This window comes from Cheilinus undulatus, linkage group 19 (genome assembly GCF_018320785.1).
Source record: "Cheilinus undulatus linkage group 19, ASM1832078v1, whole genome shotgun sequence".
In the NCBI taxonomy this organism is placed as follows: domain Eukaryota; kingdom Metazoa; phylum Chordata; class Actinopteri; order Labriformes; family Labridae; genus Cheilinus; species Cheilinus undulatus.
Window position 1 is genome coordinate 38,488,757 of NC_054883.1, and position 136,142 is coordinate 38,624,898.

The 136,142-nt window shown below is 38.7% G+C and overlaps 2 protein-coding genes across 3 annotated transcripts; both read right to left on the bottom strand.

Annotated features, from left to right (window-relative positions):
* Window positions 1–38,117: 38,117 nt before the first annotated feature.
* Window positions 38,118–74,642, bottom strand: adgrg2a (adhesion G protein-coupled receptor G2a). Its single transcript, XM_041814742.1, has 36 exons — window positions 74,606–74,642; window positions 70,491–70,816; window positions 69,027–69,285; window positions 65,962–66,045; window positions 64,678–64,725; window positions 64,523–64,596; window positions 63,204–63,272; window positions 63,056–63,093; window positions 62,840–62,979; window positions 61,173–61,284; window positions 61,030–61,088; window positions 59,460–59,527; window positions 59,333–59,376; window positions 57,914–57,947; window positions 57,789–57,823; window positions 57,518–57,645; window positions 57,306–57,423; window positions 55,876–56,357; window positions 53,635–54,180; window positions 52,407–52,575; window positions 50,991–51,689; window positions 50,537–50,547; window positions 49,734–49,831; window positions 49,314–49,450; window positions 47,603–47,771; window positions 47,064–47,219; window positions 44,684–44,806; window positions 44,498–44,537; window positions 44,310–44,413; window positions 44,095–44,219; window positions 43,736–44,004; window positions 43,525–43,624; window positions 40,846–41,132; window positions 40,654–40,755; window positions 38,314–38,433; window positions 38,118–38,224 (listed from the first exon to the last, which is right to left on the bottom strand). Exons 1-36 carry the CDS (start codon window positions 74,640–74,642, stop codon window positions 38,118–38,120), a joined length of 5,517 nt encoding a protein of 1,838 aa, XP_041670676.1.
* A 14,308-nt stretch (window positions 74,643–88,950) lies between these two features.
* ptchd1 (patched domain containing 1) lies at window positions 88,951–120,430 on the bottom strand. Of its 2 annotated transcripts, none has more exons than XM_041813823.1 (5): window positions 120,099–120,430; window positions 114,953–115,533; window positions 107,102–107,816; window positions 94,307–95,031; window positions 88,951–90,559 (listed from the first exon to the last, which is right to left on the bottom strand). In XM_041813823.1, the coding sequence occupies exons 2-5, from the start codon at window positions 115,364–115,366 to the stop codon at window positions 89,459–89,461; spliced, it is 2,955 nt and encodes a 984-aa protein (XP_041669757.1). In that variant the 5' UTR covers window positions 115,367–115,533; window positions 120,099–120,430; the 3' UTR covers window positions 88,951–89,458. The 2 variants fall into 2 exon arrangements, with proteins under 2 accessions (XP_041669757.1, XP_041669755.1); XM_041813821.1 differs by having other exon boundaries at window positions 114,953–115,536.
* Window positions 120,431–136,142: the final 15,712 nt, after the last annotated feature.

The following is a 136,142-nucleotide window of genomic DNA, read 5'->3' on the forward strand; positions in this document are numbered from 1 at the left end:
GTCAGTCACATCTATTTTATGTTTCCCTCAAATATAAACACATTCTTCATATTCACAACTGTATTTATTAAAGTTTCTCGTCAAAAACTAAATTTTCCCATTTTTAGTTGGCATTTGAACACATAACATATAGACTACAGTTGTCTAATTTACTGAGGTTCCCTGAATGCATCATATTTTCCTCTTCAGCTCCTAAAGTTTGCTAATTAACTTCAATTCTGCTGATTCCACCGCAGATTTCTACACTGGATTAATATTGTTAACAAACAGGACTGTCTCAAAGTTTTGGAGCATTTATCAGCATTTATCTGAGCAGCTGAAGAAGAAAACTGTCCTGAAGCAGCTGAAGTGAGGGATACCTTACTCCCAGCACTGGAGGATACCGTATGATAGCATGCGACTCACAGGCAGCGTCTTTTTCCTCAAGCTGACAGTTTAAGGTACATTCTTGTTCGATGTGATGCATGACACTTCTAGTTTATGTTCCCCTTGAAAGAACTGATGTATGTGTTTACAGCAGTCTTATCTTAAAATGATGTTATATCACAGAGCCTGTGAGACTCGGTAGCAGTATCGATAAGCTAAAATTTTGACTTCAGGTATTTCAAAAACACAGAACCAGGTCCTTATGGACCCGGGTTTTGATCCCCATCCCTAACATTGACATGACTTAACCCAGTAACTATTTACCTTTACATTGGCTTACAACCCTGAGTGGTTGTCCCGCAGGTGCTGAAGTGTTGCCTGATTTCACTGCAACTTTTTTGTGGCATGTCTTACATTTAGGCTTGCCATCTTACACAGTGAGACACTGGTCATTTTTTTGTATCCAGAAAAATCCCACACGGCTGACTTCAACCGTTTATTTGGAGGGAACAGCTCCTCCTCTTCCATGCTGTGGTTTGTTTGGGACTGTGACACGCCTCCGCCTGCAACTGCATGAAGCAACAGGAGGGGGTGACACACGGATGTTGTGTAACTTTGTTTTTGTTCCGGCCGAGTTGCGCTGACGTACCAATATGGCTCCCGGCATAATCTTTTCTGTAAATTGACGGTATTTAGGAAACGTTACGATTAACTAATCGTAAAGTTTAATACCACAATTTATTATGAAAACGGGCAATCATGCCATCTCTAGTGTAAACACATTTAAATAACCTAGTTTGAAAAGTCTTTTTATCATTTAAAAGTGTGATTTTTAAAGATAAAACTCCCACACGTGCTTAATTTCTATTCATAAATTAAACTTTTGCTTGGAAGATTAAACACTACATCTTTAAGTTAATATCTGACGTTATCTAAGTCATACATTTGTGCATGGTATTTTATTATAGCAAAGTGTTAAACTGATTAAAATACTGTAAAGTAGCACTAAATTATATTATTGTGTCATTTTTAAACTGGCATATTTGAGTGCTGATGAACCAGACATCAGCATCCTTTTTATTCTGATAAATACAGAGGACATTTCTTTATGTTGTCCTCTCATTCCCCAATAGTAGAAGGTAGAACAATGATCAACATTACCTTGTTTTCTCCTGTTCTCCTGTTTAAATTTATCAAATTATGCAAAAAAAAAAAAAGGTTTTTAAACAATGATGCCATATATTTAGGGAAAAGCCATCCAAACCTACCCAGCCCGATGTGAAAGGCTAACTGCTACGTCTTGTCTGCTGTTAGTGACATTGCTTTAGTCTTATATTTTTAACTGCTGTAGAAAAAGCTGATCTGGGTCTATAGCCTACCCTTTAGGGACTTTGTTGCAGCAGGGATGGTATAAAATCTCATTGCAGTGACCTTACTGTACAATCGAGCACTGACCATTAAAGCTACATCAACCCTCTGAGGACAGAGTTATAGATTTCAGGAAGAACCTCTCCCCTGAAGGACTCCACTAAAAATGGACTAAAAGTCGACTTTTTTTTTTTTTTATCGAGATGCCATGATTTCCAGCACACACACTCCAGGATATATTGTTCAAACTAACACATTTATAAGACAGGGATATGACCATGCTGCATGTGGAGATCAGAAAACAGATGATAAAATATGTATGGTTGGGCCTTTGGTCTGAGACCTATGGAAAAAGCATGAATAATGGATGCACTCAAGCTCCTATGGATTTATCTGTTTGTCGGCTTTCTCCCTGAATTTGATATTATTGATACAAGATCAAACCCGTTCTCACAGCCCCCTCCAGTGTGAATTCTTGCCCTTCAAAGCTCAGGTTTCTCCAGGTTGGACCACTGTAACATGCTGTAAAAGCTATTAAAAGTTATTAAAGCCAGGTTAATTGGTGGATAGTTATAAAAGTTATTTAGTTCCCTGCTGCTTTAATATGAAACTGAACCGCTATGGCCTCTTGTCTTCATGCACAGCTGGAGGAAAATGGGTGTTAATGGCTGACTGCAGCCACGTTAGTTGCCATCAATCATCCTACTATTTGGTCTGACAGCATTTTCCACCATGTTAGATTAGAACCCATTTTTATTTTCATTTGCATACTATTATCAAGTAGCAAATTGGAGAGGTTAAACTGTCAGTCAAAGAGATACAGTATGTCAAAGAACCAGGAGGCTGAAATGGTCATTTTAGTTGGTGAAGCTTTAGGAGGAATTACACATTTCTTTATTTATGAGCTTCATACTTTGGCTTCTTTCTCTCTCCTGTGTTGGATGATGCTGGTGGCGAGCCGTCTCAGGAAATCTTGTTGACAGTCATTGGATTTCAGGCTTGCTGAGTCGACAAAACGGGCCAAGTGAAGTGTGATAGAGGGGTTGAGGGGAGAACATGAATCAAGAAGTGTATGTCTGCACCACGACTGTATAAAGGATTGAGTGCTCTTGTCAAAGCAGAATGCAGCCTTCTCTCCAGTGAGGTTCAACAAAGCAGACAATCTGATTTTTAATTCTTTTGGCAAAATCTTAACAGTTTTTCTTCCTGGTTTTACCCTGAATCTTTCCAACCAGCCTCCAAGTAGTGTTTCTACAAGAAATTTGTGAGATGATGCAGGAACACTGCAGGAAACATTCAGGGAAAATTCACTATGAGTGAGTGGGCGAGAATGCTCAGGTTTGAGTCTGATAAACAGCACGATAAGGCCTTTTTTATAACGTGCATTAGTGACACATTTTAGACATTCAGATACTGAGTGGCTGCACTTCCATTCATCCACACTATGGATCAGGAGTGTCAAACTCAAGGCCTGGGGGCCGAATCCGGCCTGTGGTACAGTTACACCTGGCCCGGCAGGTCATATCATATTCTTATTATAACTGGCCCTAAAATATGAAGTCTGCTGATTTCATCCAGTATGAAAAATTTAGACTTAATCTCGATGACATCAAATATCCTTAGGTCATAAAAATGTGAAAAAAAAAAAAAAGTACAAATATTTAGACAAAAAAATGTGGGAAAAGAAATTAATTTGTGTTTTCATTTCATATTTTCAATTTTGCATTGTACAATTATGACTTCAATTGATTATTTGGGCTTTTATTTCATATTTTGACCATTTTCAATGTGTTATTTGCACTTTTTGTCTCATATTTTGACATTTTCAATATATTATTATGACTCTAAATCTCATATTTTGACCTTTTCAATTTTTTATTTGACTTTTTATCTAATATTTTGACCTTGTCAATTTATTATTTCAACCATTATCTCATATTTTGACATTTTAGGTGCACCATTTTAACTGTCTGTGACTTTCATTTTTATATTTTTGCCTTTTAAAAGCATTATTTTAACAATTAAATTTTAAACAATTTGGAACTAATAAGTTAGACTTTTTATTTCAGATTTTATGCCTTGTAACTTATCATTTCGACTTTTTTAAATCTCAAAATCAATTTAATCCTCCGTGCTAATTTTTTCCCCCCTGAATTTATTAACTGGCTAAAATGAGGTTGACAGTTTGGTTGAATGTGGAGGTAACGTGGGAAACTCAAAATGTACTGCTTTACAAGAACACGTAGACAAGGACAAACTATGTGAGGGGAAGGAAGAGTGTAAGACTGTAGGCTGTGGTGAGCAGGTGGTGCTTGAGACGTTTTTTGAAAATGTCCAGAGATGGAGCGTTTTTGGTATCCTTACCTTAACCCTTAACCTGACCCTAAAAAACAGAAGTTTAATCCAATTTTAATTTGAATTGCAGCCAGACTTTCTTGAAGGTTTTGGTGACATTAAACCTTCCAACAAACTTTGAAACTTTCATACTGATGAGACAAACTTGAAGGTTATGTCAATATTTGCACTTTACTCTTGAAAAAGAATCTTTTTAATAATCACATCTTATTTATCTGCCAGGTACAGTTCCAACATGGCATCACATGAAAAGCATTACTCACTCTGAACCACCAGTCCTCAGAGAACTGATGTGAATAGCAATAGACATCTGAGAAGAGGGCTTTCTGGTGGGAGAAATCGACCTTCTTTGCTGCAGAGCTGGAAGGTGGGTTATCTTCTCGTGTCTGCACTTTGAATAATGCACTTTGGCCTGTTTTTATGATTATTCTTTTCATGCCAGAAGGTGTCTTTTCTGGCACTTTGTCTATGTGTGTTATAGTTTCTCTATATAAATGTGAAAATGGACTAAATAAAAAGAATTAGAAGGAAGTTGAGGCACTTCATTCTTTCATTTTGCCTGGCTCGTCATAAAAAGGCTGTCGAAGGGAAATCTGCAGCAAAATAGCAGCTTGTGATAGGGACATCAGAGGTTGGCAAACATGGTACTATATGTTGGCAGTGAGCTTTGAGGAAAGCATTACTATCATCTGAATTTCAGATTCTGCAAATACAAGCATTGTATTCCCTCTGTTCTATTTTTACAGGACGCAGTTTTCCTGAATTCACACAGACACATCTGGCGTTTGAAGCAGATCTATGCTTTCATCTTTAGCACACCTCGTTCACTCCGGTCCTCTGGCCTTCACCTGCAGCCTCTCCGAGGGACGGATGATACTGTAGAGGAAGCTTTCATTACCTCCAGATGATCTTCAACAGATGTTATACAAGGTAGTGTACATACAGGGTGCAATGTTCAAAAAACACTGTCCTTCCTGGGCCAATAAACAGCTTGTGAATAAAATTGGAGAGGCATGTATGGAGAGAATGATTAAATTTGATGGAGAAAAACCTGGAAGGATATTAAATTATGTCCACAGAATATCTGCAAACATAAAAAGAGTCATTTCACAGAGTGGTAAAAAAAAAAAAAAATCCCGTAGAGCCCAGAGATAAAAGCTGGACAATAGATGAGAAAAGTAAGCGCATGGCTGTGAATATGAAATAAAATCTCTTGGAAATTAGACACCAAAACCTGATTAGAGGTGGAATTATTGCATTGTTGTGGAGCTGCATTCACATAATAATCTCTTTGTCTTTCACCAATGCTGCCTCAGCTTTAAGATCTGCACCTTATTAGGTCTCCAAGTACGCAAATATCTCCTCAAGTCTGCTTTATATGAAACATATTGCTTTATTCAGAGGGAGGAAGCTGTTTACTAAGCAATTTGTGTGTAAGGAAAAGCACCCGGAATCATCCGTCAAGAGCGAGAATCAGTAAATTTCCTCGACTCAAAGATGCTTCCTCTTCAAATTGCAGGTCAAGTGCTCCTCCAGGAGCTGAATCCATTAATAGTAATGTATTATACAAGAAGCACTCAAAAAACACAGCAGGTTTAGGAAAGTCTTGATATCTAACCTCCAGGACATATTGGATGAAAGTGGAAACATTTAATAATTTGTCTGTGCATGCAGAAATGGAATGATAGCCAATGGCAAGGTCTATAGGATTAGTATATAGGCTTCATTAAACTGTAATTAACCTAAAATGTGCCTGTGGAGATACTCAAGTCAACATGATGGCTGCAAAGATTTGCCCTTCATTTAAACTTTAATGGTGATTTTTCATATTCAAAAAGTTTGGTGTTTTAAGGTGGGTTTTTATTCCTTAAGGGAGGCATGTAAATAAGATTAACTGGCAATTTTTCTATCAGAAAAATATCCCCAAGGTTTCCGCTTACACTGGGGATGAGGAAAATAAAAAACGTCACTACACACTCCCAGAAGTGCATTAGTAGTTTTATGGTAGCAGCCACAGGAGGGTTTTAAATCACCAGAGGGAACACAAAAACACTCTAAGTAAAATACTTCCCTTTCACTGTAACATGCACACGCAGAAATGTATCATCTGCAGAAAAAATTCGATATATCAGGGCGGAACAACTTAGTGGAATTGGTCTGACAAAAGCCATTGCCGTCAGTGGGAGTTACTGTTTGTATGTAGTGCTGCAGGTATGGAATGTTTTTTCCCCTGAGTCATGAGCTGATGGAGGTCAACATGTTTGAGGTTATTGATCGGAAGGCAGAAGGACTTTTTCATTTCCATGAAAGTGACTCTATTTGTGAACAAATACAAATTCTTAGTCTTTGAAATAATATTAATATTGCATGATATGATGTAATGTGCTACATTTCCATTCAGTGCAATGTGATATACAACTGTACAGTACATACTATATGATACAGTATGATACAGTATGATACTACATGATAAGGTCTGGCACCATTAGATAAGATACAATACATATGATACAGTATGATACAATACAATACAATGCCAGATTATGCCAAATGGTATAATAAGGTATGATACTGATATGATTTGATTTGATATATGATATGGCAGGATAGGACACAACAGTACGATACTATACGATGCGACAGAACACGATATGATTTGATGCCATATGATACGATACGATGTTATGCAATGCAATGCAATGCAATAAGATACAGTGTGATGCGATACGATAAGATACTGAGATGCGAGGCAATACGATATGATATACTCCTATGCTATGCTATACGATGCGATATGATACAATACAATGTGATACAATACGATAAAATATGATGCGATGCAATATGATATGATGCAAAGCAATGCAATGCTATATGAAATGATACAACACAATATGATGCAATACAATACAATACGATGTGATAGGACAGGATATGACACAAAATATAATACATGCAACATGGTACAGTATGATATGGTTTGATATGATACAATACAATACAATAGCTACAATACAGTAGAAATAAACTGCGCCCTTGGAGTAAACTGAGTTAAGAGCAATGGTGGTTATATACTCACTAAACCAGTATTACTCAACCCTGCTCAACCAAAGAGCCAAATGGTTGAAAAACACCTTGAAAGAGCCACAATCTAAGTAGTGAAAAGTGGCAAATAAAAGTAAGAGGGAAAATGATGGCAATAGAAATAAAATACATAAAAATAAAGATTGACAATTAAAGCTATAGCTGCACGACATTGTAGCTTCTGAGGTAAAAATTTCCCTTTTTCAAGGTTTTTGGTTGAAAAATATTTCAAATGAAGACATAGAAGAGCCACAAATCATCACAAAAGAGCCACATGCTGAGTATCACTGCACTAAACGCTGTTGTGCCCACATAGTACTGCATAAGCTCTTTGCACAGTGAAAATATACCAGTGCAAATATGTAAAAATGTACCACTGCAAACCTTAAAGCACCCTGGTTTTCTGGCTGTCTGTCTTTTAATTCCAAGAGTTGTATAGCCCCTCTGAGTTGTTACCCACGCTGATTAAATCAGCAGGTGGTTATGTAAAGGCTTCCGTATCTTTGTTTCTTTGTTTGTATGTGTACAAGGTAACTCGAGAACGGAAAGTCGGATCTTCACCAAACTTTCAGGGAATATTGGGATAGTGACAGGGAAGAATCGATTCGATTTTGGTGATGATCTGCACACCTGTTCTGTTTTTCTCGCACTTCAAATTTTGAACACCATAGTAATCAATAGGAGTGTGAGTTCCTAGGTGGCGCTGCTTAGACATGGGTCTGCCGCCTCAGACGGCCATTCTAAACAACGCTTAAAACAAAATGCTCAAAACAAATACACAATGTTCCAAATTATTATGCAAATTATATATTTCTCTGATTTGCCTAATAGTCAATGCAGATGACAGTCAGCATAATTTTCAATTCATCAACCGCCAGAGCAGAATTCAGATTTTATCAAACAAACCTCCCAATGTTAATTTTTTCTTTAAAAAGAAAACAAAAACAAAAAAAAAACTCAAACTGTACTGCTCCAAATTATTATGCACAACAGAGTTTTAAAACATTTTGTCAGTTGTAAAGAACTGAAAATGGTCATTTGTTGAATTTGCAGCATTAGGAGGTCATATTTACAAAAATCAATAGATATTTCAATCAAAAACATCTTAACAGGCCAAGTTCCATGTTAACATCACCTTCACAATTCTTGCATCCATTGAACTTGTGAGTTTTTGGAGAGTTTCTGCTTGAATTTCTTTGCAGGATGTCAGAATATCCTCCCAGAGCTGCTGTTTTGATGTGAACTGCCTTCCACCCTCATAGATCTTTAGCTTGAGGATGCTCCAAAGGTTCTCAGTAGGGTTGAGGTCAGGGGAGGATGGGGGCCACACCATGAGTTTCTCTCCTTTTATGCCCATAGCAGCCAATGACACAGAGGGATTCTTTGCAGCATGAGATGGAGCATTGTCATGCATGAAGATCATTTTGCTGCAGAAGGCGCGGTTCTTCTTTTTGTACCATGGAAGAAAGTGGTCAGCCAGAAACTCTATATACTTTGCCGAGGTCATTTTCACACCTTCAGGGACCCTAAGGGGCCTACCAGCTCTCTCCCCATGATTCCAGCCCAAAACATGACTCCGCCCCCTCCTTGCTGACGTCGCAGCCTTGATGGGACATGCTGGCCATCCACCAACCATCCACTACTCCTCCAGCTGGACCATCTGGGGTTGCACGGCACTCATCAGTCAACAAGACTGTTGGAAAATGAGTCTTGATGTATTTCTGGGCCCACTGCAACCGTTTCTGCTTGTGAGCATTGGTTAGGGGTGGCTGAATAGTAGGTTTATGCACGACCACAAGCCTCTGGAGGATCCTAAGCCTTGAGGTTCGTGGGATTCTTGTCTGCACAAACCCGTCTGTGCTCAGAACAAACTGATGGAGCACTTACTCAATAGATGAGTAAGTGTTGGGTAAAATGGCACAATGGAATGGACAGAATAAGAACATTTCCATCCTCCCAATGCCTTCCACTGATGTTGATGTATGTATTTTGACTGTTGTTTAAAAATACTAAACTCTGTCAACAATCATCAGACTTGTAACTTTCCCAGTTTGTTTCCGTTGTTTAGATAAAATGGTCCCTATATGACTACACTCTCCAGTGAGAGGACACCTTTGTTATTGGATTCAGAGGACAAAGTCACCCTTTGAACACTTTTGAATATTTCAAATAGCACTGATCAGATTAAGGAAGAGAGCCAATCTCGGTCATATAGATCTTGGGTTGTAACCTCACACCAAATCAAAGTAACATGAGACGGTCTTTGAACCTCACAAAGAGCCATCCGGTTGACCTTGGTATCATATCTGAAACATCCTATTGTTATTGAACATGCTGCAGAGATAGCACAGACAACAACTGTTTGTAGTCCAATCAATGGCAGGCCTTTACTGCTTTCTCCTTTGCCAAAGGGCGTGATGTTTCGTAAGAGCACATTAAAAAGGCAGAGCAGACAGCAACGTTGGGCAATTCTCTAAAGGGATTTGAGGCTACAAATAAAGAAGATATGTGATGTGTTAAGAGGAGAAAGAGAAGGTGAATGTGTACTTTGCAGAGCTGGAAACCAAACTGTAACTAGTTTTGATGGAGGGATCTAACTTATGGGCCTCGCTGATGAAAGATTTCCTGCAGGATGAGACTGTTTGTGCAGGCAAACAGGATGATGTAAATCACATACAAAACTTGCACTTGCCTCTCAGCTTCAATGGAGCTTCACAAAGCCAAACAAAAAGAGTTGGTGCAGAAATCCCAAGCATACTGTACATTTGTAACTAGTCTCAGCAGGTCTGTAAAGCTTTAGAATCCTGCACATGTGGTATGAGCATATTCAACATTAGGAGCTTTAATGCCCAACCAAAACAAACAAGAAAACAAGGATTACATGGTTTCTACGGATTTTTTGGTCTTTATTCACTATTATATGTGTGTGTTGAAAATGCTATGAGGTCTGGTTAAACCCACTGGGCCCTAGGCACCCAGTATGTGGGGAGCTGGATCAGGCAGGGAAAGTGTGCCAGGTGCCAGTAGAAGCGCAGCTGCCACTTGCGTATTCAGCAGATTTTCTTGGCACACTTTTGGCCCCTTAGTACCAATTGTTTGAATGCCACAGCTGACCTGAGTGTTGTTGCTGACCATGTCCATCCCTTTAACCCCACAGTGTACCATCTTCTGTTGGCTACTTCCAGCAAGATAATGCACCATGTCACAAACTCAAATCATCTCAAACTGTTTTCTTGAACATGACAATGGGTTCACCATACTCCAATGGCCTCTAGTCACCAGATCTCTATCCAATAGAGCAGTGGTTCTCAACCTTTTCAGCGCGTGACCCCAAAAATAAAGGTGCCACAAACCGGGGAACCCCACTTTACCTGAGGATGGGTGAACACAGCCATGCACATTCAAGAATAGTCATGTGTAGACAAGGCCACCCATACGGGGGGATCAAGGGGGGCCCAGCCAGACTGGAAGACCAAGGAGGACAGCAAAATCATGGTTCATTGTAAGGTTAAGCTCACTTTTATCAAAAAAAAAAAAAAAAAATCTTTTTTTTATACATTTATGTAGTAAAAGCCTTCTTAAAAAGTAAATCCCTGTTTGTTAATTAAAATGGGTTGAAAATGCTTTAAAATAGGCTGATAATGGCAAAAAAAAACACTGTAGAAAAGGTAGTGGAATTGAATTTTAAAAGTAGCAGAAATGGGTTAGAAGTGGCAAAAAATAAGCAAAAAAAGGCAACAATGGGTTTGAGTGGCAAAAATGGCATAGATAGTGGTAAAACTGGATTAAAAAGTGGTGTAAATGGCTTGAAATAGGCAAAAATGGGTGGGAAAATTTGGTGGAATGGGATGAAAAAATTGATATAACCAGGCAAAAATGGGTTAACTGAGACAGAAAAACAGGCAGAAATTGGCAGAAATGGGTTAAACTAGCAAAAATGAGCATATCAAATAGTGAAATGTGGTTGAAATGAGCAAAAAGGTGTAAAATAAAGTGGTTAATAGAAGCAATAATGGGTCAACAGAGGCAACGTTAGATGTGAAGTGGCAAGAATTGGTTTAGAAGTGGCATAAACAGGCAGAAAAAAGGTGGTGGGGCAGTTTTAAAATAGACAAAAATTAGTTTTAAGTGGCAAAAATAGTGGGGGAAAAGTTTTTAAAGAGGGGGTATTCTACTTTTCCAATTTTTAAAACATAAATATAAAGTCACAATGTTGGGAGTCCATACTCCACGTATGCAAATTTTCAAACCGCAAGATGAACATATGTGGCAGTAATCTTGGAATTAGGGTTAGGGTAGACTGTAAACTGATGAAAACGGTTGTTGGGAATCTCTCTGAGATCTTCCCGAGATGAGATTTCGATAGAGCGAACTGATGAGGTTATCTCCTGACCTGTTCATCTGTGCTGCCGGCAAAGCGGAACAGACCGCCCCCACAAAGCCTTTAAGCCATTTAGCCATTTAGTAACACAGTAATTAAACACTTACCAAACAGATACGTCCTTCTCTATCCTTCGCTGCTGCTGGTTTTCATCCCCCTCTCTCTCCAAATTATCAGGATCAGGCTCCGGGTCTAACACGTACGACTTATATCAAAATCCGCCATATTTTACTCAGTCGGACCGGTTCATTCAAAGTTTACAAGTAGCCACAAACATAGCCACATTGGAGGGGGCGGGCACAAAACATTGAGTTCTGCCGCCGGCCAGCCCTCTGGAAAATCGGCCAATCGGAGGAAAGCAGGTCCGTGGAGGGGGGGTGTTAAAGAGACAGCCACGAAAACGAAGCATTTCAGACAGACGTTAAAATAAGGGATTTTCAGGATGCCAGTGTGAGAAACATGAGGAGTTTTTTGAGCTGTAAACCATGTGAAGCTACTACGTGGGTATCAGATAGATGGTGTAAAGCCTTGAAAAAAAACATAATACCCCCTCTTTAAAGTGGGTTAAAATTTGGCAAAATGGTGTAGAGTGGCAACAGTGTCATTTGAAAAATATACTTAGTATTGTTTAGGGCATCTGGAGACCCCCTCTGTGGCTCGCAACCCCCTGCAATAGATCACGTTTGTGATGTGGTGGAACGGGAGATTTGCATCATGGATGTGCAGCCGATAAATTTTCAGAAATTTTGTAACGCTGTCACCAAAACCTGTGAGGTATGTTACCAACACCTTGTTGAAACTGTGCTACAAAGAATTAAGGCAGTTCTGAGGGCAAAAGGGGGTCCAACCTGGTACTAACGAGGTGTACCTAATAAAGTGGTCAGTGAGTGTATATGAGTTTAGTTCTATCTGCATTAAGAACAGCTGACAGAACTGATCTTGTGCTAAGTCAAATGCATGCTGAAGATTTGTAGCCTGTGCAGGCAAAGGTGCACAGCAGTAAATAACAACATCTGCATAAAAATGAAGACGAACAATGTGGAATATTTTGTCCGTAAGTGTGTTTGTAACACAAGCAGTCCCTTCTGAGTAGCAATTCCCCTCCTAAACTGTGTCAGAAGCTTGATGTGCTATGTTTGGATTAGTGAAGATAGGATGTGCTCACTGAATTTGTTTCATATGTCGTTTAACTGACACAGGTGTACGTCGGAGAGAGCTTCACTGGTTTTCATAGGACTAACATTAAAAGCAACTTTCTGATGGGATGCTGATGTCTGCTCAGCATCACTAATACAGACTTTTTTTTTATTCCACTAATCATTTCCAGCCTCCACTTTCCTTCATTGCCCGTCTTTTATTCAGCAGATGCCAAACTTTAATATAAATAGTTGCTGTTTTGCATTTAAGGGCCTACTCTACGACCTATAATGAGATGCTAATGAACCCTATGACAGCAAATCAACAAATCCGATGTGCCATAATCAACTAGTGATGAGATAATTACTTGCTCTTAATGAACTGCTCCTCGTACTAATTTACTGTCCTGGGAAAACCATCACAGACTGGAGTGTCTCTGCAGAGCTCTATCTACAGTAAATCAGATCTGGACTGATATATTTCATGCCGTGGAGCTGTTGAGCCCCTTATCACTGCAGCACAAGTGTCCCTATCTCACCATCTACAGCATTTCTGAGCCAGGGAAATTAAATCTGAAGTGGTTACATAACAAACATGACATACTTGGACTAAAGGCTTTAGAGAACTAAAGGAAGGTCCAGCTCTGAACTCTTCAATCTGCTGACCTTGGTTTTCTTAGCTGAAAAACAAACGGACTTTAATGGAAAGTCTCAGTGCAGTAATACTCCACTGTCGACTCTCACTTACTATTCTCTTCCAAGCCTTGGCCAGAAAAAGATATTTCCACTCCCAGCACAGACGGAAAGTCCAAGTCTGAGATTTAATGAGCCCCCTGAAGGTTTTAAGTCTGAGGCCTGAGGGGCCAGCTCTACCTCAGGAGCACTATACCCTTATGGTTGAAGCACAAAGGGCACACGCTGTATCTACAGCGAGGTGTTACAGAAGACTGAACAATCCTGAGTAACATTAAACCAGGAAAGAGCAGAAAAGGAGCAAAGGTTTTCAAAAAGTGAACACAATTTAAAACTTACTTGTATGGTTGGGGATTTGGAGGAAGACTTAGTTTATTTTTTGCCCAAAAATAGATGGCAAGTTCAGTATTAGTCTCCATGGTCTATTGAATATAGCTCATCCAATAAAATCACTAATGTTTCATCAATCCATTCCAATCCAAAATAACCCATTTAAGCATTTTCTTAAATGACTCCTCACTGGACCAGGACGTCACAGTTTTCATCATACGGTACCTCTCAGGGTGATCACCTGGTTCATAGGGAAAGATCATGGTGTCTGATATCTACTAAATGACTGATTCACTCAAAGACGGTTACATTTAACTATTGTCTCTTGGACTAAAGGCTTTTGATAGCATATCTCTTTTCATGCTCAGTCAAAATCTTGTGAAACCGTCCCACAGGGGGGCAAGACTAGCTCTGTACTGCTGGTCACACCTGAGAGGTTGACAGTCTGCTAGCTCTGGGTTTTAATCAGTTTCATTTTTCTAAATGAAAGACAGTTGTTGTTTAGCTGGATGCTTTAATCAACAAAGAGAAAAGCTTGAGTTGAACTTCTGTCCAATGAGAGGCCCTCAACAGTTATCCCATTATTACGTTAGCTAACATCCGCTAGAAAATGTTAGCATACCTGGCCTAAAAGCTGGAAATACATACATCTGTTACTACTTTTGTTGTAAGACAGTAAGGAAGGAAGGTAGGATGGAAGGAAGGCAGGAAGGACAAGGGTAGGACAAAATGAAAGAGGGAACAAAAGAAGAAAGGAAGGAGGGAGGGAAGGAAGGCATGCAGAAAGGAAGGAAGGGAGGGGAAACGGTAGGAAGAAAAGAAAGAGGGCAGGAAAGAAGAAAAGAAAGGCAGAAAGGAGGGGAGGAAAAGAAGAAAGAAAGGAGGAAAGGAAGGAAAGTAGACAGGAAGGAAAAAGGTTGGAAGGAAGAAAGAGGGCAGAAGGCAGGAAGAAGAAAGAAAAGCAGGAAGGAGGGAAGGAAAAAAGAAAGGAAGGAAAGAATGCAAGAAGGAAGGAAGGTAGGAACAGGGGGAGGAAGGAAGGCAGGCTGAAAGGAACTCAAGAAGGAAATGAAAGAGAGGACAGGAAGGAAGAAAAGGAAGGCAGGAAGAAGGAAAGAATGAAGGAACAAATTGATGGAGGGAAGGAAGACAGGAAGGAAGGTAGGAAGGAACCAAGGAGCACTCAAAGTAAAAAAGAAAAAAAAACGAATGAAAGCTGGAAGTAAGAAAGGAAGGACTGAGGCAGGAAAGAGGGCACGACGAAAGGAAGAAAGGATGCAAGTGGAAGGTAAGAAAGACAGGAAGGAAGGATGGAAGCAAGCGACGCAGCATCACATGCTGCATACCAAACATGAATCCACTATGAGCACAGCACTTGGCGACATTTGACAAGTTAGCAGATGGAAGGAAAAACGTCCTTTTAACAAATAGATTAATAGCTGCGGTGCTAATAATTATGGTAACAGCACGGCTGTAATATCATGAAAAACAACCTCATAAACTGAATTTTAACATTAGCTTGTAATGAAAGCAGCTGAAGTTCTAATACTGCCTCATAGTGATAACTAATTCCCACATCAAAGTCATTCACTACTGTCTGCTTTTAAAATTAAAGGTACACCTAAGTGTCGTCTGTGTAGAACATTTAGTACAGACAGCTGTTTGTCTCCAGTGTGACTGTGCTTATCTGCTTGGATGGTGACACTGAGAGGTTTTCTAAAGGCACATCACTGACAAAACGTTCATGAACCGCTCCAGGGCACGAAATACTGTGACTGATGCTGCTTGTGCCACAAGATAAAAGCTTTGGTTGTGCTTTTGCAGATTTTTTTCATGTGTTTATATATGTCATCTCAACCATCTAGGGATGAAAATTAGCATAGATGACTAAATCTGGCACATTTACATTAAGAATCCAAGTTCTTATGCTAATGTGCTGTGTTGCCTCATAAATAATCATAAGTAGAGCCTAAAGTGATGACTTACAATGTAGAATATGAAATAAAATACATGGCGTAACTTTACTCATTGAAGAGCTGGCTAATATTATGATAATGATACATTAAACTTTCCCACTGCCAGGTTAGAATTTTAGAGGCAACACTTGGCTGAAATTTTATCCCTTTTCTCCAACCATCCATTCATCCATCTGTCCATCTGTCTGTCCATCCTTCTGTCCATCCATCCATCCATTCATTAATTCGTCCATCTGTCCATTCATCCATCCATTCATTTGTCCATCTGTCCATTCATCCATCAGGTTTAATCGGTTTTTCAGAAGTAAAATGTAATGATTGTTGTATGACTGAGTGTAAAAATGCAGTGCAGTGCTAAACAGCATCTGTTAAACCCAGACTCACTCATTGCTCAACAGCCCAGAGTCAGCGTGCTTTACATGCTCAGGATTGGACTTGGTGATGTGAGGCTTGCATGAATCAATTTCAGAAGCTCATCCCGCTCAGTTTTTGTGTTAACATTACTGCCAGTGGAAATTCAGAATGCGCCTTAGCAGTCATTTACCCCGCTCTGTGATTTTTTTTGCTTTGTGGCTGAGTTGCTGTTGTTCCTAAACGCTTCCACTTTCTAATGATATCACTCACAGTTGACTGTGTAAGATCCAGCAGGGATGACTTCACATCCATCACAGCATCACGCTTGAAGTCACAGAGCTTTTCAGAACGACCCATTTAGTATCACAAATGTTTGCAAACAGAGACAGCATGGCTAGGTGCTTGATTTTATACACCTGTGACAACAGGTCTGATTAAAACACCTGATTTCTATATGAACAGGTGTGGCCACACACTTTTGTCCATATCATGAATCTGACTATATTTATAAACATTTTGCTAAGTTGCATTCTGAGGCTAATGCCTGGAATAAAATTAAAGTATTTGCATCAGGTGCATCCATTTTTGAAGGTTCTGCCTAGCCCAAACACCATGTATGGGGCGTTGCCCACATAAGCCGTGTTTCCATCAGGGGGTCTGGTTTGATTCAGTACGGTTTGGTATGGTTTGGTACGCTAAACCCCCAAATAGTCTGCATTTCCACAGACACCCGTGCCCTCACTTGGTGGGCGGACTGTAAATACATGCATGTGACGTCACAGTCAGCGTGAGTCTGCTGGGCCAGCCACAGAGTTACAGAAAAGATGAGTGACAGAAATCAGTAGGGAATAAGCATTAAACAGCATTTTTTCACGTAGAAAGTACTTAAAAAAAAAACAAACAAACAAAACAACTACATATTAGTTATGTTAACCCCTGTCGTGCGGATCCTCAGCTGATGGAATCCGTGTACAGAGACGGTTTGAGTCGTAACTGTATGTTAATATGTGAATATATTTAGTCTAAAACAGTTTATACGACAAAATATGAAAGTTTAGAGCCGTACCACATTAAAAATAAAGTTACGTTCAGCTGGTGTTAAACTCAAACTAGATTAAGTCAGAAAACCTGGATGCGCTGATCTCGTTTCTCGTTTTACGAGCACGTTCAACAACCACAGATCGATGTTCACAAGTTACCTAAAGTAAGAAGGAGATTAATAACTAGTTGCAGTAAGAGAATTGACTGATCTAAGGCTTCGCATCACAAAACTTCGTTTAGTTTCACATCCATCACAGATAGACCAGGCTGATGTGAGCCTTCAAGGCTTGATTTGTGTTCTTATAATCTGGACCAGATAAACATCAGGAAACTTGATTTGCGGCCAGATACCAATATCCACAGACTAGGAAACAGTTTGGATGTCTGTTGAGTCCAAATATCCCCCATTAATGCAGACATTAGTCCGTTTCTTTCCCATTTTCACCGCTACTCACAGAGCAGACTTCTGTGTTTTGCAGCCTGAAGCCGAGCAGCTGTGTCAAGCGCTGACGTGATGTCAGTGCAACCTCCTATTATTGTGTGTGTAGCTCCACCTTTTTGGGACAGATGGGTAAGATTGGTATCCCTACGGAAGGTTGCCGAAAAGTGGGATGGTCCGGTTTTTGGGACCGTTTCCAACTTTTGCTCTATGGAAATGCAAAAAAGTGCGTGCCATTCTGCATCGAACTGAGCCGGACTGCTTGGTGGAAACGACCTAATAGATGTCAAACATAGTCAATGCCATGTGTATGTAAAACAGTCTGTCTGGTTATTTGAAGCAAGAGTGTCAGAATTTTATCAGTTCAGTTTGGTTCATCGATTGTTTAAGTTTTGCATGTATTTATCCAGCTTTTTATTCACCATCTACTGAACATTTAGTATGCAAACAGCCCTTTCACTTTATATGTAGCAAGCTTTTATAGATATCATCATGTATTCTTACTCAGTTTGCTTTTCTTTCACTTGCTCATGCCAGTATTGCATTTATTTGTGTTGCATTAGCTCTGCTGGAGGTGAGGAAGTGGATAATATACCTCCTATTGACACTTGCTGACTCTACTTAATTAGAATCTTAATACCTCCATGAAGACATGACTCCTCATTATATTTGGCAGCCAGTGTGGATGATTGTACAGCATAAATCAATGTGACTATGTGTGACTTTTTTTATTGTCGCAGCGCTCACGGCTGTCAGCAGCAAAATGGCATAAGAGGATGTGTGGAGAGAATGAAACGCTTGCGTCATCTGAGAAAGGGGTTTTGTCTCTTTCTTTATGCAGTCTTCTTTTGAACACAGTCAGGATATGGATCTTTAAAATCTCTGCAACTCAAATCTGTTGGAATATTTTCGTGTCTCTATAGGAAATAAATTCAGTTTAGGAGAAAGTAGGCACTTTTTGTCAGAGAGAGCCAAGCTTTCAGGAGATTCATGAGACAATTTAAATGAAAACTTCCACATTTTCTCCCCTTCTCTTCTGCCTGTCAGTCGTTTTTCTCTCCGCTGCTAACTGACATGGCAGGCATGTCAAATTGATGCGCTATTTTTATCCAAAAAGCAAGGAAGGAAGGAGGCAGAGTCCGTTTATAAAAGCCTCGCCTGAAGGTAAGGCTTTCAAGGGACAGATAATGCAACTTTCTTAAAAGGAGACATTTAAGCAGCTTTTTATTCATTTCTTTATCCCAGCTTTGTTGTGTCGGAGTTGAACTTGAACCCAAGGTTGGCTGAGAAGTCAACGCTGAGCAGCAGAGCTGCTGCCTGCAGTTCTTTATTACAAAGTCAATATAGGAGGTGTTCCAGGATGCTGCTCCATCCATGTGTATGCTTTCAAACCTTTTATATTGATTTTCTCTTTATAAAATATGCCCTTCTTTGAGGACACATAAAGTCTCCAATTTAGCAGCAAATGTTTCATGATGTGCTTTCAGTCTGTTTCATGATGGCCCAAGTGACTTTAAATATCCTGTTGTGTTATTGAAAATTAGCTTTACCCTTTCCTAGATTTGCTACTGGTGGAAACTTTAGCTCTTTATTGAAGTTTGGAGTTGCACCGAGGCTTCTGCTCATGTACTAAACATTTTTCTGAAACACTGTTACTCACATTGCACAATTTCTGCGGTAAAATTGCCAACAATCTTAAGTTGTCTCTTTCAACTTTAGCTGTCCAAAGAGAGGGTATTCAGTGTCCAAAGGCGTGGGTCAAATATTCATGAGCCTTCAGAGCAGGGCTGAGATGTCAGGCCAATGACAGGAGGATCTCTTTCATCTAAGAGGGAGTGTAGAATAATTCTGGAGAAAGGACCGTTGACAGATTCACCATCACACCCATGAATAATTTCAGAAGCAGTCAGAGGAGGCATTCAGAGCTTTTATTCTGGACAAATAAAGCCCCATAATTAAAATACTCATTTATAAGCAAAGATTGCAAATAAAATGGTAAGCAATAGGCTATTTAATTCTATGCTTAGATCAGGGGTGTCAAACTCAAGGCCCAGGGACCAAATCCGGCCCCCAAGATCATATGATATTTCTGTTACAACTGGCCCATCAGTCTGATGTCTGCAGATTTCCTCAAGTGTAAAAATGTGAACGTATCCTTGATGATTTAAGATATCCTTGTGAAGTCATAAAATATGAAAAAGTAAGGAGTAAAAATATTTAGATAAGAAGTCATATGTGTGAAGTCAGTGTGGGAAAACAAATTGATTTGTGTTTTATGTCCATATTTTCAATTTTGCATCTCACAATAAGGACTCAAAATTGGGATCTTGACTTTTTATTTTGTACTTTGAGCATTTCAAATCACATGCAATAAGTTCTACATTCTTTAAATACTATGCCTCATCATTTAAGTCAAGTTATGACCACAGTGGTATCATACCATTTAACTGGACGACCGTCCTTGTCCCAGTATAAAAGCGTTACAGTGTGATTCTCACTGTAGCATTCTCCATGTTCTTACCTGAGCATGCTCAGAATGTCTAGGCCAGATTGGGTCAGATTGAGGTGTAGACCAGCAGGAATAAGGGCCTGTGCCCACAGCTGGTGTGTTTTGCACTGGCATCTTCCATAACCTCAGTTTCAGCATGTATTTCATCAGCATTTATTGTTGGAAGGTTACAAATGAAGAATTCCTCTTCCCTCAGTGGTACCTATAACATCATTTTTAAAAGTTCTGTGCACTTAATGTGCTCCTTTATTCAAAGGAATAACATTTTACTTAATTTTATTCCAGGACATTATCTTATTTAGTATCTTGGTGTGAAATAAACCTGTGATTTCAGTCTGACGGGTTTAATCGAAAATACTGTAGAGAAAGCATTTTTGATGGCCTGGTTTATTAGGACAATCTTGTTGGTCATTCTTTTACAAACACTGAGGCTTTATAACAACTATTTCTCTTACCTGAGGCAGCTTTGAATGTCAAATCAACATTTATTTAGGCCCAAATCAATATTACAATAACTATTCTGAGAATCTGAGAAAAGTAAGCCCTACCCCGGATTTCAATTGATCTAATTTAACCAATTCCCTCCAGCTCCTCTGCCAAATAACTTAACTTTGCCTCAGTGGTACCCCGCTGGTTCTGTTTACCGAGGAGCGTTCACAGTGGAGCGCTCTGCAAACACATCCCCACTGTGTTAAAGACTCACACATCATTGGACGCTCCCGTCCCGCTGATCCCTAAGTCTGATCAATGCACAAACATCAGAATGCATTTACATTTACCATTGATGTTGTCTTAAAATGTGCATTTCAAATGTCTCTATCAGGCTGCCAACAGTTCATGGCACATCCCGCCTCAGGAAGGCTGACAGCCAGCATTGAAGAGGCTGTAATTATCCTCAGCTTGTCAGAAACCAGACACTTTTTAGATACATGTATTTAAAGAAAACTGTTTTGACTTTTCCTGAATGTTAAAGTCAGCTATTGATTTAGCCTAATTTGAAAGTATACTTCCTACAGACAGTTTAGTGAAATATAAAATGAGGGATGCACCAATACCCCTGTTTTTCAGCTGGAGTACAGCTAGAATTTCCTACATTTACTGTTGGTGCTCACAGTACCACCTGCAAATATGGATACTTAATTATAATACTATAACAGCTCCTAAAATAGTTTTTACAGTTTGTCTAGTTTTCCTCACCAGTCCTCTTGACAGTTTAGCGGTGCAGGGTTTGCAGTGTGGATTACTTTTGTCATTCCCTTGCAAAGCTAATAGACTGGCCAGATCCACTTCTGTTATCAGGCGGCAGAGCTTCAATCAGAAACATTTTTTCTTGGTCAGAGAATGACGGGGAGAGAACAGGTGGTATCTACAGGCATGGTTTGAGAGTTAAGCGTGGATTAAAGTGGAGCAAAGAACGGCACTGAAGTATTTTATAGAGGTAAAAATGTTTTTGTTCATCTTCTGACCAACATTGGTGAGAGTCTGATTTACCAACTGGCCATCAGTCAACATCCAGACCTCTCAAGAGAGCCAGACAGGCAGGACCAAGAACTGAAAGACTCTGACTTTCATCCCCGTTCTCAGATACTGGTAACACCACACTTTCTTGCTCAGCGAACCCCTTGCCTGATGCTTGGGTCCTGTTTTACTCAGCCTCACAGTCAGCGGATCGATGGATTACGCTGCCAAGATACAGTAGGTGAACTGCTCTCCACGCTCTTACCATTCACACACATATTTGAGGGCTCCATCCAAGGCATCCCAAAATCCCTGGATCTTTCTTATGGCCCAGGAGATGTGCCTTCCCACTTAACACGTAAAAAGCGCCCATGAGGACATCTACAGCCCCCACAAGCGCCGTCAGCAAAGTCCAGATCAGTCATCTGCTGTGACAGGTTAAATATGGCTTTAACATTTTCCCCTCTATTTTGGCTGAAAGATGTAAGCAGCTAACAGAAAAGAGCTCAAAAGAGATGGTTTGTCACACAGGCAGGTTTGACACTTGGCTTGCACGCCAAAATGAAAATCAAGCTGTGACACAGGTGTTACGTGACCATCACGCACCCTGACTGAAATACCCGTTCAAAAATTATGCTAATCTAGAATAAAACAATCATGGGAGATAATGATTTTTACCAAATACTTTTAAGAGTTGTTTGTGTAAGGATTCTGTAGGTATGAGAATGGTAGTGCACATTTAAATGCATAACAGATTCAAGGATACATCTTAGCATTTTTTTCCTTCATCAGTTTAGCTAAAACAATTATTGCAATGCAATCTGTCTCCTGCATATTGCTTAATGATAACTCAATCATAATATTAGTTAGCAGCATGAACTGCCGGTTGTATGTTAATGGGGAAATCAGCCCTGACAGGATGTACAACATACGCAAAAATGTCATCATGTGTGGAAGATCCATCTGTTCTTAAAGAGAGCTCTTTGATTTAACAGATGTTGTTTTAATTATTTCAGGATTTTTTGCTTCATTGAGGCCCTTTCTAAGCAAACAACAGATTATCCTTTAAAAATGACAGTTAAAGATGCAGTTTTAAGATCTCTGCCAATATCTAATATTGCTGTGTTTGCAGAACTGTGAATGCAGAGACAGGGCTGCAAAGATCTCAAGATGCTGCCTTCAAACTCAGCTCATTAAAATCAGTTTCATACCCTATATGTCATGCCAGAGCCTCCCTCTGAGACATGCACTCGTTTTAAGATCATTCTTTACGTTTCCTGCTGAGTGTTTGATTTTAATGTCACCCTCATGAGTGATATCTTCTAACAAGGAGAGAGTGCCAATCCAGCAGGCGTCCCACTCTTACTATAAGGACTGATTCCGATGTTGGCTCAGGTAACTGGAAGATTTACAGTCACACCTATAGAAGAAAGCATATTTTGATGTTTTACCCTCTAACTGCACACGAGGAGCTTCCAAGTGTTTGATAAAATTTTCAACAGCTTGTCTTAGGGCAGCAGGAGCTCTGGATCGCTTTTATCAGCTGGTATGAAAGCAGAAAAAACATGTTTATTTACAACCTGAAGTACACGAGAGGAGCTGGTAAAACAGTGTGAGCATGCTCCTCTGCTCTCCTGCTGAGGCTTTTATACTGAACTTTCAAACCTTTATACTTCAAAGCATTATAGTAGCAGTTTGTTGTAGCTGCAGAGTTTTATTACTAAGTTTACACTCTGAAGTAGCAGCACCATGATGATGTTTCCCTATCATCATGCTGATGTATGTATGTATCTGTAAGGGCCCAGTATCGACAATTTATAATCTAAATCCAATTACACAGGTATCCTTTTAACCTAAAGCTAATCCATTTGATGTGTTTGAAGCTCTTGTAAATAAATACACTATATTGCCAAAAGTATTGGCTCATCTGCCTTGACTCACATATGAACTTAAGTGACATCCCATTCTTAATCCATAGGGTTTAATATGACGTCGGTCCACCCTTTACAGCTAGAACAGCTTCAACTCTTCTGGGAAGGCTTTCCACAAGGTTTAGGAGTGTGTTTATGGGAATTGTTGACCATTCTTCCAGAAGCACATTAGTGAGGTCACACACTGATGTTGGATGAGAAGGCCTGGCTCTCAGCCTCCGCTCTAATTCATCCCAAAGGTGTTCTATCTGGTTGAGGTCAGGACTCTGTGCAGGCCAGTCAAGTTCATCCACTCCAACCTCTCTCATCCATGTCTTTATGGACCTTGCTTTGTGCACTGGTGCACAGTCATGTTGGAACAGGAAGGGGCCATCCCCAAACCGTTCCCACAAAGTTGGGAGCATGGAATTGTTCAGAATCTCTTGGTATGCTGAAGCATTCAGAGTTCCTTTCACTGGAACTAAGGGGCCAAGCCCAGCTCCTGAGAAACAAGCCCACACCATAATCCCCCCTCCACCAAACTTTACACTTGGCACAATGCAGTCAGACAAGTACCGTTCTCCTGGCAACAGCCAAACCCAGACTGGTCCATCAGATTGCCAGATGGAGAAGCGTGATTGGTCATTGTAGAGCCGTGGTTTTCAAACTTTTTTTTGCCCAAGGCACACCTAAGGTTAAGTCAAAATCTCAAGGCACACCATATTCATATCAATACAAAATAGACTTTTAAATAATATAACAGTCAAGGTCGCCCATAAGGGGGGATAAAGAGATGGGTTTCTGGGGCCCAGACAACTGAGGGTAGCAAAAGTGGGCAAAAGGTGCCTGAAAGGTGGCAAAAATTAGTTAAAGTGATGATAAACATGGCAAAATTGGGTAGGAAGTGGCAAGTCAAAGTCAAAAATGGTTAACAACTGGCATAAGGGGCCAAAGAATTGGTAAATAGTGGCAAAACATGTTGAAAGTGTCAAAAAGGTGGCGAAAATGGGTTACAAGTGGCCAAAAGGGTTAAATGTTGTAAAAAGGTGGTTAAAATAGTTTAAAAGTGATTAAAAAATGGGCAAAATTAGTCAAAAAAGTGGCCCAACAAAGACAAAGTGAGTGAAAATTAGCAAGAAGGTGGCAAAAATGGGTTGAAAGTGTCAAAAAGCTGACAAAATAGGTTACAAGTGGCAGAAAAGTGGCAAAAAAGGGTTGAAGTTGCTAAAACATGGTAAAATTTTGGCAAAAAAAAATGTCAAAATGATAGCAAAAGTAGGCGAAAACCATCAACAAAGTAGCAAAAATGGGTTAAATGTGGCAAAAAGTTCCAAAAAAGTTGCAAAAAATGGGTCAAAAGTATTTTTAAAAAGTTGCAAAATTGCAAAAAAGCTGCAAAAATGGCTGAAATGAACACAATTTCTGCCAAAATGGATAGAAAAATTGGTTAACTTGGTTAAAAGTAGCATGAATAATGATAATTTCAACACCAATTTCAACTTAATAATAGCTTGCCAAATGAGCTAACTGTTAGCCAGGATGCTAGCACCAATGCTACTGATCCAACACACATACTCATCAATAAATCACAACTGGGGAGGGTTCATTCTTCTGGGGTTTTTCAGGGGTCCAGCCAGATTCCCAAGGCTTGTCTCAAGGCACTAGTGTGACTTGCCACACCATTTGAGAACCACTGCTCTAGAGAACGTGTCTCCACTGCTCTAGAGTCCAGTGGCGGCGTGCTTTACACCACTACATCCGATGCATTGCACTTTCTGATGTATGGCTTGGATGCAGCTGCTCAGCCATGGAAACCCATTCCATGAAGCTCTCTACCACTGTTCTTGAGCTAATCTGAAGGCCACATGAAGTTTGGAGGTCTGTAGCCATTGAAAGTTGGTGACCTCTGCACACTGTGTGCCTCAGCATCCACTGACCCCGCTCTGTCATTTTACTTGGCCCACCACTTGGTGGCTGAGTTACTGTTGTACCCATTCGCTTCCACTTTGTTATAATACCACTGACAGTTGACTGTGGAATATTTAGGAGCAAGGAAACCTCATGACTGGTCTCGTTGCACAGGTGGCATCCTATCACAGAACCAAGAAGAATTCACTGAGCTCCTGAGAGCGAGCCATTCTTTCACAAATGTTTGTAGAAACAGTCTGCATGCCTAGGTGCTTGATTTTATACACCTGTGGACATGGAAGTGATTGGAACACCTGATGTCAATTATTTGGATGGGTGAGTGAATACTTTTGGCAATATAGTGTATTTAACATTGGTATAAATGAAGAAGGCCTGAAGGACAAAAGCTCATGGGCCTGGTGTTAATTTCCCTCTTTGCTGAACACTAACAATGCTACTGATTCAGTGACCCCCTTCAATCAAGTCCTGATGGAGGGATTTGCCTCATTGATCTGGCGGCTCTCAGAGGACACTTTTATTTCTGCCGATGTGAGGACAGGGAACGTTATTAGACGTTCTGTTTGGTTTCAGATACAAACAGAGGATTTTATGCAGACTAGACTGGAGTTTACAGCTTTCATAAAGGCCCATTTCAATAAAAACAGCTCAGATAAAACGAGGCCTGATTACAATATCAGTGTGTACTTCAAGCTTTATCAAGGCAGGGGAGGAACACAGAGCTCTGGCGTTGAGCGCTCTGACAAATTTAGAAAATTGATATCAAATGAAAAATATTTATGGAGACACACAAACAGAAGTTAAAGCTGCTCCACCTGAGCTCGTACTGTGTTTTACTGCCCTCCATTGTCTCACAAGTTTATACAGACTGTAAAACAGACACAATCCTTTACTGCACCTCCTCCATATATATGATAATAAGCTACATCCTTGGAAAATACACCATAAAATATCTCTTCACTGGAGGACTTTATCAGCCTCACAAAAACTGTCTCCTAACGATGAGTCCGCCTTGTTACCAAATAAAATGTATAATAACTTATTTGTGTCTCCCTTCTCTCAGTATACTGTATATATAAAACCCTCTACAAGGCACCATGTTTGATAGCAGCTAATGTTGCTTAAACAACAATTCTATTTAAAGTCCAGAATTACTGCAGAATTCTTAAACAAATTAGTCCCATAGTTTTCTTCTTTAGGAAAACAGAAACCAGAAGGTAATTTAAATCTTGTTTTAGTGAGTAATGATGTAGCAGCCTATTTTTAAAAGGTCTTTCACACCAGTAGATCTCAACTGGTAAAGTCTGAGGAACCACCACCACCTCTGTGACGTCATTATCAAGCCCTCAGACATGCTGTAGATGTCCGAAGGGCCCAAGAACCCTCAGTGGTCTCCAGTTGGGCTACCAGTGGTCAGAAGGCCCAGACAAAAGAGACACCGTCGAGCTTGACCTTGGCTGCTGACTGACTCTGGATGCACCTCCTCCAGCCCTGGGTTGTGGCATGTTGGGCCCCGTGATGAATCCTTGGCGCCCTTTACGCATTAACCCATAGGGGCCCACCATAACACAGGTGTCACAGGACCTTTAAATGTTAATTCATGAATTCTCTGAGTGAAACACACTGAATATTCTGATGTGGTCGTGTGACTGGCCCTCTGGATTAGACAGACAGACAGACAGATAAATAGATAGAGTGCTTAACAAATTTGTCAGACCACCTGTCATAATTGTTGAAATGTTGTAATTGAAAATATGAAATGAAAACACACATGAATTTGTTCTCCCACATTTCTTTTGATCTAGTTATTTTTACTCTTTATGTTTTCACATTTTTGAGGCTATTTGATATCATTAAGGTTACATTTACATTTTTATACCGCAGGAAATCTGCAGACCTCATATTTTAGGGCCAGTTATAATAAGACTATGATATGATCTTGCGGGCCAGATTTAACTGTGCCACGGGCCGGATTTGGCCCCCGGGCTTTGAGTTTGACACGCCTGAACTAGCATCTTACTTCTGTAAAAGCAGACATGCTGTGGTATTATTTAGAAATAAAGTGACGTAAACCCCCATAACAGTGTTTAAAGTCAGCTGTGATGCAGACTGAGATGTTATTTCAGTTGAGGGCTGCAGGCTGGAGTATCTATAGAGTTTTAATGGAATAGATTATAAACAGAAGTGATGGCACACACAGTTAGCCGTTTGTCTAACCCACAGTGACGTAATTTTAGTTAACAACATGCAAGAATGTCTGTACTTACCATTCGTGGGTTTGCTTTGGGGTGTTTACCTTAAAGGCTCTCACATGAACAGCTGTTGTCGACCAGGCTGTGATTCGAAGCGTGGTGAGGAGTGAACGCTGAGACCAGCTGGGAAATGAGAGTGAAGAAGCCAGAGCTCAACAACAAACAGCTGCCGAGGTGCCGATGATCAATACGCTCCAACTGTAACTACAAACAGGGCATCTGTGCTCTTAAACTTTGAAACTACACGAAAAACATCAGGGGGAAATCAGAGACCCTTCAGGCTTGTATGGGCTTTTGTTCAAACAAAATGAAAGACTGCAGGCGTGACTTGCATACAAATGCCGTCTAGGTGTTAAGCTGCAGAAATAACCCCGGGGGAGAGGCAGACCTTTCCTCTGACCTGGATTAAATATTGATGGCTGCGATAAAAGAAGATAGGGCACAAATGTCAGTGTCACAGCACACTGAGGATGGAGGTCAATCCTTTGTAAATGAACTTTAGGGTGGCGGGGATGCGTTTGGGTATGTTTTCCCAGGCTCGGAGATGAGTGGTAAAACATCCATTTAGAAATGAAATGTTAATCGATTTTGATGCAACACCTCCATCACTGTGTGGGCTGCACACCCACAGCTGCACTAAAAGTTAACCTTCAAATTTAATTAAAACTTCACTAGAGAAAAAATAGCCTCTCCTCTTGACTGATGTGTGATTAGTTAGCAAAAATTTGCAAGTAAATTAGTCAAATGCAGCAGACGGCTGCATTTATTCAGCGCCCTTGCAGGATGTCACAAGGAGTGACCCTTACCTTACACGTCCTTTATTGACTAACATTGAAAGAGACTAGAAAAGTTCTATTTGTAGTTTAAGAAAAAGAGAAGTAGACTTTCAGATTCAGCTTGGATGACATCCATTATTAAAATAGAGATGAAAAATATTAACTTTATACAACACCAGGATCTAACTTATATTGACCTTTTTCAGCCACATAACTACCATGAAGTCCCTCACTACATTAGAGGTACTGGTGACGTTTATTGGCCTCTCTGCATTTTAGTCTACATCAGGGGTCATCAAGTACATCTGCACAAGGGCCAGATTTATTCTCAACAGAGACTCTGGGGGCCCGACTTTCAAATAAACAAAAATTAAATTGGCCTAAATATTTTGGTCCGATTGAAATATGACTGTAGTAGTATTTGGATTGTCTTCCAGAATACAGGACATTTTTAGTTCTTACCAGTGATATCTATGCCTGTTATCTGTAATGGCCAGGGAGACAGGCCTGACAACAGAACTGGGGTGATGGGGTGGCACCGGTTATGGCGACAGACAGCAGCAGTGTGTGTGACCAGCAGAGTGTGAGTGAGCTTTTTTAGTGTTTTTAGCCCTGATTCATGGAAGTTTTCTGTGTCTTTGAATGTTTCCTATGTGTATGAACTTCTAACACAATTTTGGCAGATTTTAACCCCTTTTGAAACCACTTTTCTTGCATGTTTTATCCCCTTTGTGCCACTCTTATCCATTTTGCCACTTTTTAGCCCCTTTTTATTAAGTTTTATAAACAATTATTGCAACTTTAAAATCATTTATGCCACTTTAAACCAATTTTTGATACTTTTTGCATGTTTAACCCAATTTCACCATTCTTTATCCCATTTAAAACACTTTACCTGCATGTTATAACCCATCGGTGCCATTTTTGCCACTTTTCTTCTATTTTTGCCACTTTTAACTCCTTTTCATGACTTTTTTTGGTACTGTTTTCTTTCATTTGTAACCACTTTTTGATATATTTTCCCCTTCTTTTCCTCTTTTACTGATTTTTGCCACGTTAACCTCTTTTTACCACCTTTTCTGCCAATTTTTTGCCCCTTTGTGCCAACCCGCAACCCATTTTGCCATTTATCACCCATTTCTGCTACTCTCTAACCCCCTGTGAAGCCATGATGTTGTGATGGATGTGGTATGTGGTTCAGCATACTTTTCAGCATTGATAGTTCCTTTCCAGATGTGTAAGCTGCCCACACCATAGGCACTAGAGCAGGGGTGTCAAATTCAAGGCCCGGGGGCCAAATCTGGCCCTTGGAACAGTTAAATCCGGCCCGCAAGATGATCTCATATTTTTGTCATTACTGGACCATCAGTATGAGGTCTGCAGATTTCCTCAAGTATAAAAATGTGAACTTTCGACATTTTATTTCATACTTTGAGCAATTCAACTCATAATTTTGATTTGTCAGTAAGTCATGTTTTGACCTTTTTAACTACTTATTTTGTATTTCATCTCATATTTTCAACTCCTTATTTTGACTTCATAATCAGAAGGTTTTTTTTTTTCATATTCTATTACTTGTGAAATGGGGATGACAGTTTATGGTTAAAAAGGTGACCCTGTTAGGCCCTCAGGTCAGACCTGAATCCAGAATCCGTCCCCTGCTGTGACTGAGTTTGACACCCCTGCACTAGTGCAACCCCATACCATCAGAGATGCAGACTTTTCAGCTGTGCACTGATATCAAGCTGGATGGTCCCTCTACTCGTCCACAGAACAGTTTTCCATTTTACCTCGGTTTATTTTGAATGAGGTTTATCTCAGAAAATATGGCAGCGTTTCTGGTTCTTTTTCACATATGGCTTCTTCTTTGCATGATCCAGCTTTAACTTGCATTTGTAGATGGCACAGCCAACGATTTCTAGAAGTGTTCCTGAGCCCATGCAGTGATTTACAGAATAATGCCTGTATTTAATGTAGTGTCCAATGAGGGCCTCAAAATCATGAGCGTCTAACATTAACCTTTGGCCTTTTCCCTTTTGTACCGACATTTCTCCATACTTTTTTAATCTTTAATGTTATAATGTACTGTAGATGGGTTAAGTTTTGTTTGTTTGTTTCTTCAAAATTGTTCCCCAGTTTTTAGACACACTTTTTTGCAGATTGGTGAACCTCTGCCCATCTTTACTTCTGAGAGTCCCTAAAGTGTTTCCTTTATTACTGATCTTTTGCCAATGAACCAAACTAGTTGCATAAAGCTCCTCTAGCTGATTCTTCTAGATTTTTGTTGCCCCATCCCTACTTTTTTGTAATCTGCATACTGATGGACCAGTTATAAGAGAAATATCATGATCTTGCGGGCCGGATTTAACTCTTCCACAGGCCAGGTTTGGCCCCTGGGCCTTGAGTTTGACACCCCTGCCTTACGTGAAGAAAATCTAAGAATAAACTGAGGTGATTTAGCCCCTGGCTGAGAGGCTAGCGATGCCTCTTTAACAGCTTTTCTCCATCATATTGTCAGAATCCTGCTTTGAATAGCAGTGACTATTATTTAACCGATAAATCTTTTGTGTTCTAGTTTGGTATTCAGATTGGAATGAGAACTGAACTCAGGACAAGGAAGACTACAGGAGCATGCTCCAGTTTGAGAGGCTGTTTCCAGTGTTGCTTTAAGACTCGACAGACAAAAAGATCGCAGATCATCAGTTGAAAGGGTGGTCTCTCTTCTGTTGCAGGGATATTGCTGTGAAAAATGCTGTTTTACTCTTCATAAAATGATTCACAGGTATCTAACACTGACATTTCTAGCTTTCAAAGCTTTCACTGTTGTAAATATGCAGGAGAAAACAAAGGTTTATTCATTAAGCACTGGCCTCCAGTAAGTAATATGCCTCTTTTTTTCCATTGTAAAACTAACAGAAAAGGTCAGCAGGGAATTAATGATGAACAAATTACCTTTAGGGCTAATTATCTGCTTCTTGTTGTGGCATTTTGCTTTTTACTTTCAGAAAAGGGGAAACAGGCTTGTCAGTTTTTCTAATTAAGAGTCTAATTAAGACAGAGTCATTATCAGCTTTCCTGGCAGGTATGTGTGCACACAGAATAGTTTGTGCAGCCTTACTTTGCTCTCTGCATCAGAATTAGTTTCTTAACTGTGAAACTATAAATAAGGTTGTATTAGGCAGTGGTGCAGTGGTGAGGAGAGCCAAAGATGCCAAACAAGGAGGATAAAAACATAAACCAAACATCACATCAGACCAGTAAGTATCTAGGTGAGGATAAAAACAAAGATGTGACTGACAGAATAACTGAGTTTTCTTCTCTGTATGAGTAAAAGTCACTGTGATGGCATCAACAGAGCTGTGGGCCTACACTGACATCTAGTGGAAGAAATACAAACCTGCAGAATGCTCAGTGTTTGAACAGTTCTCCCAATAGTGAACGGTTATCTCAGTGAAATACAAACTTACATACCTAAGTGGACATGACGTTTGTAATACTTACACTTTTATTTATATTTTTACAGATTAATAGAAATAAAAAAGACCAACACTAAAAGAAGACAACCATGCACAGAGGTAAAATGATTCAATATAACTGACTCAGATTGTCTTAGAGAATTTACAGTTTCAACCTTGAGGGTAAAAATATCCTCAAGTTTGGAGTCAAACAGCTTAAAGCTTGTTATTTCCTAATTCACGGGACTCAAAGATCTAGACAGTAAAATATTAGTCAGGTCCATTTTATAAGTGCTGCTTACATGGCTCTGCTCTTTCACCAGAAAGGAGCCGAGAAATGCTACTTTTATATTTGAATGTCATTTTCTGCTCCAGAATTATTTTATTGTCTTCTTTCCTCTCTTTTTTCTTCTGTGCAAAAAAGGAAGCACATCTCAGAATCTAATCATGGAGAACAAACTCTAACATTGCCCTGGTTTATTCAGTCCACATCACAAAAAAGAAAAAACACTCATTTTACCACAAGGCCAACACTTAAGTGTATGTTTATTGTGATGGGAGCCAAATTAAAATCTAAATTACTATTGCTTTGGATTTTGAAGCTCAACCTTCTCTCCAACGATCTCTTTCTTTTCATTGGATGACCCTCAGACTGCAGTGAGATTGCCTCTGTCAGAACAAGAATACAAACTATTAAAATCAGTTTAAACCTCTGGTGAGGGTTGGGTTAAGGGTTCAGACAACAGTCAGGATACCAGGAGTTTAAAGTAAATAAAAAAAACTCTACCTGTAAGACCTGATTACAAATGTTTGATAAAGCTGATAAAGCAGTCTGTTTACAGGAAAAAAACATTGGTCCTCCATGAAAACACTCTAACACAGCTAACAGAGCTTAGGCTAAAGCCAACGAAGCTACGTTAGCTATAGAAAATATGTAGGTAAAGAAGCTTTGTAGCTAACATAGCTAAATCAAAAGTTAATGAAGCTACACATGTAATTAACACCAAAATGAATGCTATGTCAATGTTTTGTAAAGTTAAAGCAAACGAAGCTACATAAGCTACATAGACAGTGCATCTACATAATGAATGTTATGTCAGTGATATGTAAAGCTGTAGCAAATGAAGCTACATAAGCTACAAATATATCATAGCTACATAATCAATGTAGCAAAAGCAAATTAAGCTATGCTAGCAACCATGGTAACATATCTAAATAGTCAATTAGCAAAAGAAGCTACAGTACCTGTATAGGTATCTACATATCCATAGTAGCTAAAGCAAATGAAACTACCTTAGCTTTGTTGGTGTTGCTCTACATAACCCTTGTGGCTAAATCAAATAGAGCTACATAGGTAATTTATCTAAATAACCATTGTAGCTAAAGCAAATGAAGTCGTGTTGCTACATAGGTACTGATCTACATAACCAATGTAGCTAAAATTAAAGCAATGCAGCCACATAAGCTACATAGGTAACGCATCTACATAACCAATGTAGCTAAAGCAAATGAATATAGTTTAGCTACATGTGTAATGTATCTACATAACTAATGGAGCAATGCAGCCGTGTAAGCTAAATAGGTAATGCATCTGCATAATCAATGTAGCTAAGGCTAAAGCAAATGATGCTTTGTTAGCTACATAAGTCATGTTTCTACATAACCAATGTAGCTAAAGCAAAGATAGCTATGTTAGCTACATAGGTATTACTGTACGTAACCAGTGAAGCTGAAGCAAATAAAGCTAGATTAGCTACACAGGTGATGTATCTACATAACCAGTGTAGTTAAGGCTAAAGCAAATAATGCTTTGTTAGCTACATAAGTCATGTTCCTACATAACCAATGTAGCTAAAGCTAAAGTAAAAGAACCTACAACAGCATAGCTACATTGGCTTTTGTAATGTTAACTACGTAGCAAGCATAGTATGCTCACTTTAGCTAAAGCTTACAAAGCTAAACTTAGCCAATATTAGCAACACTCCTTCTAGGAGGGGTCTAAACATAACCTCATCCTGGCTTAGACATCAGAATTCATGAATGTAGCTGCCAGACTTCGTTGATGAATAAAGTTGAATTAAAAAAAAAAAAACTAAAACATTGTACCAGAAAATTACATCCCTTCTGTTTTGACAGTGGCGGTGTCTCACAGAGGTGGTCTACAAAACGGGTGTCTGATATATGCCGTCTGCATCCAGATCCCTCTCCCCCTCAGGGAGGTTTCCTCCTGTTGCAGATTTTGAACCACTGCTATAGTTTGAAGCCTGTCAGCCCTTAGATGCCCCCTACTGGCCGACTTCCTCTGGACAAGAACAACCTCTGCTTCTGACCTAGTATGAAAAAAGCCCAAAGCTGAAATGAAATAAAGATATTTGACTGACAATGCTGGAAAGTATGATGCTCAGCACAGATAGAGGTGACGCATCATCTTGTCTTGTTTTCCGGCTCTCTTTGACCTCTGGCTTTTTGATGTCCAGGAGTAACATTCAGAATGATTAGACTTTAAAGAAGTTTTCAAATGTTTGCAGCCTTTTTCAGCCTGACCTGACATTGGCTTTAAATGAATCAGCGCTCATCTCTGTAACATCTGCGTCTCCACCATTATTCACACAGCATGCACTCTTTTCCGGTTCACGTCTAAGGTCGCACCGCTCCGCGATTTGAACTCATGTAAAACTTTTAATAGCAAACTGCTGCCAACCGTCTGTGCCGACCTTCACAGGCTGTGATTGAAGCAGCTCTGGGTGGGCGGGGGGACGCTCTGCTGAAGGTTACACAGCGCTGCCGTGTCTGCTGGGAGCATAATTGGTGGTTTTTTTTTTTTTTTCTGTTGAAAAGGTTTGATTAAAGATCTTGAAAATTTCCTGCAGATGTGACACTTTGGGTATAAAAAGAAAAAGGCGAGGTGAACTGGAAATGTGTTAAAGTTTTATTATCTGTCCTCTCATGGCATGCGTGTGTTCCTGAACAGGCACAGCTAGCATTTCTGTCCTTATTAACAAAGTCAAAAGATAAATTATAGCTTCTGATTCTTTTTCATTTTGCAACAGTAGTTCATAACGTTTAAACTTCACAAAAATATATTTGAAGCATAAGAACATTTCAGCTGAGTAAGAGCCTTGAGTCATGTGCTGTAGAAAAACAATTAAATAAATCATGAAATACACCTTTAATACTGTTAAAGATGAGAACATGTGAAACATTGTAATAAAAATAAGGCACTGTAATTTCTGCATGTGCTCATTTTCCTTCATTAGTAAATCTTCACTGAAACTTTAAAAATCCTTCACTTATTTCCATTTTGAAGCCCCTGGGGCAGGGGTGTCAAACTCAGTCACAGCAGGGGCCAGATTCTGGATTCAGGTTTAACCTGAGGGCTGAGGGCCTAACAGGGTCAACATTTAACCATAACGGTCAACCTCATTTTCACCAGTAATAAAGTATGAAAAAAACAGCACTGATGATAAATCATTTGGAAATTCAAAAAAGTAACAATGATGAGTTTAAAGGCTCATATCTGGGATAAAAATTCCAACTTATTAGTTCCAAAGATCAGAACACGATATCAAAAATGGAAAAATAATGTTTTTAAACGGAAAATACATGAGGAGAAAGTTGAAATCACAAGTTTGAAACGTCAAAATATAAGATCAAATTTGAAATCATGAGATTTAGAGTCAAAATATGACTTAAATTTTTAAATTGTGAGTCTGATAGTTCAAAATATGGGATTAAAAAGCCAAAAGTTAGGAGTTGAAATTTCTGCAGATTTCTGCAATTTCAAATCTGCAGACCTCATACTGGTGGGCCAGTTAGAATACAAATATGATATGATCTTGCGGGCCGGATATAGTCATGCCACGGGCCAGATTTGGCCCCCGGACCTTGAGTTTGACACCCATGCCCTAGGGGATGTAAAATCAGAAATTGTGTTAATGGGTCATCACCCAGGGTGGCACCAAAGATCTAAGAGGAGGTTTAGACTCCGCCTGCTCTGAGGATGTCCTGATTATATTTGCTCAAATTAAAAAAACAATGATAACACACTCACTGGACAGCTCATGCAAGAGTTCTCTGGTAATAAAAACGTGTATTTAGGCCCATTAAATTTGGATTATCAATGAAAATAAGTAAAAGTTATGTTGGTTTTGACTGCAATGGCTCCCATTTTCTATGTGAGTCCAGGGGACAAGTGGCTGCAAGCTTACCTTAGAAAAAAGTTTGGGAACCTCTGATATAAAAATAGAAATGTGTTTTTGATATGACGACATATTAGGGCCACTCAAAAATAGTAGTGATAAAAATAATAAATTGTGAGGATCTGTTCATTTTTGAGAAAGCACTCAAAGTTTGTCAGATTGTAAAAGTTGCAAATTTAGAAAAAAAAAAAAAAGATTTTTTTAGTTTAAAATTTTGTAAATTTAAAATCAAAAAGTGACAATTTTTAGTTTAAAAAAAGTCACAAATGTATGAAAAAAATGTTAGAATAAAATATTTATAAGAGAAGAGCTTGACAGTTTTTAGTTTTAAAAAAATTTTTAAAAAAAAACTGAGGAAAAAAATGAATTTTTCAAGTTTTAAAAGCCACCAATGTATAAAAGTTTTTAAATTTTCCTATTTAAAAGTGAAAAAAAAGAGAAAAACTTTACATTTTGAGTCTAAAAATAATTAAATTCATCAGAAAAAATTGTTTTTAGTTAAAAAGCCATAAATAGGGTTCTGCTGAATTACTTATTTCTACATTTAATAATCTTATTTCAAGATATCTTATCATGTCAAATCCTCTTGCAGCATGGACAGATAATTTCACTAGTTTTAAGTACCTTTCTTTTAGATTTGGTGTTTTTATCTAAAATCAAGGCACCCATTTTTTGCAGTGTGCAGATTAAGGGATGATTGTCAAAAAGAGTGATCAAGTACTTCTAATTGAAAAATTAAAAATGAGTTCTACCACCTCATACAAATAAAACAGAGGTGAAACGACTATTAGAAGTCTAAGTTAACACAGCTCATTTTCAACAATGTTTTACTGTTCGTTCTTACCATTAGCATCCAAACTTTGAAGGGAGAGTTTGGTGAATTTGGGCTATTTGGAAAAAACAACAACAACCAGGAGATGATCTGATCAAACCAGTGTTTTGAGTTTTGTATCTCATAAATTAACAACTTAAAATGTTGTAAATTCTGATCTTATAAAAAAAAAAAAAAAAAAAAAACCTTGAAGGTTATAAAATTTAAAAATAAATTTGGTCAAAAACATCTGTTTTTCCTGTAAATTTTACAACCCAATAAACTAAAAATTCTCTCTCATTTTTTTTAATCAGCAGATCCTTACATTTTTTTTTTTTATAGTGAGCCTAATTTGCCATAATAAAAAGAGATTTTTTAAAAAGGCAGCAAAAAGGCCTCTATAACACAGAATAAATTCAATCTGTAATAGGGCTGGAAATTAATCCAAAATTAGATTAAATCGCAATATGGTCTGCTGAAATTTTCAAATTACCAAAGGTGCAATTTTTCTTTGACCTGAAATTTGTGTCAAAATGCCAGTTTTAAACTTTTTTTGCAGCAGAGATGTTATGCATGACATGCAATCATTCAGGTACCATTTTTTTAGAATAGTCCACAAAAAGTCCTACCTTCTTTATTTTTGTACTTTTTTTCTTCTTAAATTTAAGAACAACAAAAACCCTTCAATGCAATAATTCATATCCAATTTGCAATATGAGTCAAAATAATCAGAATTAGACACTTTCAAATAGTTTTTTAGCCCTTGTTTAGGATTTGAAGAAAGTTAAGGAATAATCGCATATCAAATCAGAATTGCAATATTGGGGGAAAAAAATCGCAATTAGATTATTTTCCAAAATCGTTCAGCTCTAATCTGTAATGTGGTCTGACTTCATTAGAGACACAAATAAAGGCTGTCTTTATAATAAATGTATTGAATGATCATTTTAAAAGCTCTGAAACAAGCTAAACAATAAAGAAGAACACTAAGTCACAGCCGCAATAGTGAAATAACGCAAATTTTCAGTCATAAAACACGGCCTCTGAAAACTGCCTAATGTTCTTCACATGTTCTTCCCTCATGAAAAGGCATGTGCTGAGAAAACTTCAGTCTAAAGACTCGTCAGTCTCCTGTCCTTCATCACACCTCGAAATCCTTCATATCTGGCAGAGTTCCTAGGGTCAGGGTTAGGGTTAGGCAGAATCTTCTCTTTGTAGTTTTCCTATTAGCAGCAGATGTGAGCAGCAAAAGGTTACACGCCATCTCAGGCATTGTACTTATTAAAAGTCTGATGTGGTTATAAGTCCTGGTCGGCTCGCAGTGAAAGATTTCTTCTGTGAATCTCATTGAGTACGACGTCACTGTTTGAGCCGTCAGATATCCCGCTGTCTGCAAACACAGAGCCTGTGGCGGGAACGAAAGCAGCAATGATGTTGTCTAATAGAGTATAAAAATGCAGGTCAGATATGGTAGATGTCAGTGTGTGGACTCACCGCTGCTGTTGGTGCTGTCGCTGGTGACCGAGGAGCTTCGTGAGGTGAGCTGAGGAGCCGAGCTGGATGCTGTGGCGAGTGACATGTTCCTCTTGTTAGCAGTCGCTGTCCGACTCCATTCTACAGGAAAGTAGAAGAAATATTTTGGAGAAATGTTTAACTGGCTGGCAGAAGCCAATTTCAAAAAGACATTTTACATTTCCGTATGTTTACATTTATGTTTACGCCAGGGCCGTCACTAGGATTGAAACACGGGGGGCTTAGCCTCAAGGGGTGCAGGTAATGCTTGGCATATAGCACACACCAAATTTTTTTATCCGCACCTTAAAATGCTTGATTAATTAATTTATTATTAGTTGTAGAGCAGTGATACTCAATGTGTGGCTCTTTTGGGATGATTTGTGGCTCTTTTATGTCTTAATTTGGAATATTATTCCACCAGAAAACCTTTAAAAAGGAAACTTTGACCTAAAAAAATATCCACGGCACGTCACACTTATCAGTTTGTCAACCTTTTTTTTTTTCTCTGTGTATTTTAATTGCCCTTACTTGCATTTTTGGCCAATTTTTCCCCTTTTTTGCCACTTTTAATCAACTATTTTAATACTTTTTGCACATTCTTGCTAGTTCTTTTTGCCACTTTTCATCTGTTTTTAACCACTTAAATCTGCTTTTTGCTAATTGCAACCCCCCCCATGCCATAATTTGCCCATTTAATATGCCTTTTTTTGCTGCTCTGTGCTGCTTTTTCCAATTTTTCCCAAATTTTTGCCCATTTAAGGCACTTTCACAATTTATTTTTCTATGTTTTTGCCCCTTTTTGCCCATTTTTGCCACTTTTTTGTCACTTTTTGACCATTTTTGCCACCTTTAACTTAGTTTTATTGCCACTTTAACCCTTTTTTGCCACTTATCACCCCTTGGATTGTGGCTCTTGCAAATTTATTTTTTAACAATTTGGCTTTTTGGTTGAGCAGGGTTGAGAAACACTGTTGCAGAGCATTTATCAGGACCTGTAACCTGGCTCACTCTCGTCCTCAGACGACTGTCCCTTCCTAAACCTTGAGGAGGTCTTCCTTTTATCTAAAATCAGTCTAAGGCCCCATTTACATGACAACGTTTTGCTTTGTTTTCGTTTCTATAAAGTTCCACGTTCAGATGGCAATGTTTTTAAAACAATCTCCATTCACACGAGACTACGGGAAACACCAAAAACAATGTAGTATACATGCCAGGCCAGTAGATGGCGGTGTGATTTTGCAATGTCCAATATCACCTTCGGGCTGCCCTTCGACGGCGTATGGGTTGAATCAGAATCTGGTGCAGGCACGAAATACGTCGCCGCTGATCCAAGTGATGGTGAAGTAAATCCAGACTTTGTTGGAGAAGTACAGTTAAATTCAAAAGAGTGAGGGGCACGAACAGTACACTGGTGTCAGCCATGGATATTTACTGCAGCCGCAGTGCACATGTCCGTTTTCAGAAAGTGCCGGTTTCCATGTTTACACCGAGACGGAGACGGGGGCGTTTCAAAAAACTTCCATTCTGGAGCCCGTTTCCAAAAAGTTCCATTTTCAGGCACCAAAACACCGTTGCCGTGTAAACGGACAGCCAAAACGCTACAAAACTTGTGCGTTTTCACTCGAAAACATTGTCGTGTAAACGGGGCCTGAGTGAGTTTATGAATTGGTATTAAAAGGATAAGGACAAGATGCATGAATGGTCATAGTCAGCATCTTTTTTTACACTTTTTATTAGTGTAAAATTTTTTAAAACTCACTGAAAAACATAAATTGTGACCAATAACATGGATTTATGGGGGGAAAATGAATAAATAAATAATGGAGGCAGGAGGATTTGGCCTGATGGCAGCCATATGGGATTTTAAAAATGACAAATCATGATTGACTATTGCGATTTATTGATAAATCCAAACAGAAAATAAAAACATCTGACAGCCCTAGCATATATTGATATTTTCCTCAGACTTAAGCCCCCTTTTTGTCTAAATTTGCCTGCATTTTGCCAAAGTTAGATGTGAAAACAATCAGCAATAGGCAGTCTGTATTTGCAGTTCATATATAGATTTAAAAATAAATATCTTTGGTTTCTTTAATTGTAAAGCAGAATAAAAATCTCATCAATCTTAGGTGTATTTTGGGTTGCAGTGTGTATTTTTTCTACGTCTAATACTGATGAAAAGCTGATTGCAGGTGAAGATTATTTCAAAGATTAACACTGGATCTAAATGCGTGCTTTATCTTCGTGTTGAGTTTAGACTGAGGCATGACTGGGAGAAGTGAATCTATCAGAGGTAAAAGAACACTTTTAGGTACTCACCTGAGTTTTCAGCCAGTCGTAGTTTCCCACAGCAAAGATACGTTCTCCACTGCTTGCGGACGTTTTCTTTTACAGCACAGTGGAAGACAAAGATAAGGAAACCTACAGAGGACAAATGAAAGGGTTAAATAATGACTTGTATTTGGATAAACCTGAATAATGTACAGCTGGGTATAGTTGCATATGTCTCACCCTGCAGAGAGTTGAAAATAGAGAAAAGGTAAACAAAGGGTAGGTAGAGAGGACCCCAGGCGAACAGGGCGAACCCCCAGGTGAGTCCGAGCAGGACGATGAGGCCGGCGATGCTGCGCAGGTCCGTCATCACGCCTCTATTTGGAGACTGGTTCTGGGGGTTCTGCTTCTTGATCCGGGCCAGCTGGACCATGACCATGATGAAGACGATCAGGCACAGAGTAAAGATGAGGAGGAAGTAAGCCACCACGCCCACGTAGAAGGCGATGTCATTACGGAGCCAGCAGCTACAGAGGGAGACAGAAATGATGAAACAACTTAAACCTTCAACAGTACATAATGTTTAAGATGATCATTTTGGAGAAACTGGGATTTGTGAGTGTCTTGATCTTTTGGTAGGTAAAGATGTTTTCCTTCTAAAGGATAGCATAGTGTTTTGTGTGTGAAACTGGGCTTTGCAGGCCATTTTCTTTAGCATGGCTGAGTGACAGTAAAATTTATTTGGATGTTTAAAGACTTGGTATGCTGTTTCTGTGTGTTTGCAGCAGTACAGAGCTTTTCACAGAGAATTCAATACTCAGGATGATTATCTGGGATTTGAGCGTAGCATCCTAGCTGGTACAACCAGCAGGTCCTTCTTAAAGGAGCAATGCTCACTGAAATCACTGGAGGATATTGCCACTGCTACTGCTTGGTACCCAAACTGAATTATCTTTTTAAATAGTGAACTTATTATGGATAAACATTTCTTCCTTAAAAAAGAAATAACTGACGTATTTATGAATGCAGTGATTGAGAATACAGTGACTGACAGGTGATGTCAAGTGGCATGGCCAGGGTGGGTCAAACCATCCTGCCATGTAGGGAGACTCTGGGTTTTTTAGGATAATAAAATTGAATATCCTACCAAATGTAAAATTCAGTTTATGAACTTAAACTTATATTTTATTGGAACATTTAAAAGTCACCCCTAGGTGTACACATACACCTTGAGAACCACTGCTTTAGATCAGTGGTTCTCAACCTTTTCAGCCCGCAACCCCAAAAATAAAGGTGCCAGAGACCGGGGACCCCCACTGTACCTGAAGGTGGTTGAACATCACGATGCACATTCTAGAATAGTCATGTGCAGACATGGCCGCCCATAAGGGGGGAAAAATGGGAGAGCTTTCTGGAGCACAGCCAAACGTGCTAACAAAATTATGATCAATTGTAAAGTTACTCTGTGGTATCCATATTTTAAATTTAACCTGAATGATAACCACTTTTATCAAAGAAATATCTTTATTCATTTGTGTAGCAAGGAGTTCTCTTAAAAATGCAAATTGCTTTTCTTTAAAACAGAATTAAAATGTGTGAATTATGGGAAAAAGGTGCATAGGTGGTGAAATTGGATTTTAAAAGTAGCAGAAATGGGTTAGATGTGTAAAAAAATTTTAAAGGTCACCAAAAATGGTGAAACTGGGTTAAAGTGGCAAAAACAGGTATATAAAGTGGTAAAATGGGATAAAAAGTCGCTGCAATGGCTTTAAAGTAGCAAAAAAAAATAGGTGTAAATTTGGTGAAATAGGATGAAAAATTGATATAAACCGAGAAAAAAGGGTTAACCCTTTACCTACTGAGTCTAAAAATGGCGATTTGGACATATTTTGTTATCATGGCTGTTAAATAGTCAGGAAATGCCCTAAGTCTGAGGGCTTTGGTCCCTTTTCCCAGGAGTACTTGAACTTGACTTTTCAACATCTGGCTAATGATTATTGCACATTATATGGAAGTGTCAGCAGTTTAAAAGAAGAACAAAACAAAAAACAGATTTTTTTTTCATGGCTTTTATGAGAAGAAATGTTGTTATTGCTCATGAAGTTTTGATTTGACATCTGAAATGTGAACCTATACATGTTTAGAACAATCACTAGTCAGTTTTTGAGTCTAGGACTCTGGGTGTGCAAAACACAGTGCAAAAGATAACTACATACATAAGCAACAATTAGTGCAAATAAAGGTGTAAAAATGCATTCTCAACATTCTCAGTAACATATTGTTATTGCACATGACAGACACGCAAAAATGCCACTATCTAACGCTATTTTTGAAAACAAAACACCACTCTCGCTCGCTCTCCTTTTACTCTCTTCCTTCACTCTCCTTTCTCACTCATCTTCTGCCAAAGCTGCCGTTTTCGCGGTGCTGTTTGACACAGATTCTCAGCACAGATTCTCAACTCTCTGTCAGCGTTGGAATTTTTTAGATTGAGCAAACTTTCGAGGAGTTACAGTGTTGAGAATCTGTGTAGCAGTCTCGTGATACTTCTGGTGTTTTGCTATGAATGCCCACATCATACGGTTGCGAGTACCGTAATGAACCATATATGTGCGCATGCCCACAATTCTCATCTTTCCAACACCTTTGGAGTTTTTCTGATCGGACAAACTTTGACAGAGTTATGGTAATAATACTCCGGACATATAAAACACAGCGCTGGCGCCGGCTCAGTAGGTAAAGGGTTAACTGAGGCAGAAATGGGCTGAAATGGGTGAAACGGGCGCATCAAAAAGTGAAATGTGGTTCAAATGGGTGTCTATGTTCACACATGCAGCTCATTGAGAAAGAGTAAAATTTTCATGATTTTTATGCATATTTAAGAGGGGTTTTTACATGATTTATTTAGGTGTAACTTACAAGTCGTCTGTTGTGCCATCATTGAATCGTCCATATGTAACGAGGCCATAGTTGTCTTTGTCCACTGATATCACAATAATCACCACAATGAGAGGGAGGCCTGCAAAGACCAGACATCGTTTTAGTAGATCCACTTGAACCCAGGCTGAAGAAATTCACTTTATTGTACATTTATAAAGGATTTTAAACGAAAATGCTCAACATGACTCACCCCAGCCCATCAGTGAGAACTTGAGCATGTATCTGCTCAGGTAGGGTGTGAACACCTGGACCACGCTCAGGTACATATGCAGGGCCTCAAGCCCCGCCCAGGTGAATGACGTCAGCAGGAAGTAGTGCAGGAAGAAGGCGGTGCTGATGCACAGGCCGACGGCGGGGTAGAGCGCCAGCCAGCCGTCCAGCAGGAAGACCAGGTTCAGGAAGAGGAGGGACATGCAGAGCTGCACCAGGATCTTGGCGGGAATATCCCTGAGAAGTTTCCTGCAAAGAAAGAGTCAGTTATCATAAAAGTCTGACAAAATCTACAAGACAAATGCTTTGCTTAGGTAGTTTAAGGATGTCGGTTCTTACTCAAATGAAAGATATGTCAATAAGGTGACTGCAAGGAAAATAGCAGAGATCCCACAGCCGATGTAGGTGATGAAAGTGAGAATCTGTGCATGCTGACGGTCAATTAGTCCCTCTCTGGACAAATCCTGGATTGAAGACATAAAGTACTCATTAAAAGAAAGCCCATTTATTTGAAGCTGATGTCAAGATTATTTTGCAAATACACAGATGCAAACCAGTAGAATCGCAAAAGATGTGAGATGGTTGCAGCTGCAGATCGTCTCTTCTGCTGTGGTGTTGACGACGAAGCAACCGTCAGACCTCCAACCTCCTCCTCCATCTAAAATCACAACAAACATATTCTCTAAATGTCTGTTTGAAAATGGGGCTCTTTATAATCTCTTTTTGGCTTTCATGCTCTTACCATATAAAGAATAGTCCCAGTATACACAAGAGGCTGAATGCTCCTCCTGATAACAGGGAAGAAATAAAAAACAATTACTCTGAACATTGTATTTACGTTTATTTAAAGGCAATTAATAAGCACTGCTTTACTTTAAGATACTAGTTCATGGAATATAAAATTATCTTTAAGCTCATGATTACTCACGTTTATGGGGTCAATGTTTCTGATTGTGAACTGGATGTTTTCAGTCAGGTTGCTTATCGAAAGATTGGCTATGCTGGAGCCCAGGACTGGACTGACTATGGTCTGGTTATTTAACGTCGTGTCCTGCAAAAGAAAAAAGGCTAAGTCACTTTGAAAGCACTTTTTTGAGGCAAATACAAGACATTACTACAAGAAGTCCTTAAACCCAGTAAAATCCAATTTGTCTTGACTAGGGCTGGGCAGTTAATCACAAATTAGATTGAATCACAATATGGCCTGCTGCAATTTACAAAATGCAAAAGTTGCGATATTCATTAAACTTGAAATTTGTAAAAATAGCAGTTTAATATATAGATATATATATATTTTGCAGCAGCAGCAGCAGAGATTTTATGCACATAATGCAATAATCTAAGTGTCACTTTTTAAAAAATGGTTTACAAAAATCCTCGTTTTTTGTGTTTTATGTATGTTTTGTTTTAATCAACATGAATGACATAAAAATGATTATCCACTTCAGTAAAACAATTGGTATCAAATTTGCAATATGAGCAAAATTAACTAATTCATTCTGTCTAATACTGATGAAGCTTAGCATTAATTCATACCCCCAGCTGCGGTCAACTTATCAGCTTTACAAACTTTACCTCCCCCACCCCAGCCACCTCCTTTATAGCTTTAAGCTTGTTGCATCCTCATATCTAGATTTATGTTACTATGGATTAATTGCTTCTGAAGTAATTTCATTTTTTTCAATACACATTGTCATTTATCATTGTCAGATCTATTCAGTTGTTTGAGTGCCATAAAAGTTTGGATGGCAGTTAGTTTTCTTCAGCTAAACGCTAACAAAACAGAGGCCCTTGGCTCTTGTGTAAAACCTGTTCTTTGTCATCTCTGTTTCATTTAGCCACTCCTCATCTCTAGGCCAACATGTCAATAATCTGGTCCGTTCCTGCTTTTTCCAACTCAAAAATATCGCTCAACTAAGACACATTGTTTCTACAGCTCAGATGGAGATGGTTATTCACACATTCATTTCCTCCCATTTAGACTACTGTAACTCACTTTTCACCTGTCTCAGTAAAACATCTATATGTCGTCTACAATTAGTTCAAAATGCTGCAGCCAGACTACTTACCAAGTCTTCAAAAAGTATATGTATTCTCTTCACTGGCTTCCCATACATTTCAGAATACATTTTAAGATTCTTATGTTTACTTTTAAAGCCCTGCATGGTCAGGCACCAGCCTACATTTCAGATCTCTTAAAACGCTACAATCCCAGCAGGACTCTTCGGTCCTTCGATCAGGGATCTGCTGGTTGTTCCACACTCAAGACTGAAAACCAAAGGAGACTTGCTTCAACTCTTTGGAACTCTCTTCCATTGGGTTTAAGATCAGTAGACACCGCTGATTCCTTTAAAAAGCAACTTAAGACCTACTTGTTTGGTCTGGCCTTTACTTCATCTGTTTTGTGTACTGTGTATTCTCTTATTGTACCTTTCCATTCATTGCCTGTGTTTCCTTTATCTCTTTGTAAAGCACTTTGTGACCTTGCTGTTCTTGAAAGGTGCTAAATCAATAAATTTATTATTATTATTATTATTATTATTATTATTGTTATTATTATTATGTGTCCAATCATATGGGGGTTTCTAGCCATGCACTCCCTGGAAAGTCAAAGCATGCTGCTTGACTAACCCAGGTAGCATCTTTAGAGCAGAGCCTTTTCTGCTGAGTAAAACTGTTGATCCATTTTGCAATGAATTGGCAAAATGTATGATGAGTGTTCCTGACTGAATGTAGGTTATAAGATAAATTGATTTATTGCTTGAATTTGTTGAAAAATGCATAAATTGAGTAACTTAATAATAATCGCATAATAAATCACAATATTGAGGGAAAAAATCGCAATTAGATTATTTTTGTAAATCGTTCAGCCCCAGCCTTGACAAGTCAACCGTGCAGACTGATAGGCAGCAAGAAGCCAACACTTTGCTGGTATTGTCAAGTGGGAACCCCCCTTCACCGGTCTTTCGTTCAATTTGTCCCAAACCACCTCCAGAGGACTTAACAGTGATCTCCACCATGCCAACATGGCTGCATTCTTTGTCTTACCTACCCTGCATCATGGCCATCACAGCCCAACAGCAATGCCAAACTCAACAGACCCAGGCTTAGCAAGAGGGTGGGAGAAGCAGAGCTAGGATGAGGTACCCTGACCAGGGTTGGCCCTCACCCCTGCCGGTCTAGGCTGATGCTCTACCTCCCCCTTCTACCTAGCCCTGCACGACTCATGATTACAACTATCAACCATTACTCGGCCTCCAGCCAGCATTGTGCCTCCTCCCAATCACCAGAAATACCCATTAAAATACCTGAAACAATGTAGACGTAGTGTAGAAGGTGAACTGGACCCTGCTGGCCTGCTGCTGCTCTTCAGGACTGAGACCTGAGGTCAGAGAAGAGGGCAGGAAAACGGACCCAAGGACTGAATCTGACCTCTTAGAGCGAGATCTGCGGCGAGTACTGAGCTGGAGACACAAAAAAGTTAACAAATGGTTAAACCAAATGCCAGGTACCTCGTTTTTTTCAACCAAGTCTCCTTTCCATTCCAAGGTGTTGCTTTTTTTGACTTCCTAACATTGTATGTACACTTTTGTCAGTGGTTTACCCATGTTGCAGTTCTAAATTAGCCAACTTTATTTACAGCATAAAATTTTGCTGAATAGCTTGTATAGCAGTGTTCACAACTCCCCTCACATCACTTGCTATTCCTGTCAATACCTGCCCTTTTTTACTTCTTTGTTTGTTGTCAAAGCAGTCTGCTCTGTGCACATTTGTGATAGAGTTTGAAAGAGACTGGAATGATTGTCAAAATCATCATAAACACTGGTGCAATTGAAACCCGGCCCACCTGCACATCATTAGTGTTGAAAATGTTCACGGATGTTGCAGGAAAGTTGGTCCCATCAACAGTCGACACAGCCAGAACCAGCAAGTCTGAAGAGAGTACCGCTCCGAGTACCGCTCTGTTACCGCTGACGACCAACTTCTGGCCCAAGTCATCCACCAGCAGACTCAGCCTGTCGGCAGGAAACAAGAAAAAACATTCCAGAACAGTTTAATGTCTGATCAAATGTTTGTCAAAGTAAGCCAGGGGTGTCAAACTCAAGGCCCGGGGGCCAAATCTGGCCCATGGCACAGTTACACCCAGCCCGCAAGGTCATATCATATTTTTATTAAAACTGGCCCTAAAATATGAGGTCTGCAGATTCCCTGCAGTATAAAAATGTAAATGTAACCTTGATGATATCAAATAGCCTTAAGTCATAAAAATGTCAAAAAAATAAAGAGTAAAGGGTGCGCAGATGGTTGAGTGGTTTAAAGCGCGCACCATGTACGTGGGCGGCCTGGGATCGAATCTGGCCTGTGGCCCTTTACCGCATGTCTCTCCCCGCTCTCTTCCCTGTTTCTGAGTCTATCCACGGTCCTCCTCTATCTAATAAAGGCATGAAAAGGCCCAAAAATAAATCTTAAAAAAAAAAATGGTAAAATTGACTAGATCAAAAGAAATGTGGAAAACAAATTCATTTGTGTTTTCATGTCATATTTTCAACATTGCATTGCACAATTATGACTTTAATCTATTATTTGGACTTTTATTACATATTTTGACCATTTTCAATTTATTATTTTCACTTTTTGTCTCATATGTTGACCTTTTCAACTTATAATTTGACTTTATCTTATATTTTGACCATTTTAATTTATGATATTGACTTGATATTGACGTATCTCATAATTTAAACTGTTTATTTATTATTTTCACTTTCTATCTAACATTTTCAGCTTTTCAATTGATTGTTTTGACTTTTTTTATATTTTGAGCTTTTCAATTTATCATTTCAACCTTGATATCATATTTTCACCTTTAAGGTCCACCATTTTCAAATTTAAGCCACATTTTTGCCTTAAAAACAGGATTTTTACTTTCTTTTTTTATGTATTTGCCTATTAAATGCACTATTTTCCCCAATTAAAACCTGAAAACACAAATTATTGCCAGAGAATTCTCATTTTTTGCAACTGAAATGTTTATTTCACTTTATACTGAAATTTAAAAAAAAACAAAAACAGAATTTCCATGAAATTTTACATAAATGTTTTTTGTATCTCATTTGATGCATTTGGTGTTTTTGGTAACTGATAATCCACTTGAGGGCATTTTTATCATTTATCAGATTGTATTCAGAATTGTTTTTAGTATCTAATTGATCCTATTGATAAGATACACGTATCACAAAAGTATGTATCAAATATCAAATATGATATAACAGGCTTTTTAGTGGTTAACATCTAATTTTGTGTTTTTATTTTTTTTGAACAAATAAGTTTGACTTTTTATCTCAGATTTTGAGCCTTAACTCATCATTTTAACTCTTTAAATCTCAAAATCATTTATCATTATTGCTAACTTTTTTCCTCATAATTTATAACTGTTGAAAAATGAGGTTGACAGTTAAATGTGGACCCTGTTAGGCCCTTAGGTCAGACTTTAATTCAGAATCCGGCCCCTTGTGATTGAGTTTGACACCCCTGAAGTAGACAGTCACAGTGAGTTGTACCTGTTGGCAGAGGCAGCGAGAGCCTCTGGGTTTCCTCCCATAATGTTGGAGACAATTTCAATGGCCTTTTGGCCCACTGATTGGGAGACACTGGGACCCTCCAGGAGCCTCTCCAACTGCCCAACAACCTGTTCAACCTGCAACATAATCCATCATTAGATGTACAGTTCAAAATGTGGAAATTCCAATATCTCAATCCCATGACTGATTCACAACTCTTACTGAATCTCATCATCACCTTTCATTCCTAAACCATCCTCCCTTCTTCATTTGCCTTTCTTCTCCCAACCCTTACCAACATGCCTGTATCATTCATACATCCATATTCACCCTCAGTTTATCCATTTTTGATCATGCTGTTGTCCTCCGTTCATGTACAGCAGTATGGCTTGGCCTTAGTTGGTAAATTTAGAAGTTTACCTCTGAGGAGTCAAGTTGAGACGCATTCTGTGTTTGATTCAGCAGTTGCTCTGCCTGCTCCTCCTGGCTTTGGCTGGGGCCCACAGTTGTTGCAGAAGCTTCAGGAATTTGGAAAAGAGCAAAACAACACATCAAGTCATACGAATCAAATCAAGACAGTGGTACTCAAAATGTTGCTCTTAATCCACATGTGGCTCTTTTGGGATGATTTGTGGCTCTTTATCCATCTTTGTCCATGTCTATGTGTTCCTGTAAAGCGTCCTTGGGTTTCTTGAAAGGCACTATATAAATTCAAGATATTATTATTATTTATGTCTAAATTTGAAATATTATTCACCCCAAAAACCATAAAAAAGGGAAACTTTGACTTCAGAAATTATCCATTGCAACTCACATTAATCAGTAACCATTCCACCATTACACAGTTGGCTTTAATAGTCAACCAGTAATGCTTGTCTGTATATTTCCATTGCCCTTATGTAAAACTTGTTCCGCTTTTTTGAATTTTTTGCCACTTGTGATCCATTTTTACTGCTTTAAACCCACTTCGACCACGCATTTTGCCACTTTTTACCAATTTTACAACCTTTTTAAAATTGTTTTTGCCTGTTTTAGTCATTTTTTACTCATTTTTACCACTTTTTTTAATCATTTTTGTCACCTTTATCTCATTTTTGTCACTTCTCATCCATTTTTGCCACTTTATGCCAATTTTGCCCCTTTTCACCAGTTCATTTAAGCTGCGTTTTGCCATCAAATGCTACTTTCCCCCATTTATGCCACATTTTGCCCATTTTTCCCACTTGTTTTGCTGCTTCTTTCCTTTTATAGTCACTTCTCACTCATTTTTGCCACTTTTATGTCTATTTTGCCCTCTTTCAACCATTTTTATCCCCTTTTTGCTGCTTTTTGAACATTTTTGCAACCTTTAACTTACCTTTATTGCCACTTTTACACATTTTTGCCACCTATTACCACTTAGATTGTGGCTCTTGTAAAGGTATTTTTTAACAATTTGGCTCTTTGGACGAGCAGGGTTGAGTAACACTGAATCAAGAGCTCATAAATATGTGAATCAGAGGTACAATATGCAACATTTTAAACATCAATATAGTAAATATCATACAGTCCCCTCCAAAAGTCTTGGAACGGTTGGCCCAATTCCTTTATTTTCACTGTAGACTAAAAACATTTGGTTTGACATCAAAAGATGAATATGAGACAACCAATTAGAATTTGTTGAACTGCCATCTATACACACCTGGTGTTGCTGTTGTGGTGGTGCTGCTGAGGGTAGTGGTCTGTACAGTTGTTGTAGATGAAGTCGTGGTAACCTTTGTTGTAGCGTTGTCAATCTGAGCTACAGGTACACCATCAGTAGTTGTAGTAGCTGTGGTGGTCGTGGTTGAGGTTGTGGATGCCGTGGTTGTTACATTGACTCCTGGTGCGTTAGTTGTTGCACTGATGACAGTGGTTAATCTGCTTGTAGTTGAACTTACGTTGACGCTGATTCCTGTTGTTTCATTCTGATTAATAACAGCACTAACAGTAGTGGTAGCTGCAGTGGAGTTGGTGTCAGCTTCGTCTGTAGCTGTGATGTTGTTAGTCACACTCATTGTGGTGTTATTTCCAGTCTGGTTGTTTAGTGGAGCCACTGATGGCCTTGTGGTGTTGACAACAGGCGTTGTGGTTGTCGTTGCATTATTAAGGGTTGTATTATCTTGTCCTTCAGTAGTAGATGTTGTCATATTTGTATAAGAAGAAGTTGTGTTTTGCTGTATTTCCCCAGTCGTTTCATTGTGAGAGACTGTTTGGTTTTGAAATGCAGTTACATTTTCAGGTGTTGTGTAATTGATGGTGGCTGTAGTAACATTGTTGTCTACAGTGACATTGGGTGAAGCTGTAAAAGTGCTAATTGTGGCGTTAAGTGTTGTAAATGAACCATTTCCAAGATTTCTGGCGCTGTTCTGCGTAGTCATATTGAACACTGTTGTGTTATTTGAGGGTGTTGTGAGATTGTTGGCAGCTGTAGTGGTATTGTAGTCTACAGTGATATTAGGAGTAGTTGTTAATGGGCTTACAGTTGAGTTAAATGTATCTGTTGAACTATTTTGTAGAGTTGTGGTGTTATCCGTTAAGTTGAAGTTGGTTGTGCGATCGCTGACAGCTGCAGTGACACTGTACACTGTTGTTTGATTTGGAGAAGCTTCAGTTGTAGAGACATTGTGAGCCGTTGTAACATTTGGTACAGGTAGGAAGGTTTCAGGTGTAGTTGCGTTGTGCGTTACTGTGGGGGGTGTTGTAAATGGAGTAGCTGTAGTGTTGCTTGGAATAACTGACCCATTGTTAAGGTTCTTATCGTTTCCAACTCCTGTAAAGTTGTTTGCTGCAGTAGAATTATTTAGGACTGTTGTGTGATTGTTGGTGGTAGTACTTACAGTCGTCACTACAGTGTGATTTGGAGAAGCTGTAAATGCACTAGCTGTTGCATTACTTGTAAATGACTCATTGTGTAGGTTCCTGTTGTTGTCTATTATTGTTATGTTGCTCTCTGTTGTGATGTTGTTGGACAATGTTGTATGACTGACAGCAGAAAAAGTGTTATTGTACACAACTGTGGGAGTGGGAGTAGGGTTGGTTGTCAAGTTACTGGTAATAGAACTGTTGTGTAGCACTGTGTTGTTTGCCACAGTCACATTGTGCTCTGTTGTGTTACTGTTTGAGGCTGTTGTGTGATTGTTGGTTTCCTCAGTTACATTATGAGCCATTGTAAGATTTGGAGGAGGTGTAAATGTGCTAAATGTTGTGTTACTCGTAGTGACAGTGCTGTTTTGCAGGTTTTCTGCAGTGGTAACATTGTTGATTGTTGTACCATTTGGTGTTGTTATTGTCTCAGCTGTAGTCGCATTGTAGACGGTTGTATTGTTTGGAGAAGATTTAACTGTGTCAGCTGTAGTTGTGTTGAAGATCATAGTTTGGTTTTGGGAATGTGCTAATGCTTCTGCTGTAGTTACATTGTTGTCAGTTGTAGCCAAAGATGTTATGGGGCTGGCTGTAGTGACATTGTAGACTGTTGTACCATTTGGAAAAGGTATAACTGTCTCAAATGTAGTGGCATTATCAATAGTTGTACCATTTGGAGGAGGTGTAAATGTGTTGGCTGTAGTTACGTTGTAGAATGTTGTATTAATTAAAGAACTTGAAAGAGTTGTGGCTGTAGTTTCATTGTTTATTATGGTACCATTTGGAGAAGCTGTAACTGTTTCCGCTGTAGTTACATTGTTGTCAGTTGTACCAGCTGTGGTTACATAATCAGTTGTTGTACCATTTGGAGAAGGTGTAAATGTGTCAACTGTAGTAATGTTGAAGATTTCTGTAACATTTGGCAAAGATCTAAATGTGCTGGCTGTAGTCACATTACTGATTGTCGTACCAACTGGAGAAGGTGTAACTGTGGCAGCTGTAGTTAGGTTGTGGATTGTTGTATTATCAGAGGAAGGTGTAACTGTTACAGCAGCCGTTATATTGTCGATTGTTGTACTGTTTGGAAAAAGTGTGATTTCTACACCTGTAGTTATGTTGTGGACTGTGGTCACATTGTGGGTTGTTGTGCTATTTGTAGAAGAAAATGTGTTAGCTGTTGTGATGTTGTTGATTGTTGTATGATTAAAGGAAGGTGAAACTGTCTCGACTGTAGTAACATTGTCGGTTGTTAGACCTTTTGGTGAAAGTGTATTTGTGTTGACTGTAGTCATGTTTTCAATTGTAATACCATTCGGAGAAAATGTAGCTGTCTCAACTGTATTTACATTGTTGATGGTTGTACCATTTGAGGAAGGTTTAGATGTGTCTACTGTAGTTATGTTGTTGATTGTTGTGCCATTTGGAGAAGCTGTAACTGTGCCAGCTGTAGTTACGTTGTTGATTGTTGTACCATTCAGAGATGGTGCAACTGTGCTAGCTGTAGTTACGTTGTTGATTGTTGTACCATTCGGAGATGGTGTTACTGTGCTAGCTGTAGTTACATTGTTGATTGTTGTACCATTCGGAGATGGTGTTACTGTGCTGACTGTAGTTACGTTGTTGATGGTTGTACCATTCGGAGATGGTGTTACTGTGCTGACTGTAGTTACATTGTTGATTGTTGTACCACTCTGAGATGGTGTAACTGTGCTGACTGTAGTTACATTGTTGATTGTTGTACCATTCGGAGATGGTGTTACTGTGCTGACTGTAGTTACATTGTTGATTGTTGTACCACTCGGAGATGGTGTTACTGTGCTGACTGTAGTTACGTTGTTGATTGTTGTACCATTCGGAGATGGTGTTACTGTGCTGACTGTAGTTACATTGTTGATTGTTGTACCATTCGGAGATGGTGTTACTGTGCTGACTGTAGTTACGTTGTTGATTGTTGTACCATTCGGAGATGGTGTTACTGTGCTGACTGTAGTTACATTGTTGATTGTTGTACCACTCTGAGATGGTGTAATTGTGCTAGCTGTAGTTACGTTGTTGATCGTTGTACCATTCGGAGATGGTGTTACTGTGCTGACTGTAGTTACATTGTTGATTGTTGTACCACTCTGAGATGGTGTAATTGTGCTAGCTGTAGTTACGTTGTTGATCGTTGTACCATTCGGAGATGGTGTTACTGTGCTGACTGTAGTTACATTGTTGATTGTTGTTCCACTCTGAGATGGTGTTACTGTGCTAGCTGTAATTACGTTGTTGATTGTTGTACCATTCAGAGAAGGTGTAACTGTGCTGACTGTAGTCACGTTGTTGACTGTTGTGACATTTTGAGAAGCTGTAACTGTGTCAGCTGTAGTTTTGTTGTTGACTGTTGTACCATTTAGAGAAGGTGTAACTGTTCTGACTGTAGTAACATTGTTGATTGTTGTACCATTCGGATATGGTGTAACTGTGCTGACTGTAGTTAAAGTGTTGATTGTTGTACCATTCAGAGATGGTGTAACTGTGCTGACTGTAGTTACATTGTTGATTGTTGTACCATTCAGAGATGGTTTAACTGTGGTGAGTGTAGTTATGTTGTTGATTGTTGTACCATTCAGAGATGGTGTAACTGCTCTGATTGTAGTTATGTTGTTGATTGTTGTACCATTTGGAGATGGTGTTACTGAGCTTGCTGTAGTTATGTTGTTGATTGTTGCACCATTAGGAGATGGTGTAACTGTTCTGACTGTAGTTACAGTGTTGACCGTTGCACCATTAGGAGATGGGGTAACTGTGCTGGCTGTAGTTACGTTGTTAATTGTTGTTCCATTAAGAGATGGTGTAACTATGCTGGCTGTAGTTACAGTGTTGACTGTTGTACCATTAGGAGATGGTGTAACTGTGCCAGCTGTAGTTACGTTGTTGATTGTTGTACCATTAGGAGATGGTATAACTGTGCTGACTGTAGTTACGTTGTTGATTGTTGTACCATTCGGAGATGGTGTTACTGTGCTGGCTGTGGTTACGTTGTTGATTGTTGTGCCATTCAGAGAAGGTGTAACTGGGCTGACTGTAGTTACATTGTTGATTGTTGTACCATTCAGAGAAGGTGTAACTGTTGTGACTGTAGTTACGTTGTTTTTTGTTGTACCATTCAGAGAAGGTGTAACTGTGGTGACTGTAGTTACTTTTTCGATTGTTGTATTATTCGGAGATGGTGTAACTGTGCTGACTGTAGTTACAGAGTTGATTGTTGTCCCACTCGTAGGTGTAACTGTCTCTACTGTAGTTACGTTGTTGACAGTTCTCCCAATCGGAGTAAGTGTAAATGTGTTTGCTGTAGTTACATTATATGTTGTTGTGTCATTTGAAAAATTTTTAACAGTTCCTACTACAGTAGTGTTGTGATTTATTGTTCCTCTTGGTGATTGTGTAAATGAGTCACTTGTAGTTGCACTTTGGATTGTTGTATCAATCAGAGAAGGTGTAATTGCACTTGCAGTAGTAAAGTTGTTGAATGTTGTGTCTTTTGGAGACACTGTGAAAGTGTTGGCTGTTGCATTTTTAGGTGAGGATGTAAATGCATTAGGTGTAGTTACATTGTCAACTTCTGTGTGATTGGAAGTTGTCAATGTTTCAGCTGTTGGTTTGCTTGTAGATGCTGTAATTGTGTTTAGCACTGAACCAATAAGAGCAGCTGTAGTGCTTGGTAATGTTGAGTTTTCTGGGGACAGGGTTTTAAAACCTGTTGTAGTGGATGTGTTTTGCAGTTTGGTCATTTCAGTGGTTGTCAGTAATGTGGTGTTAGCAGATGAGGTTGTATTTTGAACTATTTTACTGTCTGAGCCAGCCCAGGTTATACTTTGTGAGCTAGTTTCAAGCGCAGGGGTTGTTGACGTCTGTGTACTGTTAATAGTTGTGAGCGGAGTAGTCATTTCAGACTGACCTGCCACTTGTGACACATTTGTCAATGAAACTACTGTGGTACTTGTAGCAGTTGTCTTAGATTGTCCAGTTGTGTTGGTGACAGATGGGGGTGAGGTTCCAGGAGTGGTAGTGATGGTGTTGTTGGTGGTCGTAGTTGGAGCTGGCGTGCTTTGCTTGGTTGTGGTTGACTCTGGTGTGCAACTGTCTGTCAGAAGAACAGCGAGGGTCTCGTTTTGCTCACTGAAGAACAAGCACAAATATTCTGTTACTTACACTATGTGTACAGTTTTATTTCGTTAAGCCAGAATCTGTCCAAAGCCACTGGTAGAAATATAACTGTATGTTGATTTGTCAAGTTTTGTTTTTTAATCTTAATTTTTATAAGGCTGAGATTATTTTCATCATCTGAAATAAGGCTAACATTATATTGTATCTTTTCTACTTCTGATGTTTCTGCAGGAGTAACTGTTTGATTATTGTGTACTTTTCCTTTCGGGTTACTCATAGTTGATAAATGGAGCGCTATTGTTTTAACCCAAGTGGAGTGATGTAAAACGTTGTAGAGTCTATATTGTCGTATGTGATTACATGGACACTGCTAACTGATACAGTGCTCATCTGTTAGCTTAATGCTAGCGAACTTTGTTAGCTGTAGATTCAGACATTGCATTTTGGCTGTTCGTTTACTTTTCAATGGCATTCTTGATGCTTGGATTCGGAAAGTTTTGGGCACAGGGTGCAAACTTTTATAAACAACATAGTTCTTGTTGTTTTACCTGCCAATTTAAAGTCTTTCTGAAAACTAAGTCCATAGCAATATGCAAGTAAGTTGACTACAACAAAGATGTCAGACGCCTGAGTTCTGTTTGTGCTGCTCACTCCCAGCTGACATTTGCTTGAAATTAACTTACTTAGTTGTTTAGGATTGCTATACAAATGTTTGCAGGTTGGTCATTTTTGTTTATTTACACCTAACAACTCAATAGAAGGAAGTTTGGGGTGCATGCATCTGATTTCTCATTTTAAGTCACACAGCCAACCACTAGCTTTGCAGGTACATAATGGCACTTTTAGTCATTGTTGGCTCCATATAGTAGTTTTTTTATATCCAAAACTGTATAATTATTGGCCTAAATCTCATAAATTTAAGACTTAACTGACGAGGCTCTAATACTCTTGCATCATTACCATTTCAGCAAAGTAGGGTCAGGTTGGCAGAGGTCAGAGGCCTGCAGGTCACTGTCTACCCAGGTCAGGTTGGACATTAAGAGAGTACGGAGAGTCAGACCAGGATCACCACAAACCACTGTAAACACACAGAATCATTAATAATACATCTGCTTAATAAATGTGTGTTTATTGAAGATCTCATAGGAAAGAAAACAAATCTGCAGACGTACTAATGCGTGTCAGTGGCCTCTCGTTTGTAACAATATCCATCCCAGCTATGACATCTTGCACAATGTTACTCAGGAAGCAGCCATCGACTGGTCCAGACATCTCCAGTATCACCATGCAGCTGTACAACCTAAAGACCAGCAGTAGAGAGGTTAAATACTCAAACTTTACACACGTTTAAGACCATGTATTACAATCAATAGCACATTTCTCAAAACTATTCTGGTTTGTTTGGGAAGACTTTAAGTTAAGGTAAAGATGGGTAAGAAAGACCTCTGTTGTGTCCCATGGCATTCCAGATGAGCGCCCTGGATGAAGGGAAAATATAAGCAGGTTTAAATCAAATTGAGCAGATTAATGTGGTTAACTTACAAACTATTATTTAAGATGAGTCTTACCTTGTAGTACTTTTTGATATCCTGACACATTGACCTGAAAAAGAATAATTCATGTGAATAAACCATCACCTCTAAAACTTTCTCATATTGAGCTTAGCTGTTCATTGGCTTTCAGCGCTAATTAACCCTCAGGCATCACTAGGGACATTTTTGTCCATTTGGGCTAATTTGTCCTCTTTCTCTGCTCACCATTTTGGCTGTGTTAGTGCATATGGTCTAATTTTTTTGCAACAAAGTTTCTTTCTGGGCAATTTTTTGAATTCAAATTTCAATTTCTCTAATAGGTCAGGGGAACACTGTGAAACAAATTTACTACCTGTTAAGTCCATTAAGGACAAAAATGTCCACTTCCAAAAAACTGCTATAAAAACTTAACAGATTAATATTTTTTCTGCTTTTTTGCATAAATCTCTTAAACAACTTCAGCTGTGCTCAAAACTACCAAACATTCAATCATTTTGAGGATTTTAACCCTTTAAATGCTAGTTTGATTACTTAAAGTCAATGTTGGTTTTTATGAAAAAAAAGCGAAAACAAATGTGATATCTTCCTTAAAGCAAATGTTGGATGGCTGGGGCATTATTTATAAATCCAGCTTGGACAAGTCAATTATTAGCCAAAATATTGACTTTGATGCATTATTAGTGTTTGTGTAGCATCCGATTTAAAATGTACTACCCTTTTGAGTCATTAAGGACAAAAATGTCCACTTCCAAAAATGGCACTAAAATTAGTATACATACCCATTTTTTTCTTTTTTTTTCAAGTCAAATCTTTTGACCAACTTGGGTTCTAATCAAAGCAATCAACTATTGAAGAATTTTCAGGATTTTAACCCTTTAAATGCCAGTTTGATTACAGGATGGTTATATTTTTTCTAAAAAAACATACAAAATAGTAATTATTTTCCAGATAACTAATGTTGGGGGGGATTAAATCAGTCCTGGGTATGTCAAACATTAGCCAAAATATTGACTTTGATGCATTATTAGTTTTTGTGTAGCATCCAATTTAAAATTTACTTTCCCTTTCGAGTTACTTGTGGACAAAAACATCCCATTGACTCCCATTCAAACCACATTTTTTGATCTTTAAGTAATCAAAATGGCATTTAAAGGGTTAAAATCCTCAAAATAATTGAGTGTTTGGTAGTTCTGAGCACAGCTGAAGTTGTTCAAGAGCTTTATGCAAAAGAAAAAAGCAGAAAAAATATCAATCTGTTAAATTTAATAGCATATTTTGGAAGTGGACATTTTTGTCCTTAATGGACTTAAAGGGTAGTAAATTAAAGTGATGCCTGAGGGTTACTGAATTTCCCTTCGGGGATAATCAAAGTTCTTGTATTGTATTGTAAAACAATCACAAAGACACCTTGTATGACCAATTAAAACTCCATATTCAAATAACATAGAGACTTACCCTGATGTTTGGTTGCATGTGCGGGTGATACTAGGGATTGACAACTGTTGAAAAGATAAGAAAGTTCGTAAAATAATAAAGCATTTATAAAAGGATGTACAATTTTACAATATTTTGCTTTACATACCATGAGTCTTAAAACCTTGATATTAACAACAGAGCTGTTTATATTTATCCTTGTGGCATAAAACTGGCCTGAAAAGAGACAAGAATAGCAAAGGTTTCAGTATGAGACTTAGTTTCATTTATTAATTGTTTGATTGTAGCCAGAGGATAATTTCCATCCATAGTCCCAAGCAGGTTGATGGTATACATACAAAAATGTACATCAAAGCATGTACATAAAGAAAAATGTAAAAATATACATAAAAACAGACAACAAGCACAGACCAAACAACATAAACAGCACATTTACATATAAAGACTTACAGGATATATAACAGTGCAGAAGGTGGCTATATGACTATGCTTAAGACTGACCAGGAATAAAGTGACCATTACAGGCAGATGGTGAAGTGCTTTACTGCTAATGTGCTAAAGTACTGATGTACTGCACAAGGTCATATGTGCTTGTCATTATCTGACATTTGCCCTTAGCATGTTTATTCAAAGTGCTACTATAATTGCACAAAGTCTTTCTGCACATCATTTACATAAAGATGTATATACATGTTATATTGCACAGAGATATCATGAATAAGTGTATCTTTGCATGTTATATTGCACAAGGATATCATGCATAAGTGTATTTTTACATGTTATATTGCACATAAGATGCAAAGACCAAGAGACTTCTGAGACCTCGGTAGAGGGAAATATTTCCTTAATACTCTTCCTTTTTTCTCTATAACGTCTATTTCAGATACTTGACCCACCAAAATATATATACTAGTATAGCTGTATTATCTTCATGGAAAATGAAATACACAGAGGGATTGAGCCAATCAGAAAGGTGTATGCTGAAGTTCAATCTTATTATGCCTATATACTCCTTATCACCATATTTTCAAACATCCCTCTTAACCGTTTGACAGAGGCACATCTTTGCTTTGTATTTGTTTGGCATTTTGAATACCTGTTCCTCTCAGTTCATTCAGACTCATGATTTCAAACAACCTGTGAGAACTCTGTCAACTGTTGCATGGTAAGAAACTTTGTGCTTTGCACAATATTAACACTGTTTTTCAATTCAGTAGTGTTATGAAACGTAGGGGACCGTATGATTATTGATGATGCATTGGTCGGCACATGAAAATTTCAATAATTTAAAATGTTTATCTTAAAAAAAAAATCAACCAAAATAAAATAATCTTACCAAAAATATCTAGCCAGTTAGCTCAGCAGAGCTCTGGCTTTGTTTAATTCATATAATTATTATTTGGTATTATACTCCTCTCTGTACTTCACAAAGGGTCATGCATATTTTATTTTAGGAAGTATATCACTCCCATGTCTGGACTGTGTCAGTTTCATTTGAAGACAAAGTTGGCATGTGTAGCAATGTTTGGATGAAAGAAAGAAAGAAAGTGTGCACACAGGCTGGTTAGTGGTTTTAAGACTGTTTTCTTACCTGTTGTATCACAGAAAGCACTGCAGTCACAAAAGCGAGGAGCTGCACCTAAAGGCAAAAACAAACCTGAACAAAAGCACAGACAACAAGGAATAAAGGACTTTTGAAATCAGTTTTTGTTACTCACTGCGGCAGGAGCCTGCCTTAGACTGTGAAACAGGGTCAGAGTCCGGCTCTATGATGGAACTACAGGGATGAAAACGGATCAGAAACATATTAAGTCTAGATATTTATAGATAAAGATCAGACAGAAATCAAGATTGTTCTCACCATGTTAGTTTGGAGGATTTATCTGCCTGACAGATATCATCCAAGGAAGATGTGGATGTGCACCTCATGAATCCACCACTGGAGGGCAGCACATCCTCACAGAGATCTCGACCTGACATGGACAGAGTCATCATGAGTGAGCTTGGACTACAGGGTTTTTGGCATTTTAATGTTTAAGCGTAGAATCTGTGAAATTAACCGTCTGAGTCCACAGTTATCTCTTATAGTTGGGTTTAGGTGTGGATGTTTATGTTTTATTCTATTTTAACATTTATCTAAGTCTCAAAAATCATTGAGGTGTCCCTCATTTATAATGATGTCAAGATACAAAAAAAACAAACAGTTACACTCTGTAGGGATATAAATCCCTGTAGGGATTGTAAATTGTTCCACTTTTTAGGAGCACAAAAGCTGAATGCAGATTTACCAAATTCAGAGTAAACTGATGGGACAGTCAGTACAGTGAGTGTGCTGATATCCAGGGGTCCAGTTCAGCATAGCTGTTTTGGAGGTTGGTGTACATCCAATCTTGAATTGATACAGAAAAATACAAAGCAGTCTGTTGCACCAGTTGTATGTAAGTTATGGTGTAAAGTCCACACTAAACCCTACACTGAAAGTTGAGTTAAAACTTAGTGTCATTGTTCAGTTGCACCGCAGAAACGTAAGGTTGATCTTGGCTAGTAGAGTTTTACCTCCAAACTAACCAAAATATAGTCGCAGATATGACGTTTTCTCTTACTTTTTTGACGTTTTCTCTTACTCTGTTTTCATCCCAGCGTTTGCTACTGATGCTAACTTATGCTAACTGCCATTAATCCTCAAACAGCATGTGGTGTGGATGAAAAATATATCCAGGCATTTTTGCATAATGAGTATTGAAGCCTGCAGCCTAAACCTAGAGCCAGTATAAAATAACAACACTGACGAGTGGTGAAATCGCTAAAATCAGGAAAAAGGGTGGGAAAAATGGGCAAGAAGTGGCATTTAATTGCAAAAGGCAGGTTTAATGTGTGAGAAGTGGCAAAAAAGGGCAAAAACATATAATAAGCAGGATAAAAGTGTCAAAAAGGGAAGAATAAATATAAATAAAGATTATTATTATTATTATTATAAGAAAAGTGATAAAAAAAAAAAGAAGTGTCAAAAATGAGCTTAAATTGGCAAACACTGGGAGAAAAGTGGCGAAAGAGGGCAGAAAGTGGCAAAAATGGGTGAGAAGTGGCAAAAAAATGAGTTACAGGTGGCAAAAATGGTCAAAAAGTGACAAAAATATGGATTAAAAAAAGAATGAGAAGTGACTAAAATGGGCAAAAATCAGAAAAAAAGGTGGAAGAATGGGCAAAGAGTGACAAAAACATGGATTAAAAAAAGAATGAGAAGTGACTAAAATGGGCAAAAATCAGAAAAAGGTGGGAAAATGGGCAAAAAGTGACAAAAACATGGAGAAAAAATAGTGCTGAGTGACTTAAATGGGCAAAAATGAGAAAAAAAGGTGGAAAAATGGGCAAAAAGTGACAAAAACATGGAGAAAAAAAGAGTGAGAAGTGACTAAAATGGGCAAAAATCAGAAAAAAGGTGGGAAAATGGGCAAAAAGCATGAAAGAGTGAAGAGAATAGGCTATATGTGAAGAGAAATAGGTTGCTAGTGAGTTAAAAATGCTCACCAACTCTCTCCACCTCTCCTGTGATTCTGCCTTGTACTTCCTCGTCTCCAGCTTGCTGCAGTGCAGAGACTCCAGCGAGCTGCAGTTCACACGCTGAGACAGCCTGACTGAGCTGCAACAGCACATAGCACGTCGTATTTCTGGAAATAAAGTCATCACACCACTGTTAGCAAGAGCATCACAGGTACAAGGACAAGTTCGCACAAATGCTGTTACCTGATGTTGCTTTTTGCTTTACAGTTGACCTCTGCTATCTGCAGAGAGAGAGAGAGAGAGAAGTTGCAGTCATCTTCCTGTCTTAAAGGACAGAGACATTTTAGTCTGACAAGTGAAAGAGTGAAGCTTGTTTCTGGGACGGCCTGACCTGAAGCTGTCCGTCATTCTGACAGAAATCTTCTAGACCTGTTACTGGGCAACCAAACGCATTCGACACCTGAAAGACAGAGGCAGACAGATGATGAGACTGTGTGGGAGGTGATGAGAGGAAAGGTCTCTAATTTACCCACAAAAGATGACTGAAGAGGAGTCCTTGATACAATTAAAGCAGCTAAGAAGGGCCGGAATTGAAATATATCAAATACTACTTAACAGATTTAAAACAGAATGGCTTCATATTCTGAAATAAGGCCTTCAAACAGCTTTAATACTGGCAGACAGATGTATACAATATAGGCTGTGCTGTGTGAGAATTAGTACTATCCTAAGTTAACTTCAATAAACAGAATGTGGAACAACAACCTGTTGTGTAAGCAAGTATAACGAATATAAGAGAGTTTAGAGCAGGGGTGTCAAACTCAATCACAGAAGGGGCCAGATTCTGAATTAACAGGGTCCACATTTAACTGTCAACCTCATTTTTCACCAGTAATCAACTATGGGGAAAAAAGTTAGCAATGATGATAAATGATTTTGAGAGTTTAGAAAGTCAAAATGATAAGTTAAGGCTCAAAATCTGAGATAAAAAGTCAAAATTATTTGTTTAAAAGGTCAAATCACAAAATTAGATGTTAAAATAATGCTTTTAATAGGCAAATATATGAATAAAGAAAGTCAAAATCATGTTTTTAAGGCAAAAAAATATGGCTTAAAATTGAAAATGGTGCACCTTAAAGGTCAAAATATGATATCAAGGTTGAAATGAAAAATTGAAAAGGTCAAAATATTAGATAAAAAGTCAAAATAATCAATTAAAAAGCTCAAAATTTAAAATAAAAGTCCAAATAAAAGATTGAAGTCATAATTGTGCAATGTAACACAGAACACAGGGAAGTAAGACAGATGCACTATATGGACAAAAGTATTTGGCCACATGACCAGTGATTTGTCTAATATTTCTTGAATGCTGATTGTTGATATTTTTGCCTTTAATTTTCTCTTACGTCTTTAGTTAATGATTTCTACAAGTCATCAGTAAGAGCTGAACGTGAGAGGGTTAAAGTCAGCGCAGCCACAACCTTAACACCTCATTTGTTGTTATGCAGCATGAATGGTTGGCAGACGAAATCCAAATTCAATTTCAGGTGCATCACATGGTTGGAATGTGCTGTTCTGTCTAACTAATTGCCCGCCTGCAAAACTTGTTTGTGACTAGCTGACATTTAAAGCTATTAAAAGCATGCAAGATGAAAGGCTGGGGACTTAAAAGGTGCATGAGAAACCAAGCAGGGAGACGTTTTCACTCACCAGTTTGTAAATGTCTTGTTCAGTTTTATCTCCCTCTGGGGCTTCCACAGTTATAGACATCCAGTAGTAAGCATCTGCAGGAATAAAGGTGTCGTTTTAGCCTAAAGATATGCAAATGAAGCACTTTTAGAGCACAGAAGATGGAGTTCTCTTACTCTTGTTTGAACACAGTGGGCTGACGTTGCAGTTTACAAACGAGGAGCCTGAAAGGAACAATCAGAAAGCACAGTTTGTACATCTTTGTTCTGACGAACACTAAAAACACTTTAGTTTAGTTTTAGTCCATAAAAAGTCCTCACATTTTGGCCTTTACTTTTAGTCCAAGCATTTATTTTTTTGCCTAATTTGGCACCAAAGCATGGTAGTGTGTTCTCTGCACTCTGCCAAACCCGGGGTCCCTGCTTTCTATAGCTGAGAGGCAAAAATACAGCTGCACTGTTTTTTGACAGATTTATCATGGATAAATATCATGGAAATATCATGGATTTTGAATGTCTGATGAAAACCATATCACATTTCAGTCTAGTTTTAGTCATCTTGACAAAAACTAAACTTAGTTTTAGTCAGTTTTAGTCATCACAGATCTATTTTTGTTCGTCATAGTTTTTGTCATGGAAAAAAGGCTGTCGAACATTTTTAGTCATAGTTTTAGTCGACAAAATTTACACTGAAAGCGATCTCTGATTTCAACAGGACTAACCTGGATAAATAAAGGTTGAATAAATAAATATTATTACATAGTATTACCATCCTTAAATGCACTCCTTGAAAGAAGAACATTCATTTTACAAGCAAACAGACTGCAGGCCAGACATACTCATACAAACATTCTTAACAAACCAGTCCAGTAGATTAAATGAGTTCTCCTAACCACAGTAGAACAAGATTATCTTTATCTACCAAGAATCACTGTCATGCTTGTGACTCTAATTAATTTGCATGACCACATCTGGTGCATTCAAAATGAGCAATACTAATCAGTTTTCGAACTCAATTCATGAAATCATTTCTGCAATTCCAGTTCTCAGAAAAAAAAAACATAGGATTATAATTGAAACAAAGGCTGTGAATTGTTGAAATTCCACCATGCAGCGTTGACTTCATAGTTATTTAATTAGCTGTCAGTAAGTCAGTTTTACCCGCCCTTGTGCCACCGTGCCAGCAGGTAGTCTGGGATTACATAAGAAGTCAGCGTTACAAAACCATGGTACATACTGGTTATAGGGAAGTTTTTAAAGTGCTCAAACAGCAGCAGCAACTAAGTGAGATTTACAAGTATTAAATCTTGTGAAACTAAAAATCTCAGCCAATGTTTTCACTCTGCAGCAGTTTCCTTCCTTTGTGTCTAAACTCTTTCTCTGGCTTATTTTACTGTGAGAACTGCATCAAAACAGAAGAGGTATGCAGCACTGAAGCTTGAAAATGTCACCATCACTCACCTGTGACCACAGACGTCTGGGTACTCGTGTGAGTGAAGGGGGTTGCTATGACTGGACTTGAGGTAGATGTTGTTGAAGGCACTTCTAGGAAAAGAACCAAGGAAGAAGGATGCTCATTTATAATAAGGAAGAAGAGAAGTACTTATAGTTAAGACAGTTCAAATATTCATCTTTGCTTTGAAATCACTGCTTACCTGGTGGAGGTGAGAATAACCGTCCAATTCCGATTGAGGGTGCTGAAACAGTAATATTTTTATTTAACTGGCATTACTTGTAGACAAATCTGTTTTCACTTTGACGGTAAAGAAGTTTTTCAGTAATCTTTTTAGTCAAAAAAGCCAAATTATATTGACCATGACTGATTATTAAATCAATAAAAGGGTTAAACATCCCAGAGATGAATACTTTTTATAGACACTGTATCTTCATTTCTTGGTTTAACTTCTCTGACTAATTTGACCTTCTTCAGAATTAGAGTTTGATGTCAAGAGAGCCTTTAGTAGGACCAGGGTCCAGTAAAATACCGAATAAACAGAAGAACACAAATACACTCAAACAGTTAGACATAGACACATCATGCATGACAGTGTTAGAGTTACATGAATACACACCAGTAGTAATGCTTCTTTTAACACGTGCCTCACGTCTCAACCGTCTGTGGTCTACAAACACATGAAAACATGCAACATTTAACAGCCAACATGCTCTACGGTCATGCACAAATGTTAGAGATGAAGACAACATTTATGCATGCTTGTCAGTGTAAACATCTGCATGCACTATTAGTAAAACTTCTTTTAAAAGTGTCTTAACAGTTAAATGTGTGAGACAACAGGTTGAAGACACATAGAGTAGATAGTAAGCATGCTTGAGGGATTTTAATGCTTGATGTCAAAGTTTCCATAGCATTTCTGTAATGTCCCTCAAGGTTTTCTATCTGGTAACATGCCAATGTTTGTGTTAGATAACTCTCCAAGACAGTCTAATAACCACATGATGTTATTTATGTTTGTGGTTATATTGATTATTTTGAGGTACCTGAGGTTCCCTGCTTACAGCTTTTAGGTCAACCACAACAGTGTTTTTTTTTAGAATACAAAAATATTCCAAATAATATGAGACATTGTGAAAGTTGGGTAGAAAAATAGAATACATTATGGCACAAAGACAACCAACTTAATGCTGTAATTGGTAAACTTTGTTGTTTTTTAAAATGTACACACATTCTGAATTTGAGCCTGAAACAATTCCAAAAAAGTTGAGACAGGGACAAGAAAAGACTGGGAAAGTTGTGGGATGCTTCAAAAACACCTGGAAACACCTGGGGCTTTTCCCATTAAATGGGTTATTTGGTATAAAGGGATTGGGTTTAAATGGAGCACTCCAGGGTGCAGATGGCTTAGTGGGTAAGGTGCACTCCTTGAGTGAATATTTTAAGCCTTTATTTCGTGAAATGTCGATGATTGTTGCTTACAGATAATGAAAACCCAAAATTCAGAGTCTCAGAAAATTAGAATATTGTGGAAAAAGTTCAATATTGGAAAGTCATGGTATCACACCCTAATCAGCTAATGAACTCCAAACACCTGCAAAGGTTTCCTGAGTCTTTAAATGGTCTCTCAGTCTGGGTCAGTAGGCTACACAATCATGGGGAAGACTGCAGACTTGACAGATGTCCAGAAGACAGTCACTGACACCCTCCACAAGGAGGGTCAGCCACAAAAGGTCACTGCTGCAGGACTTGGCACCTGCCCACACTGCCAAAGGTACCAAAAGCTGGTTCAGTGACCATGGTGTTACTGTGCTTGACTGGCCAGCAAACTGGCCTGACCTGAACCCCATAGAGAATCTATGGGGTACTGTCAAGAGGAAGATGAGAGACACCAGACCCAACAATGCAGATGACCTGAAGGCCGCTATCAAAGCAACCTGGGCTTCCATCGCAGCTGAGCAGTGCCACAGGCTGATCGCCTCCATGCCACGCCACACTGATGCAGTAATTCATGCAAAAGGAGACACAACCAAGCAATGAGTGCATAGAAATGAACATACTTTTCAGAAGCCTGACATTTCTGTTTTAAATATCCTATTTTTAATTATCTTATGTAATATTCTAATTTTCTGTGACACTGAATTTTGGGTTTTCATTATCTGTAAGCCATAATCATCAACATTTCAAGAAATAAAGGCTTGAAATATTTCCCTCTGTGTAATGAGTCTATATACTATATGGGTTTCACTTTCTGAAATGAGTGACAAAAAGTATTGAATGTTTTCATGATATTCTAATTTTTTGAGATGTACCTGTATGCCTTAAAAATATACCTTTTAAAGGAGTACTCCTGAGAGGTGAAAGGCATTCCTCTCAGAAGACTTCTTTGGTGTACTGGTTTCAAGACTTGTGCCAAAAAAAAGATCATAAATACTGTACAGATTTTCTAGAAAATCCAAAACTGTTACAACACTTCCCCTGTATACCATATACACTCAAATATGCCACAATACTGAAGATAAGATGGCCTTTGCTCTCAAACATGCACGCTAAAAGACGGAAGCTATGATGGGCTCATGAGTCTGGATCACATAATCCCATTTTAGACAGTGACCCAACTTTTACGAAATTTGGGTTTGTATTAAAGTAGGATGTTAACATTCAATGTTTGAGACTTTAAAGAAAAAATCACCACTGGTCTTTGGAATTGACCTAACTGTCCTGATAAATTCTGTGGAAATGAATAATCCTAAAGGAAACTAGTTAATCTCAGTGGTTAAAGGATGTGAACCATGGTAGCAACAGCCAGCCCCAGGTCTGACTCCCACCCTCAGCCAATTACTGAATGTCATTCCTACTTTCTCACCCTTGTTGTCTCACATACAAGAGAATACTTTGTCTTTTAGCTAGAATCAGTCCTTTACATTCATGAATCATGAATGCAAAGTAAAAAAAAAAAAAAAAAAGTGTTAGGAAGGGGATTCATGCAAAAGATACTAAAGTAGTTAATACACACAAAAATCTTCACAATTACAGAATTGGGAAAAGACAAAGTGATGCTCGTCCGCCTCACCACACAGAAGGTAGGGGTCCTTCTGTCTCGCTTTAAGACTGGAAATGCCCCAGTACCGAGCATTCCAGCCAATCACGGAGCCGTCCTCACAGAAGCCATGGTAACCCACATCGTCCCACATCCTGAACATGTACAGCTCAATAGTTCCAGGTGTCACTCCACGGTGTCGTTTACTGGAACGACAGCCCAGCCGCAGAGAGCTTAAGGAGGGGATGGCTTTAGCGATGACTGTGCTCTCTGCTATTAGTTCTCCATCAACCTGAAACATAGATAAAGCTGATGAGAGCACAAAGTAGTGTTTCTAGTGTAGTGCTGCCTGAGGGCCGAAGATCACAAGCATCAAATATTGACCTTTAGCCTTGTCTGTTGCACTTAAAAGATTTCTCCAGAGACTCTGCCTCGCTAAAACGCTCCTTTTATACCCAGTCATATTACTGACCTTTTGCCAATCAACCTAAATAGTTGCAAAATACTCCCCCAGTTGTTTTGAATTGGTCTGGCTTACTGTTCCAGCTTTTTTGATGCCCTGTTCCAACGTTTTCAGATGTTTTCATGCTGAGTTAAAATTGTGAATAAAAAATGGGTTTATGAGATTTGCAATTCAATTGCATTCTCTTTTATTTACATTTTACACAGTGTCCCAATGTTTTTGGAATTTTTGTTGTATGTAGCTGAAAAGTAACAACCCTTTCCTGAACAGGGAATGTAAAAGAGGCTTTTGGGGTTCTGAATGATCATAAATTAGAGACATGTGTTTGTTGAGAACAACATGGGATCACATAGATAGCATTATCATGAACTTCTCTGTTTCTTTCATGGACAGTCAAGTATCTATTTTAGTATATGGAGCATTGCTGAAGTCATTCGTCTGTTCACCTTAAGCAAACTTGTACCTGTTTTTTTAGCGGTGCATTGTTTAATCTGTCATTCCAAACCTCACCCGTGGTGGCAGATATTTTTGGATGACAAATTCTCTGAGTTGTGTACACATGTCTAGTTTTTGCAAACACTGTGTGTCTTTGTTAGAGTTGACCTCGGGTTTACTCGAGTACTACATTTATCCCTGTACTAAACTAAGGAAGGGAAAAATGATTTACCTGTAAATTTTAATTTCATAATTTCCTTTTTCTGCATTTCAGAGAGAAGTTTATGGTGGATTTAACATCAACAACTGTGGTTAAAAGTTACTGTGCATATCAAAAGTTAAACAATAAACACAATATGCTTTCAAATGAGGCATGGTTACATTTAAAACTAGCATATAACCATTCATGTAAGCAGTACATGGTATCAGTAAATGTTTCTAGTAAATTCATAATTTTGACACATTTTGGTAATGATACATCACCATATTGTCAGAGCAAGTCTTTTACTTTTATATGAGTGTTATGTAATGTGTTATTGAAGCTTTCGCTGCATTAAAGCCTCTTATCCACCTCTAATTCTAGGTATTAGAATGATTACCTCCAGGCTGAAGGAGTTGCGTTGTTCGTCCCTCCTTAAACACACCCTGTGCCAGTTTATTGGAGACAGCCGGTGAGGAAATCTGTGTCGGACCCTTAGCAGCCACCCATAAAGGGCATCATTGTCTCCCTCCAGACCCAGCTCAGGTTTAGGTGCGTGGACCGAGCTGTAGGAGAAAGCCACCCAGGCCCCAGGGACGACCACGCGTATGTCCACGCATACAGTCATTTGAAAGATCTGCGGCATGGTGACCCAGTCCTGCAGGGTCCAGCGGTTCTCGCATCCTGTTAATACTGCTTTGGTGTCTCCCAGGAAATAGCCAAGTGCTGCAATGGAAAATAACAAATGCAAAATAAAAGTTAAGGAGAGCAAAACCTCTCTTTGAGAACTGGCAAAACAATAAAGTTCAAAATCACAGCAAAGACCATAAAGAGCTAAGAGCTTTAATATATTTTCACGGGAATATTTTACAGCAATTTTTTGTGATACATCAGTTACATAAAACTAATAAAAAATGTTTTAAGGAGCATGTTTAGTCAGTGTATTAAGGTTTGGGAGCAAAGCTAACATTTGACCTTAAACCAGGGGTGTCAAACTCAATTACAGCAGGGGCCAGATTCTGGATTCAGGACTAACCTGAGGGCCTAACAGGGTCACCTTTTTAACCAGAAACTGTCAACCTTGTTTCATCAGCCATAAAATATGAAAAAACAAAAACTTAGCACTGATGATTAATGATTTTTACATTTAAAAATTTCAAAAGAAAAGTTTAAAGGCTCACAATCTGAGAAAATTACAAATATTAGTTCAAAAAGGTGAAAACATGAAATTGAAATCGAAAAATAATGTTTTTTAAAGGCAAACATATTAGAAAGAAATCAAAATCATAATTTAAAAGGTCAAATATAAAAAAAAAATTGTAATCATGAAATGAAAAGTCAAAATATGATCCAAAATTTTAAATTGTGAGTCTAAAAGGTCAAACTATGGGATTATGAAGTCAAAGTTTGGAGTTGAAAATATGAGGTAAAATACAAAATAAATGGTTAAAAAGGTCAAAATTACACTTGAAAATTAGAATTATGAAACTAAAAGCTCAAAATATTATATGAGAAGTCAAAATTATGAGCTGAAATGCTCAAAGTAAGAAATTAAAAGTCAAAATCCTAAGTCTGAGTCCTAATTGTGAGATGCTAAATTAAAAATGTGAAATTATAACACAAATTAATTTCTTTTCCCACATTCCTGACTTCATATCCAAATATTTTTACTCCTTACTTTTTCAGATTTTGTGACTTAACAAGGATATCTTAAATCATCAAGGATACATTGCCATTTTTATGATTGAGGAAATCTGCAGACCTCATACTGATGGGCCAGTTATTACAGAAATATGAGATCATCTTGCGGGCTGGATTTAACTGTTCCACGTGCCGGATTTGGCCCCTAGGCCTTGAGTTTGACACCGGTGCCTTAAATGAAGCCACACCAACCGGAGGCTAATAGTCAAACCGACTAATTTAATCACTATCACTGGGGGTAGTAAGTGTTAAGGGTAGAATATGCAGACAGTTGCACTGAAATATCTATATCAATTTAAAAGTTTCACCTCTAAATATTACAGTTTTCAAATCCAGAGAAATCCAAAGGCCTCCATGACACTGAGCTGCTGCTAGAGACCCCATATACCCATATATATATATATATATATATATATATATATAGTATTGCCATGAATATGTTGGATGTTACAGCGCTACATAAGTATGTGTGAACTGCTACTGGAAGCTGCCATTCTGTTGCAGTTTCTCATTTATGCCATTTGCTGACGACTTCTGATGGACCACTGTTATTCTCTGCCATCCAGTCTGCATTCTTTTACCCAAAACTTCCCTTTCATTTGTAATTCCATGCCCGCTACCACTGACCCCTGACCTGTAACTCTGTGGCCCCACTATTGTCATGTTTAGTAAAGAGACAGGGTGCTCAGCTTCTACTACTGCTTACTTCTTGTTTGCATCAAGGAATCCTTACGCTTTTATGCACTAAAAAGTAAACCTCTGTTTTGTTTTTTTCACATACTGAGGGAGGGGAGCTACAAAAAGTAGGATCAAGGGTTAAAACTGCATGCAAATCCAGTGTGCTTTTTGAGTAGCCTGCCACGTGAAGCAAAGTGTCTCTATTCGTCATGTTTTGTTGTTGTTTTGGTTGAATACCTCTTGAATTTCTTTTTATGAACATAAAATTTTAGGCAGTAAACGTTTAAAAATTAGTCAAGAATTTTAAGTGTACAGCTAACTGATGGGTTTCTTTCTTTTTTGATAGCTTTTTGTTAGCCAAGCTGACATTTCAAATAAATACCAGTGATGCTAACTGTCAGAAACCAAAATAAACATCACAACAGCCCTTTAACTTCCTACATGCCTGATTTCTATCAGTGGGCATAAAAGAACAACTTAATGTTGTTTTTGTTCTGTTTTTAGTTCCATGACCTACATTTTCTGACGTATGTTTGCTTCTGTTGGCGTTAGCTACTTACTCAAAGCCTAAAGTTAGCATCACTGTGCTGCTAGCATACCTGAAGCCTTTTGTATTTTCTTTCTGTGTTCATTTCAAATTGAGCCTTTTTCTCAATAAGCTTAACATGCTAGCTTTATCATTAAAGAAAAGTGAGTATGCTTAGTACAGCCTGGTGAAGCTGCTAGCATAAAACTGGACACTTAACCTTTATAAAGCTACTGTTTTGTGGCTGTGTTTGTTATTGGATGAGGTAAACACTTTAAATTAGAAACCTAGAAACTTAAAATTGTGTTAAAAGGACAGAATTTTTAGTTATGTTAAAGATATTTAAAATATCGATATTGGTATCGGCTGAAATGAATCTATAAACACCAGCTTATCGGCAAAAATCCAATACCGTGCATCCCTACTTTTTATTCATAGTCTCCTTTTTAAATTTGCCAACATGACAAAAAGTGCATAAAAACCCAACAACAGAGCCGTTTTTGAGCATAACCTGAGGTAGTAGATTTTTTTTTTCACTTGAATAGAAATAAAATAAACAGAATGAAAAAATAAAATGAAATTCTGTAAATAACAATTTTGGTCACATTTTACCCAGGCACATCTTTGAGTGAATAAAAACTAAATATGCACAGCTGACATGTTTTATACTCGATATCTTAGAGCTACTTCTGTCAGCATCGCTAGCCACGCGTCAAAACAATGCAGTGCATTGTAGGTAGGCTGTTGCTGGGGCACTTGGGGGTTGTTTCTGGGCTGCATGTGGCCCCCGGGCCTCTAATTGAATAGACCTACAATGCAGAGTACCTGCACTAACAGGAAGTGATGACGGTTTAGCTGTCTCTGTTTCCTTCTCCTCCCCTTTAAAATCAGATGCCCAATAGATTTTAAACAATTAAAGTTGAAATATGACGGCTATTTTCACTTAATACTGAAATCATGTAAATTGTATTTCATGTTAACATTATTTACTTTAATGCTAGCAGATGCCAGCATTAGCTAGCGTGCTAGCATGCTAGCAGAACATCATCGTCTATGTCGTCATTATGACGTTCACCAGGGGTGCGAAGTCACCATCATATCACTCTTAATTCTTGGACAGTTTTGAGTGTGCCAGTATGAACTGCATTTAAATATACTCCTCAGATTAAACGCACTATGCACACGCATTTGCTAAAAGAATGTAGTAGTTCGTACAGAAGGTGATTTAGGACATACTTCTAAAACAAATCTACACATAATTTAATCCCTGAGTAAACTTCTTACCTTTATTTTATTTTATCTTATTTTATTTATGAAATGTTGCTTAGTCTACAATGTTTGCAATGTGTTTATTTCATGAATGTAACTGCCAGACTTTGTTTATGAATAAAGCTGAATTCAAAATACACCAAAACTTCTAAAACAAGAAGTTGTACCAGAAACTTATGTACTTCCAGATGTGGCGTCTCACAGTAGTGTTCCTTTAGAAAAGGTGTCTGAGATCTGCAGCCAGACCCCTCACTCAAAGTTTTCTCTTTGCTACAGATTACATCCAGTTTTTAACTCTCTGTGCCTTCTTTTCTTTTCTCTTCACATGTGAACGTAGTTACCTTTGGGTGGGGTGGCTGCCAGCAGCAGAATCAGCATGACTAAAAGAAGAGGTTTCCATCTCCTTCCTCCATCAAAGCAAAGCCCATACATCCTCCTGGAAAGAGAAATTTACAAGAAATGACACATCATCCTCTTCTGAAGGTTTGTTGATTCATTGTTCTGTTTCTGTTAGCTGCTTCGTGGCATTTCCGGCCCAGGATTCAAATTTCCTTTGAACGTTTTTTTTAAGTACAGCAACAACATTTGTTTGTCTGCCAGCGTCCTCTTCATTTATTTCTGCAATCCTTCCCAGCATGCATGTAGTGAAATTTAAGTGTGGATATGTTGGCACAGTATCATTGTTTCAGTCAGGGTATTTTATGAAAGTTCACAGGTAAACTAAGCTCTAACGTTATATCTGAGTCTTTGTCTGTGCTGACAGAGTGCTGCAGGGTGAGGGTGGACACGGCAGATAAGGTTACGCCTCTGTGTTTTCACTCTTTCATAAATAACAGGTTATGGTTGCACAAGTCTTTATGTGTCTAATGATACAAACCGAGTCATGCTTATTAAAACAAGATTACAGTTTAACTCTCTGAAAAGACTTTTAATCATGCAACAAGCAGAACTTTAACTGGCAATTTAATTTTTACTTTTGGCCATGACATTATAAATCAAAATGTCATGTTTACTTGTCGTACTTTCTTTCAAATGTTGCATTCATATTGAGTCTAAAGGTGCTTTTAAACCAAGCAGTCTGGTTCAGTTTGATTTGGCAGAGAACATTTTCATTTGCAATGTCTGCAAATAGTTGGAAAAGGTACCACCCTAACAGACACACATCGTTTAACTTTTTGGCGTCCTTCTGTTGGGGTACAAAGTGTTGCTATTCAACCCTAAAGGGTGGAGCTAGACACACAGCAGTGTGTCAACTGGTCAAAGGAATCGTGCACCAGCAAAGCGAAACACATAATGTGCCATGTTTGAATATCTGATGGATTTCAGGAGAGTAATTCAAGGGCTGTTTTATTTATTCACAAATAATGTCAGGACGTACTGCCCATGCACAACCTAAGAGGTTCAGACTTTTATAGGGATCACTGATGAAGAAGAGGTGCTGATGGGACTAGCAGCGTCATAAGGAGAGGGACCTGGATGCAGCCAAGGACCTCCACTTCATACCGAAAGTTAGAAGAGCGCCACCATATCTCATCTTCTAATACAGGAAGTCACTTGAACTGAACGTCTTCTTTGTTGTTTTCTCCTGTGTCGCTGCCGCATTAATACAGGCAAGTCCGCCACATAAAGAAATACAAGTAGACGAAAAATGTGAGCGTTTTCAGACTAACAAGCGCAGCAGTCACATAACATTGATTTAAATAAATTGATTTATGATTGAAAGTCAAGTATCACTTGACACAGACATAATATGCGACAATGCAGGCCACATAAATTGATGAAGCGGGGCACATAGTGCGCAGAGGTCACCAACTTTCTGCAGAGTCAATCGCTACAGACTTCCAAACTTCATGTGGCCTTCAGATTAGCTCAAGAACAGTGGTAGAGAGCTTCATGGAATGGGTTTCCATGGCCGAGCAGCTGCATCCAAGCCATACACCAGCAAGTGCAATGCAAAGCGTCGGATGCAGTGGTGTAAAGCACACCGCCACTGGACTCCAGAGCAGTGGAGACGCGTTTTCTGGAGTGACCAATCGCGCTTCTCCATCAGGTAATCTGATGGACGAGTCTGGGTTTGGCAGTTGCCAGGAGAACGGTACTTGTCTGACTGCATTGTGCCAAGTTCAAAGTTTGGTGGAGGGGGGATAATGGTGTGGACTTGTTTTTCAGGAGCTGGGCTTGGCCCCTTAGTTCCAGTGAAAGGAACTCTGAATGCTTCAGCATACCAAGAGATTTTGGACAATTCCATGCTCCCAACTTTGTGGGAACAGTTTGGGGATGGCCCCTTCCTGTTCCAACATGACTGTGCACCAGTGCACAAAGCAAGGTCCATAAAGACATGGATGAGAGAGTTTGGTGTGGATGACCTTGACTGGCCTGCCAGAGTCCTGACCTCAACCCAACAGAACACCTTTGAGATGAATTAGAGCAGAAACTGAGAGCCAGGCCTTCTCGTCCAACATCAGTGTGTGACCTCACAAATATGCTCCTGGGAGAATGGTCAAAAATTCCCATAAACACACTCCTAAACCTTGTGGAAAGCCTTCCCAGAAGAGTTGAAGCTGTTCTAGCTGCAAAGGGTGGAACGACGTCATATTAAACCCTATGGATTAAGAATGGGATGTCACTTAAGTTCATATGCAAGTCAAGGCAGGTGAGCCAATTCTTTTGGCATTATAGTGTATGTTTTGATACATTTTCTCAGGAGTATTATTGTGACATGATCTCCAAAGTTAATATATGAAATACTATCTTCTCAATTTGCTCAATATCATTGACAAACCAGAAAAACAACAGGAAAACGGTTCATACTACGGATAGGGACAAAGAACAGGAGGGAAAAGAGCCAGAGTAGACTGAATTCTCTACCAGTGTTTCTTATTCAAGAGAATAATAAAGATAGTTTTATTTATTTATTTATTTACCCTATGGTATTTAATCCACAATGATGACATGGACTTACACCCTCTTGTTCCTTGAGATTTTTGTGTGTAAACACAGTAATTTGTTGCTTATAACGGCCAATTTCAGTGAAGTTAAACAGTTGGTTACTAATTCATTCCTCCATTATCAATTAGTTAGTTGCATATTGGTTCTAAAGGTGACTAACTGTGAATTTCCCGATTACCTAGGTGTTAGATTTTCATCTGTTACCAAGTAACTATGCCAATTTATAGGTAAGTTAACCATCCATCCATTTTCTATGCTGCTTAAGTTAACTAGACACACTATATGGACAAAGCTAGCACCAGCTCACTGATACACTATATGGAAAAAGTATTTGGCCACCTGAAATATGAATGCAGATGTTTCAATCAGACCTGTTGCCATAGGTGTGTAAAATCAAGCACCTAGCCAAGCAATCTCCATTTGCAAACATTTGTGATACAAAATTGGTCATTCTGAAAAGCTCAGTGACTTTAAGCGTGGTGCTGTGATGGATGCCATCTTTGCCGTGAGATGGTTCATGAAATTTCACTTCTAAGTGCTATTATTAGGAAGTGGAAGAGTCTAGGAACAACAGCGACTCAGACACGAAGTTGGATCAACGACTGCTGAGTTGTATAGTGCTTTAAAATCGCCAACACTACTGATTCTATAGCTAAAGAGTTCTGAACTTCCACTGGCATTTATGTGAGCACAAAAACTGTGCAGTGGAAGCTTCATGGAATGAGTTTTTTGGCTGAGCAGCTGCATGTAAGCTTCACATAAAGCATCGGATGGATTGGTATAAAGCACACTGACACTGACTGTGGAGCAGTGGAAACGTGTTCTATGGAGTGACGCATCACGCTTCTCTGGCAGTCAGACGGGTGAGTCTGACTTTGGTGGATGCCAGGAGAATGTTACCTGCCTAACTGCTTTGAGAAAACTGTGAAGTTTGGTGGAGGAGGGATAATGGTATGTGGCAAGGCTATAACTTGACACACCAAATGGATTTGTTTCACACTTCCATCTAGTAAACCTTCCATAGACAACGTTTGGGAAAGGGCCTTTGAAATAAAATTCAGATGGTGATAAGATGAACATTCTGTCTGTCACATCTTTACAGGCCAATCAGATCCAAAAAACATGTGACGTCGTAGCCCCAAACCGAGGTGTGCCGGTACCGACAAACGAACTCCATAGATAGCTGCATAACGTAAACCATGGCGACTGTAGACATGTAAGTACTCAACTTTTGTCGTTTTTGAAAAGAAAACAACTCACTGCTGTTCTTTGTTCTTCTTTTAACAAAGAAATGTCATCAAGTTCTGATAAAACTGGCGCTTTAGCAGCATCCACGCTAATGTCTTCCGCCATAGTTGCACCGGCCTCTTCTCCTTTTGCTGCTTGCTTACGTCACAACTCTGCCATGCCCGAAAGTACTGCCCCTTGATGCTGATTGGTCCTGTCACTTTCTAACCGGGCCCAAACTGTTCAGACAGGAGCTTTGCAGGATGGATTCACTAGTGAGAAAGACGGGTGTATCCATCTGCTTTGCAAGGTTAGCTAGGCCCCGTATCTCCAGTCAAGACTGATCTCAATGCTTCAGCATACCAAGACATTTAGCTATGTTTCCAACTTCGTGGAAACAGCTTGGGAAAGCCCCTTTACTATTCCAACATGACTGTACTCCAGGGAACAAAGTAAGGACTATAAAGACATGGGTGATGAGTTTGGGGAGGATGAACTTGACTGGCCTGCACAGAGTCCTGACCTAAACCTGATAGAACACCTTTGGGATAAGGTGGCATGAAGGTTGTGGGCCAGGCCTTCTGGTCCAACATCAGCACCTAACCCTTATAAACACTCTTCTGAATTAATGGGCACAAATTCCCACAAAACACTCCAAGATTTTGTAGAAAGCCTTCCAAGAAGAGTGGAGGATGTTATAGCTGCAAAAGGGGTGTGAGTGCATGGACCATGTCCGTTCTAATGTAGGTTAATAAGCAGTTAACTAGCAATAAACAGCTTTCCAACCTTCCCTTGGTTAACCAGCAGTTAATAACTGCTATTTACCTTGATTCTAAAACAGGGGTGTCAAACTCAAGGCCCGGGGGCCGAATTCGGCCTGTGGAACAGTTAAATCCGGCCCGCAAGATCACATGATATTTCTGTTATAACTGGCCCATCAGTCTGAGGTCTGCAGATTTCCTCAAGTATAAAAATGTGAACTTATCCTTGATGATTTAAGATATCCTTGTTAAGTCACAAAATCTGAAATGTAAGGAGTAAAAATATTTAGATAAAAAGTCAGGAATGTGGGAAAATAAATCGATTTGTGTTTTACTTTCGTATGTTCAATTTTGCATCTCACAATAAGAACTCAAACTTGGGATTTTGGCATTTTATTTTATACCTTGAGCATTTCAACTCATAATTTTGACCTTTTATGTAATATTTTGAGCTTAAGATTCATAATTTAAAGTTTTAAGTCTTTTTTGGGGACATTTTTAACCAATTATTTTGTATTTTATCTCATATTTTCTACTCCTTACTTTGACTTCATAATCCCATAGTTTGACCATTAGTTTCACAATTTAGAAATCTGAAATAATATTTTGACTTTCAATTTCATGATTACAAATTTTATGTCATATTTTGACCTTTTAAATGCATAATTTTGACTTTCTTTCTAATATATATACCTTTAAAAACATAATTTTTCTATTTCAATTTCATGTTTTGATCTTTTTGAACTAATAAATGTACTTTTCTAAGATTATGAGCCTTTAAACTTATCTTTTTAACCACAAAATCATTTATTATTGATGCAAAGGTTTTTTTTCTTATTTAATTATACAGTTTATGGTTAAAAAGGTGACCCTGTTAGGCCCTCAGGTTAGTCCTGAATCCAGAATCCCTGCTGTGATTGAGTTTGACACCCCTGTTCTAAAGGTACCCAGCAGTTAGTTTGTCATCAGTAACTTTTCCTTTTTTTTGTTGGTTAACTAGATAGTTAAATCCAGTGACAGTGTGTTACTTGTTTGTTGAAGGTAGTTCTGACGATAATAGTGTAGCTTAAAAGCAGGTAGGAATTCCTTCACTCTCTGGTTACCTAGTTAGTCATTTATATTAGTGTACCTTACCCCAGTGTCACCATCTGGTCAATAATGGCTAACTCTTTCTGTACCTGTCTGTGCAGATGTTGCTATTGTATTGTAAAAAGAAACACTGTCAGCGCCTGGAGGCTACACAGAAGCTTTGTGTTGTTGTCATTCCTAACTTCAGGTTCCCACAGACTGAATGTCTATCTCTGAGCTCAAAGCAGCGTCAAAACCCTTCAGGTATTGTTCCTTACTGTCCTTGTCTTCTTTAGTCGGCACAGTGAGTAAAAACCTCTTCATTTGTATCATCTACATCCTCTAGAGAGTTTCAGTAACTTCAGACAGTCTTTTTTTGGATTGCATGGAGTGTTGCAATACCTTACCCGATGCTTCTCAAAAGCACCTGCAGAGTCTGTATGGGCGCTCTCATGTTTGTGAGTCCTAAGGCGGCTGACTCACACAGCGTCCCTCCATCATCCCTGTGTTGTCTTAAATCCTTCAGCCTCGAATCCCAAAGTTGAAAATCCTCTTCTCTGTCCTCAGTCTCTCTCCTTTAGTCCTCCAGAATCCACCTGTGTCTTACACAAGAGCATCGTCTGCTGCGTCAGGTGCCTGAGCGTGCGTCAGTGAGAGTGTGTGAAGGTGTGGACAGGAAATCAGAAATTCTGAAATGTGAGGAGGCAGGAGATCAAATGATGACACACCCCCACTGAGAGAAAGGAGGAGGGAGGAGACGCACGAACAGACATAATAGACAGACTTTGAAAGCATCTATCACTCTATCTATGCCAGGATTCACTTTGACTGATATTTTTAAGTTTAGTCTTTGTCTCACCATAAAACGCTCTTTTGATGAAGTCTCATTTGAGTCATTTCTGGCCTTTATAGTTTCAGTCAACAAAAACTAAATAAAAAACATTTTAGTCCAGTTCTAGTCCATAAATAGTCATTACAGGTTAGACATGTTTTTCTCTTTTCCTGATTCTGCTAAATCATCATTTGTGATTCTACGCGTCCTGCTTACTGCTATAAGGTAGAAATCTAAACTTTATCAGTTTTGTCATTAAAACTATTTTAAGCTAGTCTTAGAGTCATCTGTCTAAAATGCCCAACACAGCCAATCGTCAGCACAGTCACACTTACTGTAGTCACACTAAAGTCAACAAGAGTCAAAATCAACACTGATCAGTCTTCATTCAATTCAGTGAGCTTTATTTTCATGGAAAGCATGTGTTTGCATTTCCAGTGTAGAAATAAATTAAAATTAATAAATTAATAAATAAAAATAAATGCAGGTTACAGTATTACCACTGCTATTTGTATCAAAAATCTAAACTGAAAGTCGAAAATTGAAATCAAAAATTTTCACTTAAATTATTTTCAGATCAGTGGGTAACGTCAGAAAAATATATTTACAAATATCAAGAAAATTCTAAAGCACATAATGTACTTTTTTTCCCCCATTTCTTGTATTTCATAATAATGTATGATTTGTTTAATTAGATTATCAAATCAAAATTTAACAAGATAATAAATAATACAAATAATGGTAGCCCCGGGATTGACTACCCCACCTCTCGCCCAGTGAGAGCTGGGGTAGTCAATAAATCAATAATAATAATAAGTCAATAATAATAAGAATAAAATAATAATAATAAATAAATAAAAATAAATAAATAATAATAAAATAATGATAATAGTAAATAAATAATAATAAAAATAAAATAACAATAATAAATAAATAATAATAATAAAATAATGATAAATATTTATAATAATAATAGTAATATAGAAAATGCTGAAAATAATGATAATGAAATAATCATGCTAAAAATGGAAATTAAATAATAATTTAAAACAGTAAATACAGTTAAAAATATATATATATTTTTACCAGTGCTTTAAATGATTTTTCATTTATTTATTTATTTATTTATTATTTTTACCTATTTATTATTATTCTTTTTTTATTATTATCCTCTGTATGTACATGTGTACGCGTACTTCAATTTAATTCGTATTATAAGAGCCATACAGATTTTCCTGTGTTTAACTTTACAAAAAAAAAATGAAATAGAAAATTTTCACTTACAGTATTTATAGATCAGTAGGTGATTTATTATTTTTTTACAATAAAAATTATAAATGCGCTGAAATGCTGTAGTTAATAATGTAACAGTCTTTATTTTAGACTTTTTATATTTAATTTATATAGTTGATTAATTGGATCAAAATTGAATAATAAAAATTCTTTAATAAATAAATGCATCAAAGAGCGTGGAGCACCCATGTAACGTGTCCTGAGATAACTTTGGTAATGAACTGACTCTATAATGAATGAATGACTGAACAAATAAATAAATACATACTTTTGAAGTATATAGATGATAATGAAATTATTCTATCCATCCATGTCTGTGGTGTTTTTCCTCCTCCTGAATGCTTCAGGGCAGCAGCTGTTCTTACAGGATGCAGCCCCAGACGGTTCCTGGACACAGTATTATCTAGTGTGTGTCTAAGTGTGTGTGTGCATATTTGTGTGTTTGTCCGCACCAAAGTATTCAAGATGCAACAAAGCAGCAAAAAAACAGGTGAAATTGCACGGTAGGCTCAAGTTAGAAATGTTGGATTCAGGCTGACAAACCGGTCAAACATCCTCTCTCTCACTCTCTTTGTCTCTCTCTCTCCCTCCCTCTCACGCACGCACACGAACACAATCCGCACGAGGAACGGCATCTGACGTCAGACGTAAAATGAATCCAAACAAGACAAGTTCAGCCTCAGGGCGACACGGCTTTTCAAATCTCTGAGCGTCTCTGCTCTGTTTGCGTTCATGCTTTTAAGTGTGTGTGTGGGGGGGTAAAGATAATAGAGTCGTTGACATTGGCCACAAGGGGGCAGTGAAGCCTGCTGCAGTTTATTTCCACAGCAGCTCAAGTGTCAGCCTTTGTTAGCTTTTAGTGCCAGAAAACAAAACAGTATCAGATCAGTGGAGCGAGGCGAGACTGCAGCACGTTAGCTGCACTTCTTTGATGACGCAGCACTTTCAGGAGGTTGTTAATTGTTCCTGTCAGTGTGATTGAAGTTGAAGCTTAACTGAGTTCACATAATCCCACTGGCGAGCGTCTCTCTTTTCATCTTTTTCCATCAGACACCCAGAAACAACAAATTACTCAAATTTAATCAAAGCTTGGCAAAATGTTCTCCTTATACTCCAAAGAGGAGATCAGACCATCTGGGATGCTTTTTTTCTGACTTTATTAGAATTTATTTTGATTTCTTATGTGTGCTGTTAAGAAAATATGTAATCTCATCTGTGTCAAGAAGTGGGCGATGAATTAGCAGTCAGACAGATGCGTGCAGAAAGGTCACCTTTTAAGTACATTTAGTTTTAGAGCAGCTCTTAAAATCTTAAGTGAGTGAGATTCAAGCGTCTGCTCTGATGATTTACAGTAGTGCTGTTTCCACATCCAGAACTTTCATAGGGAACCATAAACCTTCTCAGTAAACAAGGGCATTTCTTTTGTAAAACAACTGGGCTGAATTTAAGTAAAGAGCTCCTGCTTTTCAGTCGCACTAGCTCATTTTCAATCAGCTGTTTTTTAATTTAAATACAGTGGGCATCCAGCATCCTTAAACTATTAAAGTTAGCTCTTTGTTGTCTTTACCAGAATTACAAGTAATTAACTATTAACATTTTTATCAGTTCAGGCCTTTAGCCATTTTTACTGTTATGCAGCTGCCTGCCACTAGTAGCCACTGTAGCTCTTCTGACTGCGACTGCCTCTCTTCCACAGTGCTTTTTAATCTGATATACCGTAAAATACCAAATAATAGCCAGGGCTTTTATTTGTTTCAATCACTGAGCAGACCAGGCGTTTATTGGGACCAGGCTATTTGGAACAATGGAGTATTAGGGACATGAAAACAAAAAATAAATAAATAAAAGAATAAGAACTTTTTTTTTTACATTACGAGACTAAAGTTATAATATTACGAGAATAAAGTCGTAATATTATGAGAAAAAAATCGTAATATTTTGAGAATAAAGTTGTAATACTACAAGAAAAAAGTAATAATATTACGAGAACAAAGTCGTAATATTACGATAATAAAGTCATACTATTAAGAAAAAAAAGTCGTAATATTATGAGAATAAAGTCATAATATTACGAGAAAAAAGTTGTTATATTACGAGAAATAGTCATAATATTACAAGAAAAAAGTCGTAATATTATGAGAAAAAAAACGTAATATTTTGAGAAAAAATCGTAATATTTTGAGAATAAAGTTGTAATACTACAAGAAAAAAGTAATAATATTACAAGAATAAAGTCATAATATTACGAGAATAAAGTCATACTATTAGGAGAAAAAAGTCGTAATATTATGAGAATAAAGTCGTAATATTACGAGAAAAAATTTGTTATATTACGAGAAATAGTCATAATATTACAAGAAAAAAGTCGTAATATTATGAGAAAAAAATCGAAATATTTTGAGAATAAAGTCGTAATATTATGAGAAAAAAAAGTCATAATATGAAGAGAAAAAACTCATAATATTACAAGAATAAAGTCGTTATATGACGAGAAAAAAGTCGTACTATAGCGAGAAAAAAGTCGTAATATTACGTTTATAAAGTCGTAATATCAAGAGAAAAAGTTGTAATATCACGAGAATAAATTATTACAAGAAAGACAGTCTGCCGTGGCACCGCAGATCTACGACGGAGTATTGTCCTGATTCTGATAATAATTTGATGCTGGTGTGCCAAAAGATGAAGTATTTCCTTATTTGTGAAACCGATACGAAAGTATAGCTTCAAAAGATACTCCACATTGCTCATTTTAATGGAGGCAGTGCCCCGGCAGACTTTCTTTCTTGTAATATTTTTTTCTCATAATATTACAACTTTTTTCTTGTAATAAACCATGTTGGCATTGTTGCTCTGTTGCAGTGTGAAGTTAGTTTACAGAATGTGTTTGCTTAGATTTAGACTAAAGATATTATTTTCGTTGAATCAGATGGGAAATGAAACACCTAAGAACATCACTATTAAGCCCAATACTCACCAGCACCATCCAACGCGCATCCAAACCATCACCCCCATTATTTTCAAACCCATACTGGTGTTACCTCACGAAAGTCATACCCCAGCCTCAACTCCTCCACCCCAGCTGCCTCCTTTATAGCTTAAAGCTTGTTGCACCCCCATATTCAGATTCATGCTACTGTGTATTGATTGCTTCAGAAATAATTTCATTGTTTTCAATACACATTGTCTTATTTATGAAATTATTTATTGCTTGAATTTGTCGAAAAATACTAAGATTAACCCAAGAATAATCGTATATTAAATCGCAATGTTTGGGGAAAAAAATTGCAATAAGATAATTTTTGCAAATCGTTCATCACTACTGATATTGATGGGCAGCATCTGCCATCATTGTGTGAGTGTGTTGTGAATGGATGTGTAAAAAAGCACATTTTAAAGCCAGGCAACCAGAAAACTCAAGTCCATTAGTCCACAGGTGTATGTGAGGAAAGAATCTGGGACCAAAACATTATCCCAGACTCTGAGAGGGAGTATACTTTCTTTTGACATTTAAATGTATCACTTATTCTGCTTATCCACTGTGGAAAATGTTGAATATCTCATGTCATTAACCCTCTTGATGGCACCTACCCTACGGCCATATTGCCTAATAATTGAGTTTGACCCCTATGAAAAGAGAATATCGTCATCCAAGCGGGCGACCGAGGTTCAAGTCTGGCCAGGGGCTTCCTTTCCTATATGTCTTTCTCCTTTCTTTCCCTGATTTACCGCTGTATCCACTGTCCTGTCAATGAAATAAAGGCATAAAAGCCAAAAAAATTAAATAATAAAATACAGTCCACTCACAGTGGGAGGTACTTCAAGCTCAAAGGTCGAGCATGTGCTCCAAAGAAATCCATTTGGCCGTGCTGGTGGGCGGTGAGGGATCATGTCTTTGTCTTACTGATGGTTGTAGAGCAAGCTCAAAGCCTGAACAATGCTTTCATTCAGGGGTAAGTGTCAGAGAGGAGAACAGATTTACAATAAGAACAACGCCCACACGCCCAGACCTTTAACAGAGAAAGTCCAAGAAGAAAGGAGAAGAAAGGAAACCAGAATTTAAACAAGCATTTACAGCAGAAGGCTTTCATTCAAACCAAATAATAGATTAAAAAAATAACAGCTATTTGGATATTCTTTCCAGACGACAAAATTATCTTCTTATCGGTTGATCTGACGACTTTCTAACATTTATCTCATCCTTAACCAGAGTTAAAATAAGAGTTGAACATTTTGTAAATATAAGTATGCTACGATTATATATTAGCTTTGAGAAGAAAAACCTAAACCTCATAAACCAAGATTTTATTCACAGTAGAACATAAACAATATACCGGATCCTGAAACAGACAGTTCATGAAATATTAGCCCATTTTGAATTTGATGGGAGCATCACACCTCAAAAAAGTAGGGACAGGACCACGATTGCCACTGTGTGGCATCCCCTATCCTTTTCACAACAGTCTGCAAATGTCTGGAAAGTGTGGAGACCAGCTGATAGAGTTTTTGGAAAGCAATGTTGTTCCATTCTTGTCTGATGCAGGATTCAAGCAGCTCATTAATCCTTTATTTTTTAATGTGCCAAATGTTTTCTATTGGTAAAAGGTCTGGACTGTAGGAAAGCCAGTCCTCCCTCTTCTTCTGTGAAGCCATGCTGTTGTGACGGGTGTGGTATGTGGTTTAACATTGTCTTGTTGAAATAGGAGATGTCTGAATGAGAGCATGTGTTGCACTAAAATCTCTATAAAGACCCTGAAAGTGAAATCCAAAGTTTATGTCTTAACACTCTAGATATGTTGGAATATGTTTGCTGTAAACGTGTGAAAACACTGAGATCTACATGTGACTGAATTTTGGATTTAGACTGTTTTACACCTCTTTCCTGGCTGGGTTTAGTGTGGGCGTGGCCACATGACCCCACCCCTCTAATATTACAAAATAAAACCACAGAGCAGTTCATCTCAGTCCAGTCTGTTGTTAGCTGATGTCACTGCCTTTAATGTCTTTATTGCCTTTATAACAGTCAGTAAAATGCTGTTTTTTTTGTTCATTGTGAAGTAAATTTGCCAAATCTATCAGCCTATCAGTGGTCTATGGCTCATTTAAAGCAGCATTACTCAACCCTGCTCAACCAAAGAGCCAAACTGTTAAAAAAAAATGCCTTTGCAAGAGCAACAATGTAAGTGGTGAAATGTGGCAAAAACTGATTAAGGTGGCAATAGAAATAAGTTAAAGGTGGCAAATAATGGTCAAACAGCAGCAAAAAGGGACAAAGTAGACGTTAAATGGCAAAAAGTGGGAGAAAAGTGGAAAAACAGGGAGAAGCATGGCAAAAAAATGCCAAAAACAGCAAAAATATGGCAAAAAAAGGAGTGTAAAAGTGACTTAATTGGGCATAATGTCAGCAAAATGGTCAAAAAGCAGCAAAGAGTGGCAAGAATGGTGAAAACAGGGGCATCTAATGGCAAAAATAGGATAAATGGGAAAAAAAAATTACAAATAGCAAAAAGCAGGATAAAAAAGGCAAAAAAATGGTGGCAAAAATGCTATAGAAGTAGTAAAAATTGGGCAAAAGGTGGCAAAAAATGGCAAAAGTGGGCTTAAAGCAGTAAAAGTGGATTCAAAGTGGCAAAAATTGATTAAGGTGGCAATAGAAATAAGTTAAAGGTGGCAAATAATGGTCAAACAGCAGCAAAAAAGGGGTAAAAAGGGGCAAAGTAGACATAAAATGGCAAAAAGTGGGTGAAAAGTGGAAAAACAGGGAGAAGCGTGGCAAAATGGGTAAGAAGTTACCAAAAAAATGAGTTTTAGGTGGCAAAAAAACTGCCAAAAAACAGCTTAAACATGGCAATAAAGGAGTGTAAAAGTGACTTAAATGGGCATAATGTCAGCAAAATGGTCAAAAAGCAGCAAAGAGTGGCAAGAATGGTGAAAATGCTGAAAACAGCGGCATCTAATGGCAAAGATAGGTTAAATGGGCAAAACAAAAGAAAAAATTACAAATAGCAAAAAGCAGGATAAAAGAGGCAAAAAAACTGATGGCAAAAATGGGATAGAAGTAGTAAAAATTAGGCAAAAGGTGGCAAAAAATGGCAAAAGTGGGCTTAAAGCAGTAAAAGTGGATTCAAAGTGGCAAAAAACAAATTAAAACTGCTCCTGTTCCTGAGCCCGTGTACAGAATCATGCCTGTTTTTAAAGCAGTGCTACCCAAGGGCCAGGAGACCATGGGCATCAAATATTTACCTTCAGTTTTGTCCCTTCACAGATTCTCTGAGTCTTTTGATGATATTCTGTACTGTAGATGATGGGATATTCAGAGTATTTGCAATTTTACATTGAAGAACATTTTTTGGATGAAATGGTAAAATAGCTCTGTATCAACATCTGATATGCTGTTTGTGTTCTATTGTGAATAAAATATGGGTTTGGCAAATCATTGCATTCTGTTTTATTTACATTTTAAACAGCACCCTAACTTTATGGAACTAGGGCTGATGAATGCAACAAAGTAAAAACCAGTACAGAGCACATTTCCTTAATTTGACTTTATTCTCCCAGCATTAAAGTAGAAATACTCGAGTGGTACAGATGATTGCCTCGTGTCATTGCAGCTGTATTTGTGCATCTTGCCATGTTGAACAGAAAGCAGTAGCAAAACGATGTGATCAGATCTAAAGCAAGTATTGTGAAAAATGTGGCACTTTCTGTGTTGTAACATCACATCCAGGCCTGACCTCAGCGGACCCTCAATCTCTGATCGACTGTTTTCTCATTCACATGCCACACAGCACTTACAACAAGCAGGTAACCATGGATACACTGCACTGGAAACCTCATTTTCACTCTCTTTTTCATCAATAGACTCACATCTTTCTGTACTTGTTTGGAAATGTTTCCTCTCGATCATCTACTTCTAATTTTCTATCAGTGAGACTCTCTCTCTTCTTCATTTTTTCACATGGATCAGCATCTTTTCTGCAGCATCATTGTTCTGACTACAATGGGACAACTCCCAGTGGGTGGTCGCCATAAAAACCCAGAAGCCATCTTCCATCATCATCCTGTGCTCACACAGTGGTGATCTGGTCCACTACTCGGGTGCTGTCGTTCATTTCAACACACTCCACTTCCTGTCTCTGCCCCTCCCCCTCCGGCCCATGGCCCCGGCTCTTTGAAGGTGGGAGGAAGGTGAGCAGGGTGGGCAGGAAGGCGAGCGTGTGCAGGGCTGAGCAGCCCGCTGTGAGGGTGAGGCAGCGGAAAAGTGTCAGAGTGAGGTTGGAGCGTACGGAGCCGACAGGCACTAGGGCGGCGCTGTAGCAGATGAGTGTCTGTAAGGAGGGGACTCCGTGTCTTTCTAGCGCCACTCTCACCCAGCGAGTCCGGCTGTCACCCCGACCTGAGGCGAAACCGCAGAGAAGGGGGCCGCTGCAGTCCGCCGAGTGCCCCAACGCTGATATCAGACACAGCACGGACATGCAGTCCAGCTCCACCCCCCACAGAGTCATGAAACCTAAAACTCCAAACTGCACAGAGAGCAGGGTAAGGCCGAGCCACACAGAAACAAGCGGCTCCACGACTGCCAGCGATGACAAACCCAACAGAAAAAGCACCGCCAGCAGTGAGTGTCTGAGAGGGGAGCTGACCGCCGCAGCGTAGCGGTCCAAGTACACAAATGAAGGGTTAAAAATGATGAATCTTACACGGGATGTTAGTGACAGACGTCTCAGCGTGTCCAGCAGCACTGACATCTCCTCTCGCTTGTTCTCCGTCGTCTTCGCAACAAGGAAGATTCTAGACGCGGCCACCTCTGGCTCCTCCCCCTGACCGCGCTCTGCAAAAATAATGTCATCTGCAAAGTGTGCAAACTGTGGCTCACGTAGGAAGGAGTGGCGGAGTGTGCGGGTGAAATTCTCCCGGGGCTGGCTGGTGGATTGGTTGCGGTCTGACAGGTAGTTCAGGTACGCTTCGAGCCAGCTGATTCGCTGGAAGCCTTTGGCGTATTCCAGCAAGTCCCGCTGCACGGAGGAGTTCCAGTAGGGGGCGCTTTCATAGATGTAAAATCCAATGACAGGGGAGTAGGAGCTGAAGTATCGCTGCTGGGCACGGGAGTACAATACTGTTGCTGTATCCATGGCAACCAGGGCACTGGGGTCAGAACCCTGGGTCACCTGCAGACAACAGAAAAGTATCATAGAATGAAGAGTATGGTTATGATTTAATAACATAAAAGATGTTATCAACACCACGAAAAAGTTAAAGAGGTGGGAAGGACATGCTGCAATTTAGTACTGTAGTAAAAAACCAGAACTACTGCCAGGTGGTTATATGCCTCAGAGACCTTGCTGACTATTGATGGTGTTCTGTTGTATGTCTGGTTATGTTTACTTTAGCCTAGGACAATGTTACTCAACCTTTCTCAACCAAAGAGCCCAATTGTTGAAAAATACATTTGCAAGAGCCACAATCTAAGTGGTGAAAAGTGGCAATTAAGATAAGTCAAAGGTGGCAAAAGTGGTCAAAAAGCAGCAAACAGTGGGAGAAAAGTGGTGAAAAGGGCAGAATGTGGCAAAAATGGGTATAAAGTGACCATAAAATAAGTTAAAGGTGGCAAAAACTTGCCAAAAACATGGCAAAAGCTTAAAAAAGGTGGGAAAAACTGGCAAAAATCAGAAAAAAGGTGGGGAAATCGGTAAAAAGTGACAAAAAATAGGCAAACACTGAAGGTAAAGTAGCAAAAATGGGGAGAAAAAGTGGCAAAAAAATTAGTTACAGATGGAAAAATGGTCCAAAGTAGCAAAAATGTGGCAAAAGATGAGTGAAAAGTGACTCAAATGGGCAAAAATCAGAAAAAAGGTTGTAAAATGGGAATTAAGCTGATTTTAACTGCAAAAGGCAGATTAAATGGGTGAGAAGTGGCAAAAATGGGCAAAAACATGTGTTAAAAGTGACAAAAAGAAGTGGAAAAAATGGGGAGAAAAAAGTGGCAAAAAGGGCAGAGATTGGCAAAAATGGGTGAGATGTGGTTAAAAAAATGAGCTACAGGTGGCAAAAATGGGCTAACAGTGGCAAAAAGGTGGGAAAATGGGCAAAAAGCATCAAAGAGTGGCAAAATGGGAAATAGGTGGCATTTAAATGCAATGGGCGAAGAGTGGCAAAAAAGGCAAAAAAGGGGCAAAGAATTGCAAAAGTTCAAAAAGAAGTGGCAAAAACAGGAATAATGTTTCAAATTAAGACACAAAAAAGCCAAAAATCATCACAAAAGAGCCAGGTGTGGCTTCAGAGCCTCACGTTAAGTATCACTGGTCCAGGACTTATGATTGCTAAAATCCTCAAGGATTTTCATTGTCAATTTTAATTCAGGCCTGGTCAGTTGAAGGAGCATATGCTGGTTCAGCACTTCACTTTGTTAACCTTGGTCCTGTTCTGCTCTGGCCTTCTGATGGCCTTCCTCCAGCCCATACCCCATCTGTCCAGGTATCCTCCCAGCTGCCCCTTCTATGATGCATGTGTCTTAACCAGCTCACCGGGTGCTGGGCACCCCGTATGTGGTGAGCCCACCAGTTTCTACATTGAAAATAGATTTACCTAACCTGGCACGTAAGATGGATTTGTTTCACACATCTCATAGACAGCGTTTGGGAAAGGGCAGAGGCTTTGGAAAAAACTCGGAGGGTGATTGGATGAACATTCTGTCTGTCACATCTTTATGGGCCAATCAGAGCAACAAAACATGTGACGTAGCCGAGCTTTGCCCCTTACGAAGGGGTAAACCCCATACAGGACTGCATAGCGTGAACCCTGGCAACTGTAGACATGTCAGTACACGAAATTTTTTATTTTTGAAAAGAAAACAACTCAGTCAGTGTTATTTTTGGCATTTATTTCTAATTGAAGTTTTTAAATGAAATGTATTTTAGTTTTAGTAACATTTTAGTCATTTCTACCCTTTTGAGTTTTAGTCTAGTTTTAGTCCATAAAAGGTCCTCACATTTTAGTCTTTACTTTTAGTCCAAGCATTTATTTTCTTGCCTAAATCTGGTACCAAATCATGGTAGTGTGTTCTCTGCACTCTGCTAAACCTTGGGTCCCTGCTTTCTACAGCTGAGAGGCAGAATAGATATAGATGCATTGCATTTTGACAGATTTACCTACAGTGGAGAAATGTCACAGATTTTGAATGTACGACAAAAACTAAATTACATTTTAGTCTAGTTTTAGTCATCCTGACAAAAACTAAACTTATTTTTAGTCATCACGGATCCATTTTTGGTAGTTTTAGTCTAGTTTTTGTCATAGGAAAAAGGCTGTCGACGAATATTTATAGTCATAGTTTTAGTTGACGAAATTAACACTGGACTCACTGCTGTCTTTTGTTCTTCTTTTAATGAAGAAATGTCATCAAGTTGTGATAAATCTCTTCCGCTATTACTCCACCAGCTTCTTGTTGCTGCCCAAAAGTACTGCCCCTTGTCTCTGATTGGTCCTGTCACTTTCTAACCAGGCCCAAACGGTTCAGACGGGAGCTTTGCAAGATGGATTTTTTCACATTTCACATTTTTTTCTCTGGCATGCAGTGCTTAACAAATTTATTAGACCACCTGTCATATTTTTTGACCATCCAGCATCATGAAGTGCTTTAATGCAGACTCTTTTTTTCAGTAAGCTCTCTCTGTTTTGCCATTTTGAACAGGAATGAGGAATTTCAAACTTAATTCACCTTTTTATACCCAAATTTAAGCCGGCTCACTGGGCTTCTCTGAGAAGTCAGAAATTAATCAAGCATAACATTCAACCACTAAAACAATTTTTCTGTTCAGGAATGCAGGTAAATAACTATAATTTGACACATTAATCAAGAAATAATAATGTGCTTTACTATTTTTTCAGGGTTTTTTTGTAAATCAGTAAATTTGAAAATTCATGAATAACAATAATAATTATATTTTAGCATTAAAAATATCATTTGGGTTAAAGAGCTTCTACATATTGGTGTATTAACCATTGCAGAAACATAAAAAATGATTTTGGTAATTACCAATGCTGTTAATTTAGGGCAGCTGTGTCATAAACCTTACTTTGGGTGGTGGTCTAATTTATTTGTTAAACACTGTACATTCTGACCCATGTTTTGGTCCTGACCCACCAGTTAAGAACCACTGCTATTAACCATTCAGTAAGTGTTTTTTTTTTTGTTTGTTTGTTTTTCATGATTTTAGGTAATATGTGCAGATCTAATTTTGACAGTCTGAGAGAAGACAGAGCCTTAATTCCCCCCTGAGATCTCTGAAGCCCCCCTAGGGGTCCTGGACCCCAGGTTGGGAACCAGTAATTTAGGACAATCCAAAAACTGATTGATTGTGCCAGTACTTTCTCGTATGCATAAAGACCATATAAAGATGCTACAGTATGGTTGTATATGTATGGTTGCAGTGACTTTAAACCTCCAAAGTCCTATCAATTCACCCCAAAGTCCAAGCATGACTTTGAGCCAAATTTTGCAAAAGTTCCATAACGCATTCTTGTGGGCACAAAATTTAAGATTGCAGAGACTTTGACCATGTATGCTGGAAATCTAATGAGTTCATCCTTCTGTCAGAGTAGATATTTGTGCTTAGTATGAACAAAATCCCTAAAAGCATTCTTTCCTTATTGTGTTAACAAGGAATGGTCATGAGCCCAATGGCCTTGACCTTTGGCTGCCTATGACCTTCAAAATCTACTTTCTAAATAGAAAGAAATTAGGCTGTACTCCTTGCATTTTGTTCTTACTAAAAGACTTCTGTATAATGTGTTTCATAAAGGTTTTATTCTAATTTAATTCAATATATTGGGAACCAATGGCCTGGACAAACAAATGGATGCACAGATGGACAACCCCAAAGTCTTAATGCCTCCAGCCCTGGCTTTTGCCTCACCTGTAAGAAGCCCATCAGTCCAAATGAGATGTAGACCAGATACAGAAGAACCACAAAGGGTTTGACATAGGTGTTAGTGATCCAGTCTCCATAGCAACGCCTCACACACCCCAGCAGAAGGTGTGAGTCCTGAGGATGATTGTCTGTGTGAGCAGCTGGAACTGCTTGTGTATGCTGATGTGAGTGGGTGGAGTTCGCCACATGGCCGTGAGCGTGCACGGCGGTGTTGTTCACTGTGTGAGGGTGTGCATGTGGATGTGTATGCGTTATGTTAGGGTTTGGTGTGTTAGCGTGTCCGTGAGCGCCCCCATGTGGCGGGTTTTGGGTGTGAGTCTCTTCCTGGTAACGTGTGTACATCAAACATCTGTACCAGGCCGGTTTAGAGTCCAGGCGATCCGGTTTGGGGACCCTTCGGCAGAAGCAGCCGTGTCTGTAGCCCGTCTCGAGGTACCCGGTGAAGACGAGACAGGAACTGTAGAAGGACAACATGTAAACGTAGCTGATGGTCACGGACAGGGCGGCGGTGCGGCAGAAGAGCCGGACGGCCTCCATGTTAGTGAGCGGTGAGGCGGCGAGGCCGAGGGTCATCAGGTGGAGCATGGTGGAGCCGGAGAAGCGCAGCATGACGTCCTCGAAGACGCTCGCAACACGCTCCTTTACATGCTGGTCCTCACGGGTACGTCTCCATGACGACAGCATCTCAAAAGAGCCAAAGAGTCCATGACCTGATGGGAAAGAGACGGACATTTAAGTTTGATAGTCTTTAACACTAGAACTGCCAGTGGGTCAAATTTACCCAAGGCTATTCCAAGAAGAGTGGAGGCTGTTGGTGAAGTGATCCAGTATGTCTGCTCCCATCTGTGGTGAAGATTTCAGATTTCTTTAGGAATTTTTTTGTGTATTAAATACTGAAAGCTTTTGAATTAGTTACAAATCTAGTTTGTGTGACTTGAATCAACAAGAACATTGTAATGTAGTTTTTTTGGTAAGTTATGTTTGCCATTGTACTCATAGGTGATTGGTGATTGGCTGAAGGAAACCTGATCAGGGAAACCCCAATTGATGCAAACAAAAAAAGTAAAAGAGTGGGACTATGCAGAACAGGCTTGTTCTACAAAGGACACATTCTGAATCTGATTTAAAGATGCTGTTTTAAATGGTTACAGCTAATATTAACCTCCTGATACCTGAGCTTTGGTTTGTACTGCAATTTTCATTTCTCCCACTCATTTAGGATCAGGACCTGATAAGTAAACCTAAGCCCTGTCTTTAAACAGGAAGTAGTTTTGACCAAAATGTGGCGTCTGCATATGGAGACAGCAGGCTTGCAACATTTTATTTCACTTATTTTTTCTCAAAATTTCAAGTGAAATTACACAATAAATTCCAAGGAACCCCCCCCCACACAAAAAAATTATAATATCTAAAACATCTTAACAAAGTCCCTAAAAATTTCAGAAAAATACAGGAAAATGTAGAAGGAAATTCACTACCCAAATTTCCGATTAAATTTCCAAGTACCCCCAAGAAAATTCCTGAAATTTTTAGGAAAATTCCCTAAAACTTAAAACTTCCATTTAAGTTCCATGGAAAAATTCCCAAAAATCTCCGAAACATCTTAACAAGGTCCCTAAAAATTCCATGAAATTTCAGGAAAATTTAGAAGGAAATTCACTACCCAAATTTCCCAAACAAATTTCCTTAACTTTGAAAATTCTAAAATTACCAAAAAAGCAAAACATTTCCAAGTACCCCCAGGAAAATTGCTGAAAATTTTAGGAAAATTCCCTAAAACTTAAAAGCAAATTCCACTAAAGATTTCAAAGCAGAGTCACAGAAATGTATAAATAAATTCCATTTAAGTTCCACGGAAAAATTCCCCAAAATCTCAGAAACATCTTAACAAAGTCCCTAAAAATTTCAGGAAAATTCGGGAAAACTTTTAAGGAAATTAACAACCCACATTTTCATTCTAATTCCCAAAACTTAATTTCCACAAATTCTCCTGAAAGTACCAAAAATTAAAAAATCAAAGCATCCCCCTAGATAATTCCTAAAAAAGGAAAGGAAATTATGTAGAAAGCTCAAGCAAATCATCTCAAAATATCTAATAGCAGAGTTGATTCTAATCTTTAAAGAAAGTCAAAATGTGACCGTGTCCTCATATGTGCATGCAGGGTCTCAGGAGGTTAATGCAGCAGTTCTCCATCTATTACAGGAACAAAAATCTGAGTCCCTGTAGAAAGACAAGCAGAATCATCCCTCAGAATTCATGATGGCATAAAAAGTGATTAATAATGACAGCTTGATTCCTTTGTTAGAATATTTTAACTGCTTTTCACTTAGCTTTGAGTCATTCATTTGGAGGAATCACAACACAGCAAGACAAAGTGTTATAACTCAGTGTGCCTGCGTTCAAACAACCTCTCTGCATGATGTCACACCTCAGTCCTGTTTGAGACATGGCAGATCTAAGACGGCATGGAAATTCAGTTTTCTGGTGACTTCAGCGGTCTGATTACAGTGGTTGGAACACCTCAGCAGCAGTATGGGAGAACATATAGCACATTATATAACCTACAGTGTCCATTACTGATGATTATAAGAAAAAGAGCACGTTCTGATGATGCATGCACAAAAACAAGTTTTAAACGTCACAGACACATTGCACCACTGAGTAGAGGTGACCGCACCATCATGTCTAGTATGTACATTCACATACATGTTATCATATGTGCACCAGATGGTTGTAACTGGTTTCCTCTTCCATGGTTGCCATAGCACCCGTGAGTCACTAGTGGCACAGTAAACCCCACCTCCCTCCTTTCCAGTGACCTCACCATGGCAAAACACTTAACACCTCAGCAGAGGCACAACGTACCGACACTTCAGGCGTGGGTGCAGCCTAGAAAGTCTGTGATTTGTGTGATTGAGATCGAAGGAAGCAGACAGTGAATGACAGGGAAAAAAGGTGTGGAGGTTAATGTTGCAGAGAGAAGAGATGAAGGCTGAGGACAGCACTTACTCAAGGATTTGGGGATTTTAGCAGAGCTTGAGACAGGCTAATGTGTGCACAGAGGAACACATTAAGGCCAGGAGAAAATACCCATTAGAACAGGATGTGTCCTTTGAAAGAACTTGTTCTGTCCTTGTCATGCCATAAAGTGGATTTAAGAGACCAGATACCCTCAATTTTAACTGCTGAGACAGGAGAGGCTGCATGCAGACAATCAGGAGACACTGGTATTACACAATGGTGTTACACTGAAGGACGAAAAATGTGAATTTGGGCACTGGAACTGCTCAATAAGAGGAGCGGTCACCCCTATATACTGATTCTATGGTCCTTGATAGGGCTGAACGATTTGGGAAAATAATCTAATTGCGTTTTTTTTTTTTCCCAATATTGTGATTTGATATGCAATTATTTCTAAAGTTCCTTACTTCATGTATTTTCCAACAAAAATAATCAATAATTCATACTATACTATAGCCAACACGATATTAGATCAAACTAGGGCTGAACAATTTTGAAAAAATATCTAATTGTGATGATTTTGACTTCTTTTGCAAACTGGATGTGAACTGTTGTATCAAAGGGAATGATCATTTTTATATAATTCTAATATTTAACGAGAAAAACATTAAAAATGAAGAAAATATATTTTTTGTACACTATTCTCAAAATATGCCACTTGAATGATTGCATGATATATAATGCATAATGTCTCTGCTGCAAAAAAAAGTTTTAAAACTGGTGTTTTGACACAAACTTCAGGTCAAAGAAATTTTGCACCTTCTGCGATTTGAAAATTGCAGCAGGCCATATAGTGATTTAATCTAATTTGTGATTAATTGCCCCGCCCTAGTCCATGACAGACTAGTTGCAGTTCTACTCCCAATTCTGACACTGTTTGTTGCACGTCATCCCCCACACTTGGCTCACATTCCACGTCTCAGTTCAGCTGTTTTTATGTCCCAAAGAGCCCAAAAATAATCTTTAAAAAAGCTTAAATTCTGCAGAAGTTTCTCAATAATGATCCCAAACCCATTGATTTTAAACTAAAGATGTTGTAAAAAGAGAGAAATAAGAAAATATTACTTAAGAGGAGCTTCATAAGTGGCATCTTAGAATATCAAATACACCCACTGGCTACTTTATTAGGTACACCTTGCTAGTACCAGGTTGGACCCCCTTTTGCCTTCAGAACTGCCTTAATTCTCCATGGCATATAGTTTCAATAAGGAGCTGGAAACATTCCTCATAGATTTTGGTCCATATTGACATGATAGCGTTACTCAGTTGCTGCAGATTTATCGGCTGAACATCCATGATGCAAATCTCCTGATCCACTGGCTCCCATAAGTGTTCTACTGGATTGAGATGTGGGGACAGTGGAGGCCATCGGAGTACTGTGAACTCATTGTCATGTTCAAGAAACCAGTTTGAGATGATTTGAGCTTTATGACATGGTGCATTATCCTGCAAGATGTGTCATAAAGGGTTGGACATGGTTAGCAGCAATACTCAGGTGGGCTTTGGCATTCAAACGATGCTCAGTTGACACTGAGGGGCCCAGAGTGTGCAGAGAAAATCTCCCCCACACCATCACACCAACACAAGCCTGAACCGTTGATACAAGGCATGCTTTCAGGTTGTTTACTCCAAATTCTGACCCTACCATCTGAATGGCTGAAACTGAGACTCATCAGACCAGGCAACATTTTACCAATCTTCTATTGTCCAATTTTGGTGAGCCGATGCGAAACGTAGCCTCAGTTTCCTGTTCTTAGCAGACAGGGGTGGCACCCGTTTTGTTCTTCTGCTGCTGTAGCCCATCTGAGTCATGGTTTAATGTGATGTGCGTTCAGAGATGGTATTCTGAGTTATTTAGTCTGAGTTATTTGAGTTACTGTTGCCTTTCTATCATCTCCAACCAGTCTGCCCATTCTCATCTGACCTCTGACATCAACAAGGCATTTTGGTCCATACAACTGCCAGAATGGAGTTGAAATTACACTCTGACCGTTTAAATCAACTCTGAAATGTTGAACCCAGAAACTCCAGTTTCTGGTGTCTGTCATCCGCCAAATCCATCTTGCAAAACTCCAATCTGAAATGATTGTGTTCTGTCTGTGAACAGATCTGACCAACCAGCATCATTTAAAGAGAACGAGGTAGTAGTTTTAACCAAACTGATAAACAAAGCTATAGGCGGGGTTTAGTTGTACTGTAAGCTGTTACTAATGTCTGTCACCAGTGTAGGGATTAACTTGGATGTAGAATAGCTGCAGTTTTATCATAACTGGACTGCATTTCTTTATTAAAACAAGAGCAAAGAAAGCTTTTCTTGGTGAAAAAAATGTTTTCGCAACCTGCTTCATCACTTTGATTGGCCCATAATGAATCTGACAGAGTGTTGGTCCAGTCACCCTTCAAAAAAGTCAAGCTGTCTCTCTTGTTAATATAAACGTGAGTAACATAAAAACGTTGTACCTCTCATTTAATACGTGCATCATGGAGCAGATTGCCCTAAACCAGTGAAACCCCCTTTGTGCACAGCAGAAAGTTACTGGTCTGGAACAGGCTTCTTTTTCCCACATCAACACTCAGGTTTGTCTTTCCTGCCAGCTTTCCGACCTAATAGGTCCTGTGTGACCACACTTCTGTCTTATTATGAAGAAAAAGATGAAAAATGTCCACACAGAGCCACATTTTTCTCCTCTCTCATGCTCTTTCTCTCTCTAATGTGTAATCACATCCTTCCCTCTCCTCACACTTCCTCCCACCTTTTTTCTGTCTGCCCACTTGATTCTGAGAAATCCTCACTTTCCTTTCCTCTAACTCCAGTTTAACTTTGTTTCCCACAAAGACAATCCTTCTGCAACCCCAGTCTTGGAGTGATATTTCATCTAGCCCCGTTTTAGTATCCATAACCCTGTTTCTTCTACTCTCTCTGCAGTTATTTTAGGACCCACAGCAGCTTTTCCTCCTCCACATTTACAGAGTAATTATGGTATAGAGTGTGCGTGAGCGCTTACTCACAGCACGTCCAATAGCATTTAGCCTGCAAGCACTCCAGAAAAACTGTAAGTACGCCTTCACACATATGGCACTCAGCATGAGTTAACTACTAGTTTGATGAATTCCTGATTGCAGTTTGTTTATCTTTATTTCTCTGTATTTTCTTCTTATTAATGTTGTACAAACAAATCTAAGAAGTGAAATGTTTAACTCCATGTTTTACATGCAAGCTTGCAGATGCAATAATAAAAAAAGTCTCTAGTCTGCTCTAAGGCAGTGTTACTCAACCCTGCTCAACCAAAGAGCCAAGTTGTTAAAAAAAAAAAAAAAACACCTTTGCAAGAGCCACAATCTAAGTAATGAAAATGGGTGAAAGTGGCAATAAAAATATGTTAAAGCTGGCAAAATAGGTGAAAAAGCTGCAAAAAAAAGTGGCCAAAAATGGGTGAACAAGGGTAAAATAGGCAGAAAATGAAAAAAAACTGGGTGAAAAGTGACAAAAACTGTGAAGAAAAAGTGGCAGAAATGGGTGAGATGTGACGATAAATTACTTACAGGTAGCAATAATGGTTAAAAATAATAATAATAATAATAATAATAAAATTTTAAATAGGCTGCAAAAACGTGGCAAAAAAATGATTGAAAAGTGACTAAAATTGGCACAAAGCGGCAAAAAGGTGGCCAAAAATGAGTAAAAAATTACTAAAATTGGAAAAAAGCAGCAATAAGGTGGCCTAAAATGAGTGAAAAAATTACTAAAATGGGCAAAAAGCAGCAAAAAGGTGGCCTAAAATGAGTGAAAAATTACTATAATTGGAAAAAAGCAGCAATAAGGTGGGGGGAAATGAGTGAAAAATTACTGATATGAGCAAAAAGAAGCAAAAAGGTGGCCTAAAATGAGTGAAAAATGACTAAAATTGGAAAAAAGCAGCAATAAGGTGGCCTGAAATGAGTGAAAAATTACTAAAATGGGCAAAAAAGCAGTTAAAAGGTGGCCAAATGAGTGAAAAATTACTAAAATTGGAAAAAAGCAGCAATAAGGTGGCCTGAAATTAGTGAAAAATTACTAAAATTGGAAAAAAGCAGCAATGATGTGGCCTAAAATGAGTGAAAAATTACTAAAATGGGCAAAAAGCAGCAATAAGGTGGCCTAAAATAAGTGAAAAATTACTAAAATGGGCAAAAAGCAGCAAACAGGTGGGGGAAAATGGATAAAGTGACATGTAATGGCAAGAGGCACCTTAAATCGGCAAAGTTACAAATGTCAAAGATTGACAACTAAAGCCTGAGGTTTAAGTGTGGGAAACAAATGCGATGGATATTTCTGAGGTCAAAGGTTTCCTTTGTTATGTTTTTCTGGGGGAATAACATTTCAAATTTAGACATACAAGAGCCACAAATCCTCACAAAAGAGCCACATGTGGCTCTAGAGCCACATGTTGAGTATCACTGCTCTAAGGGCAGGGGTCCTGCTAACCATTTTTGTGTAATTGAAATAAAATCAAGAAACAGAAAATATGATTTTCAAAAAACCATAAATGCACATAAAAATTAAAGGATAAATATTTGCTAAAGTTTACCGCCAATGTCAGGGAAGACTCCATAAGAGATTTATTTCCTTGATAAAGATTTTTATTTCCTCTAATAAACTGAAACTTTCCCACTTTAGATTTGTGACTTTGGTGATGAGAACCATGATGTGAAGTCTTCAGTGTTTCCAAGAATTATGCTTCAGACATAGTTTGGTGAAGTCTGCGCTGTTGGGGCCAAGAATTGATCAGTCTAGGGTGAATACAGTTTATTCACTCCTTATAATTTTTTGTTTTCTTCAATAACTTACATCCAATGAGTCATACTTGGCGGCTGACTCAGTTTTTATTGCCACAGTTAATCCTGGCCTTGTCCTGCCCTCGATAAAAGTTTATCTATTGACTGTAAAACAGTGAGGTAGCCAGACAAAGCTGTAGGGATTGACTTTTTTTGTCTTGGACCTCACAATTTATTTCAGTTTTAAAGAAGTTTCATCAAAGTTTCATCAGATGAGAAGTCCTCTGGACACTACAGCTAATTAAATTAAATATGAGACAAAGCTGCTAGGCTACTGAGTTAGTTAAAAAAAAGTCAAATTCCGTTGTTTCAAACTCAAGAAGTCAAAGACATTGCAAATCATATGATTTAGTAGCCACCCCCATCATTGGAACATCGCAAATTACCATCCAGTCACTGTATTTTGCTCATTTATACTTTAAACCAGGGTTGTCAAACTCAAGGCCTGGGGGCCAAATCTGGCCCACCGTACAGTTATACCCGTTATTATAACTGGCCCTGAAATATGAGGTCTGCAGATTTCCTGCAGTATAAAAATATAAACCTAACCTTTATGATATAAAAAATATCCTAAAGTCATAAAAATGTGAAAAAATAAAGAGTAAAAATAACTAGATCAAAAGAAATGTGGGAAAACAAATTCATTTGTGTTTTCATTTTATACTTTTCAATTTTGCATTGCACAATTATGACTTCAGTCTATCATTTGGACTTTTATTTAATATTTTGACCTTTTCAATTTATGATTTTGACTTTTTGGCTCATATTTTAAACAGTCAATTTGTTATTTTCACTTTTTATCTCACATTTTTACCTTTTCAATTTATTATTTTGACTTTTATTTCATATTTTGACCATTTTCAATTTATTATTTTCACATCTTGTCTCATATTTTGACCTTTTTAACGTATAATTTTGACTTGATCTTATATTTGACCTTTCAATTTATGATTTTGACTTTTTAGCTCATATTTTCAACTGTCAATTTATTATTTTCACTTTATATCTCACATTTTGACCTTTTCAATTGATTATTTTGACTTTTTATCTAATATTTTGACCTTTTTTAATTTCTTTTTTCAACCTTGATATCATATTTTGACCTTTTAGCTGAACCATTTTTAAGCCATATTTTTAACCTACTACTGAAACAGAGGGTTTTAAGATACGCAAAAATCCAATACTGGAGTGTTTTTTTCTGCAACAAACTTCACAGGCATGTTTTGAGGGACCTCAGAGACGATATAAACTTGACTTATATGACCTTTAAAAAAAGGTTTTTTTTTGTTAGTTTGTTTTTCACATATAAAGGAAGCAAAATTAACCTTAATACTGATGAGCTATTTGGTTCAGAATGGTTTAAATCAGTTTGGTTCTTTACAGACATTCCTAAGACAGGATAGAAATCTTTCTGAATAAGACAAGGACCAAAAGCATTTCCCAGATCAAACAAAAAAGAAGAATGAGGAAAAGTTTGATGGGTGCAACCTTAGATTTGTTTATGCCACTGTGTCATGACTTATGCAATCGTCATCCCATCACAAAGTGACAAGTTGGCCGACCAGTCCTTGGCACATCAATGTTCTTTTTCAGTAGACAGGATTAATGTAACACTCACTGCTGCACACAGCTTAAGAAATAAATAAAGCTTAGCTTTAAGTCATGCAGGACAGGTAGTCATTCGCCTAGTCGTGATCAGCTGATGGCCAGCTGATACCAACTACTGTATGCCCTCCCGGCTTCCACAGCCAATCACAGCTCTTACTCTCTGTATTTAAATACGCCATACTTCTCACTAATCCCTGCTTGCATTAATGCTGATGCACCATGCTGCTAGTGCTGCTGGCAAAGCTTCACCTCCTCCACCCCAGCCTCCTCCTTTATAGCATAAAGCTTGTTGCATCCTCAGATTCAGATTCATGCTACAACCGATTAATTGCTTTGGAACTAATTTTATTGCATTTAGTACCCACTGTCATTCGGTCCATCTATATGGGGGTTTCTAGCTATGCACTTCCTGGAAAGTCAAAGCATACTGCTTGTCTAACCCAGGGAGCATCTTTTGAGCAGAGCCTTTATTTCCACTAAGTAAAACTGTTTATCCATTTTGCAATAAATGGTAAAATGTAGGACGAGAGCATCCCTGACTGAAACCAGAAAACAATACGACCAATCACCACTAAGAATGGGTCTAACTGTCAGAAGACTGGTTTCAGTGACGAAACAAGAGACAGAGTTTGGCAGACACTCAAGCCAACAAGCACTTCCTGCAAAACATACCAACCATTTAAAAGTTTTCATTTATACAAACAGCCTAAAGATCACTGTGGATACTCCTGTTCAAACTCCGGATTTTTTAAAACTCTCTTCTAACTTTTGGATTTAGTTGCTACCCTCAGTCTAAAAATGTACTATTTGTTCCATCATCCACCCCCTTAGATAGTCAAGTTCACTCTCCACCACCTGTCAATCATTTTGACGATCTGTCTACTTTGAAATGGCATTCAGCCTGAGGCTGGCATCTGCAACACCCATCCCAGTTTCTGAAACAAGCAGACGGGGAACACAGTCGGGCTGTGATGTAAGAGAAGAGATGATGTTCACCTCTGCTCCCACCTGCACATAGAAGTGCTGCTCTTGTTTTGATTTCTCTTTGTTTTATGGTTGTTTTATGTTTCCAAAGACTTGTCTGCTATTTGACAGCTACAAGTTCCCATAAGGTGTACATTCAATGTGCTAAAATGGAAGGTCTGTTCCAAACACATGGAGAATGAAGAAGCGGATGGAGAGAATGGACATAAAAATATAATCTTATTGAGAATTTCAGAGGATTGAATGCCATGAAATATTCATGGATATTGTACAGACATTCATGGTTTCTGGCTGTAGAATTCTACTGAGATTCATACTTATTCTGTTATTCAAACTGAATATGTTCCACTTTTTACTTCCCAGGAGTGGTAACTGCGCCTCACAGCATTGTGTGCCAGTGCTTGTTCTAACAACTTGCATTTGGTGTCCCAAAATTCCCACAGTGATGGGGTAGTTTCAAACAAATGTAAGAGGAGACATGCAGACTTATAAAAGTAAAACATCAGATCTTAACAGCGTGTAAGTGTCAGATATAGCATCCCATCACACAGCATTGCATGCTCCCTGTCCAAACTGCATCTGTTGAAAATCTCTGCCCTAATCAATCTCCCCTTTGTTAGCTCTAAGACATCCAGCTTTTTTATTTTGAATGCAGACAGACAGAAGTGCAGTGCTTTGTATTGATGGTGGCTGTGAGCTGAATAGTTTTGCCTCCATGTTGACATAAGTTTAAAAAATAATGCACAAATATCCACCTTGTACAACAACCTGTTGACAACAAGCTCTGTTGAGTTAGTTAAGTTAAAGAAAATCTAAGAAATATTCCTGTTAAACACTCCTGATGCCATGTCATCTCCCTCTTTCCTTGTTCCTTGCCCATCTCAACACAAGTGACAGAGAGGAAAATAGGACCGGGTAAACAGGGCAGAAATGTTGCACAACATTGCACAGCATCACTTGAATGTTATCACTCCCATCAGCCTAGTCTACACAAAGGTGTTTTTTTTGTAAACTGAGGTTTTTCTGTCTTTTTGTAGTTTTAGCAGTAGTAGTAAGTTTTAAAGTGTGTTTGGCTAAGACAGTGGTTCTCAACCTTGGGGGTCACGAGACACTGAGAGGGTGGTCCCCAGATTCCCTAAAAAAATAAGAAAAATTACCTCCGCCAATGAGGTGCTTTTCTAGTTTTTAAATAACGCTGTTGCCGCTTTACACCAAATCAAACCCATTTTCTTTAACACCCCCCCAACACACACTTTTACCAAATTTTTGCAGTTTAACACCTATTTTCACCATTTTAAACCCTTTCAACCACTTTTTTCTGCCTGTTTTTTGCCTCTTCTAAAGCAAATCTTGCCACTTAAGCCTAAAGTTGCCTCTGTTGAGTTATTATACCCCTTTTCACAGCCAATTATTCCAATTTTACCCAAATTTTACTATCTGAAGTGCACGCTTTTGCTAGTTTAACCAATTTCTGACAATATCTGCCTATTTTCTCTTTCTCAGTTAACATATTTTTGCCAGTTTACATCAATTTTTCATCCTATTTCACTAAATTTCCACACATTTCTTGCCAATTTACAACCATTTCAGCAATTTTAAAATTCCCTATTACCACTATTTACGCCCTTTTTCCCACTTTAACCCATTATGCCATTGATTTTTTTTTTTGCCATTTTTTTTGTAATTGTTGCCGATTCCAACCCATTTCTGCTACTTTTAAAATCCAATTTCACCACTCTTCCCACTTTTTTGCCATTATTAGCCTATTTTAGCTCATTTTTAACCCATTCTATTTATTTATTTTTTCAACAAAAGGGATTTACATTTTTAAGAAGGCTATTTACTACACAAATAATTTTTAAAAATATTTATATTTTGATAAGAGTGGTTATTTTGCCAGGTTAAATGTAAAATATGGCTATCACAGCATAACTTTAAAACGGACCATGATTTTGCTGACCTCCATGGACCCCCAGTTTGACTGGGTGCCTGAAAACTCTTCCATTTAACCCCCCTTATGGGCGGCCCTGTCTGCCACCTTCAGGTACAGTGGGGGTCCCCGGTTTCTGGCATCTTTATTTTGGGGGTTGCAGACTGAAAAGGTTGAGAATCCCTGGGTTAAGAAGCATCACGTGAAGCTGCCATAAAGACTAGAGAAGCTGCAGCAAGTCCAAATAGACCTCTGTAAATGTAAAAAAGTTGTGCAGGTCAAAATAGAAGGAAATAACAGGTGTGCATGGGTCCAGATAGGATGGCACCTCGGTCTGGTCTAATTGGTGACCTTGGTTTTGGAGAATGTAGAGAGTTTTGTATATATTTTCTTACCATCAAAAGTAATTTTTCAAACCTACCCAGCATGACAAAAGGGATCCCCAGGTAGGAAGAGTTGTATGTGGCCCCAGTCAGGTTGAGTATCCCAGCAGCAGTGAGGCCTGACAGAGTGATTGACAGCAAAGCCAGCAGTCCCAGCCAGGGTTTGGACCTCACACAGTCCCTCATAGAGCAGCACAAGATGGCCAGCACACCACACGCCCCCAAGCTGGCCATCAGGGGGCGTCGTGCCAGCACAGATGAGAACTGAAAGTCCGTCCTTAGGGAAGAGGACGTGGAAGGGTACAGCCCCAGTTTTGGATGCAGGGCTGCAAATGACTGTAACTCTGCACAGAAAGCCTTCTCCCACTGGCTGGCGACTCGGTCCATGAGGCTGCCACGTGCTTGGAGGTAGTAGGTGAGCTGCAGCGCCCTGGCTGAACGTACACCCTCCCCTCTGCTGCCTGATCCAGGACCACGCACTGCGCCACCGGGACCCCAACCCTGCACTCCGCCAAGCTGGTGGCCGATGTACGCCTGCCGCCCATCCGCCAATTGTGTGATTGGGTAGCGCAGGATTGGGATGGTGCGATTAAACATGCGAGCCGACTGGATCTCCTCCATGGCACGTATGATGTCATCAATGATGCAGACATTCTTTTCATCAGGAAGACAGAGGTAGGAGAAGGAGTAGTTGAAGCTGTTGAAGCCGGTGGCTGGGACTGTGACCTGCATCTGGTAAATCTGCCTGTGGAGCTGTGAGCAGAAAAAAAACACAAACAAGAGAGAAGTTAGCGACCCAGTGGCCCAGTTCTCCTTGAAGACACTGCGACAAAAGCAAGAAAGAAAGTTCTGTCAAAGTTTATGCAGAACACTTGAAGAGTTTCTGTGTGCATCAACTTTGTCTGTGTGAATCAGAAGGACAGATATGAGGAGGAGTGAGTATAGCTTAACTCGACAGGGTAACAATAGTGGTCTTGAAACCTCCTCCATTTCTGTGTCGAGAGGACAACAGTGCCAGCAGCATCCACAGGGCTGGTTACTAAGCAACAGGCCTGATGCCAGTCTCTGCCACAGCGAACATGGGCAGAGCTGTCTCCCAGCTCAGAATGCTGCATTGACTCCAGAGAGTGAGGGAGTGAGCGTGTTTGTTTGTGTGTAGGAATGTCTCTTTGGAAATTGATTTGTTTTGAAAGTTCTTTTCTTGAACGGTCTTGCTGTGGGATTTACAGAGGCATCATCTTATTATATTCTGGGCCTGCAGTGTATAGCAATAGGACGTACAACAACAACAACACAAAAATGAGATAGAGGGGGCCGGCGCTGCATCTGTCACTTCATTATGTGTCAGGCATTTTATGATAACAGCTGGATTGAAGGGGCGCTGGTAGCCTAGCAGTTATTTCTGTGGGGATGTTGTCCTAGACGCAGGCAGCACGGGTTTAATTCAGGCCTGTGGCTGCTTTCCTGTATGCCCCTCCCCACTCGCTCTATCTCTGTCCACATTCAGTCTTATCTCTAAATAAGGCATAAAAGACCCCCATATATAAATAAATAACTGTATAGGAAAATAGTGGTCTATTTAAACTAACTACTAACACAGAGCCTGCAGTGCAGCCCCCTGTATTATTGTTATTATAATATTTAGGACCAAAACTCAATAATCAGCAGAAAAACAACTTCAGGGTCACAGAGATGATGTACATTAAGATTCTATTTGCTGAGTCATGTTCTGAGTCAAACACAGGTCTAAAATAATTTGCTAGTCTGCACAGTCAGTCCAGAAAGTTCACACGGTATCAAATCAGTACTCAGTATCGGCCGATACCCAACACTTTGGTATTGGTATTGTATCGGGAAGGAAAAAATGGTATCGGAACACTCAGTTCATACGATTCAAATCATCCAAATCCCACCCTTTTCCAGTCTCCCCCCTACAATTCCTTATCTCAGTGGTTTTCTAACTTTTTTCACCCAAGGCACACTTCAGGTTAAGTCAAAGGCACACCCTATTCATATCAATACAAAATAGACTTTTTAAATAATGTAACAGTCAATGTGGCCCATAGGGGGGGATAAAGGGGCCCACTGGGGATGGCAAAGTGGTGGCAACAATTGGTTAAAAGTGATGAAAAAAACATGTCAAAATTGGGAAAAAAGTGACAAGACAGTCAAAAATGGGTAATAATTGGCATAAAGAGCCAAAAAATGGAGTAAAAGTGGCATAAACATATTGAACGTGTCAAAAAGGTGGCAAAAAATGTGTTATAAGTGGCTAAAAAAGGTTAAACGTGGTAAAAAAGAGATTAAAAATTGTCAAAATGGGCTAAAATGTGGCCAAACAAATTGAGCGGAAATTGGCATGAGGGTGGGAAAAATGGGTTGAAAGTGTCAAAAAGGTTGCAAAAAAGGTTAGAATTGCTAAAAGGTGGTAAAAAGGGGTTAAAAGATATTTTAAAAAATGGCAAAAAATGTCCAAATTATAGCAAAAGAAACAAAAACTGACAAAAGATAGCAAAATTGTGTAAAATGTGGCAAACGTATGTTAAAAAGTTGCAAAATTGCAAAAAAAAAAAAAAAAAAAGCTGCAAAAATGGTTTCAGTTGCCAAAATAGGTAGAAAAAAATGGTTGACTTGGTTAAAAGTAGCATGAATTAATAATTTTAAGACCAATTTCAACTCAATAATAGCTTGCCAAATGAGGTAACTTTTAGCCAGGATGCTAGCACCAGTGCTACTGATTCAACACACACACTCATCAATAAATCACAACTGGGGAGGGAGCATTCTCTGGTTTTTTAGATGTTTTAGATGTTTCCCATGACAAAAGATGGTTGTATCATCAGCAAACACAATACACTTGAGGGACTTAGAAACCAAACATAAATCATTTAATTGAACAACAATGGTCCAAGTACTGAACCCTGTGGCACCCCACATGTTCAGCAAAATCTCACAGTTTTTCCCTTACAGTTGATCATACCTCAGTTTCTCCTCCCCCTCAGGTAAAGAGTTTGGATGTCATCCTCGACAGTATACTATGTTTCCTAGTATCATCCGTTAGTATCATCTCCAAACCCCATCCAGTATTCACATCACACCTGTTCTTCAGCAGCTCCACTAACTCCCGGTCAACTACTGAGCGGTCTGATTGATTTCTTTCTTTCTGCCAACCTACACACTGTTTTATTCCATGTTTTCATTAGGTATTTTTGTCGACTTATTCATGTCTTGTTCTAACTTTTCTCTGTAAGGTGACCCTAAGTGCTTTAAAAGTCTGTATGTTGACCATTATACAGGCATAGCTACAGTTATCAACAGATTCCTCTAGCTGTGCATTTGTGTTGTACAGGTATTTGCTACAACAGAACTACTAGTGGATCAAGAACATTAATGCCAGTAATTATCTGGGATTTCTGCCTGTGGTGCATTTGAGCACAAAATTAAAGACCTGATCAATTTTTACTCTTGCATGACTGAATATTGTGTGATATTACACAGAAAAATCTGTGTTTCCAGAATATAGAGGGTGTTTCAGGTGTATCCTCTAAGCTAGAGCAGTAAGGTAAGGTGAGGCTGTACTCTGTCTTCTTAAAAATCAATAAGCACAAGCATGACTTGACTAACAATGCTGTACAAACACTAATTATTCATGTAGAATATTATATCCATCAAAGAAGAGAAAAGGTCACCGATGTACTCACTGGCAGAAGCTTAAATAGACAAAATACAATGCAGTGTTTGGGAATGACTCATAATTTTCTACTCTTGTTGGAAAGTGGATATCCTGTCTACTATCGGCTATTTTTGCTGACTCTCTCACACAACGGGTTCAGACTCATTCTCACCAGGCGGCTAAGCAGCACTTTGGGAAAACATGGGATTTCACAGACTGATGCACAAGTTGATGGTATAGCCTTGGACACAATATTACAAAGTCCCACACCTCACAGATGAAATGCTACAGTGTAAGCTTATGTAAGGATTTTTCTTCTCGATGCCAGTGTCTCCATGGCTGCAAAGCTTTGTCTGTAGCCCTCTGTGGATCAGCAGTGTGCTCTAGTTTTATGTTTAATGGGTCACAATAACTATATTTGATAAGCAGGCATAAAAAACTGCATGGGCAGGTACACAAAGTCAAACAAACCAGCTTGGTGCTTTCTAGTCTGCATGCTCTGATTGCGTCTGTGTTTCATGAAATCGTTTGGCTAATTGCTCTAGAGGTGTCAAGCTGATACTCATTAATCCGTTTAGGAATACCAACAGAGAAATATGGGGGCCTCTAAGCTCTGACTGACTCTACTTTGTAATTAAAAAATTCTGATTCATGACTATAAAAGTATCCATGGTTATTGAAAATGGGACTCTGTTCAATTTAATGACTATCAATCACTGTGAATAAGGAGGGAGGCAGAAGGCATACATTGTTCTGCAGCCAGAAGACGATGATCTTTACGTGGAGAGGGTTTCTGTAAGGGATTAAATTATCCATATTAACATGCCGGTCAATTTCCTAGGACATAATGTTTTGGACGGAAGGCTCAAATGCCCTTATAAATTTGTTTAAGTGATTGATCCACAACTGAAAGAAAATTAAAAGAGGGAATCTGAAGGAGACATTATGATATATTTTAAAAAAGGGAACATTTCATCCCCATGGTTTCAAATTAAAGGCCACAGCTGCTCATTTTTACATTCAGCCAATATACAGATTAGAAAAATGCAAGTAAAACTTCATAGTACACTTGTTAACATAACTCTTTGATAGCCATTACTTCAAGCTAGATAACTATTCTATTACCTAACTATTTTGGCAAGCTGAAAAACACAACTACAGTTGGTTATCTGTTAGTTATCTAAAATTACATTAGCCAACAAGCAGTCAGCATCAAGCGGAACATCCACACATTACATCCACTTTGCACTGCTATAGAGCTACTGTATCACCTCCTACAATACAAATTTACTTTAAAAACAACTATTTTATTTATTCTTTCATATTTGTGCCGAATGAAGCACAGCAGGAGAGAGCACTGTGGATGTCGGTCATCCAGTAGTCGGATGATGTTCTGTCCTACTGAGTGTGGTTTTATGTCTTACCTGGCAGTTTAGCCAGACTGCAAAAGATTAAACTGGGAAAGACATGTTGAGTGGAAATTCTCCTTTAGTCTTTTATATCATATGGACAAGTAGGCTTTTCATCCTTTGTCAGTGGTAAGGAAACAGTTTAGGACATTAGAGCTTGATAGCATTAGCATCAGATTTTCAAATCCATACATTCACAGTGTTGCAAGCTAAGCGAAAGAAATCTTGTCACTGACAAGAAGCTCTACTCACAACTATTATTCAATGCTGACTGTATTTATCATCCCTCAGACATTACTGTTAGTTAGCTAAAGCATTGTTGTTAACTCGCTAAAAATAATATTAGAAAACATTACTGTTAGTTAGCTAAAGCATTGCTGTTAGCTCGCTAAAAATAATATTAGAAAAAATTACTGTTAGCTAGCTAAAGCATTGCTGTTAGCTCACTAAAAATAATATTAGAAAACATTACTGTTAGTTAGCTAAAGCATTGCTGTTAGCTCGCTAAAAATAATATTAGAAAAAATTACTGTTAGCTAGCTAAAGCATTGCTGTTAGCTCACTAAAAATAATATTAGAAAACATTACTGTTAGTTAGCTAAAGCATTGCTGTTAGCTCACTAAAAATAATATTAGAAAACATTACTGTTAGTTAGCTAAAGCATTTCGGTTAGCTAAATAAAGTTATTATGAGCCAGATAACTTTACCATTACTTAGCTAAAGCATTTCTGTTAGCTTGAAAAATGATATTAATGAGCAAAATTACTTTCAGTCAGCTAAAGCATTTCTGTTAGCTTAAAAAAATAATATTAATGAGCAAAATTACTTTCAGTTAGCTAAAGCATTTCTGTTAGCTTGAAAAATGATATTAATGATAATGAGCAAAATTACATTAGTTAGCTAAAGCATTTCTGTTAGCTTAAAAAAATTATATTAATGAGCAAAATCCCTTTTATTTAGCGAAAGCATTTTGGTTAGCTAGATAAATATATCATTACTCTGCCATTACTATTGTTAGTTGGCAAAAGCATTGCTGCTAGCCTGATAAAAGAACAATAATCTGGCAACTATAACTGTAAATTTGACTAAACCACTAATGTTAGCTAGATAAAAGTACATTTGGCTAGCAAACATCACCTTTAGCTGTTGTGTAAAGCACTGCGTTTAGCTAAATAAAGATTACACTCTATATACTTTATTGACCCCCAGGGGAGTAATTTTAGAAAATACACTTGGTTAGCTAAAGGACTGCCATGAGCTACATAAAGCAAAATTACAGTTAGTTAACCGGATCATTGCTGTTGGCCTGATAAAAAAATACTATTAGCCAGCAGTCCTTATCATTAGTTAGCAAAAGCATTGCCGTTAGCCTGATAAATACACAACCAAGCAAAAATTACTGTTAGGTAGCTAAAAAAATGTTAGCTTAATTACTTATCAAGCAAACATGGCCATTAGTTAGCTTAAGCGTTCTGTAAGGTAAAAACCCTATTAGCCACCAAACATTACTATTACTGTGCAAAAATGTTTGTTAGCTAGTTAAAATACTAATAGCCAGCCAACATGCCTGTTTGTTAGCTAAAGGATTTCTGCTGGCTAAATAGAAAAACTATTAGCTGGCAGCAATTACTGTTAGTTGGATAAAGCACTGCTGTTAGCTAGATAATAATACTATTAGCCAGCAAACATCATTTTAGCTAAAAATGAGAGGGAAAAAATACATTAGCCATTCCGTTAGTTAACTTAAATTACCAGATCTCCACTTAAATAAACCTTGGAACTTTATAGCGACTTTATACAGTTTTAAATACAGTTTATGGTCTTGAATTTTAAAGCTCTATTTTTAATTTATATTTCTTGCCTTTGGGTTTTTTCATTTTTTCTTTTCTTCTTACCCACGCCGATGAAATTGGCAGGGGGTTATGTATCTTTGTTTGTTTGTTTGTTTGTGTACAAGATAACTCGAGAACGAAAAGTCGGATCTTCACCAAACTTTCAGGGAATATTGGGATAGTGACAGGGAAGAATCGATTAGATTTTGGTGATGATCCACGCACCCGTTCGTTTTTTCTCTGACTTCGAAATTTTGAACACCATAGTAATCAATGGGAGTGTGAGTTCCTTGGTGGCGCTGCTTAGGCGTGGGTCTGCCGCCTCAGACGGCCATTCTAGTTACAATGAGTCTGTTATACAACGGAGTATTAGGGCCGCACAAAGAGAAAAAAAAAATAAACTTCTTTTTTTTTTATATTACGAGAATAAAGTCATAATATTACAAGAATAAAATATTACAAGAAAGACAGTCTGCCATGGTGCCGCAGATCTACGACAGAGTATTGTCCTGATTCTGCTAATAATTTGATGCCGATGTGCCAAAAGATGAAGTATTTCCTTATGTGTGAAACTGATACTAAAGTATAGCTTCACAACATGCTCAGCGTTGCTCATTTTAACAGAGGCGGCGCCCCAGCAGACTTTCTTTCTTGTAATATTTTATTCTTGTAATGTTATGATTTTTTTCTCGTAATATTACATCGTTTTTCTCGTAATAATCTGACTTTTTCTCTTAATACTCCGAATTTATTCTCGTAATATTACGTCTTTATTCTTGTGATATTACGATTTTTTTCTCATAATGTCAAAAAAAAAATCAATTCTTTTATTTTTTTTCTCTTCATGTGGCCATAATACTCCGTCGTACTTTTAAGACCAGTTTCCATTGTTCCACTTCCTAAAAGAAGTTGTCAGGGCATCCCCCTACTTCAAGTTTAGAGAAAGAGTTGGACTTTAAGTGCCTTGTGTGTACCTTTAGTATGGTGTCCATATGAACCGGGTCCAGCACGCTCCCCTTTCGGGTGGTCACAATCACGCGCCCATAGCGTCCCGGGGTCTGCAGGTCAGAGTAGAGCGCATGCTTGGAGCGGTTCACTGGGAACAAGCTATCCACGAGGTTTCCCTCTATCTTTGCCAAGCTGTGTTTGGGCACAAGTAGGCTTTCGACGTCCTCTTCCACACGGTACCGGCTGAAGCTGGCCCCCAGTAGGATGGAGAGGAGCACGGGTGCTGAGGCAAAGAACACCGGGTGGCTCGCCACAAACCGGCCCAGCGCGTGGAAGGAGGTCCTCAGGCCCGCGTGCAACACCTGGCGCAGCATCCTAGCGCGCGGCCGTGGCTCGAGCCTCTCCCACCGACCGGAAAGCCCCGGAGCACTGCCCAGCATCAGGGGCTGCCGGACGCATCAGTGGGTTACTTTGTTCCCATTCTGGAGGAGGAGAGGGGACACCGAGTGATGGGAGAGATTGTTCCCTGGAGCAGGAAGTCACCAGCTGCGGAGATTTCCCCCCACCTCCGGTCACTGGTGCATCACTGTCCTCTGGGTTTTCTCAGCTGCTGGAAAAGTGCAAAGGACATAGAGCTGACAGATGAACTAGAATTTATCTGCGCTGTAGTTAGACAGCATAGTATGGAAGCCCATCTCTGCCAATAAAAAAATATGAACGCTCAGTATTAGGAAAAAACTTAAAAAGTCAACACTCATATGAGTTGATACTCTCATAATTTTGACATTTTATATTGTAATTATGACACCCTATATAAGGGGTGTCCAAACTATGGCCTGGGAGCCAAATGCAGCCAGCAGTCCAATTTTGAACAGAAAATTCTAGAAATTAAAGGAAATATGGCACACATTTGATCATGGAGCTTGTGCTCGACTGTACTGTACTTCATAGTTCAGAACAAGAGGATACTACCATGCTAATTCTGTAAACAAACATCTCAGCAAGAAGAATTTATTGATGTGTTTTTTGTGACTAAACTGAGACCACACTGTAAAAAATGGTAAAAATATTGGCAATCAAAAAAATAATATCTTGTTTTCTAACTCTGATGAGTTTCAGCGGCAAATAGCAGTACCAATAGTATTTCAGGGGCTGAGCTAGGGCCAAACAGGGCCCCCTGAAGTCTGGTCGGTATCCACAAAAACCTGGAAATGTTTGTCTATTTGACTTGTCAGCGTTAAATCGAGCGTTTCGCGTTAGTTCGGGCAGGCCACAGAGTCAAGCTCTGCCCCAATCAGCTGATCTAATGCAAGCCCTCATCAGCTGATGGCCAGCTGATTTGTTCTAAGCACGCTTTAGGCCAGTCGCACTCATGCTGCCCTATTTAAACTGCTCTTGTCTGGCCACACTCTGCTGCTCTCTCTGCACGCTGCTCTTACAACCCTCCTCCACCCCAGCTCCTCCTTTATTCTACTTCTGACTTAATGTAATAATCCTCTCGTTGTGGATAGTAAAGTGGCCCCAACGTACTTCTATATTTCTGTATGTGGCCCTCAATGGAAAAAGTTTGGGCTGGTCAACTGGTGGTCCGAGGGCTGCGTCAGGACCCTAGGGCTTCTCATCCGGCCTTCAGAAAATTATCAAATTCAGAAAATGTGCTGAGAAAAGTTATATTAGAATATATAGGGTATCCTTTTTCTTTAAAATCCTAAAGCTTTTAAACCAGCCCTAAAAACATATGAGATTGAAACAATTTCTACCAAAAATGACTTAACACGTGATTTCAGAAATCCGGCCAATACTAAACAAATATGACAGAGGGGGAACATGTACCTATCAGACTATTCCTGAATGTGTCTATTCTTGAATATTAACATTAATATATTAATTTTAATACATATAATATCATACATTGTTTTTGACTTAGTACATTATTATAAAGTCCATAAAAATATACATGAAATAACCACATTGCAAACATTACAGACTAAGCAACATCTCATAAATAAAACAGAAAAATGTCTCATGTCTAAAAGAGGATTAAATTATGAACAGATCCAATGTGGAAGTATGTGAATGGTGGCTTACTTTAGCTTCGCCAGCATGAATTTAACGTAACTACAAGGGAGCTCTAACAAAAACTAAATCACTAAAACAAAACTAAATCAAGCCATTATTTGCATACCTACTTCTAAGAGGGGTCTAGCTTTAGCAAATGTAGCAAAATCAAACGTAAACATAGCTTTGTTTGCTTAAGCTTTGTGAGTTAATGTAGCTACATTACCTACATCTTATATGCAGCCAGCATAGCTTTGTTAGCCTAAGATTAAGCTACATTATTACGTTATTAAACTCAAGGCCCGGGGGCCAAATCCGGCCCTTGGAACAGTTATATCCAGCCTGAGGGATCATATGATATTTCTGTTATAACTGGCCCATCAGTATGTAGTTTTTACTCAAGTATAAAAATGTGAACTTATTTTTGATGATTTAAAGGTGCAGTGTGTAATATTTAGCCTAGTAGCATTTAGTAAAACAAACAAACTTGGTTAAATGAAACATCTTGTCTATAGGTAGGTCTATCTTAATTAGTGTTTATCCACCTGAAAAATATGTGTTTTTTTTTTTTATATATTAACTCAGAATAAGCAATCTATTCATACATGGGGAGGGTCCCCTCTACAGACACCGCCATCTTGAATTTTTGCATTTTGCATGTTTCTATGGCGCCAAAGAAGCGACCAAATAACAGATAAACTTTTTTTTAATTCCACTGGTTGCCACAGTTTTCACCAGAGAAATGGGTTGAAATTCCCAATTTTACACACTGCACCTTTAAGATAACCTTGTGAAATCATAAAATCTGAAAAAGGAGTAAAAACATTTAGATAAAAAGTAAGGAATGTGGGAAAATAAATTGTTTTGTGTTTTAATTTCATATTTGCAATTGTGCATCTCACAATAAGGACTGAAAATTGGGATTTTGGCCTTTTATTTTGTACTTTGAGCATTTCAACTCATAATTTTGAATTCTTACATAATATATTGAGCTTTTCAATTCATAATTTAAAATTTAAAGTCATTTTTTGACAATTCTAACCATTTATTTTGTATTTTACCTCATATTTTCTACTCCTTACTTTGACTTCTTAATCCTTTAGTTTGACTTTTTACACTCACAATTAAAAAATCTGAAATAATATTTTGACTTTCAATTTCATGATTACAAATTTTATTTCATATTTTGAGCTTTTAAACTCATAATTTTGACTTTCTTTCTAATATATTTGCCTTTAAAAACATAATTTTTCAATTTCTAGTTTTGATATTTTTGAACTAATAAATTTACTTTTCTAAGATTATGAGCCTTTAAACTTATCTTTAAATCTTTGTTTCAAAATCCTTTACCATTGGTGCAAAGTTTGTTTTTTTTTCATATTTTATTACTGGTGAAACGAGGTTGACAGTTTCTGGTTAAAAAGGGGACCCTGTTAGGCCCTCAGGTTAGACCTGAATCCAGAATCTGGCCCCTGCTGTGATTGAGTTTGACCCCTGATCTACATAGCTAACGTAGTCTGCATTGCTTCATTAGCTTTAGATGTTACTATGCTGGCTACTTAAGGACGTTATCTATGTAGCTAATGTAGCTTCATTAGCTTCAGCTTAAGCTACTCTAGCTGCGGTGAAGTGTTTTCATGGGGGACAAACTTTTTCCTTGAAAGCAGTTTACTTGGCTTTATTAAGGCCCCATCCACACGGAGACGAAAACCATATCTTGATGTTTCATTTTGAAAAACGAAATGGCAATATATCTGGAAATATCCACATAAGCACGGAACCACGGAAAACAACTGAAAACGCTGTAGTGCATATGCCAAGCCTGTACGTGGCGCTGTAACGCTGCCACGGAAATGCACCAAAAGAGAAGAAGAAGATCACAGAAAACTGACACAGACTTTCTTCTAGTTGCCCTCCTGGTTGTTCTCTGTTAGATTTAAGAACATGTGGTGTGTGCGTTTCATGGTGGTGGTAAAGGAGCATCAGATTTTGCTGTAAAAGCCGTAACAAGCTCAGTAGCTTCTGCAGCACAAACACAACCCTGTAATCTGCCATTCTCGTTTTGGCTGGACCGGCGCAGGCGTCTTAAGAGAGCTAAGCCTCGTGTGACGTAATCGTTTCAAGGAAGATGCGTTTGGCCGTCCACACGCCGACAAAACGGTAGTCGTTTACGGATTTATGCACTCCAGGACCTGTTTTCAAAAAGTATCATTTACAGTCACCCAAAATGCCGTTTCCGTGTGGATGAAACGCCGATACAACAAAAAACTGTTGTGTATACTCCTGAATTCGTCTCTGTGTGGACGGGGCCTACATGTTCTGTAATCCAGTTTTGCAGGTCGTTTTAGGCTTTTAACTTTAGGTAGCCTAACCCTTGCATCAACCCTTACCCTAACGATTTTATTTTGAAAGTCTATAGTGTATTTTCGTTCTCTCACCATTGTGGTCCGCAAGGGGGAGTGTCTGAGATATGCGGTCTGTATCAAACTGTCTTGGTCCATTAGGACTTGGGTTCAACACTCTTCTGAATAAGGTCAGTCTGGTTCTTGGAGATGTGCCAATTAACTTCCTGACTACTACCAAGACGCCCTTGAGGACGGCACCGAGCCCCAGCTGGTTTGGGTGGGCACACCTTTGTTGTGGGAGCCCCTCACTCTGACGTCTCTCCATTTCTGCATGCTCATAGAAACGGTCTCTGCCTGTACTTCAGCCTTCATGTGCTCAGCATGCATATATAGCGGCATTAAACAGTTTATTTTCTTCTTACCTCATAATTATGATTTTTTAATGGCATGAGTGTGACCTTTTATTTCATAATTATGACTAGACTCATTTTTATGGGTGCTTCATAGCTATTGCTCATTTTTCCTGGCGTCAATGGGCTTCCATATCATAGGCTTCTGATAGCCTACTTTACATGTAATAGCCACTATCCTGCTGCGCTGAGAGCCACCTGCAAACTGCATAGATCTGTGCGCAACAGAAAAACTGCAGAAGCAAAGTGGAACATAACTGCACTTCTCCCTGACTCATTATTCCTCTACAGTTCTGTTTGTGCACTCAGACAGGTTGCAGAAACCCACTTCAGTTACAGTAAATCCAGGATGTACATACCTGAACACGGGGACCGATGTGATGATGATGACAGAGATCCTTTAAGATGCAGTCAGTGCAAGATCCTGCCGGCTGCCGGTGCGTTCAGCTCCACCCTACATCCCCTACTCATCACAACCTGCTGGGTGATCGAGGTGGGAGGGCTGATGGGTGAGAGAAAATCGTAGGATGTGTGACTTGTTGTGCCACAGGGGATGCCGGTAATGCTGTGAGTCATATCAGCCTAATCTGGGTTTCCTCTGCGGCAGAAAGCTCTCTGTCGTCGGTCCTCTCCGTTCCTCATCACCCCGGAGGTCTGACGGAGTCCCCGTTCATCTTCCACCGGGCTGCTTTCCCAGCAGCGACTGCTCTGCTCCTGGGGAAGGCACGTCACTAATTACCGGCGTTCAAGCCGAGGTGCAGCCTCTCTCTCTCTTTCTCTCTTTGCCTTTTTTTCTCTTGCACCGCCCTCGCGACCCGCTCTCAGCCCCTTTATCTGCCCCGCCTCTCCGTTCCGCGCCGCTTCAATGCAGAGAAACAAACACACATGTCACACTGAGTGAGGGGCAGCGTGTTTATACATGTGCGACAGGGGGGATAGCTTTCTAGGAAATAAATACGTTGCTTTATGTGCAGCAAAATTAATACTGACACTGCTTGATTGGATGTCTCTAATATTTTAAAATATTTAGACTGGCTATTAACTTCTCAGGATCTGCTCTACTTACGGCATGTAGCCTCTTCATGCAGTTTAATAAAAACTAGAACCACCACCTGTGGGATAAATGCCTCTGTAAGGTATTGCAGGACAGTATAAGTACAGTGGGGGTTATCTTATTTCTTTTATGGTGTATGCAGAGGCCCTACGGGTGGGCTTTGAGGGCTTGTGCCCACCCACTTTCCATTCAGCCCAACCTAAATAATACAGAGCAGTACTGCTCTATGTTCATGTAAATCAACCCTGCTCAAACAAAGAGACAAACTGTTGAAAAATGCCTTTGCAAGAGCCACAATCTAAATGGTGAAAAGTGGCAAAAATGGATTACAGTGGCAATAAAAATAAGTGAAAGGTGACAAAAATGGTCAAAAAGCATAAAAAAGTGAAAAAAAAAGGGGTGAAAAAGGGACAAAAAAGATAAACAATGGACAAATTAGGTGGAAAGGGGCAAAAATGAGTGCAAAGTCACAAAAAATAAGTGAAAGGTAACAAAAAAAGGTCAAAAAGCATCAAAAAGAAGTGGAAAAAAGGGGTTATAAAGGGACAAAGAAAGATATACAATGGACAAACTGGTGGAAAGTGGCGAAAATGGTTGCAAAGTCAAAAAAAAATGATTTACAGGTGGTGAAAAAGTGGTAAAAATGCAGCAATAAATGTGTAAAAGTGACTAAAGTGGGCAAAAAGCTGTAAAAAGGTGGGAACATGGGGGGAAACTGGCACTTAATGGCAAAAGGCAGCTTAAACGGGCAAAAAGTGGCAAAAAAAAAAGTGAAAAGGGGGTGAACAAAGATAAACAATGGACAAATTAGGTGGAAACTGACAAAAATGGGTGCAGAGTCACAAAAGAATAACTTAAATGTGACAAAAATGGTCAAAAAGCATAAAAAAGTGGAAAAAAGGGGCAATGGACAAACTAGGTGGACACACTTAATGGCAAAAGGAAGCTTAAATGGGCAAAAAGTGGCTAAAAAGGGGAAAATTGTTTTTATGAGGTAGTATCTTGTAAAAACATGAATTTATTTATTTTGGATTTTCCTGTTTTTACAAGGTAGTATATCATAAAAACAGGAATTTATATATATATTGGATTTTCCTGTTTTTACAAGATACTATCCTGTAAAAACAGGATTCCCCCTGACGCTCTCCTGCATGACTGGTCGCTGCATTTATCAGCCAGTAATTAGAGGTGAGGGGTCAACACAGGTAAGGAAGGCTTTTTAATGTGTTTTAGGTAACAGTTACGTGTTTCACACCAAATTGTGTCAGCTAACTGTTCGCTTGACTTGTTCTCTTTATGCTTGATGGTAACAGAGGAGGTAATATCTCCTAAAAACAGGAAAGTCAAAAATAAATAAATTCCTGTTTTTATGAGATAGTATTTGTAAATGTGCACTTCTAAATTTGCACCAGAGGGACATTCTGGGAGCACAGCGCAAACATGGAAGTGAACTTCTCAGTGCTTTTCTCCCTCAATAAGTAAAATTTATGAATAAAAACACGTTGGTTTTCTGTTTAGTAAGTACACCTTATAAGGGCCCTTTTTTATTAAACAGGGTCCTCAATTCAAAACAAGAAGTTAACAGCAGAGATGGGCGGAGCTGTGTAGTGCTGGTCTGTAGTCGCCATATTGTGTTATGGTTTTGATTGAGAGCCCCCTGGTGGTGGAATTCTACATACTGTACATTAATTAATGCTGATGCACCATGCTGCTGCTGCTGGCAAAGCTTAACCTCCTCCACCCCAGCCTCCTCCTTCATAGCATAAAGCTTGTTGCACCCTTGTGTTCAGATTCATGCTACAGTGGATTGATTGCTTTGGACTAATTTTACTGTATTCAGTCATAAATGTATCTATCTTTGAGGGGGTGTCTAGCCATGCACTCCCTGGAAAGTCAAAGCATGCTGCTTGACTAACCCAGGGAGCATCTGTTGAACAGAGCCTTCTCTGCCAAGTAAAACTGTATCCATTTGAGGAGAGTGCTCCTGGAGTTTTTGGCGAGGAATAAAGAGTACAGAGTCATTTCAATCAGGAGTTATTTCATCAAAGTTTAATCAAAGATAAACGTTTGTTTCACACAGATCACAGTGTCTTTGGTGTTTGAACTCTACAGAGACACAGGATGATCGAAGGGTGTTTGCTCTGAGTGGCAGTGAGATCAATCCTCCCATGGGGTCCAGACACTGGTGGTGGAGGTGTTGGCTGAAGATGTGGTCTGAGGCTGATGAGATGAAGAAGGTAATGAAACTGTGAGGAGTTGGTGGTGATTGGCAGGGGGAGGAAGGAGCAGTGCTCTTGGATAGATGTGACCGGGGTTGTGTCTGAAATTACACAGTCATTCCTGACTTCCTATTCCTTAGACCAGGGGTGTCAAACTCAATCACAGCAGGAGCCGGATTCTGAATTTAGGTCTAACCTGAGGACCTAACAAGGTCGACCATTAACTGTCAACTCATTTTCACCAGTGATAAATTATGGGCAAAAAAATCTTTGAAATTCGAAAAAGTCAAAATGATAAGTTTAAAAGCTCAAACCCTGAGACTAAAAAAATTAAATGAATGAGTTCAAAAGGTAAAAACACATTCCTAAAAGTCAAAATAATGTTTTTATAAGTAACTAGAAAAGCACTCGGAGAGCGCAGACCTCTGGCATTAGCCCTATCTTCCAATTGTACAGAATCCTTTAAATATTCCTGGATCACTCCCAAAATCTAATCAGTTCTTCCTTATGCCATTTCTGCCATTTCCTGAAAATTTCATCAAAATCCGTCCGTAACTTTTTGAGTTATGTTGCTAACAAACAAACAAACTAACAAACCCTGCCGATCACTTCACCTCCTTGGTGGAGGTAACTATATGAGATGGAAAGTCAAAATCATGACTTTAAAAGGTCACAATATGAGTTCAAATCATAAATTTTGAGTCTAACAGGTAAAAATATCAGATTAAAAGTCAAAGTTAGGAACTGGAAGGTCAAAACATAAGATGAAATTTTAAATATTTCGTTAAAAAGGTCAAAATATGACTTAAAATTTAAAATTGTGGATCAAAAAGGTCAAGATGTGTTGTAAAAGTTACCAGGTATAACTGTACTACGGGCCGGATTTGGCCCCCAGGCCTTGAGTTTGACACCCATGCCCTATACCAGTGGTTCCCAAAGCGAGGGGGTCCCGACTCCCGAGACACTGAGTGGGGGTCGCTGGATGGTTTCCAAGAAACAGAGAGTATTTTAAAATGGTTTTAAATTGTATATTTTGCACATTTCTGTAGAAATACAGTGCTTAACAAATGTATTAGACCACCTGTCATAAAAATGAGAAAAAATAAATGTCTTGATGAAGTGCTTTAATGCGGACTCTTTCATTTTCAGTGAGCTCTCCATGTTTTACCATTTTGAACAGGAATGAGGAATTTCAAACTGAATTCACCTTTTTATACCCAAATTTGAGCCGGCTCACTGGGCTTCTCTGAGAAGTCAGAAATTAATCAAGCATAACATTCAACCACTAAAACTAATTGTTCTGTTCAGGAATACAAGTAAATAACTATAATTTGACATATTAATCAAGAAATATTAATGTGCTTTACTATTTTTCAGTTTTTTTGTAAATCAGTAAATGTGAAAATTCATGGATAACAATAATAATGATATTTTAGCATTAAAAATATCATTTGGGTTCTACATATTGGTGTATTAACTATTGCAGAAACATAAAAAAGGATTTTGGTAATTACCAATGCTGTTAATTTAGGGCAGCTGTGGCATAAACCTTACTTTGGTTAGGGTTAGGGTGGTCTAATAAATTTGTTAAGCACTGTATATGCATAAAATTGGTTCAATTGAAAATAAAACATGGTAATTTCTTAAGATTTATGCTGAAATCAAAGCAATGTTCATGGGTCATGGGCTGAAACGTTTGGGAACCCCTGCCCTATACAGTAAGCTGTTTATAGTGGATTTTATAATGCACTCAATGGCAAAATAATAATTAAAAAAAAGATTTTGGACACCTCCCAGGCCACAGACAATGGTAGCATCACCTTCACACAATTAAAAATAGCATTATCAACAGCTGGTGATTTTAAAAAAGTGGAATAGTTCACTGAAAACAGATACTATACTCAATATATTTTTATTATAAAAACTTTCTGCACATTTAAGCTTAGAACTGCAAAGTATGATGGTAAATATTGCTGGGACAATTCATGTACCATGAGGTGTAACAGTTCTCATTCAGAAGTCAAACCTCTGCTATGGGGGTTTCACCATATGGTGCATTTTATAGTGAATAGGATGTGATTCAGACCCAGCCCAGGTGATGTGAACATCTGATGATTGCATAGAAATGAGTGATCGTGCATGCATGACTATCTGCAACACTGTATGAGAACGAGCAACACAACCAGCATGCAGACTTACATTCTTCCTGTGCAAACTATATGAAGCTCAGCCTTAGTTCATGCTGATCACATGATCACCCAGCCATGATCAGCTGACAGCCAGCTGATTCCAATTATCACCTCTCAGCTCCCACAGCTCTGTCTCTCAACACAGCGGTGTATTTAAATACTTCTCACTAATCCCTGCTTGCATTAATGCAGATGCATTACGCTACTTCTGTCAAAACTTAACTTCCTCCACCCCAGCCTCCTCTTTTATAGATAAAGCTTGTTGCACCCTCATAATGACATTCATGCTACTTTTGAACTATTTTATTCAGTGTGCATTGTCATACATGAATCTATTCATGGCGGGGGGGGGTAGAAAGCATGCTACTTGACTAACCCAGGGAGGATCTTCTGAGCAGCAGAGCTTTCTCTGCCAAGTAAAACTGTAGATCCATTTTGCAATAAAACGGTAAAATGTGTGAGGAGAGTGTTCCTGACTTAAGTGTAAGTAATGCGGTTTTTATGAGCAGCAAGCAATAGAGGATGAGGACTTAATCACCTTGACCTTTGACCTCCAGAATCTAAGCAGTTTTTCTTTGAGTCAGCAGTGACGAGGTGAGGGTTTATTCATTCATTTTTGTAACCATTATTTTTATAGATTATAGGTCAGTCTTCTTCTCCACCTGCCTTCCAGGTAGCTTTCAGGACCAGCGGGCAGGTTCGTATTTAAAAATCGCGTTCCGCTCTTTCTGTCCCCAAAACGTTGCCATAGACAACATGGCGGTTCGTTATGTCAGCCTCCGTGAGGGCAACCCGTGGTAATGTAAATTTAAAACGCTTTTTTCTAATTTTGTGAAAAGAAAACGAAAGTTTAAAGGGGATGATTGTGCACTTATTTCAACATACTTCACATAGATATATAAACATTATATTCCATGTACACCGTTTCTGTTCGGCGAAATGCAGCCAAATTTTACACATTGTACCTTTAATAATTGTTGAGATTTCAGACTGCAGAGCACAGTAATGTGCCAAAACTGCCTTGTCTGTCAATTCAGAGGAAGAAGAAGAAGAACGAAAACGTGAACAAAATTCATGCCATTGCAGGTCAGGAGCAAGCGGCAACCTCTGGTCCTGAAAATGAAGCCAATGCGGAAGTGCAAAAAATTGCAATACCGCCAGTGTCCACTTGAGGCTGGCTGCAGGAACATCAGAAGTCCCGTCTGGACATCTGTTACAGCTGGTTTTTACACTAGAAATAAACTGGTTTACAGCCTGGTTCAAAACACCAAAGTGTCTCATTAGCTAGTGTCTTATTGTGCTCCCACTGTACGGGGGGGTGAATTTTTTTGTACCATGATCGTTTGGATTATATTTAGGATGAAAGCTGATTGGTGCGTCTCATTTGATTGACAGATAGCTCGGCAGGCCGAAGCTACGTTTCTGTCAACCGGAATGCTAGCTAGCAGGCTGACAGGAAGTCGCACTTGGTGGGCGGGCTGTTAGGTGGATCCAAAATTCGGTTGAGACCGCAATTTCAATATGAAAGCCTCCACGGATTGGCTTCAAGAGCCGTTTGAGTCCGCCTATTGTAAGCAGACGACTGACACCACACAGGGTTTGTTCAATTCTTTCTACAGTCTATGGTTAATATTCAACCAAATAACATGTATAAACACCACAACCATGGACATATTCAGCTGAAAGTCACCATATAACACGGCCATTAGCTAACGTCAAACACCAGTTGTAACTCGTAGGCTTGTCCACGACAGCACAGTTACAATCGTAAAAGTAAAAAGTAAATTTTACGCTACAAAAGGCAAATAATCCATAAAATAACATTAAACTAAGATATTGGAGTGGTCTTCATAATGTTTAGATCTCTATTAACAAAGAAATTTACATTTGTTGCTTGATTTCTTCCCCACATTTGCCACCATCTTTCTTTGAGTGACAACCCTCAGTACCAAGGGAGCTCCAGGAACATCTCAAAACTGAGGGAGATAAAGCCCTCAAACTCACCCCTCAACTCAAGTGGGACAGCCCTGGCACTTCACGGGAATGTGCATTTCGAGACTGAGGGTTAAGACTGAGGATTGAGGGGAGAATTGGGATTCAGCCTAAGTCGGTGGTTTTCAAAGTGTGAGGCGGGGAACCATAAACCAGAAAAAAGATCATTTGCTTTGCGAACCTCTGCTGTGCATGAAGCAAAATGGATAAACTTATAGTTACTAAAGGGACTATTCTCTAGAGCAGTGTTACTCAACCAAAGAGCCAGATTATTGAAAATACCTTTGCAAGAGCCACAATCTAAGAGGTAAAAAGAGGCAAAACAGCTAGAAGTAGCAATAAAAATAGGTTAAAGGTGGCAAAAATAGTCAAAAAGCAGCAAAAAATGGGTGAAAAGAGGTGAAAATGGAAAATGGTCAGAAAGTAGCAAAAAGTTGTGAGAAGTGACAAAAAAATGAGTGGAAAGTGACTGAAAAGGGAAAAAGCAGTCAAGAGGAAACAAGTAGTAAGTAATGGCAAAGGGTAGTTTAAATGGGCAAAAAAATTGGATAAAAGTAGCAAAACTTGGGAAAAAGTGACAAAAAGATGTTGCAAAAATAAGCAAATAAAATTGGGGAAAAAAAGGATATTTAATGATGAAAGTAGCTTACATGGGCAAAAAGGTGAAAAGGGGCAAAAATGAGATAAAAGTGGAAAAATGGGGGAAAAGAAGCAAAAGAAGTTTTAAAATGGCCCAGAACATATGAAAAAGGGGTATTTAATGGCATTATAAGTGAATAAGAGGGAAAGGCAGATGTTTAAGGACATTTGCAAACCAAAATATATTAATGTTAAAAATGTTTAAAGATTAGACATAAATGTTTGAAATGTTGTTGTTTATTTATTTATTTATTGTTTTCAATTTGAATCATTTTTGTGGGTGGGGGTCCACCGGAAGAATAATTTCTTCTTAGGGGAGGCTCACTCTCACACACTTTGAAAACCCCTGGCCTAAGTGACTGGGCTGATGTGCAGCACCAGTGCTGCAAACTGTGTGCACAAGCTAATATGTAAGTAGGCATGCAGATTACAAATGTGCACAGGTAATGTGAAAACCATCCAGCTCACTTGTGTGCAGAAACCTAGAATGAAAATGTCAAAGATAGTGCATAGCAATGCATTTCAAATAGTTCACAAATGACCAAGATGGACTATTGCCATTCCTATGCTTGTTACCATTAACATATCCATACATCACGCTATACTGAGAAATGTCATGCACCGAGTTATCTGTCCATTTATTAAATCAGAACATGAAATCATAGCGTCACTTGCTTTGCCCACAGAGGTTTTCCTCTTGGACTAAATGTATCTGAGTCCTATTTTGACAGTATAAAGGACATTGCCTGAGGCATGTGGAGCACAGTGATTTCAGGAGTGTCTGTCTACATTTTGCTGTCTTGACAGTGCACAGTCAAGGTGCAAACCTGGACATAGAGTGTGAAGAGGTTGGACGATGTTTTGGGAGTAACATAGATCAAACAAATCAGATCTTTGGATCTATGGGTGTGGTTTAGTTGTACTGCAAGCTGGTAAACAATGGCTGTTGCTGGTGAAGCAGTTTGCTTGGATGTAAAATTAGCAACAGATTTTATCAGACAATTTTGATTAGGTCTGGACAACATTTATCAGTCCCTTAGGCCATGGGTGTCAAACTCAAGGCCCGGGGGCCAAATCCAGCCAGTGGTGCAGTTATACCCGGCCCACAAGATCATATGATATTTCTATTATAACTGGCCCACCAGTATGAGGCCTGCAGATTTCCTCCAGTATAAAAATGTAAATGTAACCTGGATATAATGTATTATCCTTGTTGAGTCATAAAAATTAAAAAAAAGTAAACAGTAAAAATTATTTGATAAAAATTCAGGAACATGGGGAAGAAATTAGTGTTTACTTTATATTTTCAATTCTGCATCTCACAGTTATGACGAAAAGTTATGGTTTTGACTTTTTATTTCATATTTTAACCTCTACATCTCATAACTTTGACTTTTTATCTCATATTTTTACCATTTAGATTAATCATTTTAAATTTTAAATCCTATTTAGACTTTTTAAAGTAATGATTTTGACTTTTAACTCATGTTTCGACCTTTATCAAACCCCAATTTTAACTTTTATCTCATTTTTACATTAAAAATGCAGGATTTTTTAATTTTATCTCAGTTTTTTTACCTTTTAAAATTATGATTTTGACTTTTATCTCATGTTTTGACCTTTATCAAATCCTAATTTTAACTTTTATCTTGTTTTTTAAATTAAAAATGCAGGATTTTTAATTTTATCTCAGTTTTTTGACCTTTTAAAATTATGATTTTGACTTTTAACTCATGTTTTGACCTTTATCAAACCCTAATTTTAACTTTTATCTATTTTGGTTTACCTTAAAAACATTATTTTTCATTTTACCTCATATTTTGACTGTCTCAGTTTTTGAATTTTAAAATTCATTGTTTCAATATTTCATCTCATATTTTGCCTTATAAATACTTTATTTTGACTTTAAATGTAATGTTTTTACCTTTTAAACTTATAAGTTTGACTTTTTAGCTCAGATTTTTTAGTTTTTAACTTATCATGTTCACTTTTTAATCGTAAAATAATTTATCATCAGTGCCAAGTTTTTAACTCCCATAATTAATTCCTGGTGAAAATAAGGTTGACATTTTATGGTTAAATATCGACCCTGTTAGGCCCTCAGGTTAGACCCAAGTTCAGAATCCGGCCCCTGCCTTAAGCCCTAAGCTATTTTATATAATTTTGTCTGGCCTGGACCAGTCTGTTTCTGTATTATTGAATCAATCCAAATATAAGGCGTCAAAACCCCCGGGGTTCAAATCTTCATAAAAGAAAGGGTCAAAAAGTTTATTTGTAAATAACCTATGGATTTAGAGCTGTGCACAGACAAATATAAGCAGGATTGCTGTGTGCAATCAACACATTTCAGTTTGTCTTTTTAGAATATTTTTTGTATATATATATATTTTTTTTTTTTTTGCATTACTTGTGCAGGGTTTTTCTTCTTATATTTAATGCTCCTGTTTAACAATGTAAAACAAAACCTTTTGCATGAATGGTGCTCAAAAATGACCTTGCATTTTGAAATACAGTGTATGAAATGTTTAAACGGGTTTTGTAAGAAGTTTGTCTGAGGTGTTTACTCCTTTTAAACTTTCTCCTCCCAGAAAAGGTGAATCTGCTCCATCTCAGCTGCACATCCTTATATACACACCATAGCAGTGGATGGATGGGTAGATAAATAATACACAAGGAGTGGGACTAGAAAATGAAAGGACAGACTCTTTATTAATGGATGGCCTCCACCAAAACAGATGGACTGGGGGATGGGAGGGGTGTCCGAGTGTGGAGGAGTCTTATTCATGAATTTCTGCATCCATATAGCTCTCTTTAATAATGGAGAGAAGATGGACAGAGAGAGAGAGAGGCCAAAATACGGCCTCATGCAGACTGGCAGAATGTCCAAACTTAGAGTCGTGAGGATTTTTTTTTTCCTTTGCTGCCTACGCCATCTTATGTGTCTTAAAGTGTCTATTTGTTAACAGCAGTGGAACCTCTGGAGGATTTCCCCCCTTTTTCGCCCTCCTTCCACTCCGTGAAGGTGGAAAAAATAGCCCGGCATGCTTTGAAAGGACTCCATTTATCCTCACCAGCTTCCTCTTTCCACACACTAACATACACTATTCAGACTCCCATAAATCCTGTAGCGACACTAATTAGTACTTTTGTTATCAGAAACCGCCCCGAGCCCCCTATATCTCTGCAGCCCTTCATTTTCTCCTCTGCTCTTCCTTCCTCTCCTGGGAGACACTCACTCATTCATTTGTTAGCTGCTCGTCTCTCCGGATTGCTAATGGGGATTAGAGGCTAATTGAGGCTTAATTGAATAATGGATTAAGACATGCATAAAAACATGCATGCAGATGCTTTCCTGTAGTTTTTATCTGACTTTTGGGTGGTTGTGTTATTTTTTCAGATAAAGACAGAGATGGATATTAACACTCTGTCACCAAAGGTTTTTTTCTTTTTACTTTGGGGCAACTTTCAGAAGATATTATGTGAACTACTTTCCACCCATACTTTGGGGTGTTTATATCCTGGATTTAAACCTTTAAAACCTACCATTGTGCAAGTCTACAAGGACATAATCTTACATCCTTACTTCGGGAGTAATTTTATTTGATTTACATCAATATAAGCCTTAAGTTTTAATAATATGGATTGACTTATGTCTGAGCTACTACTAGAAAAGCACTCGGAGAGTGCTGACCTCCACCATTAGTCCTATCTCCCAATAGTGAAGAATCCTTTAAAAAGTTCCTGGATCCATCCCCATGTGCCCCCCCAACATGGCATTCAGTGATTACTCCCTCCCCAGTGGGGTGGAAACACGGTGAGGCAGAGCACTGGCTTTGCTACGGGTGCCAACAGATGCACCCATGGTCTCACCGGACGTCTGGAAGTCATGGCAGAGGGTGAATATTCCTCTATTCCTCCCAGCATTGTGAGTATTCTCTCTACAATTTGCTGTCTTTCTCTCTGTTACGCTCCAACTTGTCTCCTCGACCAGGCGTGTGTCTTTCAAACTCTATAAACTACAAAACTTTGAATAGAAACACACCCAAAATGCTGCTGGGATTGAAGTTACTCATGTCCGCCATCTCCTGGTGTAAAGTGGTAGCAGCGCAGACCTCCGCCATTAGCCCTATCTCCCAATAGTAAAGAATCGTTTAAGAAATTCCTGGATCCAGACGGTGATCCGAACCACTCCCAAAATCTAATCAGTTCTTCCTTATGCCATTTCTGCCATTTCCTGAAAATTTCATCAAAATCTGTCCATGACTTTTTGAGTTATGTTGCTAACAAACTAACTAACTAACTAACCCACCCAATCACATAACTTACTTGGTGGAGGTAATAAAAATAAGTGAAAGGTGACAAAAATGGTCAAAAAGGGGTGAAAAGGGGCAAAATCGGCATAAAATACCGAATACTGGGTGAAAAGTACCAAATGTGGGGTAGAAAAAGTGACAAAATTTGTGTGAGAACGGACAAAAAAAATGAGTTACAGGTGGCAAAAGTGGTCAAAACATGGTAAAAACATGACAAAAAATGAGTGGAAAGTGGCTAAAATGGCCAAAGGCAGCAAAAGTTTGAAGAATGGGCAAAAAGCAGCAAAGAGTAGCAAAAATTTGGGGGAAAGAAAGTGGCATTTAACCGCAAAAGGCAGCTTAAATGGGTGAAAAGTGGCAAAAATGGGGTAATAAAAGCAAACAGTAAAAAGCAGGATAAAAAGAGTTAAAACTGGGCAAAAAGAAGTGACAAAAGTGGGCTTAAAACAGTAAAAATGGATTAAAAGTGGTAAAAAGAATTGCAAATAAGGGCAATGGAAATATACAGACAAATTTAAATGTTGACAATTAAAGCCAACTGTAGAAGTTTGGGAAACAAACTGGTTAATTTTGACTTGCAATGGATAATTTCTGAGGTCAAAGTTTTCCTTTATTTAAGGTTTTCTGGGGGGAAAATGTTTCAAATCGAGACATAAAAGAGCCAAAAATCATCCCAAAAGAGCCACACGTTGAATATCACTGCTTTAGATATTCCTGTCTGCGGTTCTGTCATGCATCCTAGTTTTATTTCTCTGCAGCTACATCTATTTCTAAAGAACAGTGTACTGTCATAGATTTTAATTTATGACATTCGGAATCAGGTTTATTTGGCTAAAAATGCTTTTTATTGTCTCTTAATGGATTATGCAAGGACAGCCTGCCTTGTTGGCAGAGGATTACAATATTTCACGTAGGCTGTAAATCCCAGAAGCCAAACAGAAATATCTTTCAAAATAAGCAATAAGTGAAAACTGAATAACTGAAATGACTTCTCTGGAGTCAGAATTTTATTATGCTGGACCAACGTAAACCAAGATAAAGAGGTTAAGATCAAAGATGTGTCTGTTTTCAATCCAAAACAGCTTTAAGTTTTGATATCTGGGGAGAGGACGGAGCGATTAGATGGTCCCATGCAGACACGCCAAATGCTGTTTGGCCTTTTTGGTATCACCGGCCTGAATATAGAGACAGAAAGAGAGACAGACGGGTGATCAGACAGGCAGAAAGACACTGTGATTTCCTTTCTCTCTCCTGTTTTTTCCTGCCACCACGTCAGACAGCTCCACACCATCAGCAGATTGGGAGTCAGCAGGTGTACGAGCATGGTGTGTCCGTGTAATGTACTGTAATGTGAATGCATTACAGTGAACGGGTGAGTGGTGTGCTTTTTTGGGGGGGAAGGGTAGCATCACCGTTGCCATGGGAACCGAGTCCTCGTAAAACAAGAAAGTAATTTGTCTGGTTTCCATGGCAACATTCCACACAACAGAGGTGTTTCATAAATCTGCAACAGAGGTGAGAAAATTTTCTACAAATTAATTTCTGAATAAAGCAGCCAAATGTGTCTGAGAATACAGAGTAAGTTTTACACAGCAAGAAATAGGAAATATGATGCAGCAACGGTACTGACAGCAGGTTTTTTCAGTGATATAAGTTAAGGTAAAGAATAAAATAATCATTTTTTGGATACTTTTAAAAGCTTTTACCATGAAAGGCTTTTTAACCTAATCCTTGACTGGAGCGAGTGTGCCTGAAGATTGCCCTGGTGGATTCCACCTGATATCAATTATTTGGATGGGTGAGTGAACACTTTTGGCAATATAGTGTATCTTAGGGGGCGCTAAAGCCTGGTTTATGCTTGATGCATCTGCGAGGTCGCGAGTGTCCGCGCTTCGAACGTGACATCAAGTATTAAGACATCAAGTCACGTTCGACGCACGGACACTCGCGACCGCGTAGATGCGTCAAGCATAAAACAGGCTTTAGCCCCAGATACACTACATTGCCAAAAGGAGATCCTATTGTGATGACCTCATCAGTTCGCTTCATCGAAATCTCGTCTCGGGAAGATCTCGGAGAGATTCCCAACGAACCGTTTTCATCAGTTTACACTCTAATTCCAAGATTACTGCCACATACGTTTATCTTGCAGTTTGAAAATTTGCATACATGGAGTATGGACACCCGACATTGTGACTTTATATTTATATTTTAAAAATCGGAAAAGTATAATACCCCCTCTTTAGGGAGCATCAAAGCCCTCATTTCTTGACCCCCTGATATTTTTGGGGTCTTAAACCTTCTTGACTGTAAACCACTAGAGCCTTGAACCCTAGTATTTTGAGGTTGATAAATTCTCTAAACTAGGGGGGTCAAACTCAAGGCCTGGGGGCCCAATCTGGCCCGTGGAACAGTTAAATCTGGCCCATCAGTATGAGGTCTGCAGATTTCCTCAAGTATAAAAATGTAAACTTATCCTTGATGATTTAAGATATCCTTGTTAAGTCGCAAAATCTGAAAAAATAAGGAGTAAAAATATTTAGATAAAAAGTGGGAAAAGTGGGAAAATAAATTGATTTGTGTTTTAATTTCATATTTTCAATTTTGCATCTCACAATTAGGACTCAAAATTTGGATTCTGGCTTTTTATTTTGTACTTTGAGCATTTCAAATCATAATTTTTACTTCTTGTATAATATTTTGAGCTTTTAGATTCATTAGCCATATCTCCCAATAGTAAAGAATCCTTTAAGAAATTCCTGGATCTAGACGGTGATCCGGACCACTCCCAAAATCTAATCAGTTCTTCCTTATGCCATTTCTGACATTTCCTGAAAATTTCATGAAAATCTGTCCCTGACTTTTTGAGTTATCGAACAAAAGAACAAACCCACCCGATCACATAACCTCCTTGGCAGAGGTAAAAATGTAAGAATATGTCCTGGCGGACTTCCCCAGTGGTGGGTTTTAAAGGGTTAATCTCTAGCAACTTGAAACCTTGTATTTTTGAAGTCTTTCAACCTCTAAGCTGCAAAACATCATATTTTAAGATTTATTTTACTCTAAGGACAATGAAAACCTTAATTTTGGGGAGATCTGCAACCCTTACAGTTTCAGAGCCTTCAATCCCTTGGTCCACTTCAGTAACTGAAACCTTCCTCAAACCTCTCCACCAGTCGTTGATCGGCAGCTCCTGTCATTTAAATGAATGTAGGTGTTTGAGAAGCTGAGTCAGAAAAGCTGTCGTATTTCTGTTCACTCCAACCAGAGGAGTCATAAAGTGATGGCTGAAGGTAGTCAGTTTAAACCTGTCAAAGTGTGTTTTAAAATGCAAAATAAGGGCATTAAGCAATCACATTTGTCAGGATAAAACTTTGACATAGATGTGAATAATTCATGAAATTAAAGAGCCCGTTTAAGTTGCAAATGTCTACATTTTAGACGGCAGCATTTAACTTCAAAACTGTCCATCAAGATGATGCTGAAACATTCATTCATATTGCCTTTTTACCCATGAAATCTTTAGTTCCTGCATTTTACAGTTCAGTCTCCTGATAAAAGTATCATTTGTCATCAGAAGCAGTCATAAAGTTCATCACAATTCATCAAACTGAGTCTCATCAGCTCTCTTCCTCTCCCTGTCTTTCCATTAATCCATCTCTATTTTCCTGCTTTTTCCGTCTGTGGATTCTCTGCACCTCCCTGCTCATCGGCAGCATTTATAACTTCTAAATGTCATTTGGACATTAGCTCATGAGGCCAGGAAGGATGCTGTAAGAGGGGGGTGGGGGTCACAGGGAGATGAGAAATACAGTGAAGCCAGCTTCATGGCCTCTCAGGGACTCACAGATTCGATTACAGTTACAGGCCAGACATGGAGAAGACAGATGTAGGCGGATGCAGATAAGAGAAGGGTATCACATGCCCACTCGGGCTTCTCTTTCACGTGCACAAACGCAGGGGAAAAAAAGGTAAAGAAGGAGACAGCTGAGTGGTA

Excerpts from the sequence above, each read along its gene's own strand:
- adgrg2a (XM_041814742.1), bottom strand. The coding sequence starts at position 74,642 with ATGCTGATTCTGCTGCTGGCAGCCACCCCACCCAAAG. Across the intron at positions 64,726-65,961 it reads CCAGACGTCTGTGGTCACAG|GCTCCTCGTTTGTAAACTGC; the intron begins GTGAGTGATGGT and ends TGTTCCTTTCAG. Across the intron at positions 47,220-47,602 it reads TCAACACTAATGATGTGCAG|CTCAGTACTCGCCGCAGATC; the intron begins GTGGGCCGGGTT and ends TTGTGTCTCCAG.
- ptchd1 (XM_041813823.1), bottom strand. The coding sequence starts at position 115,366 with ATGCTGGGCAGTGCTCCGGGGCTTTCCGGTCGGTGGGAGAGGCTCGAG. Across the intron at positions 95,032-107,101 it reads GATCCCTTTTGTCATGCTGG|GTCATGGACTCTTTGGCTCT; the intron begins GTAGGTTTGAAA and ends CTTTCCCATCAG. Across the intron at positions 90,560-94,306 it reads GACTGATGGGCTTCTTACAG|GTGACCCAGGGTTCTGACCC; the intron begins GTGAGGCAAAAG and ends TGTTGTCTGCAG.